The sequence below is a fragment of the Lithobates pipiens genome, unplaced genomic scaffold (genome assembly GCF_037356315.1).
Source record: "Lithobates pipiens isolate NorthernLeopardFrog02 unplaced genomic scaffold, aLitPip1_a1.2 Scaffold_23, whole genome shotgun sequence".
In the NCBI taxonomy this organism is placed as follows: Eukaryota; Metazoa; Chordata; class Amphibia; order Anura; family Ranidae; genus Lithobates; species Lithobates pipiens.
In genome coordinates, this window is record NW_027507785.1 from 286,796,107 (window position 1) to 286,918,002 (window position 121,896).

A 121,896-nucleotide genomic window follows, 5' to 3' on the forward strand; every position below is an offset into this window, starting at 1 on the left:
TATGAGGAAAGATTAGAGGAACTGAATTTATTCTCTCTTGAGAAGAGGAGATTAAGGGGGGATAAGATCAACATATACAAATACATAAGGGATCCATATAGTGAACTTGGTGTTAAATTATTTACTTTAATGTCATCACAGAGGACAAGGGGGCACTCTATATGTCTGGAGGAAAAGAGATTTCATCTCCAATTACAAAAAGGTTTCTTCACAGTTAGAGCTGTGAAAATGTGGTATAGACTCCCTCAAAGGCTTCTGTCCAGCTTAATAGATTTCTGTAAAAAAAAAGGCCTGGATTCTCTCCTATGTACATAATATAACTGGATACTAATATATATATATATATATATATATATATATATATATAGATAAAGTTGATACAGGGAATATCCGATTGCCTCTTGGGGGACTAGGGTGGAATAATTTTTTCCCCTGCTGGAGCAAATTGGATCATGCTTTGCTGGGATTTTTCTCCTTCCTCTGGATCAACTGTGGGTAAAAGATTGTTTATATAGGTGTGTAAAAAATCCCCCCCCCCTCCTTTTAATTGGTTTAACTAGATGGACATTTTTCAACCAGACTATGTTATTTTTTTATTTTTTTTACACGAGTTGTAATTTAAACTCACACTCTAGCTTCATTACAATCTGAATAATTGCCCATAAGCAAGTATGTATATCAGGAAAGTTGTAGAGAATTCAGAAGTCCTTAACTGTATACTTGTTCTAAGTCAGTAAATTAAAGTTTGAAGACCATTAAAGCTGAAGTTTAGGTATGGCTTTTTCTACCGCTGCTACAGTGATCATCACCAGTATCTGAGTCCCATGGCTGCCTTGCTGGTCAGTGAACACAGGAGGCTGCTTGCTTGATATTGGTGCTATTCAAAAAAAATGCCTTGCATTTTTCTAAATGAATGCAAGGTGTTCCCTGGAATGAGGTGGAGATTGTGATGTCACTGCCTTGGCTTTCCTAATAGTCCAGCAATATTTAAGTGTATACATGTATGTATGAATATTTATATATATATATATATATATATATATATATCATATACACACACATACACGTTATTATATGTATATTTTTTTTAGATATTTGGTCCTCTATGTTTGTTCCTCTGTTGTTATTATTAAGTGAAATTATCTATTCTCTTTCCTCCACAGCCTTCCGTACACATGTGATACTTCTGTCCATTTAGACAATGGGGAATTCTGGTGCAATAAAGCTTCTGCCTACAAGGGGAAGAGTCACCGGGTTATCTTTGAAGAGAGTATGGAAAAGATCTACAAGAACATGTACAAGAATGCCTTAAGTCCACATACTTACAGAAAATCACACAATTCCTAGGGTAAAATGGGAACTTTAGTCTTGGAAAAATGCATCTCTTTTGCAATACCGATATAGTATTATTATTATTATGAACCACTAAGCAAGTGTTGATATCTTTAAAATGAACAATAAACTGAGTGGGTATTTAACGTTTGTCTTGTTGACTTCTCTAGGGTATTGTTGGAATATATTGAAATGCTTGTTTATAATATGCAGACAATGTGGTTTATAGATTGTCATAATCTGTTGTTGTAAAGCCTGGACCTGACTTTTAGAGGACATTCATTGGACTATAAATGTACAACACACAGGCCAGTTTAGGCTGTTTATGGTGGGGATACATGTATCAATTTGTAATTGATCTTGGTATGAGTGATCACCAACAATCTGTTAACCAATAATTACATTTTTGAAGTATACAACACACATGGTATTATTCTGCACTTTGTGATAAAAAATACAATCTATCAGTTATTATTCAAAACAATCTGTAAAAACAAATTTTTTGATTGATTTGTTTCACGATCAGTTCTCTGACATGCTTGAAAATCTCTTTAGGTGAGATCCTTTAGCGCTTTCCATATGACTTACCACTTAACTCCTTTATAGCTGCTAATACTAGAACTAAAACCAGTGGCACACTTTTCACTTGTTTTGAATTCTCAGATAAGCACGGCTATTTGTTCAATCAGAAGCTTTCAGAGATGGGAGAAAGCTGGGGTAACCACCATAGTTAAACTATATGAGAATTGCCTTCCTAAAACCTCAATCATTTAAGGACAGAGTACCTCCTAGAGTCAAGGTGGTGCTATCAGTTTCTTCAGTTTTGTCATGCACTACATGCCCAATTTTCCTCGGTTTGAAGTGTCCTTTTCTCCCACCCCTGCTTTGGATAGAATAGTACAAGCGAGGCCAACTAAAGGACTCATTTCTGTAAAATACAGTATACGGTCCTATTAGATATGTTTTTATTGAGGTTTCCTATCTGTTCCAAGGCAGGGTGGGAACTGGATATCGGCCCTATTTCTGAGGAGGTTTGGGAAGAGATCCTCCAGTCCCTCCCTTGCATCTCTCTCCATCACAAAGAATGACCCAGATCTCCACAAGGTATATAGAACCCCCACATTTCTGCATTCTATAGGCCTGAGATCTGACCCAGCCTGTGCCAGATGTGGTAATCTAGGTACTCTTATACATCTTCTGTGGCAGTGCCCCAAACTCCAGAGATATTGGGAGGAGGTGGTTGGCTCACTTAATGTGCTCTTGGATGTAAATATTGATGTTGAAGCACTTACGTGCCTATTGGGCTACCTTGATTCTTTTTATACTCCTCCTATGTTGAATACTATCTTGCATGCTCTTTTTGTGGCCCACAGACAAATTGCCCTTAAGTGGGCCTCTCCATCCCCTCCTACTTTATCTGATTGGATTTTTTACCTCAGTAGGCTTATTTATCTTGAAAAACACATATTTTTTTAAGAAACTCAGTGAGGAATTTTAATGTTATGTGGTCACAATGGATTGAGTCTCTGTTCCTGGTTTTGGAGTAGGCCAATTTGAATTATAAATATTCTTGTCTATATACATTATCTTTTTAGTGTTTGTTTTTGTTTTTTTTCTTTCTTTCTTATTTCTTTTTTCACATTGGATTTGATGGTAATATCTAGTTAATTTTATTTTGTTCTCCGCTAATATGTTTTTTTGTTTGTTTTGTTTTTGTATTTTTGATGTGTTTTGTAGGCTATTTCTGTATTTTTTAAGATTGAAGACTTAATTAAAATTTGATAATAAAAAAAAAAGAAGCTAGCAACTTGGCATATTCTAAATCAATAGCGAGCTCACTAAATTAATTGAATGGAGAGTCTTTGGTTTACAAAATCTGAAGAAAAATCTGGTGCAGCTGTACATGGTAGCCAACCCGCTTCTAAGTTGAGCTTTACCAGGCAACCATTGACAAAAAAATCTGAAAGCTGTTTGGCTTCTATGTAGAGCTGCACCACATTTTGCACTCCCTGGTTCTAGTCAACCCCACTGTAGTCACATTGAATAATCAATTATATGAACATATCAGTACACATGGTCACCATTAGACTTAATTTGGCCAATTTCCCCAGTCTGTCATTACAACCTGACTGTACAATCTCTTTTCAAATTACCTAACCTATGTAATATGATGACCTAACTAAACAATCCAATCAATGTGTATCCAGTCAAGAAGTCCCTTGCCTTACATATTTGCTAGATCTAATGGAAATCGGACAGTCACATTGTAATGTGTGATGAGCTAACTCTTCATATAATGGTTAATACTGCCAAGTCCAAATAATATTATATTAAAAATACAGCTGCCCTTTAAACGCCTCTGCTGTAACGAGTGTTGGATCGCATTTGCCATTAATAGCAGAGAAAATTTTTACTGAACAATATAGAGAGTGTCTATCAGCTGTAATATTGCATGTCAGATATGAGAAGAGATTTTCTACTAAGCGTGAAATCAAAAGTTATAAGATCTGTGATCGGAAGTCATCACAGAAGTTATAAAAGACTGTATTACTTGCCTTTATGGTAAGCCTTGTATTTCTATGCCTTGTTGTAAAGGGTTAGTTGAAAAGGTGAGATAAAATGGGCCATTGAAAGAAGTGGAAGAACAGCATAGTTTTTAAACCCCAGGACTGCTACATCTTCCTTGGCTAGTGAAGCTGTTTGAGCTTATTGAAGTTGGGATTGGGGCGGAGAGGGTTATAGGGTATTCACATCTGAAAGGATGAAAATATGCTTTAAATAAACAAATATCGTATTTATCAGCGTATAACACGCACATGTGTATAACACGCGCCTTCAATTTAAGAAGGGCGTTTCAGGTAAAAAACATTTTTTTTAACCACTTGACCACTGGGCACTTAAACCCTCTTCCTAACCAGACCAATTTTCAGTTGTCTGTGCTCTCACATTTTGAATAATTACTCAGTTATGCAACACTGTACCTATATGAAATGTTTGTCCTTTTTTTCACACAAATAGAGCTTTCTTTTGGTGGTATTTAATCAACGCTGAGTTTTTTATTTTTTGCGCTATAAAAGAAAAAAGCCAGAAAATTCTGTAAAAAAATAAATTTTTCTTTGTTTCTGTTTAAAATTTATACTGCTACATATCTTTGGTAAAAATAAGTACAAATTGGTGTCTATTATCTGATCTTGGAGAACAAGCTATGCTGCCAATATCTGAAAATTGATCAGTCATGCAACACTGTACCCATATGAAATTTTTGTACTTTTTTTTCACACAAATAGAGCTTTCTTTTGATGGTATTTAATCGCCGCTGGTTTTTTTTGCGCTATAAATCAAAAAAGACTGAACATTCGGTAAAAAAAATGCTGTCTGTTAAAATTTATTGCAGAGTATTGGCGAGTATTGGCAGAGTATTGCATAGTATTAGCAGAATGTGGGAACTGAGCAGCACTGTGGGATGGATCTGTAGTGCCCACAGCTCTGCAAACGATCTCTCCCCTCTCCGCTCACACTGTACCGATCTGTACAGAGAGGGGCGGGAGGAACCGCCATCATAACGCCAGTTTGTTTACAGGTGATGCTCCGTCATTTGAGCGATCACATGTTAAATGGCCGCTATCAGCGGGCATTTACTGTGATCCGTGATAGGGGGCCCGACGGTCATGGATGTTCCCGGGTGCTCACCTCAGGGGGCGTGCGGGAGCACAATTCTGTGAGGACGATTTGAGTTTAGAAGGAGCGGTAACAACAAAGTCCTACCTGCGACAGCAAATGTGTAGCGGTCCAAACATGGGACAATAGATGAAAATATACGACCGATCTCGAAAGCACAACTACGCGGACACGCAGTGAGTGGGCAGAGTCAGCCTCTGCAATGCATCTGATATGAATCAGTTTGAAAAATGTCTGAGATGAATCCAATATAAATTAATAGTAAGGAGTATCTGATACAAATTGGTTGTAGAGTGTATGCCATTCCTTATCAAAAAGTAAGGGGTGGTGTTGCGCTCCTTGTACAAGATTATATCAGCTAGTGATTATAGCTAGAGAGCATTCATCAAAAAATAAAGTGCAAATGTGTAGATATCATATACCAAAATAGTATCATAAATAAATACGTTAAAAAGGGACATAGATGTTCATCTTAAAATTCCTAATGTGCAAAATCTTAAAAAATATATAAAATGTATATCCAACATGTGCAAAATTGCATAAAAATATATCAGTGAATAAGTGATATGTGATTTCAAAAATTGTGCAAAATATATAAATAATTCTTACAATAACTTATTTCATCAAAGAGAGATCCGTAAAAAATTAAAAATATATAAACACAGAAAAAAATAGAAAAAATATATATAAATAAATGAATAGAAATCTTAAAGTAAACTGAGTGTATCAAGTCTCTTAGTGCAAATATTGGACGTATGTTTCTTGGTCCAGTGTGCAACAGTAGTGCAGATGTGGAAGTGTTTCACAAGAACACTTTGTGCTGCTATCCTGACATTCAGTGGTACTGTGCCTTTAAGTAATAAGATATGGGTCTTCAGTGTCACTGACACCCGTGGCTAAAATAAATGATTACCTTACTGCTGTAAGGTACACAGCATGTAGTAAGATTTAAAGGAATGGATCCCTTCGGATCGATCTTTTCCTAGGCGTTCCTATGGAGTAAAGCCAGGGGGAGGGGGGGGTCCTTTCCTTGCCTTTCCGCTGGGCGTCAGTAACTTGAATCACTCAGGTAGATACTCAATGTATTAGAGAGAAGATAAAGAGAGGCCTACCATGGTGCAGTATGTTGCAAAAAATATTGGCGTTTATTTAAATCAATAAGAAACTCCCATTTTCTTTATGTAAGCAGTACACTGTAAAAACGAGCGCTGAGCTCGTACCTATGCGTCTGTTCCGGTGTCTCAATTGCCTCTGGTATCCTACGTGTTACGTCACACCACGTGACTTCGACTGGTATGCCATTCCTTACTGTGAAACACCTATCAACCACCCATCCCCCCAAGCTAGTCAAGTGCAGTAAAGGCACCAGGTGGGTTTAATTATACCTCAATCAGCCACAGAAACCCATACAAACAATACATGTTTATCTCAAAAATGGATGAGATGGCAAGCCCATAGACGGTGAATTTTATAACGAGTGAAGCCTATGGCGAGTGATATCAGAGAATGACCGACAGCGGCTCGGAGGCTTGGATCTATGAATGAATCGTATGTTTGGTAGAAGGAACTTACAAATGTACTACTTGTGTGCTGAATGATGTAGAGCGTTAACAAATCAGAGGTAGGTTTTTGCGAAAGGGGTGCAGGATAGTAAGAATAATAAACCGCAAGTCTGCACATGATACGAAAAGGTTTGGATACTACCTGGGACCGTGATTGGGAACCACCGACGAAGAGCACGAACAAAGAAGCCGAAGTGCAGCTGCGATTGAATGCAGGGACTGACGAACACGAGGTGAGCTGGTCGGCCTCCTGACATGCAATACCGCGCACTGGAACCGACACAGACCGTTGTGGGTGGTCTAGTTAAATACCCTCTGGGCTCCTCCCATAATTACAGGCCACCATACTGCCCTTCTTATATATATTGGTTGACAAAACAAATTTAAATAATAATTGTGCTACATAAAAGCTCGAATATCAATTGAAACACCCGCTAAATGGGAGAGTAGTACTTTTGAAAGGAGACAGCAATGAAACTTCCCTGTAGAATCAGTAACCTTGTAAAAATTACAATAGGACAGAACGTCTGTCTTTCACAATTTCAACCATTACTATACTGCAGGTAAGTATGTGGTTAACAATGTGAAATAAAATTAGACGTTTGTTATGTCAATAAAATGGAGATTATGCAAATGAAAAATATTGAAAATTGAATCTTTAGAGAAAAATCTGCAAAGCGGTTACTGATTCGAGAGAATAATTATCAACTGTATAATACTCAATAAATCAATATCTAAGAGAACACAAATTAATATAAGTAGAAATCAAAACGACATAATTACCCTTTCCAAAAATGACTACTAATCTGAATTAGTGGCTACCAGAGTTTTTAGAATGGCTGCCGTGGCTTTCAAGATGGCTACTCTTAAAGAGGAATTATTTCTTGTGACCTCCCAGTTTCAAAGCAAAAGGTGTCCAGGAATCTTCATGAATGTAGAGGTATGAATTGATGAATGAAGTGTGTGGGTGCATGTCTGATTGAGTGGGTGATTTAGTGTCCTTCCACGTCATCTATATGATTCTAAATACCATGTCTAACAATAGGATCATAAAACTTATAATAAGCTCAGCCCAAAAGGTATGGCTTCTTTTCCATTGGTTGGAAACAAAATCGATTGGTTAACTCTTGTGAATTCAGGTAATATCACCTTCAACCACTAGGCATGTCTGGGGGAAGAAAAACGTGTTCTGAACTATCTGTTAAATATGTTCTATTTTCATAATGTGTATCTGTTTGTATATTGGTGCTGATGAATACAGTATATTCTGGTAACTGGTATAATATACAATACACTCAGTATAATTTTGATTAATCAATATCACATAAAATGATTATCTATATGGATAAATGTATAATTCTTGTATATCCATGAATACTTATTTATCTTGGAACAACACATGCTATATGTATATTTTTATACAGATATAGTCAAGATTTATATGTCTTTCATAACAATGATTGGTATCTTAACCACTTCAGCCCCGGAAGGATTTACCCCCTTCCTGGACGTGTGACATTACACCAAAACAAAATGTACGTGCTTTTTCTTTCCACAAATAGAGCTTCCTTTTAGTGGTATTTGATCACCTCTGTGGTTTATATTTTTTTGCGATATAAACAAAAAAAGAGCTCTATTTTTTACTTTTTGCTATAATAAATGTCCCCAAAAAAATGTTTTCCTTAGTTTAGAAGTATTCTTGTACATATTTTTGATAAAAAAAGGCAATAAGCGCGTATTGATTGGTTTGCGCAAATGTTATAGTGTCTACAAAATAAGGGATAAACCTATGGCATTTTTATTTTATAAATTTTATTTTTATTAGTAATGGCACGATTTTTATAGTGACCGCAACATTACGGTGGATACATCGGACACTTTTAACACTATTTTGGGACCATTGTCATTTATACAGCGATGTGTGCTATAAAAATGCACTGATTACTGTGTAAATGACACTGGCAGGGAAGGGGTTAAACACTAAGGTGCGATTGAGGGGTTAAGTGTGTCCTAGGGAGTGATTCTAAATGACAGGGAGCAGTAGATCTCTGTCATGTTGCTAGGCAGAACAGGAAAATGCCTTGTTTATATAGGCATCTCCCTGTTCTGCTGCTCCATGACACTGCGGGTGCGGTCACGTAGTATGCGGCGGGCACTCCCATGCAAATTAAAGGGGACATACAGGTATGCTCATTTTCTCATGCTGCCATTGTGCCAATGTATATCGGCATGCGATGGTTGGCAAGTGGTTAAAACAATTCTTCCAATTTGTTCTACATCAAATATTATATTTTTACCTTATGGACAGAATTATCATTGGGTCAGTAGACACTAAAATCATAATTGTATTTATGACCTGGAATCTAATAGTTGAATGACTTACAATCATATGTATTTTAAAACATCACTGAGTAGACAGAATTTAAATGTCTTCCTAAAGTGTTTGAAATTAACATTGGACAAACTCAATTAATATTTCGATAAGAGTTTAGCTGTATGAACAATTCCTAATGTCTAAACAATGTGTCCCGTTAGATATGGGTGATTTCTCTTTGAGAGTAATCCATTTTAGTATCTGTGTCAACATTAGGCCTTTTGATCTACCCACCAAAGACAGGTAAATATCTTTTGGTTTCTGCTTCACAATTAGTTTGTTTGTATTATTTAGCGTGGGTTATACATTGAAAGTTGGGAAATAAATGAAGTCATGGTGACCTTTATTTCACCTCTGTCTCAAGGTTTAACTGACTTTGCAGCCATACATCCACATCTTAAACTTATGAGATATGGTTATTTCTTCATCATAATTACAACAGGCTCCATCCATTTTCCCATCAACTCTGACCAGCTTCCCTGTCCCTGCTGAATAAAAGCATCTCCACAACATGATGCTACCACCATCATGTTTCACAGTGGGGATAGTGTGTTAAGGGTGTTGTGCAGTGTTAGTTTTCTGCCACACATAGTGTTTTGCTCTTAGGCCAAAAAGTTCAAATTTGGTCTCATCTGACCAGAGCACCTTCTTCCACATGTTTGCTGTGTCCCCCACATTGCTTCTTGCAAACTGCAAAAGGGACTTCTTATGGCTTTCTTTCAACAATGGTTTTCTTCTTGCCAATCTTCCATAAAGGCCAGATTTGTGGAGCGCACGGCTAATAGTTGTCCTGTGGACAGATTCTCCCACCTGAGTTATGGATCTCTGCAGTTTTTCCAGAGTTACCATGGGCCTCCTGGCTGCTTCTCTGATTAATGCTCTCCTTGCCCGGCCTGTCAGTTTAGGTGGTCAGCCATGTGTTGGCAGGTTTGCAGTTGTGCTATCCTCTCTATTTTCAGATGATGGCTTGAACAGTGCTCTAGGAGATGTACAAAGCTTGGTATTTTTTTTTAAACCTAACTTTGCTTTAAACTTCTCCACAACTTTATCCCTGACCAGTTTGGTGTGTTCCCTAGCCTTCATTATGTTGTTCACTAAGGTTCTCTTAACAAACCTCAGCGGGCTTCACAGAACAGCTGTATTTTTACTGTGCTTAAATTACAGACAGGTGGACTCAAATTACTAATTAGGTGACTTCTGAAGCCAATTGGTTACACTAGATTTTAGTTAGGGGGTATTAGAATAAAGGGGGCTGAATACAAACACACGGCAAACTTTTCAGATATTTATTTGTAAAAAAAATTGAAAACCATTTATAACTTTCCTTCCTATTCACAATTATGTGCCACTTTGTGTTGGTCTACCACATAAAATATCAATAAAATACATTTGCGTTTTTGGTTGTAATGTGACGAAATGTGGAAAATTTCAAGGGGTATGAATACTTTTTCAAGGCACTGTATGTTCACTGGCCTGATTGAGTATGCATGTATGTTCTTCCTTTTGTGGGTATTTGACTACTTCTACTATGCCTTGCAGTACTGGCTAGTTTTTATAACATTTCCACCCTCCTTACCTGGCAGATGGTAATAGCTACCTATATCTGTCTATAGTCATATCCCTAAGCTGAGTCTATGAGCTCTGCATGGTTTGGGGGCATAACGATTTTGATATCTTTACTCCTATTTTCTGTCCTAGGGGCTGTTGGCCGCTGCCCCATGGTGGCTCTACCTCGGGCAGTGTCTTGTGTGTGGCCTCTAGCCACCTGTGTGGCTTGCATCGGCAGCTGGGCCGCCTCATGAGGCCAATTGACCGTGTCGGTCGGCTGCGCCGTGATGTCATGTCTCATGCTTGCGGTGGCCGGCGGCCTTGTTGGCGTCTTTTTCAGAGGTGGGAGTATATAGGACGCTAGGCAGTGAGCCTCACACAACACTGTTCTCCTGGGTCACCTCCTGGCTGCATGGATTGGTGAGCACTTACGCTATCACAGGCTCCTTATACTTCTATATGTCTTAACTACTTGGATGTGATATGACTTACTGACATATTCATGCTTTATCCCCCATAGGCCTTGCTGGTCTGGTGGGGCATCTGCACTTCATCCCTCATAATTCAACTTCATACTTAGCAACTTTTGCCATCAACTTCCTAATTGATGTAAAATCACTATAGCCTGCTGATCGCCTTACCTTCTATTGTCATCAATAGGGATGAGCCAAACACCCCCCGGTTCGGTTCGCACCAGAACTTGCGAACGACCCCCGCGTTCGTTACGAACGTTCGAACCCCATTGAAGTCTATGGGACTCGAACGTTCGAAATGGAAAGTGCTAATTTTAACGGCTAATATGCAAGATAGTGTCCTAAAAAGGGTTTGGGGACCTGCCTCAGGGGACATGGGTCACTGCAAAAAAAAGTTTTAAAAACGGCCGTTTTGGCGGGAGCACTGATTTTAATGACGATTAAAGTGAAAAAAAAGTGAAATATTCCTTTAAATATGGTGCCTGGGGGGTGTCTGTAGTATGCCTGTGAAGTGCCACGTGTTTCCCGTGTTTGGAACAGTCCCTGCACAAAATGACATTAAACGGAAATAACACCATTTAAAACTGCTTGCGGTTTTAATGTTATATCTGGTTCCTGCAATATGGTTGAAAATCATTCAGAAAAATGGCATGGGTAGCCCTCCCTGCCCATTACCAGCCTATTTGGGTCTTGTACGCATATTAAGGGGAACCCCGTACCCATATTAAAAAAAGGAAATGCGTGTGGCCCCCAGGCCCTATATACTCAGAACAGCAGTATACAGGCGGTGCAAGCAAGACAGGGACTGTGTAGGTTTGTTGTGTTAAGTTGAATCTGTTTGTAATTTTCAACCGGTACATTTTTAAAGTGTAGCTCCAGTCAAACAAACTATTTTTAAGCTTTTTGGAAAACATAGGGAAGGGTTATCACCCCTGTATAATTTGTTTTGTCGTCCATCTTTTTTCATCTCACTTGCTGCTGTCTCCTTGCGTTTGCAAGTAGGAGATGTTTGTAAGTTGGATGTTTGAAAGTAGGGGCCTGCCCTATATTATAGCGGTATGTACTGGGTACAGAGCACGCAGACAGCATGCACTATCTCCTAACACTACTGACTGCAAGCTCTATTATTAACCACTTGACCACTGGGCACTTAAACACCCTTAATAACCAGACCAATTTTCAGCTTTCGGTGCCCTCACATTTTGAATGACAATTACTCAGTCATGCAACACTGGACCTATAGGAAATGTTTGTCCTTTTTTTCACACAAATAGAGCTTTCTTTTGGTGGTATTTAATCACCTCTCAGTTTTTTATTTTTTGTGCTATAAAAGAAAAAAGACCGAAAATTCTGCGAAAAAATGAATTTTTCTTCGTTTCTGTTATAAAATTTAGCAGATTAGTAATTTTTTCTTCATAAATTTTGGCCAAAATTCATACTACTACATATCTTTGGTAAAAATAAGTACAAATTGGTGGATATTATTTGGTCTTTGTGAAAGTTATAGAGTCCACAAGCTATGGTGCCAATATCTGAAAATTGATCACACCTGAAGTACTGACGGCCTATTTCCCTTTTTTTTTTTTTTTTCCACAAAATTGTCATATTATCAGGTTATTTCACACACACAGCATATGCATACCAAAAGACTCTGGAGAATACAATGGTGGTCGTTGCAAATTTTTATCTCACACGGTATTTGCACAGCAATTTTTCAAACGCGTTTTTTGGGGGGAAAAAACAGTTTTGTGCTTAAAAAACAAACAAAAAAAACAGTAAAGTTAGCCCAATGTTTGCATAAAGTGAAAGATGAAGTTATGCTGAGTAAATAGATATCAAACATGTCACTCTTCAAAATTGCACATGCCCGTGGAATGGTGCCAAACGTCGCTACTTAAAAAATCCCCATAGGCGACGCTTAAATTTTTTTTTACTGGTTACATGTTTTGAGTTGCAGAGGAGGTCTAGGACTAGAATTATTGCTCTCGCTCTAACGTTCTCGGCGATACCTCACATGTGTGGTTTGAACACCGTTTTCATATGTGGGCGGGGCTTACGCATGCGTTCGCTTCTGCATGCGAGCACATGGGGACATGGGTGCTTTAAAAAATATTTTTTTTTATTGTTCATTTTACTTTATTTATTTTAGTTTGACATTTTTTTCCCCAAAAATATATTTTTGATCACTTTTATTCCTATTACAAGGAATGTAAACATCCCTTGTAATAGGAATATGGGGTGACAGGTCCTCTTTACAGTGAAATCTGGGGGTCAATATGACCCCACATCTCACCTCTAGGCTGGGAAGCCTGAAATAAAAAATAAAAAAAAGATTCTGGCTTTGATCGTACTGGCGAGTTGGTAGAAGCACCGGAGGGCGGTGAGGGGTGGGGGGCGTCTATGGCTGGGTATTTCAGGGTATCACCGAGTATGGCTGGGTATCTCCGAGTATGGCTGGGTATGGCAATTTATGGCAGGGTATTGCAGAGTATTGGCGGGGTATTGGCGGGGTACTACAGAGTAATAGCAGGGTACTGCAGAGTATTGGGGGGTACTCCAGAGTAATGGCAGGGTACTGCACTGCAGAGTAATGGCGGGGTACTGCAGAGTAATGGCGGGTACTGCAGAGTATTGGGGGGTACTGCAGAGTATTGGGGGGTACTGCAGAGTAATGGGGGGTACTGCAGAGTAATGGCAGGGTACTGCAGAGTAATGGGGGGTACTGCAGAGTAATGGCAGGGTACTGCACTGCAGAGTAATGGCGGGGTACTGCAGAGTAATGGCGGGGTACTGCAGAGTAATGGCAGGGTACTCCAGAGTATGCACTGGTATTGCAGAGTATTGGCAGGGAATTGAGGGGTTAAATTCGGTGAGCAGCGATGTGGGCACTGCAGATGCAGCCCACATCGCTGCTGACACCGATCTCTTTCCCCTCCGCTGTACCGATCGGTACAGAGAGGGGAGGGAGGAACCGGCGTCATAACATGACGCCGGTTTGTTTACAAGTGATCACTCCGTCAAATTTGACGGAGCGATCCCGTGGTAAACGGCCGCGACGAGCGGCCGTTTACCGTGATCCGTGATGCGCCGGGTCCTGTGGACTCAGCGGTCACGGATGCTCTCGAGTGCGCGCCCCAGGGGGCACGCGAGAGCAGAATTCTGGGAGGCTGTTAATTAACGGCCTCTCAGAGTTAAACAACCGCCCTGAAGCCGTTAATCGGCAATGGGCAGTTGTTAAGTGGTTAAAGCTAGATCACTAGCTATATAGGTGAGGTGAATATAGTGGTGTATACTGCGGTCAGGGCACAGACAACAACCACTACACAGCAGCAAGATAGGAAATCAGCCAAAAACGATCGGTGTGTAACTGTGTTGAAGGTACACAGAACACCCACTGCTTCAGATGCTAACACACTACACGAGGCCGCCTTAAAGGCGGCCTTATATAGTGTGGGGCGTGCACTACACAGCCTGAGCTATGATTGGCCACAGGCAGGATGCCTGTGGCCAATCATGGCTCTCCTCGCTGCTGGCGCTACGATTTGCCAAGCATGCAGGGTCACAGTGCATGCTTGGCCAATCATGAGCCAGCAATGCACTGCGCCACCGCAGTGCATTGTGGTCCGCGCGCGCCACTCGAATTTTGACGCGAACGGCCCAAACGTTCGGAATTCGCCGAACGGCCGAACAGCCAATGTTCGAGTCGAACACGAAGCTCATCCCTAGTCATCAATCATTGGAGTGTAAATGCCATTTTCTGTGCAGCTATGATCCTTTGGTTTTCACTTTAGATGGGAACCTAAACATACTCTTCTCTAATATAAAGTAAGTTTCTTTCCTTCTCTGCTACACATATTTGTTGCTATTGAACAACATATAGCCATATATTATTAAACTATCTACCTGCACATGGATACCTACTATATATATAGATGTTATTTTGACATGGGTCATTTTTACCTATACAGTATATACATCCTTTCATGAATGATAGATATATGTGTTGCATAGAAAAAAAATTTAAACCTATGGCTCTAAATGTTGTCAAAATTTAGTGATTTTTGTAGGTGACTGTTTCTTCTTTTTTTTCTTTTCATTTTATGACTAGTTCATGGCCACCTTCCTTTATTTATTTTTATTTTTTTTCCAATTATAATAGACTACATGGGATGTAGACTGCTTGGCATTTCCTGCTGCTCCGGTGCATGCCCAGGGAGACTTTGTATGCATGTGTATTCATTTACAGGCAAGGTGAATATAAATGTAATTGGTTACATTGCCTATGATCTATTTACAATGAATATTGTTTTTCATATGTAACAACAGATATATTGATGTATTTTTTTTTTCATTTATATAGTAAGGCCTGTTTTCCTGTATTATTCCTCTGTGTGTCCTGAGGAAGCGGATCAGCAAAATGCATTGACGCACATGTGCTCAATTACCCGATATCATGTAACAAATACCTTCAAAGTATCCGGCTGTTGTTGGCCTCATTTTGCACATATGTGAATACATGTCTTCAACTGAATTTCTGTCTTTTGCCCAAGTTAATGTTTTTTTATATTTTTTTAGGTACAAATAAAATAAAGATTTTTGATACAAATGGTGTGGTCCAATCTGTCTTGAAAGTCCAACCTCAATCGATCCTTTTTTTTGTTTTCATGCTTCTGAGATCATTGAGAATTCATTGACCAAGCATTTTTAACCTGCAGTTGACCTGCTTCCGACTTGCATTTTACCTGCTTAAGAGCCCTTTCACACTGGCAGTGCCAGGGCATTGGCAGTAAAGAGCCACTAGTTTTACCTGCACTTTACCGCCATTTTTACAATGCTTTTCAGGCGCTAGCAGGGCGCTTTTAACCCCCGCTAGCGGCTGAATAAAGGGTTAAAAGCACCGCTGCCGAGGAGCTTTGCAGGTGCTTCGGCAGCACTGCCCATTTATTTCAATGGGCAGGGGAGCTTTAGGAGCCATGTATACACACGCCTCAAAGAAGCTGCTTGCAGGACTTTTTTTTAACGTCCTACCAGCGCAGCACCCCAGTGTGAAAGTCCTCAGGCTTTCACACTGGGATTGCAGATGAGGCTTTTTTCAGGTGCTTTATAGGTGCTATTTTTAGCGCTAAAGAGCCTGAAAAATGGCTCCATTGTGAAAGGGGTCTTAAAGTGGAAGTAAACTTCCCTCTAACGTTTGTACCCATAGGCAAGCTTATAATAAGGCTTACCTATAGGCACTGTAAATCTCTCCTAAACTTGCACCGTTTAGGAAATACTGTATACTGCGCCGATGATGTCTTCGGCGCAGGTGCTCTGAAGAAATGGCCGCAATGCATACTAGCACATCATGCCTTTACTTTGCAGGTAAGAAAAAAGGGGGGAAAAAAGGAGAGTTTACTTTCTCTTTAAGTGGTTTTATGCATTCCCGTAGACTTGTATGAGAATACAAAAAAAACACTTGATGCTAATGAACACCACCAGACTTCCCCTTTCTTACTGTCCTAGTGATGGTGGTCATCAAGACAGGAGGTGATGGGAAATCTCTCAGTTTGATGACAACACAAAGGAAACTTTTTTTTAAATGAAAGGAGGAAGGCTTAAGCCCCATACACACTATCAGATTTTCTGCTGATTTTTGTCTTCAGAACCATGTAGTGCAAGGGCCTGCCCGATTGCATACAAATTGAAACTTGTATGCCCTGTACACACGGTCGGACATTCCACCAAAAAAATCCATTGGATTTTCTCGACTGATTTTATGCCAAACGTGTCTTGCATACACACAGTCGGACAAAGTTGTCAGAAAATCTGATCGTTGTTAACTAGATGACGTACGTCTGGACTATAAACGGGCCAGTAGCCAATAGCTGTGGTCTCTTAATTTATTCTGAGCATACGTGGCACTTTTTCAGTCGGAATTGTCTACACACGATCAGAATTTAAACGATCATATTTTGTTGGCGGAAAATTTTAGATCCTGCTCTCAAACTTTGTGTGTCGGGAATTCCGACTGAAAAAGTCCAATGGAGTCCACATACGATCAGATTTTCTGACAACATGATCCGATCGCACATTTTCCGTTGGAAATTCCGACTGTGTGTACAGAGCATAAAGGTTTGACCTCATATTATATGGTTTTGGTAAACCTGAAGGAAAAAATCTGCAGAAAATCTGATAGTGTGTATTGGGCTTTAGAAACTCATTAAAGCTAGTTTACTGGTAACCAGATTGAAGAGTTATGTTAGAAAATAAGATTTTGCAGAAAAAGTAGTAGATGTTTGAAATAGACTTCCAGCAGAGGTATTTGCTTGGGATAAACAGCAGTCTATACTCGGTCAAAAATGCTGAAAATAAATAAATAAAATGGTGGAATTGATGAACAACTTGGCCTCTTTCTGACATCATCACGTCTTCTATGTTTTCATTCTTTTAGTCCATACACTCTTGCGCCTCTTTCACATAGAGCTAGAGATGCGACAAGATGACAAAAGTAGTTTAACGTGGTGATAGTGTTAACGTTCAAGGCATGTGGTACATTAATACATTCTACCAAAAGTGCATGCTGTGAACACTCCAAAATATATGCAAAATATATCAAAAACGCTATAGAAACTTTTTTGGCAGGTTGCAAAAGAGGTAGAAGCTTGCGGCAAAACCTAGAGAACATAACGTCCTAAAGTTCTTGCCACTATGTGAAGTGACTCTTATCTGCTTGTGTTTACTGTCCCCTCCCCCTGCCATTGTTTTATTTACCTAGTGCAGCTCTCCTCAAACTTGTCAACAGAGAGGAACCCTTGAAATAAATTTCTGGTTTCAGGGAACCCTTACTAAAAATTACTATATCTACAACTTATGATATATTATTGTGATGGTCAGTGGGAAGAATGCTTCTTGCCCTTGTGGTTATTGGGAATAATTACCCTCTAAGCCCTTGTACACACGGTCGGAGATTCCATCGGAATGTGTCCTATCGGACCGTTTTGTCGGATATTCCGACTGTGTGTGGTCTGCATCGGACTGTTTCCATCTGAATATCTGACGGACCAACTTTTCCAACTTGCCGGTAAAATTTTCAGACCAAATGCTCCGATCGGACATACTCTGATCATGTGTAGCCTACTCTGACGGACAAAGTAACGAAATAATGTCATCACGTTATGTACAATCGGATTTTCCGACAACTTAGTCCGACCGTGTGTATGTAACATCACTTCCGGACCTCTTCCGGAATTAATCCGTCGGAATTTCTCCGACGGATTTGGTTGTCGGAATCTCCGACCGTGTGTACAAGGGCTTACAGATCACTAAATACATCAATAGTGTCAGCAGGAATTTTTTTTGAGTACTCAAGGAACTCCTAGCAACCTCAGGAGGAACATTAGGGTTCCATGGAACCTTGGTTGAGAAACCCTGACCTTGTGTGTTAGCAGGCAGTACTGAGGAACATGGCTAAAACCCCTTTTCCACCGCATCTGTAGGCCCAGGAAAGAGACTTTGCAGTACCATTCCATGGACTATATGCCACCGCCACTCCATGTACCTGATGCTGCAAATGGTGCGCTACTGACCATCATTGCACTGATAACACCCACCCAAAACCCTTTGTAATGTACACTGGGAAAACCCACATTTGCACGTGTGTGGGGTCCCTCCTGCTTCATATTGCAATGTTAGCAATTGTCCTTTGCTGCTCATGCTGCTCATTCTATAGACTTTCCTTGTTAACAACCATTACTAGATGGGTTGATTTTCTTACACTGAACTAATATCTAGAAGCCAGCAACCATGAGAAAAGCAAATACATAAAATGTATGTCTGGACAATCTTATCTGGATTAATAATTCAAAAGTATCGCTCGCTACCCATACACAAATATTTCCCTTTATAAGTAATTCATCCACCTTCTAACAATTCCTTGCCAGGAGTGGCCGGGTAAAGTTCCGCATTAACTAGTCTAAACAGCCGGTTACCATTCCGCATATGTAGCCAGGTTTAGAGAAATTCTTTCTGCTGGGAGCTGCTGGGATAATTATACTTTCACGAAGAACAAATCAGCACAGTAATAAGCTGTAATTGTTTGTTTCATCTCACTTTCCACCAACAAAACTGAAATTTCTAATGCAAATGTCTGGGTTACTTGGGGATAACACGCATTTTCTTCTCCCTTTGCAAACATCGCTGCTTGTTTTTGTTACCTAAATCATAAAACATATTAGAATTGAATGCTATTATTTTATTTATGTTTATGGTTGTGTTTATTAAAAACAATTTCGGAAGTCACAGTTTCATTAGAGTTCCTAAACGATTTGTAGGGAAACAATGCACACTCTGTAACATGCAGATATAAAAACAAGTGATACATGCAAATGTAAACTATCCCATAAAAAAAAATATTTTTTTGTTTCAAGCTTACCATTTTAAATGTTTGTTCCTATTTCTGCCTTTCCTTTACTTGTTATTGCTTTTAGGGACAGCTCCACTTAGCACTATTTGCATCTAAATTGACTACATAGCATAACACAAAATATTAATGACCTTCCCCGTGTATCTACTAGTCAGGCACATGGGAGAATTTGGGTAATTCATGTCAAAAGGTGAATTTTGGCAGGCAATAGCCACTGCCTCTATGTGATAGAGGTTGACCACCTCTATATAGGGATCATGGGTGCATACTGGATATTTTGACTAGTTTGCTTTTCTTATGATCTTGTATTTTTTTATGACTTGATCAGGCTTGTGACTTTGGATTTTGCATTAATATTTCTACCACTGGCTCTACTTTCTTCCAATAAAAGTCTTTAGGGAACTACAGAGGTGTGATGGTTCCTCATTGTTTGATATTATGTGGGTATGTGGAAGGAGATGAGGACAAATGAAGATACAGTGGTGTGAAAAAGTGTTTGCCCCCTTCCTCATTTCCTGTTCCTTTGCATGTTTGTCACACTTAAGTGTTTCGGAACATCAAACCAATTTAAACAATAGTCAAGGACAACACAAAATGCAATTTGTAAATGAAGGTGTTTATTATTAAAGGTGAAAAAAAATCCAAACCATCATGGCCCTGTGTGAAAAAGTGATTGCCCCCCTTGGTAAAACATACTATAACTGTGGTTGTCCACACCTGAGTTCAATTTCTCTAGCCACACCCAGGCCTGATTATTGCCACACCTGTTCACAATCAAGGCATCACTTAAATAGGAGCTGCTTGACACAGTAAGGTCCACCAGAAGATCCTTAAAAGCTACACATCATGCCGAGACCCAAAGAAATTCAGGAACAATTGAGAAAGAAAGTAATTGAGATCTATCAGTCTGAAAAGGGTTATAAAGCCATTTCCAAAGCTTTGGGAATCCAGCGAACCACAGTGAGAGCCATTATCCACAAATGGCGAAGACATGGAACAGTGGTGAACCTTCCCAGGAGTGGCTGGCCGCCCAAAATTACCCCAAGAGCGCAGCGACGACTCATCCAAGAGGTCACAAAAGACCCCACAACAACGTCCAAGGAACTGCAGGCCTCACTTGCCTCAGTTAAGGTCAGAGTTCATGCCTCCACCATCAGGAAAAGACTGGGCAAAAATGGCCTGCATGGCAGAGTTCCAAGGAGAAAACCACTGCTGAGCAAAAAGAACATCAAAGCTCGTCTCAATTTCTCCACAACACATCTTGATGATCCCCAAGACTTTTGGGACAACATTCTGTGGACCGATGAGACAAAAGTGGAACTCTTTGGAAGGTGTGTGTCCAAGTATATCTGGCGTAGAAGGAACACTGCATTTCATAAAAAGAACATTATACCAACAGTAAAATATGGTGGTGGTAGTGTGATGGTCTGGGGCTGTTTTGCTGCTTCAGGACCTGGAAGACTTGCCGTGATAAAAGGAACTATGAATTCTGCTGTCTACCAAGAGATCCTGAAGGAGAATGTCCGACCATCTGTTCGTGCACTCAAGCTGAAACGAACTTGGGTTCTGCAGCAGGACAATGATCCTAAACACACCAGCAAGTCCACCACCGAATGGCTGAAGAAAAACAAAATGAAGACTTTGGAGTGGCCTAGCCAAAGTCCTGACCTGAATCCTATTGAGATGTTGTGGTATGACCTTAAAAAGGCCGTTCATGCTCGAAAACCCTCTAATGTAACTGAATTAGTACAATTCTGCAAAGATGAGTGGGCCAAAATTCCTCCAGGACGCTGTAAAAGCCTCATTGCACGTTATCGCAAACGCTTGGTTGCAGTTGTTGCTGCTAAGGGTGGCCCAACCAGTTATTAGGTTTAGGGGGCAATCACTTTTTCACACAGGGCCATGATGGTTTGGATTTTTTTTCACCTTTAATAATAAACACCTTCATTTACAAATTGCATTTTGTGTTTACTTGTGTTGTCCTTGACTATTGTTTAAATTGGTTTGATGTTCTGAAACACTTAAGTGTGACAAACATGCAAAGGAACAGGAAATGAGGAAGGGGGCAAACACTTTTTCACACCACTGTAGCTGACTGAACTTCTGTATTGGTTATGGACTACATTGGCTTTGACTGCTTACTGATGGCATTGTTTGCCTGTCAGTGCAGACAAGCACTCACCAAAAATAAAGGGTTTTACAAAGGGGAAGGCCTTAAAGAGACACCTTAGAAGTCCACATCCACCTTTAAAGTGGTAGTAAACTCTGTTTCACCACTTATACCTACAGGTAAGCATATAATAAGGCTTACCTGTAAGTACTGTGAATATCTCCTAAACTTGCACTGTTTAGGAGATATTTAGAGTGCATGCAGTCAGTGACGTCAGCGGTGCATGCACGCTCTGAAGGTGCAGCATACCGTGCAGGACTTTCAGAGCCATGCCGTAAATGGCAGCTACTGCGCGCATGCATGGGAGTGATGTTATTGTGCCCCAACCACTCATGTAGCTGAAGGCCGCGTACCCAGGAAGAAGGCTAGGTGAAGAAGGAAGCCCTCTCAGCAGTGACAGCACACTGCTGGAGGGCTTTGTTTTAAGATAAGTATCTCATAATGTAATGCGATGCATACTAGCACAATATGACATTGTCTTGCAACTGTGGTTTTCTACCGCTTTAGGATGATACATGTTTTACAATTTACTAGAAAACTTAGATCCCATACACATTATTCGATTTTCTGCAGATTTTTGTCTTCAGATTTACCAAAACCATATAATATGAGGTCAAACCCTAAGCCCTTGTACACACGGTCGGACATTCCGACAACCAAATCCGTCGGATCTTGTCCGAAAATGGTGTTGCATACACACGGTCGGACAAAGTTGTTGGAAAATCCGATCGTTCAGAACGTGATGACGTTATTTCGTTACGATGGAACTACGTTCAGGCTAGTAGCCAATAGCTTTGGTCTAGGAATTTGATCTGAGCATGCGTGGCACTTTGTCCGATCGGAATTCTCTACACACAATCAGACAAAGTCCGATCGGATCATGTTGTCGGAAAGTTTAATAGCCCAGCTCTAAAACTTTGTCGGTCGGATATTCCGACGGAAACAGTCCGATGGAGCCCACACACAGTCGGATTATCCGACAAAATGGTCCGGTCGGAATGTCCAACCGTGTGTACAAGGGCTTAGCCAATCGTTTGTAGAGAATTCCGATCGGACAAAGTGCCACGCATGCTCAGATCAAATTCCTAGACCAAAGCTATTGGCTACTAGCCTGAACGTAGTCCCGTCATAGCGAAATAACGTCATCACGACCTGAACGATCGGATTTTCCAACAACTTTGCCTGACCGTGTGTATGCAACACCAGTTTCGGACAAAATCCGTCCGACAAAATCCGACAGATTTGGTTGTCGGAATGTCTGACTGTGTCTACAAGGGCTAAGAGTTTCAGTTTTTATGCACTCAGGCAGGCCTTTGCACTACATGGTTTTGGTAAATCTGAAGACAAAAATCTTGAGAAAATCTAATAGTGTGTATGAGGCCTTCCAAACTGGTTTCTATAGAAAATATAAAAAATTTCAGAAAATTGTGAGAGCCGCTATATCTGACTAAACTTCATAACATAGATGTCCAGTTAGTGAGGGCAGCTTACTTCTGCTAGACTTCTCAACCCAAGGTTGCCAGCCTTTTCCCGGTATGCAAAAATCTACATGCTGAGCATAAAAGTTTAATTATTACGTCTTATAAATTCCAGGCTCCTGCGTCTCCCTTGTAGACGGCATTATATTATCTCACTGCCAACACATATTAATATTTCAGAGATGCTGCATGTATATTCAAAGGGCAGCTGGCCTGTAAAACAGTTTCACGTTTCAGAGAAGCTTTATTTATGGGAAAGAACTGGTCGTCCATATTTCTTCCCGTTCAGCCTGAAAACAGGCTAAAGCCACTTTTTACTGGTGTCAGAGGTGTTCTCCGTTTTAAACTCCATTTTGCCAGGGGAGGTGATTTGTTGTTGAAATATGAAAATAGCCCGTGCTGCTGGTTTAATACAAGTAACCTTTCCAGTTCTGAAAACTTGCCGCCCACGGGGGAGCGCCACAAATTATAACTGTAATCTCACTTAAGGTTAGAAGTCCTGCAAGACGGAGGTTTCGGGTTAATGGAAAAGTGACACAGGCGCCCCGCTGCTGCTTGCAGCATCCTTTTTAAAAAGAAAACTTATACAGGCCTTAAACAGGGAAACATTACATGGATTAGAATTTTGCTTTGCAATCATTTTTGAAAATGTTAGTTACAGTTTTGACTCTACAGCCAAACCTGTTTTGTGATCCGCTTGGCTAAAGTGGGTAGGTTAAGGGAGAATATGTCTTAGGGCTTATTCACACCAGCATATCTAAACCCAAAAAACAAAAAATGTAAGTAATATATTTTAGTGGACCAGACCTGCATTCGTTTTCTTTTTTCCATACTTTTTCCTTTAATTTCACCTACCAGTAACACACTCCAGTCCTAGGGTGACAACGCTCAGTCACTGTATCGTAGCTATGAAAAAGTATTGTCACCCTAGATTGCTCTCCTGATTTGGACTACCAACACATCCCCCTCTCCTCATATCCATCACAAATGTGTGTGTTTACTGTGGCATCACTAGGGTTGGTGTCACCCAGTACGGTAAGATGCTGTCACACCCCCAATCAGGCTCCCTCCATTCTAGCCTGCCACAATGCTCTGCAGGGCAGGCTAGTTTCAGGCCGGCACCGTACAGTCATGGTGCACACCCCAAACTAGCCCCTGTAAATGATGCTGATTCATGTGCTGTCATGGACGGGGGTGAGACCATCGCGGTCTGATATCACTTCCTTCTTGACAGTGTCACCCCCCTAGCGGGTATCACCTGGGTGTGGTCTGCACCCCCCATAGCAACGCCACTGGTAGTTCACAGAAAATAGCTGGTAAGGCTGATAACATTGTTTGAGACTTCAGTTCATTGCACAGCAAGTCACCAGGACGGGCAGGATCAACAGATATTTTTCTGTACTTGCAGAAAATGTACTTAGTCTGAAAAAAGAAGATCAATGCAGTCATCGCATCTGAGAACTGGCATATACTACAGTTGCGCTGTTAGATTTTGATTCAAACATTTGAAAAACTCCAGCATTAAAGTAAATCCAAACCCTTTGAAATGTAATGAGCTAAAGTACTGTTTACATAAAATACTGTATTTTTTCATATTTTTTTTTGTAAAATACTTTTTATTGAGTTTTATAATAAACATTCAACTTCAGCCGCAGGTTGCGTACAACAGCTACCGGTTACAGTAAAATTCCCAGTGCCTAACAATAAAATTATAATAATAATGGGAATAAAAATCAAAATACAAATGTAGCACTGACCCCCAAAGGAGCTGCTGATTTAATTGACCTTATCGTTACCTTCTTGACCTTGTGTACGTCTAATGCCCCGTACACACGAGAGGGATTAAGTCTGACAGACCTCCAAAGGAGTTCCGCCGGAGTTCCGACGGAGTTCTGGCGGACTTTTCGACCGAACGGACTTGACCACACACCATCACACCAAACTCCGACGGAGTCGAACGTGATGACGTACGACTGGATTTGACGTAGGAAGTTCATAGACAGTAGCCAATAGCTGCCCTAGCGTCGGTTTTAGTCCGTCGGAGTAGCACACACACGAGCAAATTTTTCGAAGGGGACCGGGTCCGGCGGAGTTCCGTCGGGAAAATTTGAAGCATGCTTCATTTCTAAAGTCCGTCAGACTTTAGCGAAGCTAAAGTCCGTTGCAGCCCACACACGATCGGATAGTCTGACGGACTCAGTCCGTCGGAGTTTGGATGTCGAAAAGTCCACTCGTGTGTACGGGGCATAAGGGTTTCCCGTGGTAGATGTCCCAAAGAACTGCAGAAACTGACACTGGATCCACTTTTGGGATATTTATTTGACAATAAGTAGACAAAACAGTCTCTCAATGAAAGGTAGAAGGTTAGGTAGGAAGTTCAGGTACTCTTGGAACTGCTTAACCACTTCAGACCGGACCATTTTGCTGGTCAAAGACCAGACCACTTTTTGCGATTCGGCACTGCGTCGCTTTAACTGACAATTGCGCGGTCGTGCAACGTGGCTCCCAAAAAAAATTGGCATCCTTTTTTTCCCACAAATAGAGCTTTCTTTTGGTGGTATTTGATCACCTCTGCGTTTTTTATTTCTTGCGCTATAAACAAAAATTGAGCAAACATTTTGAAAAAAACGCATTATTTTACTTTTTGTTATAATAAATATCCCCCAAAAATATATAAAAAAAACATTTTTTTCCCTCAGTTTAGGCCAATACGTATTTTTCTACATATTTTTGGTAATAAAATCGCAATAAGCGATTATTGATTAGTTTGCGCAAAAGTTATAGCGTTTACAAAATAGGGGATAGTTTTATGGCATTTTTATTAATAATTTTTTTTTTACTAGTAATGGCGGCGATCAGCGATTTTTATTGTGACTGCAACATTATGGCGGACACATCGGACATTTTTGACACATTTTTGGGACCATTGTCATTTATACAGCAATCACTGCTATACAAATGCACTGATTCCTGTGTAAATGACACTGGCAGTGAAGGGGTTAACCAGTGGGTGGCAGTGTAGGGGTTAAGTGTTCCTAGGGGTGTGTTACTAACTGTGGGGGGCTGGGCTTTCATTTATTGAACACTGATCTCTGCTCCAATCACACTAGTTGCTAGGCAGAACGGGGAAATGCTGTTTACAACGGCATTTCTCCGTTCAGCCGCCGCCGTGAGACGATCGCGGGTATGCCCGTAGCAATCGAGTCCGCGGGACCCGCGACCGGACTCACGGGGGTCTCGCCGCCGCCGGCGCGCTCGCGATGGCAGGGCGGTATTAAAGATTGGACGTACCTGTACGCCAATATGCCTTCCCGTGCCATTCTGCCGACGTACATCGGCGTGCGCCGGTCGGGAACCGGTAAAGATAGGAAGTCTCTCACTATAGAAATCCAGAGAATTGCCGATCACAACTGGATCCTCACAGCTATCAGATAGACCTCCTCTCACTAGGCCTAGCAGCCGATAGAGTGTTTAAGTAAAGCAAAGTCTCTGCCACAGACTTGGATGTAACTGAGGGACGTAGACAAATTTAGAGCACCATCATACAGTACCAGAATCTCGCAGCCGGTCCAGCGATACCATATGAGTGTAGATTCACTTAGTGTCTTTCAACTGAGCCTCCAGGCTCCTTCTGAGAAGCCAGCCTTATGCGTGGCCTTCTCACGAAGAGTCCTCCCCTGGGTGCTTCTCCAGTTGCTGGGCCTCTCCACAGATGAGACGGCACCGGACCACCTTTGAATCCTCCTTCCAGTTACTTTGCCTTAGGCTAGCCAGCCCCAAGACTCGGAATTGGATGGATCCGCACCCCAGGCCATGAGGACCATGGGGGCTGGTCAGGAGGACCAGGACCAAGCAGACAGAAAGATCTTCTGGACCGGAACCCCGAAGCACATGATGGTAGTACCTTAACCACTTCCCACCCGGCCAATGCATATATATGGCCGGGTGGGAGCCGTCTACTCCTGATAGGACGTTCAGGAACGTCATTCAGGAGTAGCGGGATCGCGCGCGCGCCCGCGCAGCGGCGCGATCCCGATGTGCTCGTGTCACCCGGACACGGCACATCTCAGATCGGCAGGAGGGCTCTGTGATTGGCCCTCCTGATCACATGACGGCCGTGTCCAATCACGGCCATCATGTGATGTAAACAAACAGCCGGTTGCTAGGCAATCGGCTCTCCTCTCCTCACACGGAAGTCACCGCTGAGGAGAGGAGAGCAGAACGCTGCAGCCGGCTGATGATCAGTGAGTATGGGCTGCTTTTTACAGCTTTTTACTCACTGATCATCAGTGTAGTGTAAACACACAACACACCACACAGTACAAACACAGTCCCCACATATGTCCCCAAAACACACGTCCCCAAAACATACATGTCCCCAAATAATAAAAACACATGTCCCTAATAATAAAAACATGTCCCCCACATATGTCCCACTAAAATCACATGTCCCAATGATTATCTGCACACATATGTACGTGATCACCTGCACACATATGTACATGATCATTTGCGTACATATGTCCGTGATCACACAAACCAAATATTATACACTTAACGGAATTTTTTTTACCAAAAACATGTAGCAGAATACATTTTGGCTTAAATTTATGACAAAATTTGATTTTATTGGATTTCTTTTCAAATAGAAAAAAGAAAATATTGTTTTTTTTCCAAATTTCCGCTATTTTTGCGCTTATATCGCAAAAAAAAAAAAACGGAGTCGTGAATAAATAACACCAAAATAAAGCTCTATTTGTGCGAACAAAATGATAACAATTTCATTTGGGTACAGTGTAGCATGACCGCGCAATTGTCACTGAAAGCGCTAGAGCGCTGAAAGCTGAAAATTGGGCTGGGAAGGAAGGGGGTGAAAGTGCCCTGTATTGTAGTGGTTAAGTACCCTCTCCCAGAATGCACAGCAAGATGACACTCCCACTGGGCTGGTTTCCGAGAGAGAATGGCACTCAATACGCCCAGCCAAACTGCGTTCTCACACTTACCAGTGGTGACAGCGACACCTGTGGCCAAGCAGAACCCAGTGCAATCCAGCTAGACTGGTACTGAAACCATAATTTGGTATAATTAACCCAACTGTGGCTTTAGGAATTATAAATAGAAAAAAAAACATAGCGCGTGCTCTTTAGGAGCCGGCGCTACACAAACAAAACAATACAACACTTGCCCAGATAAATATACACAGTCCGAATCTGCCATCAAAGGAAAGTGCATAGTGATTTAAGTCGCAGAATAATACCTGCATTGAGGCTCCCCAGCTCTCCCATGAGAAATGAAGGTCTAGAAAATTCAAAAGAAATCCTTACTGTCACCTGAATTAAATTGGTAACTGCCCAACCTTCTAGAAATAATCCCCTCCTGCATGTTTCTTTGTTTTTTTGTTTGTTTCTCAGTGTTGCTGATCTCCTCTGGCCTTTTTGGATCACTTCCCATCTACTGCATCATGGCTCTGGACAACGCTGGACCAAGATTTCACTATACTTGTAGTTTACCCTAGGGGTGCTTGTGACAGAGGTGACAATGCAGGAACAAATTGGGAGACAGTCCGGGGACAGATGTGACAGGGTGAGAACACAACAGCAAAATAAGGAGACAGTTGTGGCTCTAAAATGGGAAGTGTCTGAAGAAGGATCTTCATGGCAGAATCACCAGGTATTATTTTAATGAATGTTTGAATCAAACTAAAAACGACTTCTGTAATTTTATTACAATAAAACATATATAGTATGAGATTTTAGTGATTGGGTTTGCTGTACTCTTTAAAACGTATGCTGTGTGATGTGCATTGCCATGCGTATTTGCGTTGCTGTGAGTAGATGGTTCTGATTTTCATGTCCACACATTATGCCTACACTGGTATAAGACATGGTGTGAAGGAGCCCTCCTACCTGGGATGATTACCTGCACAGCTTCCATCTCTGAATGCCAATGGTAGCAATATGTGCCCTTTGCAGTCATTGCAGGTTATGGATGGGTACTCAAAGTGACTGGCAGTTGGAGCTTTCCAAATCCCAATAAATTCAGTAGTAAGTTGTCATCAGTCCTTTCTTTTGATTTTAGTGTTATGTTGTAAAACTCTATTCATTCAAGACCTCATTGAGAGATGCCTGGTGGGTGCCCTTTGCTCTCCTCAGTGCTAAGTATGCTCTGGTAGACTGTTATGCCCCGGTCTATGACCAAGTTAAGAGCTACATCACCAATTTGTAGATCCTGATGTCCCCCTTCCTAGCACACCCTAGGGCGCAAACACTTTACTTCTCCTCATATACATTACTCCATCACCCAACTATACACGTCATATGAACCCCTTTCTTGTGCTTCAGTGGGCCACTCATCTCCAAATGCCACCCCCTAGATATTTTGGATTCCCTCCAACAGAGAGCTACTCATAACTCAAAGCCCTTGTACACACGGTTAGACATTCAGACGGAAAATGTCCGATCGGACTGTGTTGTCGGATAATCCGTCCGCGTGTGGGCTCCATCGGACTGTTTCCGTCGGAATATCCGACCGACAAAGTTTGACAGCTGGACTTTGTCCAATCGTTTGTAGAGAATTCCGATTGGACAAAGTGCCACGCATGCTCAGATCAAATTACAAGACCAAAGCCATTGGCTACTAGCCTGAACGTAGTCCCGTTGTAACGAAATAACGATCGGATATTCCGACAACTTTGTCCGACCGTGTGTATGCAACACCAGTTTCGGACAAAATCCGCGGATTTTGTTGTTGGAATGTCCGACCGTGTGTACAAGGGCGAAGGCCTCCTTTAGCATAATGCTATGAGGTTACTAAAGTTACTGGGGTTGATTTACTAAAGGTAAAGACTGTGCAGTTTGGAAGTGCCGTTGCTCACAAGCTTAGTAAATGAGGGGAAGCTCCACTGACTTCCACCATCCAGTCATGTGAAAGCAAACATTCTGTTTTCTTTATTCCCCTTAAATGTGATTAGATATTATTTGCAAAAGTGAAGCTTCGCCTGTTTTATTTTTATTTTTTTCCAAATGTAGCAAAGTCTTTAACCTCTTTTAGTATAATGAGAACCCCCAAGGCCAAAGATAGTTGACATCCTTCAATATATGGTGGGTTGTGAGGCATAGTGGGTGCAAAGATGGTGAAAGTCATTGGGCGCCAGACACTTCTTGGAGGTAAAACAGGTTTTATTTCTTTTGACAGTCCTTTTTTTATGTTTTGGGGGAAATAGGGTTAGAGCCAGGACACCAGCAAACTCAATTGGCAGACTCAATAGGAGGACAGCCATACAGGGAAAGGCCCCAGCAAGGCGCCACTTCTGCACGTGCAGGATTGCTGTCTCCTATGGTAACAGTCCTTTAACAGTTCTTAACTCAACCCTATCAGTTCTTTCAGTTCCACTACAACTGCTTCTTGTATTTCTTTCAATACTAAGCTCCTGGTCTCTCACTAGACCCTCTGATTCATTAACTCTGAATCCCTTGAGCTCCTCCAAGGTTTGCGGTGGTGTCCATAGCTTGACACTCCAGACACTCCTCATGCGTCAACCCTGCTAACCGGCCTGGTCCCTGGCTTGACATACAAGGTTGCTCTGCAAGCATCTCCTCCACTGGTTGGGTCCCTGACTTAATCTTCGCCTTTCCCGATTCTCCACCATGCCCTTTGGTGCGAATATGGTTCCGATACTTGCTTAAGTTACTCACTGTGGTCCCTGGTAAAGGCGATTGGTCCCTTTGCGGCGACAGCTTCCCTTCTACCTCCCACCCCTGACAGGTTCTCCAGCCGGCAGAACCATCAATTCTGGTTGGACTGCAAACCGCAATGTAATTTTCTGTAAAAATCTGTGGAATATGACAACTTGGGGGGGGGGGGGTGCTCTGTACACATTCGTTATATAGAACACCCCCAGGAAAGTGTAATTGGCTCATTGATTCTCACAGAAGTCTGAACTAAGAAATCAATCAGATTTTAGGCATCTCCTGCAATAGCAATTTCAGTTTTAATGTGATACTCATACACTGTTTATGGGTTAAATAATTCTAAAGGGATGCAGACACTGCAACTGTTCTCATTAGAACACTGAGAGTGCACCGGGTGGTAATAATGAACCAGACCCTCCCATTCAGAATAAGTCTGCAAAGGACACAGCAAAACAAATAGCTATTTCTTCAGATCTACAAAAGGTAGCAATCTGCTATGAAGTACATTATAATTCATCTGAATGTACATTAGTCACCTGATTGAAATATTTTTTTCCCCCAAAAAAATAGGATTGCACTTTAAAGGCCAGTGATAACCTCTAGCATTTCTTTGTAAGTCTCATGTCAATATATTACAAATCATAATAGAAGTACTTTTTTTCAATTGTTCTTCAGCAGCCATGTGAACACTACGCCTCCCATTAATCCCCCCTCCTCTCAATTAGTGGGCATGGACTTTCAAGGAATGATGTTTTGGTAGTGGAGTGTGCATGCCAGATTGTGAGGGTACCAGTCTCTATTACACTGCCTAGCTATGTCATTCTCACATGTTTCAGGCATTAAAGCGGTAGTAAGGTCTTCTTGCTAAAAGCCGAAAATGGGCCATCCTGCAGGTTTAAGTCATATTGTACCAGTATGACCTGCATATTAGTACATTATGACAGACTTGCCTACAAACAGAGCCTTCCAGCACTGCACTTACATGGCTTTCCCTGGAACCTGGTGGCTTCCATCTTCACTTGATCTTCCTTCCAGGTTTTGTATTCTCACCCGCTTGAATGGCTGGGCTGCTGTGATGTCACTTCCACCATGGCATACAGGGTGGGTCATAAATGTGGTCTGAGCTGCGCATGTACAGCTCAGATCATATAACCTGCTGACAGGCAGGGGACATGAAGAAACCTCTTCTGTTATAAAAACTCTACCTGTCAGCGGATTTTGTCAAACTTGACTTTACTACCGCTTTAAAAACTGCTTGCCGGCCGTATACTGTATATATACAGTGGAAAAGTGGCTCCTCTGCACAGGATCACATACGTGATTCTGCACTTTCCCGATGTGATTGGACACAGCGGGAGCCAATCAGCCTGTCCGGGGGACGCGATGTCCAATAGGATCAACCGATCACTCCCGAGAGAAGCAGAACGGTGGTCTGCCTATGTAAACAAGGCAGATCTCCATGCTGTGAGAAGAGAAAGTAGTGACCCTGTCTTTCTGCTAAGCAGGAACACGGATCTCTGCCTTCCCACATTACAAGCACCTCCCCAACAGCTAGTAAGCACTCCCTAGAATCACAATTAACCATTTGATCACCCCTGATGTTAAACCCTTCCCTGACAGTGTCATTAGTACAGTTGACAGTGCATATTTTTAGCACTGATCACTTTATTGGTGTCACTGTCCCCAAAAAGTGTCACTTAGTGTCAGATTTGTCCACCACAGTGTCGCAGTCCTGCTATAAGTTGCTAATTGCCACCATTATCAGTAAAAAATAATAATAATAATTTGTAGACACTACAACTTTTGTGCAAACCTGATTGGCTTATTCAGATTTTTTTTACCAAAAATATGTAGCAGAATACATATTGGCCTAAACTGATAAATAAATTCGATGTTTTTTCCATTATTTTATTGGGTATGTTTTCAAACAGAAAGTAAAAAATATTGTTTTGTTTTAAAAATTGTCAGCATTTTTTGTTTATAGCGCAAAAAATTTTAACCGTAGAGGTGATCAAATATCAAGGAAAGAAAGCTCTATTTGTGGGGAAAAAAAGATGCCGATTTTATTTGTGTACAGTGTCGCATGACCGTGCAATTGTCAAAGTAATGCAGTGCCTAATACACAAAAAATGGCCTGGTCATGAAGGGGGGTAAACCTTCCAGAGGTCAAGTGGTTGAAGGCTCATCTTCTTTCAGCTGGCAGTTTGTAAAAAATTTTGGTGCAACATAAGTACAGTAAAACCTCAGATTGTGAGTAACGTGGTTTACAAGCTTTTTTTTTTTTAAATCATGACTCGAGGAGCAGGATTCAAGCCTCTGGGGTGTGCAGTACTGCAGGTGGCCAGAGGTGCGGGGGCACTGGAGACACTCGGAAATGCTCGGCAACCACTGGAGACACTCAAAGTGTCTCTGAACGTCTCAGAGTGGTCGCCGAGCATTTCCAAATTTCTCCAGCACCCCTCCTACCGCTGGCTACATGCGGTACTGCATACACTAGCAGTGACACTGGAATGAATGATCTGAGTTTCCATTGATTCCAATGGGGAAACTCGCTGTCATATATGAGTGCTTTGGATTACAAGCATTCTTCTGGAACAAATTATGCTTGTAATCCAAGGTATTACTGTATGTGTAATATATAGTAGTGATGATCATCTCCATCTAGTGGCCAACATGCACATTACTTCGTTCAATGTTATCCCATTAGAGTGCACACAAGAGAAACCTCCAGAAACCTGCGAGGGTGGCCCATGGTTTCGACTGCCTAGGAACCTCCACTGCGTTTAATCCAACACTGTATATGTGCCTAGAATTCATCTTTATTTTATGTTTTATATGTCCCCAGCAGCTCATCCCACTGTTATTACCTTTTGTATCACTTGCCCCTCCCTTTTAGATTGTAAGCTTTCATGAGCAAGTCCCATCTAATCCTCTTGTCTTGAATTTTATTGTAACTGTACTGTCTCTCTTTATTTTTGTAAAGTGCTGCACAAACTGTTGGCACTATATAAATCCTGTATAATAATAAATGTGTTTTACCATTTTTATATACGTAAGTCGAATTTTTGTCTTATCAACCAATTCAGGCCAATGCAAGACTCTAAGTAATGCACCACAATTAGGCTTCTGGACAGAGTCATCATCTCCCACCCGTCACAGCTTTATATAAAATATTATTCTGACCCCTCAAATCTGTTTAAATGATATCTATAATGCATTCAAGCTAGCATCTCTAGGCAGCTTATATTTAGGTTTGTTGACACGATATATTATTTTGTTTATGTAGCTGCTGCTCTTTTTACAGCTCAGCAATCTTAAGGTAATTAAACATCCAGGATATCTTTTTCCCCCATACCTAGATCTTGGCTAGTCTACTTTAACATTTATAGAACTTCACATTTCTTATCTTATTGTGCCACCTGGTGGCCATTTTGTATACTGGTAATAAAGACGGATTCCAGGCAGAGATCAAAGACAAATTAATGCAGCTTTATGGTCATTAATAAATCAATAAAGCAATCCTGAATTTAAAATAATAATCAATAAAAAAGATATGTGCGCTACCAAAAAAATAAACTAAAAAAACATAAAATTCAGGAGCTGCAGCATATACTTATAATGTGTTTCCACAATCAAAACAACCAACTACGTACAGATTGTGATGTGCTACTTCCAGATATAAATAATGGATTCCCATATAAGCATATATGACACCATACATAAAATTTTACATAAATTCCCATATAAGCATATATGACACCATACATACCATTTTACATAAATTCCCATATAAGCATATATGACACCATACATAACATTTTACATAAATTCCCATATAAGCATATATGACACCATACATAACATTTTACATAAATTCCCATGTAAGCATATGTGACACCATACATTACATTTTACATATTTAAATTCTCATATAAGCATTTGTGACACCATATATTAAAATTCAACTAAAGTAAATGTGCAATAATCAAAAACACCAGCAAAAAACGAGTGACAGATAAAAGTCCAATTAACACAATTCATCAATAATTATTGTGTTCATTGCATCTGATTCTGTGCTCAAAAAATTGTAGTGCTCCACCACCAGTGGGAATACTCGCTCACCTGATCAGTGGACCTATATAAATATACAGGTCACAATGCACTTTATCCAGTCATCTGTCTCCAGCATCAGTAACTGCATGGATAATGATTAGACAGGTCCCCTTTAAATCATAGGCTCCCTTTTCCTCATCTATATATAGTGCTCAAAGAGGAACGAAGAGGCCCCCTGGTAGTGCAGTAGGTTTTATTAATGTCTCAGCATATAAAACTACAATACAGTTCACTCACATATTACATTTGAGTCACATTCATTACCAGCTTTAACCTGAGGAAGTCATGGGGGTGAGTGACGTAACGTGTAGGGTGTAGAGATACCAATCAGCAAACCCAAGAAATGTTTTATTAAATCTTATGATAGTGTATATTAATCAGCAAAAGCATGAGATAAGTAAATACAATGTACAGAAAATCTCACAAAATCCAGATAAACATATATAGGTCCGCTTTCAATTTATATGCAGCATAGATAACATTATAAAGAGGCAAGACACTCATGCAAGGATCTTCAAATTACGGCCCTCCAGCTTTTGCGGAAGTGCAAGTCCCATGAGGCATTTTAAAACTCTGACATTCACAGACATGACTAGGCATGATGGGAATTGTAGTTCCCGAACAACTGGAGGGCCGTAGTTTGAGAACCCCTGCACTAGGGGGTGTATTTATGAAAATGTACATAGCTATTTGTCCATCAAAACTGTATGTAAATTTGTTCAATACAAAATTGAATGCTCTCAGTCTTTATTCTCTGCGGTTTGAATGTGTGAATGTGGAAAATACCGCATTATGGCCACTAGATGGGGCTCACTATCATACAAAACAGATATGCTCCTCCACTCCATCTAGTGGTCATGATGCAGTATTTTACAAATTCACACATTCAAACTGCAGAGAGCTTAACAACATTAAATCTTTCCCCATTCACATAAAACAAATTTACGTGCAGTTTAAATTTGAACAGCTACCAAAATATTTTATAAATACTCCACCGGGTGGAGGTGGAGGAAAGAGACAAAATGTTGAGGAACTTTCTCAAGTCAAATCTCACCTGTGGGGTTACAATAAGGTTAGGATTTGACTTGTTTCACAAACTTTTGTCCCCTTTTTCCATCTGTCACCTGGTGTCCTGATCTGTATACTCTGTGTGTTAACTCTTTTTGAAACTTTTGTGTACTGGGGCTTCACATTTTCTGCTAACTGTATAACACTACCTACTAGACATGTGCATTAGTTTTCATCCAAATTTCTGGTATTTTCGTTATCATTTTGACAAACGATAACGAAAGCACAGAGTCCAAAAAACGAAAGATCCGACATAGATAAATGCTTTATTTTTGTTTTCGTTTTGACACAGTTCAATACATAGTTACATAGTTACATAGTTACATAGTTAGCCAGGTTGAAAAAAGACACAAGTCCATCCAGTTCAACCTTAAAAACAAATAAATAAAAAAAAAAAAAAAAAATCGTACAATCCAGATACCCAATTTTATGCCCACAATTGATCCAGAGGAAAGCGAAAAAAAAAACCAGCAGAGCATGCTCCAATTTGCTACAGCAGGGGAAAAAAATTCCTTCCTGATCCCCCAAGAGGCGATCGGATTTTCCCTGGATCAACTTTACCTATGTTAGTACCTAGTTATATTATGTACCATCAGGGAGGTATCCAGGCCTTTCTTAAAGCAATCTACTGAACTGGCCAGAACCACCTCTGGCGGGAGTCTATTCCACATTTTCACAGCTCTAACTGTGAAGAAACCTTTCCGTACTTGAAGATGAAATCTCTTTTCCTCTAGACGTAAAGAGTGCCCCCGTGTCCTCTGGGTTGACCGTACAGAGAACAACTCAACACCAAGTTCCCTATATGGACCCCTAATGTATTTGAACATGTTGATCATATCCCCCCTTAATCTCCTCTTCTCAAGAGTGAATACATTTAGTTCCTCTAATCTCTCCTCATAGCTGAGTTCTTCCATGCCTCTTATCAGATAGGATTACAGATAGGAAATTTGACGTGACTCTGACAATAACAATCTGTGTCTATTGAACTTGTATCATAACAGTCCATTCACACAGGGGCAACACGACTTCCAGCATGACTTTGGGAGGTAAGGCAACTTGGACACGACTTGAGTGTGAATCACAGTGCGACTTACAACACTACTTTAATGTAAAAAAAAAAGGGCATGGGTTCCCTTTCAAGAGCATACCAGGCCCTTCAGGTCTGGTATGGATATTAAGGGGAACCCCGCACCAAAAAAAATGGCGTGGGAGTCCCCCTCAAAATCCATACCAGGCCCTTCAGGTCTGGCGTGGATTTTAAGGGGAACCCCACACCAAAAAAGAAAAAAAATGGCGTGGGGGTCCCCCTCAAAATCCATACCAGGCCCTTCAGGTCTGGCATGGATTTTAAGGGGAACCCCATGCTAAAAAAAAATGGCGTGGGGGTCCCCCACAAAATCCATACCAGACCCTTATCCAAGCACGCAACCTGGCAGGAAAAGAGGGGGGACAAGAGAGCACCCCCCTGAACTGTACCAGGCCACATGCCCTCAACATTGGATGGATGCTTTGGGGTCCCCCCCAAAGCACCTTGTCCCCATGTTGATGAGGACAAGGGCCTCATCCCCACAACCCTTTTCCTGGTTAGGCCACACCCCCGTTCCTGCTTTTACTTGTGGAAGGGTCTGTAAGTACATCCTGAGAAGTCTTGCAATAGCTTCCGTTTTTTACCTCCTTCCTGGATAAGCATTCAACATAGAGTAGCTCTCTCTCAACACCCTACAACATCTACAAACTCTCTACTATTATTTTACAAATAAATTAAGAAAGTTAAAGGAATTTAATAGGAAGGCGAATTAAAGGGGTTGTAAAGGTTCATTTTTTATTTTCTAAATAGGTTCCTTTAAGCTAGTGCATTGTTGGTTCACTTACCTTTCCTTCGATTTCCCTTCTAAATGTTTTTTTTTCTTTGTTTTCTTTGTCTGAATTTCTCACTTCCTGTTCCTCCTCAGTAAGCTGTTCAGTAAGCTGTTCTGGCTGACTAAACACCTCTCGGATGATGGTGAGAAGTTTACTGAGGAGAAACAGGAAGTGAGAAATTCAGACAAAGAAAGAAGGGAAATCAAAGGAAAAGGCAAGTGAACCAACAATGCACTAGCCTAAAGGAACCTATTTATAAAATAAAAAACGAAGCTTTACAACCCCTTTAAGCTATCTGGCCTTATTTATATCCTTGCATACAACACTGAGGTTGCAAAATAGTAAAAAAACTAATTGCTGTGCTTTGAAAAACAACACAGAAAGCTCCAGTTTCTCACAGTCCTTATGCTAGGAACAAGCAACAGTGACAGGGCTCTTGGACAAAAGGGACTGCAAGCAACCTTGCAACAATTCTGTCTTTTCTGGGCTCTCACTCTGCATAGCGTTACAGTGAGGAGCAGCCAACTTACCTAGCCCTGGGCACGCCACCCTTCAGCTGCCAGCCAAGGTCAGGCCCCAGGATACCTGTGAGATCAGCTACTTCTATGCTGACTGCTGCTGGACACCGACCGGTAACATCTGAGACTGTCGTCTATCCCTGACTAGGTAACAGAATGCACGCCACACTCGCTGGCTAAAGGCCTACACAAACCGGCAGCATGGCTGAATGCAGACCCTCACTAGAAACCGCACAGGAGAATAATAACTCGGACATTGAGAGCACTACACAACTGCGAGCGGCACAAGAAGGTGCAGTACAAGAAGGCGCAGTGCCTAAACGAACAATCACTCGGACAGAAAAGGCCTGTAAAAATTATGAAGCTAACGTTGACATGCAAAGTTAGAAGGGGCTTGGGAAGACACAATATTTGAAAAATGTATAATGCCACAGGTCTTAGCAGTCAAGAAGGACAGATTATGCAAGCTATAACTCAGATTAAGTTATGTCATGGACGTTACGTAGCGCTGTCACAGATTTACTTCACCTATCTGACTAGAATGAACACAAACGACAGCCTGCAAGAACGTGACCTGCAAAAAGCAATTGATCTGGAGTCAGAAGGCATTGTGGAGATGGCCCTCAGGAAAGCGAAAAAAGAGAGGAAGGAGCTCTACCTGGAGAGGATGTCACTGCGCTCTAACACATCCAGACACTCCTCAAGGTCAGGCAAATCAGTGTAGTCTGATGCATCCAATTGCAAATGCTATCAAGGCACGAGCCACCACAGAGGCTGCATGTGCTAGGGCCAAAGATGGCCAGAAAGAGGCAGCCATAAGAGCTGAGAGAGCGCGCATAGAAGAAGAGGAGCAGACAGCCACCACCAAATCAGCCGCCACCACTGCGTGTAAAAAGGCTGAATTGGATGCAACCTTAGAAGCCCTAAGTAAGGCCGCACTAACACAGAGAGATACAGCTATACACACTGGCCAGCAATCAAACACTTACATCAAAGAGGAGGCGATGATAAGACCCTTCCAGGGAACCATGGCAGAACATGAACAGCACACCAATGTATCATGCCTCATCAACATGGGGAAGCATATGATCCAGCATGACATTGTGCAGTCAGGACTCACACACTTCGACGACTGTCCCAAGAATTACAGGCTATGGAAGTTCAAATTCAAGGAGGCTATTAGGAATCTGGGCTTCTCCGCCAGGGAAGAACTCAGCCTGCTGACCAAATGGCTAAGGAAATTATCCGTGGAACATGTTAAGAGGCTCAGGGCAGCCAATGTGAATTTTCCCAGAATTACTGCCAAAGACTTTACAACGTTACGATAACTCAGGGATTTGTTGCAGTAGCTGGAGTCTGCAAGAACAGATTCATTTCGAACAGGCCTCTAGGTCCTGGACTCCGCTTGCAGAGTCAGACCAATCTTGGAGAATTTACTCTACAACCTTCAAGAATGATGGATTTCTCCAAATACAAAAGGGAGAAGCAGGTCACCTACCTCCCTTCTCTTTCTTCTTGAACTTCATTCACTAAGCAGCCCGCACAAAGAATGATCCCAGCTTCATTGTGAGTGCACAAATCACACTCAGTACAAGTAGCCTGAAGTACGAAAGACCAATGGAAAGACATGGCAGCGCTAGAACATCCCTCTCAGTTTGCAGGACAGACGTATGTGCCGATGGAGTCAAAAAGCAGAGAGACTTAAATAATGTCCCATACATAAAAAAACACATCTGCTTAACAAGTGCATCTGGTTCAGAATTAAATCCATAGAGGAGAGCAAAAACTTACTCTGAGAGTTGGGAGCTTGCTTGAAATGCTGTAATTCTACAGGATTTCTATCCAAGGAATGTAAAGAAGCCATAAAATGCAAAGAGTGTAACAGTGATAGGCATGTGACAGCTCTACACCCAGAGACATTTAAGTCTAAAACAGTCAAGACCCTTAACCCTATAATAAGGCAAGACAGGGAGGAAGAAGAGGATAAGACACCTCCCCCATCGTTAGCATTTAAATGTACTGAGATTTGTGGAGATGGAGGCGAAGGTAGATCTTGTTCGAAGATATGCCTTGTGGTAGTACACCCAGAGGGACAACCGGAAAGAGCTGTAAGAATGTATGCTATCATCAACGATTAGAACAACCGATCATTTGTTAGATCAGAATTCTTTAACCTATTCAACATACAAGATAACAACTCCCCTTACATGCTCCGAATGTGCGCTGGACGAATAGAGACAACAGGGAGGAGAGTAAATGACTGAATCATATGTTCCGTGGATAGGAAGGTGAAGATGCCACTCTCCACACTGTAACCACATGGTGTAGGATAGGAGCAAAATCTCGGCACCAGACATGGCACGCCACCACCCTCATCTCAAGGTGATAGTGGACTGCATCCCATTAGTAGGCGAAAGCACCCAGATCTTGCAGCTACTCGGTAGGGACATCATAAAATCTGCACACTATGGGATGGGGAACATGATGCCCCCTGCGCCCGGAGGCTTGATCTAGGATGGGTGATAGTAGGCGAAGTTGTATTGACAGTGTATAAGCCCTATGTACAAACTTGCTGGAAAATGGCTGTGCATCTATCTTTAAGCCATGTCTGAACCACTTTCATGTTAAAGAGATGCTCGGGATCAAAGGGAGACAAAGGCATGTCATCAGAGCACTACAAGATGTTTCTTGGTTAGAGAAATGCACCAATAACCTAAGGTGCACAGTGTTCCAGGCGACAAGGGAAGATAAAAAACAAGCACCTTCGATAGAAGATAGAGAATTCCTGAGGTTGATAGACAAATCGGTAGTTGGGTGGCCCCATTGCCCTTCTGTTCTGTTCAGAATTTGTCTAAGGTTCCTGTGGTACCCGAACCATGATGTGAATGATGAAGTCATAGAATATAGAATAAAAGTACACATCTTCGTTAACAGCCCATCCCCTGCAGTTGCCGCCTATGGACTCACAAGAACAGCTCAAGAAGGGGAAGAAGAATATGGAGTTTCATCAAAAGAGACTTTTATGTGGATGACAAGTTGAAACTGGTACCCACAGCAGAAGAAGCCATAAACCTATTCAAAGAATGCAAGGGATGCTAGCAACGTCCAATTTAAGGTTGCATAAAATAGCTTCCAATAGTGCCACAGTAATTAAGACATTTCCTGCAAACGATCACGCAAGCGATCTAAAGAATTTGGATATGGGTACTGACACACCTCGTTTACAGCGTAGTCTGAGGTTAAGTTGGAATCTCATAATGGACATATTCTGATAAAAGGAAGGGGAAGGGGGGTAACAAACGGACGGTGTTCAGTACAAAGACAGAATAAAGACGCAATAGCATCGATAAAATGTAAATATTTTATTACAAAGGTAAAAAACATGAGGAAATTAGACCATCCATATCAAGGTTATGAATTATACTAAAAGGCTTCTGAAGAAGCTTCAAAAGCGAAACATGTTGAGTGGTATTGGTTGTACTTATGCCTTTTAGTGGAATTCATAACCTTGATATGGATGGTCTAATTCCCTCATGTTTTTTACCTTTATAATAAAATATTATCATAATTTATTGGGATGTGGTGTTCCTTTCTGATCTGTCTGCCTTAGTTTTCAAAATGGACATATTCACTTTCCAGGGGTGTCGAAGAAAAACCCAACACTCGACAGAGAGTCCTGTCCACAGTAAACTGTTTTTACAACCCACTGGGATTCGTAGCCCTGGTCACAATTCAAGGCAAGTCACTTCTCAGAGAATTGTCCTTCAGAAAACAGGACTGGGACTCCACAGTGCCTCCAGAAAGACATGGAAGGATTCTTTGAAGACCCTTGAACAACTTCAGATCCCATGCCCCTACTCGCTGACATCTCTCACCGCTGTACACAGCAAAGAACTTTGTATATTCTTGGATACCTCAACCAAGCAATAGCAGTGGTGGCCTACTTAAGAACTAAAGATGCAAGTGGTAAACACCATATCAGATTCATCCTAGGCAAAGCTAAGCTGGCACCACAACCCAGCTATACCATACCAAGACTTGAGTTATGTGGCACAGTATTGGCAGTAGAGTTGGCGGAACTTATTGAGAATTAATTAGACTGTAAATTGGATGCTATCAGGTTCTACACAGACAGTAAAGTGGCATTTGTTTGCATATGCAATGCGAAGAGAAGATTCTATGTATATGTGGCAAATCAGGTGGAAAGGTTCAGGAAGTCTACCCAATCAAAACAATGGTACTACGTGCCCACAGACCAGGACACTGCAGATATTGCAACCAGATCAGTGCCTGCAGCAGATCTACAGGATACGTCGTGGCTCACAGGACCAACATTCCTAACACAGGTGACTTTGATTAATGACTTTGATCTGGTATATCCCAAAAGAGACCTTGAAGTAAGGCCCCAAGTGTCTGTCCAGCTCGCCAACGTACGGCCCGGAAATGTATTTGGTTCTCATAATTTTCATCGCTTCTCGAGGTGGACAGCTCTCTTGAGAGCAATAGCACACCTTAGACACATAGCCATCTCCTTCCGTCAAAAGCCTGGTGAGAAAACAACCAGCTGTCACAGTTGGCACATCTGCCGAAAACTACACACTGTCGAGGAATTTAAGAAAGCAAAATAAATTGTCCTCAATCATGTTCAGAGAGAAATGTATGCAGATGAAATCCGTTGCATCCATGAACAGAGAAGCATTTCTAAAAAAAGCCGTCTTGGGAATTAAATCCTATCATCGATGAGAACGGCCTCATGAGAATAGGGGGTCACCTTAAAAAGTCCCATTTATGCAGAGAAGAAATCCTCTTATTGTTCCTGCTCAACATCACATTGCTACTTTATTAGTTCAGCACTATCATGAAGAAGTCATGTATTAGGGACGACACTTTGCTGAAGGAGCCTATTAGAGCAGAGGGAAATAGGGATCATTGGCACCAAAAGGTGTGTAGCCAGAATTCTCCACAAGTGTGTTAGGTGCCACATGTTGAGGTGAAAAGGCGAAGAACAAAGGATGGCGGATTTGCAACCAGACATACTTAGCACAGAACCCCCATTTACTCATACAGGATTTGATGGTTTTGGACCATGGATGATCATCTCACGTAAAACGAGGGGTGGGCAAGCTGGCTGCAAACAATAGGCGGTGCTTTTCACCTGTATGAGTACACAGGCCATACACATTGAGGTCATAGAATCAATGGATACATCCAATTTTATAAAAGTCCTCAGAAGATTCTTTGCAATCAGAGGACCAGTCAAACAAATATGTTCCGACTGTGGAATCAATTTCATTGGAGCATGTAAGGAGTTGAACAGCATCCAAAAGAGTCTGTGTGATCAAAGGTGCGCGTGGATATTCAAATCTCCTCATTTCTCTCCCATGAGTGGAGCATGGGAACAATTAGTCGGAGTAACTCAATGCATTTTAGATTCTATGATGATAACTACTAGTTTAGCTCAACTCACCCATTAAGTGCTAACCACATCCACATGGGCAGCACAGTGGTGTAGTGGTTAGCACTCTCACCTAGCAGTAAGAAGGTCGCTGGTTCAAATCCCAACCACGACACTACCTGCTTGGAGTTTGCATGTTCTCCCTGTGCTTGCGTGGGTTTCCTCTGTGTACTCTGGTTTCCTCCGACAATCCAAAGACATGCAGGTAGGTTAATTGGCTTCTGTCCCTAATTGCCCCTAGTATATGAATGGGGACCTTGGTTTGTGGGCTCCTTGAGGGTAGGGACCAATGTGAGTGTGCAATGTACAGGGATAGGGACAATTGTAGACATTCACTCAGGATGGACTGGTGTCTTTATTCAACCTAACAAACTATGAAACTATCTATAGCTGAAGTGTTAGCCATTGTCAATACAAGGCCTTTGATTCCAGAATCACCAAGAATTCTGACCCCAGCAATGCTCCTTACACAGAAGATAGGAGACATTCGCACTCAAGTTGGGGACTTCAATTAAAAAAACCTATATAAACACCAATGGAGAGAGGTGCAGTGCCTCGTTAGCACCTTTTGGGACCGTTGGAGGTATGAATATCTTCTAACACTTCAGGAATGTCGCAAATGGCAACGTGTTAAACAGAACATTCAAGAGGGAAATGTCATACTGGCAGGAGACAAGCAGTTGCCACGAAACAAGTGGCCTATAGGTCTCATCGTTAAATCCATCCCTACCGCAAATGGGAAGGTCCGTAAGGTCAAAGTAACCTTTACAAAGCCCATTACAGAAACCATCCTTTTAATGGCCAAAGCGGACTATAACAAAGAAAAATACTGAACACCCATTCTGGGAATCTTCAAAGACATTGAGGCACACTCAACCATCCTGAACAGTGCAACCCGCTGGCATCAATTGCTGGAAGGGACTTTGGAGACGGAGGTGCCTACTTGATATGACATTATTATGTGTACATGATGTTATGCACTGTTATTTTGTTTTCACATATGTATCACATAGTTATTAATAGAGGTATCTCAAGATACCAGATGGGGAGTATCATGGAACAAGAGTCTCTAGTTTGTTTGCCCCGCCTCCTTTTTTTGCAGTGTTTACTCTTTGCTCTAGAGCAGTGATGGAGAACCTTGGCCCCCCAGATGTTTTGGAACTACATTTCCCATGATGCAGTGTAGTGGAGCATCATGGGAAATGTAGTTCCAAAACATCTGGGGTGCCAAGATTCGCCATCACTGTACTAGAGTCTGGTTGCTATTGAAACCTTCCAATACTCTTGTAGGGAGAATGGATTAGCCCACTCCCCTGTCTAAACCCATTAGTTCATTTCTCCCTGTTCCTGCTTTTACTTGTGGAAGGTTCTGTAAGTACATCCCGACAAGTTTTGCAATAGCATTCTGTTTTTTACCTCCTTCTTGGATAAGCATTCCACATAGAGAAGCTCTCTCTCAACACCCTACAACATCTACAAGCTCTCCACTGTTATTTTACAAAGAAGGTTAAGAAAGTTAAAGGGCTTTGTTGCGCTTTTGATAGGAAGGTGAGTTAAGATATCTGGCAGTGAAGCAGGGGCGTAACTAGAAATCACAGGGCCCCATAGCAAAATGTTGTATGGGCCCCCCCCCCCCCCATCAAAAAAAAAAAAAATGAACTAATGCCATTGAACAACAGACTACCACACCCATGTGGCACAGTACCCAGGCAACAGCTTATATTAATTTTGAACAACAAAGTATGCAGTATACTCTATGCAGCCCCTGAAGGGAACACATTGCTGACCTCCAGGCCTTCTAACCAATTTCTGTTCTGTTATATAAAATGAAATAGTTCAACTCACCATAATGCAAAATCAGTGGGATCCCTGAGCGTGTCACTTGCCATCATCGCCTGCCACCAGATGCAGATTGTAACTTGTCACAGGTTGCGGAATGTCACCTACCACATGTTGCAGATTGTCCACTTGCCACATCCCAGATTGTCACTTGCCAAGATAGATAAGTCACACATTATGCCACACATTATGGATTGTCACTTGCCACGTCCTGGATTGTCACTTGCCACGTCACTTGCTAAACATTATGGATTGTCACTTGCCACGTCCTGGATTGTCACTTGCCACGTCACTTGCCACACATTATGGATTGTCACTTGCCACGTCCTGGATTGTCACTTGCCACGTCACTTGCCACACATTATGGATTGTCACTTGCCACGTCCTGGATTGTCACTTGCCACATCACTTGCCACACATTATGGATTGTCACTTGCCACGTCCTGGATTGTCACTTGCCACACATTAAGGATTGTCACTTGTCACATCACCTGCTACATGTTGCGGATTGTCCACTTGCCACATCGCCTGCCACCAGATGCAGATTGTCACTTGTCACACGTTGCAGAATGTCACCTGCCACATGTTGTGGATTGTCCACTTGCCACATCCCGGATTGTCACTTGCCACGTTACCTGCCACACATTACGGATTGTCACTTGCCACGTCCTAGATTGTCACTTGCCACGTCCTGGGTTGTCACTTGCCACGTCACCTGCCACACATTACGGATTGTCACTTGCCACATCACCTGCCACACATTACGGAATGTCACTTGCCACGTCACGGATTTTCACTTGCTACGTCCCCTGCCACATGTTACGGATTGTCACTTGCCACATCCAGGTTGTCACTTGCCACGTCACCTGCCACACATTACGGATTGTCACTTGCCACGTCATTACAGATTGTCACTTGCCACATCCTAGATTGTCACTTGCCATACATTATGGATTGTCACTTGCACGTCCCGGGTTGTCACTTGCCACGTCACCTGCCGCACATTACGGATTGACACTTGTCACGTCACGGATTTTCACTTGCCACGTCACCTGCCACATGTTATGGATTGTCACTTGCCACATCCAGGTTGTCACTTGCCATGTCACCTGCCACACGTTATGGATTGTCACTTGCCACGTCCCGGGTTGTCACTTGCCACGTCGCCTGCCACACATTATGGATTGTCATTTGCCACGTCATGGATTTTCACTTGCCACGTCACCTGCCACACGTTACGGATTGTCACTTGCCACGTCGCCTGCCACACATTATGGATTGTCACTTGCTCTGCCACTTTCCTGCTGTGTCACTGAGTCAGGCAGCAGATTATCAGTCAGACAGCAGAGAGATAATGTCAGCTCTCTGCTTCCTGGCTGCCTGCCCAGTGAGGGGGGAACTGCACTGCAGGGATGCAGGGCGGCCAGAGATGATGTCATCTCTATGCTCCCCGCCTGTCAGCTCCCTGATTGGCCAGCCCACTCTCTCACCAGCGAACTGGCCACTCTCATCCGCCTCCCACGGATCCTCTGACCGCCCGCTCTCACTCACTGAGCCGCCTGTGGACCACCCGCGGAGCCGCGGCGCCGCCCGCGGACTACCCGCGGAGCTGCCCGCGGACCACCCGCGGAGCCGCGGACTACCCGCGGAGCCGCCCGCGGACCACCCGCGGAGCCGCGGACTACCCGCGGAGCCGCCCGCGGACCACCCGCGGAGCCGCGGACTACCCGCGGAGCCGCCCGCGGACCACCCGCGGAGCCGCGGACCTCCCGCGGAGCCGCCGGCTATCTCCCGCGGAGCCGTGCCGCCTGTCCTCACCGGGCCCCACTTGACTGCGGGCCCCATAGCGCCCGCATGTGTTGCTATGGCGGTAGTTCCGCCACTGCAGTGAAGGTTGGTGTTTTTTTGTTGGGGGGGTGCTGTCTGACGGTCCTCGGGCACTTACCCCATCGGCGGCAGGGATCAGTGGGCACATCGGGCAGGGGATCAGGCTGTGGTGAACATCTATCAGCCCCTGTGTCCTCTTCTCTTCTATGTTCACTGAGGCTTCCACCTCCTAGGCGTCCAGTAGGATTGCCTGATGTTTCAGCCAATTGGAAATGGGTATCAGATCCGCACTTCCTGATTGGTGAAGAGGCAATTCAGTGTTAGAAAAGGGAATATTAATTTGCTTTTCTAATACACCTAGTTGGTCTCCGAGCTCATTGCTCTGCGCTCTGAGTCCACCCTATTTTGAAGCCTATTAGAGCCTGTGGCTCTAATCAGGTGCTTCAAAATAACACCCCCTCCACTGTAATTCATGCTCCCGGCATCCTGAAAGGAGGTGGATGCATGGATAGGGGATGGCTACGGTGGCCGTGGATAGATTTATGCTATGCATTAACCTATCTATTAACCATAGAGGGGGCTGTGCCCCTGCGCCCTTAATGGATGGGCCGTCCCTGCTATCTGGCCTATGCTCGCATATGACACTTCCAGGAAATATGACACTTCCCAAGAGATACTGGTGCCTTAGGATCTTATAAAGGTTTAGGATTTTATAAGGTCCTAAGGCACCAGTATCTCTTCACGGTGGTAGAGATCAGTGGAGGGGGTGGCAGGAGTGGTAAGCATTCCATATTTCTTTTGCAGGGGCAAGTGAATGAAAGGTTTTATTTTGTCAAAAAAGGTTCATCTCTTTAAACATATATTTCTCAAGGCATGCAGCTCAAGTTCCTGAATTTGTCTAAGTATCGACCCCGTGCAATCCTCTATACAGTAGTGCTCAGAGAGAGAGGGCGAAGTAGCAGAATTAAGCCAATTATGAGCCAATTAACTTGTGGTACTGTGCTAACCAGAAGCATGCTTATAGGAGGAGAGAGCAGACGGACAGAGAGGTGAGCTCATCAGTCTGCTGCTTCTCTATTCACTGTCCAGCCACAGACTGGGGTAGGGACAAAACCTGTGTTATTTAACTGCAACAGAAAAATGGGTCTTTTGCTCAGTTAGACAGGGCTGTGCTGTGTAGCAGAGCTGTGTAAATCTCAGAAATGGATGGAAAGAAATACAAACCCTGTGACAGCTTAATCAGCTCCAGTGTATGTATTTTATCTGTTTGCCTGATGTTCAGCTTTACAGTGCTTGTAAAATTTGCTGGACACATTGCTATCAGTTCACACTTGAACTGCATTTTTATGCTTTTCTTTATGTACTCCTATTAAAGTCTATGGGGCAAAATAAACAGTTTGCTACAGAAAAAAAAAACACATGCATTTTTTCCTGAAATGCACAGAAGAGAAACGCATGGGCGTGAATAGACCACATAGAAAACAATAGTAATTCTCATGTCATGAATTGTCTCTCGATAGCCAATGCACATACAATTGCTCCGGTACGATCTGAAGCCTGTATGTGCTTTTCCTAAACCCGTTGGCTGTCATCCCTCTTATAGTCACAGCAAACACTTTCTTTTTACAACAACAACATTGTAATAATACAAACAATAGTTATTACTGACAATCCAATACAAGCTTACTTGACAAATCTCCTTTTATTTTGTGAGTGTTGCCTATCTACAGGCCGTTTCTTTCCAGAACATTCCTGGCTTTCTTGCATGTTTTGTTGCTTCTCCTCTGCTGTTTACTTTTAATGTCTCAGGACTACATACCCCATAGTACCCTGATGCCTGCAAGCAGTGATTCCTGTATTGACTCCGCCTCCTGAAACTCAACTCCTCCTCTCAGCACCGCTGTATTTAAGAAGGCAGGCTCTGTGAAATGTGTGACACAGCAGTGCCTACCCACAGGGCATAGTGACTACATGTCACAGAATTCAGGGAAGTAAATGTGTGAGGATCTTCACAAAGTATGTTTACAAACTCATTCATATTAATAGGAGTAGGCTAGAAATAATCGAAATAAATGTAGAAATGAATATATGATTTTAAAGCTGAACTCTGGGATATGCAAATATTTTCTGAATACAAGAAGCACTGGGGGTGGGGGGGGGGGGGTCTATGTATAAAACATTCATTGGACAAATGTCAGAAGTTTTTGCAAGCAGAACAAAATCTTCCAGTATTTTCTGTAAAGCCTTGTACGCAGGGTCGGAAATTCCGACAGAAAAGGTCCGATCAGATTATATTGTTGGAAAATCCGATCGTGTGTGGGCTCTATCAGACTTTCTATCGGAGCAGGATCTCAAATTTTCCAACAAAAAAAATCCGATCTGACTTTTTCTGATCATTTGTACAGAATTCTGATTGGACAAAGTGCCACGCATGCGCAGATCAAATTACAAGACCAAAGCTATTGGCTACTAGCCTCAACGTAGTCCCGTCGTAATGAACGAACGTCATCATGTTCCGAACGATCGGATTTTCCATCAGCTTTGTCCGACCGTGTGTATGCAACACCAGTTTAGCACAAAATCTGTCGGAAAAAATCTGATGGATTTTGTTGTCGGAATGTCCGACCGTGTGCACAAGGCATTATAGATGAATTCCTGAATTGTCAGCTCCATCTAGTGGCCAAAATGTGGTATATTGTTTTCTGAATTACCTCAGTGAGAAAGTGCATTTTGGCCACTAGATGGCGGTATGAAAACAACTCTTATTACAAAAAATATGGAGATCGTTTGTCCAGGTTTCATAAATGCTTCTAACATTCAGCCAAACAATGATTTATACATGGACCCCTTAGTGTCCTTTGTGTATTTCTTCCAGTTCTGTGCAGTAATCCAATGTGCAACTTAATGTAGATGTAGAGGCATTTCACCCCCTTCCTGCACAGGCCAAATTTCAGTTTTCAGTGCTGTAACATTTTGAATGACAATTGCGCAGTTGCAACACTGTACCCATATGACATTTTTTTTTCCCCACAAATAGAGCTTTCTTTTGGTGCTATTTGATCACCTCTGTGGTTTTTATTTTTTGCGCTATAAACAAAAGAAGAACAACAAGTTTGAAAAAAAACACAAGATTGTTTACTTTTTGCTATAATAAATATCCCAATTAAAAAAAAAAAACATATTTTTTTCTCAGTTTAGGCCGATATATATTCCTCTACATATTTTTGTTAAAAAAAAAAAATCACAATAAGTGTATATTGATTGGTTTGCACAAAAGTTATAGCTCCTACAAAATAGGGGATAGATTTATGGCATTTTTATTATTTCTTTTTTTTATAGTAATTGCAGCGATCTGCGATTTTTATTGTGATTGTTACATTGCAGCAGACACATCGGACACTTTTGACACTATTTTGGGACCATTCACAGTTACACAGTGATCAATGCTATAAAAATGCACTGATTACATTATAAATGTCACTGTCAGGGAAGGAGTTAACACTAGGGGGCGATCAAGGGGTTAAATGTTTTACCTAGGGAGTGATTATAACTGTGGGGGGGGAGGGGACTGACTAAGGGAGGAGACTGATCAATGTTCATACTTAGTATGAACACATGATCTAGCTCCTCTACCCGGACAGGACATGGATCTGTGTGTTTACACACAGAGATCCAGGGTCCTGCTTTGTAACGAGCGACCGCGAGTGCTCAGCGGACATTGCAGCCACCGGGCATGCACTTCAGCTCCTTGGTGATGCTGTGACGCTCCCCCAATACCGCCGGGAAGCCAAGGACGTCATATGACGCCTGCCCAGGATGGGAGATCCCATCTGTGGAAGTCATATGTATATGGGCGGGTAGCGAAGTGGTTAAAGACCGGTCACTTCTGCTCTCTCTCCTTCAGGGTGACTTGTCTTGTCTCCACTCCCTGTAGTTTTGTACAGGTAGCCTGTAGTGGATCGAGCCTACTGGGTCCCTCCTACACCCATGTTCTCTGCAAAGGCTATGTACATCAAAGGCCAGTGGCTGCCTGTTCATCTACATGTGGGGCGCCGGACGCATGGATTCCAATGGTTTTTTTTTAAGCAAGTGATTAGAGCCAGAAGCTCTAAAAAGGGTGGGCTGAAGACGTGCCCTAGCCAACCCAGTTGTGTGACAATAGTGTAGCGGCCGTAACCCTCGATAGGGCGGCCTTGACTTTTGGGCTTACTGGTTACCTCCGCTTGGCTTGTTCTTCCACGTCTAGGGGTTCCCGGGGTTAGTACCCAACAACTTTGGATGCTGACACCATAAAAGTCCTTTAGAAAGGTTTTTATTTGCAGGGGTAACATCCAACAAACACAGTCTCGTATGGGAATAGAGGGCAAGGGTGAAGAAACTCAGGCACCTTGAACTGCTAATCACCAGAAAGTCTCTAATGCCACCCAGAGAGTAGCCACTCGCAGCTGGGTACTTCAAGGCTGAACAAATCTCTAGCCAGAGATTATGGCAGTCAACACTTTGATCCAGAATTTACAAAGTCTTTGACCTTGAATAAAGCTTTCAACCGAAAATGAACAGGAACCCTTTCCTCAGTACCTGGAACTTTCTCTGTCTCCTTGGCAGTACTGGAAAAGCCTGAATTCGTTAGTGTCCTTGACAACCCAGCAACCAGGCACTTCTTGGGATGCCAGCTTGTTGGCCCTCCTCAGAAGAATCCTCCCCGATCACTTACACGAGCTGCGGTGCCCCTCCAAGTTGAGAGCACACCCGGACACCTTGAATCCTCCTTCAGTTCCTGCGCCTCAGACCAGCCAGTTCTGAGACTCAGGAACAGATGGATCCTTACCCCAGACCATGCAGGTCTAATGGGGCTAGTCAAACTGACCATATTGCGGGGTGGCACACGATCCCATGACCGGGACCCCTCGCGGGGCTACCCCGGTCCAGCTCCAGGAACAGGCAGCTATGGCCTCACAAACCAAAAAAACCCTCAACACGTGACTTCAACACCTTAAGTACCCTTCCCCAGACTCCTCAGCAGGGCCAGACGCACCCAGTGATTGGCTCCGAGGAACGCCGATACCGAAAGCGTCCAACCAGGCCTGGTTCTGAGCCTGTCGTGCACCTAACTGTACACATGACCAGGCAGAACTCTAACACAGCCCAGCCAAAATGATGCCAAAGTTAAACCTACATAATCAGCCCTCAGAACCCCTTTACTGTTCTGAGGAAAAAACTAAATTTGTACATAGCGGACACCTTGGCCAAAGTGTTGCCACTACAATAGCAAATTAGAATTTGCTATTGTCACACCGATTCGCCTCCTGGGTAATCAGAAAGCAGGTCGTGAGACCCGTTTCCCGATTGACCGAAAGGAGAAGTGATCTGATTGGCCTAGGGAGGAGGAGTGAGGAGACGCATGGCCGCCATGATGCCAAAGATCGATTGACCCACCAGCCATCAAGTCCAATCCCCCGCCCCTCCATGCTGAGTGCTGTCAGCTTCTCCATGGATCACCCCTGTGTCAGCGCACACCTCTCTTCAACATCAATCCTCCCCTGCTCCCGACCTCATGATGCTGGCATCCCTGGGCAGCACATGGTAAGAGAGGCGGCGATGAGGCCGGGGGGGTTGTTGGCATGGTGGCGGGATGGAGCGAAGGGGATCCGTAGTCAGATCCATCTGCCCCCCTCCCCCCCAACCGACCGATGGAGCAGCAGCTGCCACTGTCATAAGCTATCTACAAGGTAATATCCGGGTTTAAAAAGTCATTTTTGCACCTGGAGTTCAGCTTTAAAGTGTTTGTTATCCCAACATTTCATACTCCTGATATGTGCCTGCTGTACCATATACTTATATGAGAAAGTATCCTGTTCTCTTTATATTGCTTCCTTTAAGTGAGATTCCTGATGTTCCTGCCAATACCTCTGCTTTCCTATTAAAAGCTGACCACACTAAGCAGGAGAGCACACTGTGGCCAGTTCCATAGGTATGTTGGGAATAGTGTGCTCTCCTCCAATGATCACATTGGTCCTGACACCCCCCCGCACAGCCATCCACTAGGAATGAAAAGGCTGCTTCTCCTCCCCCAGCTCTCATGCAGCTGAGAACAGAGGGAAGGGATAAAATTGTATATTTTTTATATCTATACAAAAATGTTTTGCCTTTTTTTTTCTATTTCAAACTGAATGGGTTGTTTTACAAGGTGATTGTTTGCAATCACTTTAAATTTTGCCCATAGATATGCTTTAAATGTCCTAGATTTACGTTGTATATTAGAAGTTGTACACAGACTTCCATCTGTTAGTCTCTTGACAAGCTTCTTTATCTTTTTCAATTTTCATGCAAAATATTTTTAGGAAACGACATCTCAGTGTCATGGCGGGCAGTCACAATGATGAATTGAGCCGTTCACAGGGGAGAACATTGCTTTGCAGAGCAAGTTTTCCAGACTGGACATAATGTTCAGGAACAGTGACAGGGCCAGTAATTAATGACATCATCAAACGTTTCCTCCAAACTTCCCGCAGCCTGTTGTATGCCTGCAGAGTAATTTTTTATTTTGTTAATAGCGGATTGTGAAAGTGGAACAGGGGTTGAAGGCATAAAAAAGACAGGGAAAAGAAAACAACAACATATGCATTCCCAGTCCCCTCTGTCCATCACAGTTTGCTTCTCCCTGGTCCAAGAAAGAGGATTAGGTTTGTTGATGCAAGGGGCAGGGTTACCATAAAAGTTTTGGGCCTGATGTGTGTACAACAGCGATGGACTAATAGGAGGTTCTGATGGACATACACTATAATGTAAAAAGTTTAAAAAAATGCTTGCTCTTAAGCCCCATACACACTATCAGATTGTCTGCTGATTTTTTCCATCAGATTTACCAAAACCATATAATATGAGGTCAAACCTTAGGGGTTTCAATGTGTATGCAATCAGGCAGGCCCTTCTACTACATGGTTTTGGTAAACCTGAAGGAAAAAATCAGCAGACAATCTGATAGTGTGTATGGGGCTTTACACGAACAACTTTAATGGCATCCCAGTCTTAGTCCGTAGGGTTCAATATTGAGTTGGCTCATCCTTTACAGCTATAGCAGCTTCAACCCTTCTGTGAAGGCTGTCTACAAGGTTTAGGAGTGTGTCTATGGGAATGTTTGAACATTCTTCCAGAAGCGCATTTGTGAGGTCAGGCGCTGATGTTGGATGAGAAGGCCTGGCTTGCAGTCTCAACTCTAATTCATCCCAAAGGTGCTCTTTCGGGTTGAGGTCAGGACAACTTTTCTTTGTGCACTAGTCCAAATCATTTGGTGGAGGGGCGATTATGGTGTTGTTTTCCAGGGGTTGGGCTTGGCTCCTTAGTTCCAGTGAAGGGAAGGTGTCAGCATACCAAGACATTTTGGACAATTTCATGCTCCCAACTTTGTGGGAACAGTCTGGGGATGGCCCCTTCCTGTTCCAACATGACTGCACACCAGTGCAGTCAAAAAGCCAATAATCGGCATTTGTTTATATGGGATAAGCTGGGATTGGACACAGCTGATCACATGGTAAAGGGCCACTGTGATCGGCCCTTTAACTCGATCTGTGATCAGCTGTGTCGGAAGGGGGGCTGGGTTCTGGAAAGACATAAATAGACCCCAACTCAGAAATGGACAAGAGCGCAGTAGCTGTCTTTCAGCTTTGGCGCAGTTGGCCAGTGGTTAAAAAAATAATACATTTAGGGGTACATTTACACCAGATGCAATGGTACGGCATTAGGCAGCTGTTCCTGCATAGTCCCACCATATGCAAAATGCCTCATCTCTGGCATGCCCAGTTCATTCCACTGTATTGCGGTGGTGTGTGGGCAGTGTGCACTGAAAGAAAAGTACTACATTGCCTCGCACAGCACGGCTGATAATAGAACATGATGGAATGTCTGTGACATTTCAATAAAGTTCATTAAAAATAAAAAAGGTGTCCAAGATTGGCGCATCAGCACTGGGGTGATCCAGCTACATTGCAATGCAGCAGCTGGTGTGAACTAGCCCTAAAGATGTAATAATGACTATAGGGCTGCAATAATGTGTGAGGTTTATATATGCCTGGGGTTCAGCCTCAAGGGGTAAGTTCACCTTTTCTCAAAGAAACGAAAAAGTGAACCCACTCCAAAATTTCCTGGCCTCCCCTCCGGACCCCGCTGCAAATAAAGGTTGTTATGCCCTGTGTTGCCAGTGTAGCGGTTCATACAATGTATGCCACAATACACAGCCCCGGAGTGTATGAGAAGTGCATTCTTCTTCTGGGTCACCCTACCGGAAGAAGTGTTTTCAGATGCAGATGTGGTCAGGTGGCTGTGCTAACTAATGAATGCTTGTCATTGTTGTTAGTTCACATTTTCATTCTTTGTGAAAAAGTGAACTTACCCTTTAAAACGGTGTTCAGCCGATTTTTTTAATTTTATTTTTTTAAAGTCAGAAGCTGCAAACACTGTAGCTGCTGACTTTTAATAAGGACACTTACCTGTCCAGGGAGCCCGCGATGTCAGCCCCCCAGGCCGATATGTCCATCGGATCGGGTGCAGGTGCCACCATTCCAACTAAGGGAAACCGGCAGTGAAACCTTGCGACTTCACTGCCGGTTTCCGACTGCGCAAGTCCCGCGGCACTTTGTGAATGGCCAGCTTGTCTCCTGGGACACACACATGTTCCAGAAGACAACAGGGGGGCTCCCTGCAGAAAAGGATGCGACTTCCTCGGCTGCTGAGCTTTTCATCGGAAAATGCGACCGTGTGTATGCTCCATCAGAATTTAGCTGGCTAGCAAAAATTTGAGAGCATGTTCTCAATTTTTCAGATGGAACAACTTTCTATCAGAAATTCAGATCGTGTGTATGCAATTCCGATGCGCAAAAATTCAGATTCAACTACGAGATGGAAGCTATTGGCTACTGGATATTGAACTTCCTTTTTCTAGTCCTGTCGCGCGTGTTGTACGTCACCGCGTTCTTGACGGTCGGAATTTGGTGTGACCATGTGTAGGCAAGACAGCTTAAACAGAACTCCGTCGGGAAAACCATCAGACCTTTTTCCGACCATAATTCCGATCGTGTGTACACGGCACTAGTACTTCCAAAAAAGGTAAATTAGAAAGTAAAAAAAACGAGGGGTGGAGAGGTGGTCTTTCGTTTAAGACCACCTCTCAAAATTGGGTGGAACTCCGCTTTAAGTTTTAATTCTTAGTAGTCCACGGCAAACAGATTTCACAAAGTCCCGAGATTGCTGGAACTTCTTCCTAAATCTGTGAATGGACTGGTGCAATGCAGCAACACCTAGATAAAAAAATGGAGGCACTGAGGTTGTAGGATGAGCTCCCTGTATGCAATTTATTGCTTCGTTTTCAATGCTACGCTCTGAATTGCAGTATAGCTTTAATTCAACTTTAGCGAAAACCTGTTATACAAAAAAAATAAAAATGGACAGATAGAAAAATGCATTAAAAAGATTCTTCTTAACGTCATGAATAGGATTTATTCTCCAATTTTAAGTTTAATGGTCCCTTATTTCTAAAGTCTCTTTTGTGAGATTGTTCTATTCTAGGAACTCCAGTATGTAACATCTTAAATGTACCTGGTGTTTGAAGGTCGCATAAAATGTATGTAGATTGTGCTGAAGCTCGGAGACTGGAAGGAAAATGTAGAAGTTCTTCTACTGCCGCAGGGGTCACCAATGCAATCAGCCTTGAGCCCCAGAACACCTACTAACACAATCATATACTATATGCAATTACCTGTGCATACCCACAATGCCTTGCCGATTACCACTAGAGATATGTTGTGTATGCCATTACCTGTCAGTTGTTGTCACCTCTTCCAAGGTTATCTTAACTTCTCTTAGCTGAATCCTATAAAATGTAAAATGGGTGTTTGATCTTAAAGGAGAACGCTACCCAAAAACTGTTTGTTTTTTTCACTCTCTCCACTGAGTAGTAAGTGGTAGGGACCAGTGTGTTTACAACTCTCAAATGCTTTGGTAGCTGGATGTACCCTTCTTCTCTATGGAAGAGCCCTGGGGACATCATAAAAAATAAATAAATACAGAATTATGATTTACAATTTTTTTTTTTTTTACAAAATTCTGAGTTTAAAAGTCAGAATTCTGAGATTGAAAGTTTTTTTAAAAATAAAATAAAAAATTCTACAGAATTCTGAGTTTATAAATATAGACGTCTCTATTAGGAAGATTTTAGGACCAATGAGCAATAATGTAATAACACCCACAGACCATCATTCTGCAGACATACATGTTTTCTGCTCTCTATATGGATATGTAAATCTATCTTTGTTACAGCACGCAGTATAGAGAAGCAGGCAGTGCTGGGTTCTCTGGTTCCTTTACTGTATTAATAGTTCTTTGGTTTGCTGTCTTATCCTTCTCTGTCATCTGCTCCAACATAAAGAGCCATGCTGAAAACGTGTGTATTGTGTGTGAGTGGGGGGGGCACAGCTTCCATAGATAACAGAACACAATGGCCAGCACAGCACAGCACAGCTCTGCACCCACATTTTTTTATCATGCCAATCAGTCTGTCACACGGGGTGCACCACCTAGCCTCTGCTGTTGTAGAATGATATTCTGCCTCCATTGAAAATAAACACCCCTCTGCAATGTGTGCATGTGCTGCTTCCAGATCCCCCTGCAGCTTGTAGTAGTCTTTTGGGATCTGTGGTGGGATGGGGGCATTTTTACCCAGTGAGAGTCCGGGGAACTATAGAGGTCACACTAATCACCCTAATATATACACGGATTTGTAAAAAAAAAAAATCATACCCTCTAATTAATATTAGTCAGCATATAAAACAGTTTTGTGTGCTCAATATATCAGTGCGTCTTTGTTAATATACCTTGAAACCAATTTGGATATATTGATAAAATACAAATTTAAGCTCTATCTCACATTTTAAAATAAAACTATTATATATATGTAGCGCCAACCCCATTTGGATGGGTGCTTAATAAGGTTCTTCGTAAATAGCAATAGGTAAATTTGGCCAGGGTCTTGCACTTTGTAGGCCTGGTTGTTTATTTGGGAGAGGGGAATGCTAGAATAGGGGGGTGTGGCCACCTACACTCTGGCTCAAGGAAGTCCCCTCAGCCTTTCAGTAGAAATGTTTCGAAAAGGGAGGCAGGGTTTGGGACTGGAGTGGCAGGCAGCTTATGTGGAGAGCTCTAGACCAATCATTAAACTGTATTGGCAGGGACAGGACTTGCATATAAGCTGGGGGTCACATGCTTCTGGGGGAGAGAGAGAACTCAAGATGTAGAGAGTGCAGCAGGAGCAGGCTTAAAGGCCTGGGGTTTCAGAGACCCCAGTGCTGGATAGCAGGAGTGGGTTTGAAGGCCTGGGGGCTCAGAGACCCCAGTGCTGGATAACCCGAACAGACGTTGCTATGTAGTCCGGAAGAGCAAGTTGGTGTCCCAGCCAGGGATGCGCCGGATCATGCGGAGGTAGGAGTAGTTGTAAAGCGGATGGAGGAAACTGGGTTTGCCCTTCTGTGGGAAACATGGACTGTCGATGGGAGTGAGCACAGGGAGTGCAACCCAGTGGTGCTTATCCGTAAACTTGCTATGTGTCCAAGGACCTAGTGAGAGACACTGGATAACTTTAGGCCCAACACTATTTGACAGAGCCAGTGGCATGACACCAATGTTTTTTTTTAGCTCTCTAATGCCACGTACACACGACAGGACTTAAGTCTTAAGACTTTCGACGGAGTTCTGACAGAGTTCTGACAGAGTTCTGACGGACTTTCCGAATGAACGGACTTGGCCACACACAATCACACCAAAGTCTGACGGATTCAAACGTGATGGCGTATGACTGGACTAGAATAAGGAAGTTCATAGCCAGTAGCCAATAGCTGCACTAGCGTCGGTTTTAGTCCGTCAGACTAGCACACACACGAGCGGATTTCTGGGTCCGGCAGAGTTCTGGCGGAAAAATTTGAAGCATGTTCCATTTCTAAAGTCTGTCAGACTTTTGTGAATCAAAAGTCCGTTGCAGCCCACACACGATCGAATAGTCTGCCGGAATCATTCCGTCAGACTTTGGATGTTCAAAAGTCCGGTCGTGTGTACGGGGGTTAAGGGTGGCATTTTCCCCACTACTGTAAAGGTTGCTTTCTTACTGACCACTAATGTAAGGGGCATTTTTACCTTTGACCCCATCTATTGATTTTAGTAAGGGTTCCCTGAAATCTGAAACCTTTTGGGGTTCTTATGGGGTAAAAATTTAAAGAAAAAAAAGGCAGTTCTAGATAACACACCTTAGAAATTAATGAACAATGTGCAGAAAAGTTCACCACGTCACCTATTGCGCAAAAGCTACAACCATCATTTCATGCACGTGGCCAGTTCAGTTTATCCCTTACACAGTCTGCCATGGTTGATGGAGCCTGAAGCATGCATTAAATAATGCCATTTATTCTTCATTTTTATGCAAAATATCCCCAAAGAAAAACATTTATTGCAAGCACTATGACAGCATTTATATTGCACACATCCCTCCAGAAAGGTTCTTCTTCAATGCTAGTCAATTTCTTCTGCAATTTTTGCTCTTCCTCTTTGGTCAGTTGGATCTTAGGCTGCATCGAGGTACCACAGACCCAATAATAGAGCTTCTTCCACCAGGGGTATGAAGGGGCTGTAATGATAAAAAGAGGTATAATATTCAAGGCTTGTACAGAGCAACAAAGGATTCAATTAGTGGTGCAACAAAATGAAAATTTCAGTGGCAAAACCGAAAATTCAGGATGCACTTGGCTGAAACCAAAATGTATGTTTTTTGGCTTTTTTTAAATAATACAATACCCTGTTTCCCCCGAAAATAAGACCTAGCTTGATTGTCGGTGATGGCTGCAATATAAGCCATACCCCCCAAATAAGCCCTAGTTAAAGTCCTTGTAGGTCTTATTTTCGGGGGCACAGGGTAGGGCTTATTTGGGGGGGTAGGGCTTATATTGCAGCCATCTCCGACAATCACGCTAGGTCTTATTTTAGGGGAAACAGGAGATTATATATATATATATATATATATATATATATATATATATATATATTTTTTTTTTTTTTCCTATAAAAAAATTGTATTAAATTTGACTTTTTAATTATCATGAATATGAGTTTGTCTGCTATTATGAATATGAATATATATCTGCATATTTGGCCAGTTAAAAGCAACTGCACCTAAAATCCACCACCCTATTGGAATGCATTGAAAATACACCTATGTTGCATTTTTGAGTCACATGACCTAAGAAAAACATATTATAAGCAAAGTAAAATTGTGGTGTTTTTGGCAGCCATTATCAGCATTTTTGTTTCTTTTGGCTTTGTTTGTTTTGGATTTTTCCCTGAAAACCCTATATTCAGACTATATTTTGGCGGCCGAATTTTCAGTGCATTACTAGATTCAAGGGTTGTGTTTTTCACAAATTATGCATTAGAAGTGGCCGAGGCTGAAGATAAGGAATAACCACTAAACTATAATTGCACCAGTGGTGTTCTCTAAAAGGAACCTTTATTTTCTGCCTGCTACTGACCAAGATCTTCACAAAGGGAACACTACAGCATATGCCCGCATTTAACCACACAAGGGTGCACCATTGTTTCATGCCTCTCCATGCAGGCAGTCCCATTGCTGTCATTTGGGACACTACTGTAGATCTCAATTTTACTTCCTTACGGGTCGGTGCAAGGCCCTGAATGCATTTGCATCTGTTTGCACGGACAGCTGTGCATGCCCATGCAAAAGGAAACAGAAACACACGCTACAGTACGCCCCCTGTGAAGGGGGTCTTAATGATCATATGTTGATATTGGTGGCATTGCAGGGACCACAACACACACTTTCTGCTTTGGCGAGCTGCTGTTGCATTGTGTGTTAGGCTAAGGCAGCCCATTCCTTTTGAATAGGTTGACCAATGCACCACATTGGACAAAACATCATGCATAGAGAATTTTTGGCAGTGCAATGCATGTGTGCTGGAAAGTCGCACTGGGTGCTAAAATGCACCAGCGCAGCATTGCTAAAAATATTGCCTACGCATTTTTTAATACAGTTAGGAGCCTTAAGCAGCCCATTTAAATAAACCTTTGAATGAAAGCAACTCACATTAATGTGCAACATTATACGTGCCAGTGCTGCTGCTCTTACCCACTGACAGCTGCATTGAAGCCCTGTTCTTATCTTTCCTTCTCTAAAATATGCCCTTATCCATACTACAGCATCTGAAGCTTAACCCAAAAATTATTCAAAGTTTATCAAAAAAATTGGCCAGGAACTAAAACTGGAGGGGAGACGAAGGATCACTGATCATTGCCAAAACGATTGTCAATATACTTCAACGGAGAAGCTGCAGAAAAGCATGTAATGAGTTTTTTAATCTGCCCAACAACAAACTGGCCAAAAAAAAAAAGCAAAAACTCAAATTGCCACAAAATCACGTGCGCAAAAATCAAAACACACACCAAAAAGCACTGCAGAAACAGGTCAAAAGCAAACTGCATAGGTGTGTACCGAGCCTTATGCTGGCCACATAGATCATTTTTCAGACGAGAATATTCAGATGAAAAATCTTTGTACAAAAGCTGAATGAAAGAATGTTTGAAATTTTCACTTGTTTTAACATTCTGTTTTTAAAATGAATGTAACAAAAAGCACATATACTGTCTGAAAATTCCTTCGACCAGTAGTTTTCTATTATTTCCAAATTTTCCCGTCACTGTGGTTGAAAATGAACATCGATTTGACCCCACTAATGCCCTGTACACATGATGGAAAAGGTCCGATCGGATTATGTTGTCGGAAAATCCGATCATGTGTGGGCTCTATCTGACTTTTTCTGTCAGAAATCCCGATGGAAAAAGTTTAAGAGCTGGATCTAAAATTTTCCGACAACAAAATCCGATCGGACATTTTCCGATCGTTTTTAGAGCATTCCGACAGACAAAGTGCCACTCACACTCAGATTAAATTACGAGACCAAAGCTATTGGCTACTAGCCTCTACATAGTCCCGTCGTATGCAACAAATGTCACCTCGTTCCGAACGATCGGATTTTCCAACAACTTTGTCCGACCGTGTGTATGCAACACAAGTTTCGGCCAAAATCCATCGGATTTTGTGGTTGGAATGTCCAACCGTGTGTACAGGGCATAACAATTGGAAAATTGTTCTTAAAATTAAATTTTTTTTGAAGGAAGACGTTTTTTAAATAAAAAAATTTGATCGGAGTCTAATGATATTTACCAGATTCAGCCTTTAATAGTATATATCCTCTAATAGTATATACACATTATATCTCTCCTCTAATAGTATAAACAGCATCTCTCTCCTCTAATAGTATATACAGTATCTCTCTCCTCTAATAGTATATACAGTATATCTCTTCTGTCTGTTATTCTCAGAGTGGATTAGATATTTTGCTCCCTAACCATATAGTTGGTTATTTATATTTACCACTGCATATAGACATATTTAAGAATAAATTGCCTTTTTTTTTTTAAACTTTACTTATTAACTAAATTATACGCCACACTTTTATTTAAGGTTATTAACTGATTAATCGAAACAATAAAAATCGGCCAACTAATCGATTATGAAAATGATCGTTAGTTGCAGCCCTAATTTATTGAAAGGAGACATGCTGCTACTTGATTTTTCTGTGCTTTCATCTGCAATACTTCAAATTGGCAAAAGGGTCTCTGGAAGAGGAATTTGAGACATTAACAAGCCTCCTGGACTATTAAAGGATGGTGAGATAATTCAGGCAATCTTATTAAACCCTTATCACTCGCTTTGTATGCATCATAAATAAGGTTTCCATCAGACCATAGAGAACTTTGCCTGTGTTCCCCATAGATCTGTAAATATGTCCCAATATAGGAGAAACAAATGGCTGCATCTTAGTTTAAGCACTCACCTACATGACCTCCATTCTGTTCCTGAGTAGAGGAGACAGCATCTTCTGTCTGTGGTATATCATCAGCTGTGTAGCACAAACAGTCACAATTCTTATACAATAATATGGATACATAAAAGACAATTCATACTTATCCCTGATGGCAACACGGCCAACGGTGCCCTTGGTGCACTATTCCTTCCAATGATACCAAAGACAGAGAATTATTCCTCCTGCTGACACCAAATACAGAGCACTATTCCTCCCGCTGACACAAAAGATAGGGAACTAATTCTCCCACTGACACCAATGATGAGGCGCTTTTCCACCTACTGACATCACTGATGGGGCGCTATTCCTCCTACAAACATCAATGATGGGGCATTACTCCTACTGACACCAATGATGTAATTTTTTATTTTTTTACTCCCACTGAACACCAAGCCTATGGCATTGTTTACTTCCATGATGCCAGGACATTTTCTAATTCCACTGACCACAGTCTGACCCCCCAAATGTTAGAAGACACTTGCTCTAGCGCACTGCTGTGCATTGTGGTGCACTGCATCACAAAAAATGGTGCAGGTCCTTTTTTGGTATTGGCAACTCATTCAAATAAACACATTAATGAACTGCACTTATGCAGCATGTTAATGTGCATTACCATGTGCTAATTTTTGCGCTACAACAGTTTGAATGGTTACTAAAAGAAAAACATGTATCCTGCACAGAGCCCTAATCTCAACACTTCTGAACAACTTTTTGATAAATTGGAATTCTATAGTGAGCCAGGTCATCTCATCTAACATCAGAACCCAACTTTGCATGTTGAGGAAAGCCTTACCGAAAGGGTGGAGGCTGTTCTAACCACTAGGACCGCAGATCCATAGGAATGCTTATGGTTTTGGAATGGTATGTCCAAGAAGCTCATGTGTGATAGTCAGGTGGCCAAAAAAATTTGAACAAAGAGTATATATTGTTTTGATAAAGTTACCTAGCATCTGCTCCACCTGGGGGTTGTTGATGGTGAGCTCACAAGCATCTTGGGATGAAGACATCTGACTAATAACATTCTGATTTGGGTCTTCTCTTGTCCACCAAGTTAAACGAGCAAGCTGAACAAAATATAAAACAGAGCACATTAATGACCAACTCTTCAATTCACAGATATAAGAATTAGAGTGAAAAACTCCAGAAGGGTGCAGAGATGAATGTTTAGGATCTCTCTTATTAGAGCCACCACAAAGAATGATGTGCTGTACTAGTTTTTTCATTCACAAACATATCAGACATTAGTTATGAGGAAAGATTATGAGCACTGAATTTATTCTTTCTGGAGAAGAGACACTTGATATGATTTAAATTTACAAATACCATACAGGTGACCCCACAATAGGGATAAAACTTTTTAGCATAAGGGAGTTTAACAAGACACATGGCCATTCATTAAGGTGGGCTTGTCTTTTTTCAACGTAACCTACTATGTACCTATGTAATGTAGCATAGGGGAGCTGTAATTGCGGATCTCTTTCTGATAAACACTAGTTTCCTGGCTGTCAATGCAGCCAATGGAAGTAAAAGAAAGTCAGACATATGCTTACAAGTTCAAGACTGAGCTTGAGGTTCAGTACATCAGTCAGCAACTACCATTTTGTGAAGGATAAATTAGCAATGGCAGCCTCCACATTTCTCCCATGCCAGTTTTCCTTTAAAGCAGAACTGTGAACTTCCCTTTCCTGACCTGCCGGGCTGCATGCTCAGATAAGGGTCTGGAATGGATTGAGGGGGGACCCCACAGATTTTTTTTTTTCAATTTTGACACGGGGGTCCCCTCCGAATCCATACTAGACCCCAAGGGCCTGGTATGGACCTGGGGGGAACCCTTCAGCCTTTTTTTTTCTGAATTTTTTATGTCGGCAATTCATTTATTCATTTTACATTCAGCTTTCAGCGGGGAAGAAGAGTAGAAACTGGATTGGCTGCCCACTGGACATACAGAGCAGGCTGCATAGTGCAGAGAGACAGAGAGATGCAGGAGTGTGTGCAGTACAGAAGAGAGGGCCCCAAGGTTAGCTGTGCTGTGCAGGGAAGGTAGAATCCAGGAGTGGCAACAGAACTTCAGGGTGTTAAAAGGTTGGTCTGTATATGACATACTTCTGACCACTGAACTTTTTATAGTCATGAACTATGTTAAAGACTATGTTATTCTATGTCTAGGTCTTCTTCAAGGTAGGCTGTGTGCAGAAAAGCATAAGCAATTGAAGAGTTTTAATCTTACAAATGATTGTGCCAAGGTTTTTACATGTTTATTAGACTCTACCTTTAGCATAGTACAATGGAACGTTGGATTACGAGCATAATCCATTTTAGGAGAATGCTTGTAATCCAAAGCACTCACATAACAAAGCGAGTTTCCCCACAGAAGTCAATGGAAACAAAGATAATTTGTTCTGCATTGATGTCTATTGCATGCAATACCGCATGTGGCCAGAGGTGGGGGGGGCGCCGGAGAGCCTCAGAAATACTCAGGGACAGTTCGGCTGATCCCGGAAGGCTCTGAGTATTTCCGAACCGTTCTGAGTGTCACTGGCGCCTCCGCACCTCTGGCCAAATGCGGTACTGCATACCCCATTGGCTTGAATCCTGCTCGTTTTGCGAGACACTCGCAAACCGAGTCAGGATTAAAAAAAAAAAAAAAAAGTTGCTCTCCTTTCAAGACGCTCCATAACCGCTTTACTTGTAAACCAAGGTTCCACTGTAATTAAAAGCATAGTTTGTGGGTACAAGCAGGGTCGTACCTACAGGGGTCACAATTGCGACCCGGCCCCCACTCCAGGGGGCCCGCTGTGACCCCGCCCATACAACTAGTTAGGAGGAGCAGTGGGGTGGCTGCATACAGAGGAACTGACCTCTCCACTTTCCGCTGAATGCCTGCTGGAGAGGAGGAGAAGCGGGGATTCAGTGAAAAACACTGACCTGCTCTTCTGGAATGGCCGGGGTGCACAAACTAATCACAATGCAGATAATGGTTGTCAATCCAAATAGAAGCATTGTAAAGTACAAGTAATGCACATCCTTGATGATCGACGGTCGACTGTCCAGCTGTCCACACTTTGGTGCACCATACACAAAATCCATGACCATCCGGATGAATCCAATTAACATCCCAATTAACAGGGCCCAGAACGCACCCTTTGAACATGAAAAGGAAAGGATTTTAACTTGTAAGCATGCAGTTCAAAGAGGAACAACATTTAATTAAAGAAGGCACATAGAAACAACAATGTAGGCCAGTTACAGATGAAAATCCAAGTATATGTAAAAAAAAAAAAAGCAAAAATAAATACTGCATATAAATTACACACACCTATACTAAGGCTTAAATCCTGTCAGTTCTTTTTTTTCAAATGTTATATCCCAATTGGTGGTATTTTCCTTTCACTTCCTATCCAACCTGAAATACCGTTGGACGCAAAATGTGGCAAAAGGTTGTGTTTGACCTGCTTTGCCTGTGATGAGCGCACATCTCAGTAGGACTTCAGTAAAGCACAGCCTCAGAATGCTCATCCCCAAATGGGCTTGTGTTTAATGTGTATTTCAGTTGGGGGAAAACACCAGAAACTTCAATAAGATATGGCGGCAGGGGCGGACTGACCATTAGGGCACTCGGGCACTGCCCGAGGGCTCGGGGCCAGCAGGGGGCCCCATGAGAGGCTCCTGGTAGTCTGTGTTGATCATGGAGCCCAGTGCTGTAACAAGTTCCAGCACTGAGCTCCGGTATCTGTTCCGACAGGGGCACGCTAGCGTGAGCACTGAGAGTCAGGACACCTCCCCCACATGTGTTTCAGGGTGCCCGGGTTCCCCACACAGCGATCATTCCTCTCCAGCACTAACAGCCGACACTGGCATCTCTCCCCACTGAGCCTGCACACATCACACAGAGAGCTCACAGAGGATCCTCCTCCTTGGCTCCGGTGTACACAGACAGGAGGTGGGAGGAGCCGGGGAGGAAAGACATCCACTGCAAGAGCTGTGCTGGTCATCTGCGGTGGGTATATAGTTTGATAGGGGAGGGGGACACACTGTGACCGTCCCAGTAACCAAGAAGGGGGGGGGTCAGGATGCATACACTGAGAAGGGATGGTGGGGGTTGCTTTTGGAGAGCAACAAACTTGTGCTGCAAGGTGGGGTGGGGTGGTGTGGGGAGATTACAAATCCGATCCCCCTATTAGGACAAGTCCTTTACCCAATCCCAATCCAAAAGTATCCCGCAGCACATATCCTGTTACACTCCCCAAAACCAAAGAGATGCTGCTTGCCTCTTGTCCCAGGACCCCCCTCTCTGCTGTCATCTTTCTGTTCTCATCCCAGGACCCCTCTCTGCTCTCGTCCCAGGACCCCTCTCTGCTCTCGTCCCAGGACCCCTCTCTGCTCTCGTCCCAGGACCCCTCCCTCTCTGCTGTCATCCCAGGACCCCTCTCTCTCTGCTCTCATCCCAGGATCCCAGGACCCCCTCTCATCCCAGGACCCCCTCTCTGCTCTCATCCCAGGACCCCCTCTCTGCTGTCATCCCAGGACCCCCTCTCTGCTCTCGTCCCAGGACCCCCTCTCTGCTCTCGTCCCAGGACCCCCTCTCTGCTCTCGTCCCAGGACCCCCTCTCTGCTCTCGTCCCAGGACCCCCTCTCTGCTCTCGTCCCAGGACCCCCTCTCTGCTCTCGTCCCTGGGCCCCCTCTCTGCTCTCGTCCCTGGGCCCCCTCTCTGCTCTCGTCCCTGGGCCCCCTCTCTGCTCTCGTCCCTGGGCCCCCTCTCTGCTGTCATCCCTGGGCCCCCTCTCTGCTGTCATCCCTGGGCCCCCTCTCTGCTGTCATCCCTGGGCCCCCTTTCTTCTCTCATCTCAGGACCCCCTCTCTGTTCTCGTCCCAGGACTCCTCTCTGCTCTCGTCCCAGAACCCTCCCTCTCTGCTCTCATCCCAGGACCCTCTCTCTGCTCCCATCCCAGGATCCCAGGACCCCCTCTCATCCCAGGACCCCCTCTCTGCTCTCATCCCAGGACCCCCTCTCTGCTCTCGTCCCAGGACCCCCTCTCTGCTCTCGTCCCAGGACCCCCTCTCTGCTCTCGTCCCAGGACCCCCTCTCTGCTCTCGTCCCAGGACCCCCTCTCTGCTCTCGTCCCAGGACCCCCTCTCTGCTCTCGTCCCAGGACCCCCTCTCTGCTCTCGTCCCAGGACCCCCTCTCTGCTCTCGTCCCAGGACCCCCTCTCTGCTCTCGTCCCAGGACCCCCTCTCTGCTCTCGTCCCTGGGCCCCCTCTCTGCTGTCATCCCTGGGCCCCCTCTCTGCTGTCATCCCTGGGCCCCCTCTCTGCTGTCATCCCTGGGCCCCCTTTCTTCTCTCATCTCAGGACCCCTCTCTGTTCTCATCCCAGGACTCCTCTCTGCTCTCGTCCCAGAACCCTCCCTCTCTGCTCTCATCCCAGGACCCTCTCTCTGCTCCCATCCCAGGACCCTCTCTCTGCTCCCATCCCAGGACCCTCTCTCTGCTCCCATCCCAGGACCCTCTCTCTGCTCCCATCCCAGGACCCTCTCTCTGCTCCCATCCCAGGACCCTCTCTCTGCTCCCATCCCAGGACCCTCTCTCTGCTCCCATCCCAGGACCCTCTCTCTGCTCCCATCCCAGTACCCTCTCCCTGCTGTCATCCCAGGACCCTCTCTCTGCTGTCATCCCAGGACCCCCTCTCTGCTGTCATCCCTGGGCCCCCTTTCTTTCTCATCTCAGGACCCCCTCTTTGCTCTCTTCTCAAGACCCCCTCTCTGCTGTCATCCCTGGGCCCCCTTTCTGCTCTCGTCTCAGGACCCCCTCTCTGCTCTCGTCTCAGGACCCCCTCTCTGCTCTCGTCTCAGGACCCCCTCTCTGCTCTCGTCTCAGGACCCCCTCTCTGCTCTCGTCTCAGGACCCCCTCTCTGCTCTCGTCTCAGCACCCCCTCTCTGCTCTCGTCTCAGGACCCCCTCTCTGCTCTCGTCTCAGGACCCCCTCTCTGCTCTCGTCTCAGGACCCCCTCTCTGCTCTCGTCTCAGGACCCCCTCTCTGCTCTCGTCCCAGGACCCCCTCTCTGCTCTCGTCCCAGGACCCCCTCTCTGCTCTCGTCCCAGGACCCCCTCTCTGCTCTCGTCCCAGGACCCCCTCTCTGCTCTCGTCCCAGGACCCCCTCTCTGCTCTCGTCCCAGGACCCCCTCTCTGCTCTCGTCCCAGGACCCCCTCTCTGCTCTCATCCCAGGACCCCCTCTCTGCTCTCATCTCAGGACCCCCTCTCTGCTCTCATCTCAGGACCCCCTCTCTGCTCTCATCCCAGGGCCCCCTCTCTGCTCTCATCCCAGGGCCCCCTCTCTGCTCTCATCCCAGGGCCCCCTCTCTGCTCTCATCCCAGGGCCCCCTCTCTGCTCTCATCCCAGGGCCCCCTCTCTGCTCTCATCCCAGGGCCCCCTCTCTGCTCTCATCCCAGGGCCCCCTCTCTGCTCTCATCCCAGGGCCCCCTCTCTGCTCTCATCCCAGGGCCCCCTCTCTGCTCTCATCCCAGGGCCCCCTCTCTGCTCTCATCCCAGGGCCCCCTCTCTGCTCTCATCCCAGGGCCCCCTCTCTGCTCTCATCCCAGGGCCCCCTCTCTGCTCTCATCTCAGGACCCCCCTCTCTGCTCTCATCTCAGGAGCCCCTCTCTGCTCTCATCCCTGGGCCTCCTTTCTGCTCTCATCTCAGGACCCCCTCTCTGCTCTCATCTCCGGACCCCCTCTCTGCTCTCATCTCCGGACCCCCTCTCTGCTCTCATCTCAGGACCCCCTCTCTGCTCTCATCCCTGGGCCCCCTCTCTGCTCTCATCCCAGGACCCCTCTCTGCTCTTATCCCAGGACCCCCTCTCTGCTCTTATCCCAGGACCCCCTCTCTGCTCTCATCCCAGGACCCCCTCTCTGCTCTCATCCCAGGACCCCCTCTCTGCTCTCATCCCAGGACCCCCTCTCTGTCCTTATCTCAGGAGTCCCTCTCTGTCCTCATACCAGGTGTCCCCTAAACATCAACTCTGATAGGGGGCGCAGGACAGTTAGGGATTGTCTACATTCACAGTTTGGGGGTGGTAAAACCTCATAGTTGAGCCCTGTTTTTTTTCTCACCCCCAACCACACTCCCTTTAACTGTAGTGGCCAGGGGTTTACACATGTTGCATTTCCAGCAGGAATTATACACCCTGTCACATTTAACCAGTGTAGTGCCTGCCAAACGTAACTCATTCAAGTGAATGGGGCTGCTTTGCAAAAGGCCGTGCAACCTTGTGCAGTACAGCGAAAAAAAGGGTTAAGATTTGTATTGCCTCTTCATCACCTGCTTTAACCACTTGGATCCCACACTAGCATGCTGCAACTTCGTGCATTGCACAAAGTTGCAAGGTGTTTGCAGAGTGGTCCTATTTACTTGAATGGGTCAAAATCACCCACCAAAAGCAACAGGAGGTATAATTCCTGCTGCAGCATGTGTACATCCTTAGCTGCAGCCACTATAGCTAAAGGGGGAAGGGACTAATGTATGTAATGTGGGCGCTGTGCAATAAGTTGGTGTTTTGTGTGGTTTGCGTATGGACAGGGACACAGGGGGCCCCATGATCTCCTATTGCCCGGGGGCCCCATAAGTTGTCAGTCCGCCCCTGTATGCCGGTGTTCTGGAGAAATATAATTCTAGGCCAAATTTAAAAATCACCTGCTCATTGACCCTCTTGAAGAAGATAGCAAGAATAAATATGGCAGTCAGTGGTGGGGTCAAGTAGCTGTTGATAGATTGCACATAGTCAACTATTCCACTGCTCACGTGTTGAATGACAGGGATCCACATGATGCTGATAACCACAAGGAGTGCGGTACAAACTCTGAAAGAAAATTAATGATTTAGATCAGATGCCTTTTAGGTTTTGAAAGGCCCTGGACCAGGCTGTACTACTGAAAGCTAAACTTTTACCTATGCGAGGGAAAAAAATAAATAAACCTGACCCCATCAGGAAGATGTCCACTTAATTTCCTGTCCCTGCAACACCCCTGTACAATTATTGGGACAGTAATAAAAACACAGTCATAGATTTAAACCCGTTCTTACTTTTTTTGTTCTCATTGTCAGTGTTTCCAAACTCTTCCTGCCCTGACTTGAAGTGAAGGGAAATGTCCCCAGTCGTATAGGTCATCAGCCCAACTTGCAGAAAATACACATTTATTACAATATGAAAAAGAACCACATCAAGGTATGTGTGACCTCCTTTGAAACATTGTACTATGCTGTCATTTTACTTATTTATAGGAAGATTAAGAGAATTGGACTTTTTTGCAAGAATTAAAGGCCAAGTTTGGACAAAGAACATTCCTTTCATTCTTCCCCCTACCATCTAGCTCAGTGGTGTCCAAACTGAAGCATTTTGATTCCCCTATTATTCCCACTGATATTAACAATGGGACACAATTCCTCCAAAACACACCAATGATGGGACACTATTCCTCTCACTGGTGCCAATGGGGCACTATTCCTCTCATGGACACCAATCATGGGGCATTGTTACAGACACCAGAACGTTTTCTGCTTCCACTGGCCGCAGTAGGGCCCCTCCAAAGTCTGAGGGATAGTAAAACTGGTCCTTTGTTTAGAAAGTTTGGAGACCCCTGCTCTAGCTGATTGCTAGAAAAAAAAATCTAAAATACCCATTTTACTTCCCTAAACTCTTAGGGTCCTGGATCATTAAATTTTTTTTTTTATAGTAAGGTCTTTCTTCGGGTGTCCATATTACCTGCACAATATGGCAATGTGAACACTACCTACTTGGCTGTCCACTCAGAAACCAGGAGAGGTGTGATGTCATTGCAAGGAGAAGGTAGAAGACCTGGATGGCATAGAATAACAAGCCTATCTGGATCAGCAGTCCTCACACCTGGAAACTGCACGGGCAGGGGACCTGGATGGTGGATTTAGGCAAGTGTCCTTTACCAGGTAAGAAAAAAAGAAATCCCTTTACATGATGGGTTAGAGAGGGGTGCAAGGAAAGGATGGGATCCAACATTCTATGGATGTATTAAACATCGACAATCATTGGTCATTAAAGAACCCATACCAAGGCTCTGGTATGGCAGGCAATGGGAAAATGTTTATCAATCTGCTCAATAGGAACACAGATGTAGTAAAATAGAAATAAATAAAAAATAAAATTATACAGGCTCCAACCAAAAAAAGATTTTGGTTGGATTTATCCTTTAGCTGCCCATGAAATCTATGGTGTTACAGAGTTGTCTGGTGGGGTTGTGTGTAACAGAAAAAGTGTTTGAACTGAATTACAAATATTTTTGGAGGTACAATTCACAAGAAGTATGCATCGACTATGTATATTCTTGTCCATCATTTTTCTTTAATCATCAAAAACGTTGTACTGCACTAAACATTAAATTTGACTTCTAGATTACTGCATTATTTATATTTGTGTCTTTGACGTTCTGGGTTCAAAAAAGCATCCTGAATGGTGCGGGCTGTCATTCATCCTGGAGGGGCCAACATTGGTAAAGGGTTTTTTCTTATGTGTTCCAGGCATCGCTTTAACCAATAAAGGAACCATACTTACCTACCCACAATTACAAGCTCCCGATCCTTTGCCTTCTTGCGGAAATATAACCAGATGTCCAGAGTGAAAATGGTGCTTGCGCTATTAAAGATGGATGTGAGTGAGCTCATCAGGGCAGCCATGATTACCGCTATCATTAACCCCTTCAGTCCTAAATACAGAAGAGAACGAAATCAGAAAGGCAGCTAGAAAATAATATGTTGCCTCTTCACTGCCCGTTTTAACCCGGAAAAGGCTGGACCACTGCACTGCAACTGCATCGGATGTCCTTTTTAGTCACTAATTTATTTGATAAATATTCCCCACTGGTGTATGTAAATCATGCACATAACTGCTGTGATTGTAAATTTTTCACAATTTTAAATCAACATCACAGTACGAATCCAGACTGAAAGGAAAAAAAAACACAGCATTGTACAGATCTATACAACTCCATATATATATAAATATACAAACATACACAGTATCTCACAATAGTGAGTGCATCCCTCACATTTTTGGAAATATATTTTCATGTGACAACACTGAAGAAATGACACTTTGCTACAACGTAAAGTAGTGAGTGTACAGCTTGTATAACAGTGTAAATTTTCTGTCACCTCAAAATAACTCAACACACAGCCATTAATGTCTAAACTGATAGCAACAAAAGTGAGTACACCCCTAAGTGAAAATGTCCAAATTGGGCCCAATTAGCCACCCCCCCGGTGTCATGTGACTCATTAGTGTTACAAGGTCTCAGGTGTGAATGGGCAGAAGGTGTGTTAAATTTGGTGTTATCACTCTCACTCTCTCATACTGGTCACTGGAAGTTCAACATGACACCTCATGGCAAAGAACTCTGAGGATCTGAAAAAAAGAATTGTTGCTCTACATAGAGATGGCCTAGGCTATAAGAAGATTGGCAAGACCCTGAAACTGAGCTGCAGCACAGTGGCCAAGACCATACAGTGGTTTAAGGAGGACATGATCCACTCAGAACAGGCCTCGCCATGGTCAACCAAAAAAGTTGAGTGCACATGCACAGCGTCCAGGGCCGTCTTTAGCGCAGGGCAAACGGGGCACCTGCCCTGGGCCCAGAGTTTGTAGGGGGGCCCGCGCTGCTACCCGCGAATTGGGGCCCCAATGAAGGTTTTGCAGAGTGCGCAGAGGACACGGGACGGGAGGCTGTATTCCCCAGCCAGTATAGAGGGGGCGGGGCCGGAAGCGCCACTGACGCTCCCACTCCGATCACTGGCTCTCACTACAGCCGCTCTGTTCCGAGCATACAGGCTGCACGGGGGCGGGGTCAGAACGTCAGTGGAGCTCCCGGCCCGCCCCCTCTCAGCTGGCTAGCACGGGAATACAGCCTCCCGTGTCCTCTGTGCACTCTGCAAAACTTTCATTGGGGCCCCAATTCACGGGTAACAGGGCCCCCCTACAAAGCATCAGTGTAGCTCCCGGCTGTTGTAGTGAGATCAGAGAATGGAAGCCCCGCCCACATACCTCTAAATGTATGTAGTGTGTTTGGCTGCTCAGGTATGTCCTTGCACCCATAAAATGCCTGACTGCTTAAACCCTGAGCTGTGTTATTCAACTGTCAAGCTGTGCGTTGCTAAAAGTTCTCTGACCATCACCTGTAGCATGTACGCAGTCTCTTATTGTCTCCTGCAGTATGTTCGCAGTCTCTGATTGTCTCCTGCAGTATATCCGCAGTCTCTGATTGTCTCCTGCAGTATATCCACAGTCTCTGATTGTCTCCTGCAGTATATCCGCAGTCTCTGATTGTCTCCTGCAGTATGTTCGCAGTCTCTGATTGTCTCCTGCAGTATATCCGCAGTCTCTGATTGTCTCCTGCAGTATGTTCGCAGTCTCTGATTGTCTCCTGCAGTATATCTGCAGTCTCCGATTGTCTCCTGCAGTATATCCGCAGTCTCCGATTGTCTCCTGCAGTATATCCGCAGTCTCCGATTGTCTCCTGCAGTATGTCTGCAGTCTCTGATTGTCTCCTGCAGTATGTCTGCAGTCTCTGATTGTCTCCTGCAGTATGTCTGCAGTCTCTGATTGTCTCCTGCAGTATGTTCGCAGTCTCTGATTGTCTCCTGTAGTATGTCCCCAGTCTCTGTCTCCTGTAGTATGTCCCCAGTCTCTGTCTCCTGTAGTATGTCCCCAGTCTCTGTCTCCTGCAGTATGTCGCCAGTCTCCGATTGTCTCCTGCCGTATGTCCGCAGTCTCTGATTGTCTCCTGTAGTATGTCTGCAGTCTCTGATTGGCTCCTGCAGTATGTCCGCAGTCTCTGATTGTCTCCTGTAGTATGTCTGCCGTCTCTGAACCTCTCCTGTAGTATGTCTACACTCTCTGACACTCTCCTGTAGTATGTGTATTAATGTGCCCCTTTACTTGCTCAATTATTTAGCAACCAATCAGCGAACAGTAGTGATCTGCTTTAATCTCTAGCAGCCAATCAGTAAGTGGTAATGATGTGCATTAACCTTTAGCAACCAATCGGCAAGCAGAAATTATGTGTTGTAACCTCTAGCAACCAGCCAGCGAGCAGTAAGGATAGGCTGTAACCTCTGGCAAACAATTGCAATCAATTCCAATTGCGCACCTTCACTCAAGGACTGGTTTTTCAGACTTAATAAAGTGGCTGAAATGGAAAGACTCATCCACGTTGCACGGGATACCCCCACAAAATACAGCACTAAATGGGCCTGCTGGTCTCATTTTCAGTCGACACCAGAATATAGGGATATAATGGCTTCACCCTCGCAGAAGAGGAATGAACAAGAGCCCACTATTAGGCATTCCAGTCGGAACTCCACTATAACCTCCCTCTCTGCCCTCCCCCCTTACCACTTGTAAGACCTGCCATACAGAAGATCATCCCTACCCCTGGCACTCCGGTCTCCTATTGGACCTTAGAGGATTAGGGGAAGCCAGAGACGCCCCCCCTCCCCAACATCCTCCCTTGACCCTGTCTTCTTCCCTTTATCCCCCCCCCACCCATTTAGTACCTGGTCCCCAATACACTCCCCTGTCATCCCTATCTAGGCACTTTCCCTAATCGGCACCCTTCATATGCCGGACACATATCTAGTTCAACTCTTCCTATTTACAAGGCCCAAGAATGAGGAGCAAATATCCATTACATGATTGGAAAAACACCAGACTTCCCTCCCACTCGTGGGGTCCAATATAGTCAAAATTCTTTTAAGCCCCCTGGATTAAGCCCCCTAGACCCAGCCACAGCACACCTTCCTATAATTATGCCCCTCCCACTCTAATGTTTTATACCCCCTTCACACTCTCTGCCTATCCACCAGGCATCCTACTCTGAACAGCAGGGAAGGTCACGACTCCTGTCTCCCATTCTCATTTGTTACTGTATGTCTTGGTACCATAAGTCTTGTAATAAGATGAAAGTTTTGGGCTTTGTATCCCCTTTTTGTGTGTTCGTCCCTACTATTCAAGACTTCTGTAAGTTCTTTTTTCATTTTTCTCAATAAAGAAAAATTTCTGGAAAAAAAAAAAAACAATTGCAATCACTGCGTGATCTGCTGCAGTAAACTGATTTTGAGTCTACCTGCTATTTTTTGTATGTCTCAGAATGGAGGGGGGACCCCAAGAAAATGTTTGCCCAGGGCCCAATCAAAATTAAAGACAGCCCTGACAGCGTCATATCCATTGAGCAAATGAAAGTAAGGAAGCTGCTCATTTCTATACTTGTTCCAGGTCAAGCATCAGAGTGGAAGCCAGGGAACTAGCATGGGAAGTAGAAGGAAAGGTCAGCAATACCTCCCTGTCAGGGTAGCAAATAAGGTACATACATTGTGCATGTTTCTCTGGTATAGCCCCCTAGACTTAACAAAGATCCTTAAAGCCTTACTATACAAGTGGGTGGCTACTAGAGCTGCACGATTGTCAAGAACCGTTATCGCGATTTTTTTCCCTGTTGCGAGCTTAACAAAAGTGTTTCACAATTCTTTCTATGCCTCAAATGCATGCAAAGAATTCTCTGTGCTCTTCTGAAGCCACAGCTGTCAAAAGAAAGGAAGAAAAAAAGCGGGGAGTCTGCCAAGAATCACAACATTCTATAGCAGTAGAACAAAGTATAAACACTAACAATTTGTCAAAGGAATAGACCTTATGTGTAAATGAGGAAAGGTTAACCACTTAAACACTAAACCTTTTTCTGACATTTGTTGGTTTCAAGATAAAATCATTATTTTTGCTAGAAAATTACTTAGAACCCCCAAACATATAGTGTATATTATCTCTCTCTCTCTGTGTATATATATATATATATATATATATTTAATTTATTTTAGTAGAGAATAAAATGGTGGTTGTTGCAATATTTTATGTCACACTGTATTTGCGCAGTGGTCTTTCAAATGCAATTTTTTTGGAATAAATTACTTTAATGAATTTAAAGTGGTTGTAAACACTTAAGCCGCGTACACACGGGCGGACTGTCTGTCCAACTTAGTCCGCCGAAACACATTTCAGCGGACAGTCCGCTCGTGTGTGGGCTTCAGCGGACTTTTTCAGCGTGCGGTCTGGCGGACTAAGTATTTCGGAATTTCGGTAATATTGTCCGTCCAACTTTGGTTTCAGCGGACAGTCCGCTTGTAAGTAGGCTAGTTGGACGGACTAAGTATGGCGCATGCTCAGAAAGGATTTACACGGCGGAAGGTTGCATTGCTGTGTATTGGACGTCCTATTTCTAGTCCCGTCGTACGTGCTGTACACGTCATCGCGCAAGCTTTCCACGGACTGTTTGTTCATCGTGTGTGGTCAAGTCCGTTCATTCGAAAGTAGGACGGACTGTCCATCGGATTGTCTGACGGACTTAGTTGGCCAGACAGTCCGCCCGTGTGTACGCGGCTTTACAGACCACTTTGACCTACAGGTAAGCCTAGATTAAGGCTTACCTGTAGGTCCAAGAAATATCTCCTAAACCTACACGGCTTAGGAGATATTTGCAAAAAGACAGGCACTGTCTACGGTGTTTGCACCATAGACAGTGGGGTGCAGGCGCACTGAGCATGCCGCTGCTAACAGCGATATGCTGTTAGTGGTGGCTCCCGTATGCATGTGCGGGAGTGACCTCAATACAGCTCTGACCAATCACAGCGCCAGAGCCACGATACCCGGAAAGAAGATGGACACTCTGTGGAAGAGGGAACAGCGGTGACATCGCTGGTTCCTGTGTCAGGTAAGTGACATATAATGGGCTACTATGCAATGCATAGTAGCCCATTATGCTTTACCTTTGCAGGGAAACAAAGAGGAAGTAAACCCATCAGGGTTTACTTCCTCTTTAAAAACTAACCAGTAAAGTTAGCCCAATTTTTTCGTATAATGTGAAAGATTTTAAATCGCGAGGATCGTGATCTTTTTATTCTAAGCAAAAAAATTGTGATTCTCATTTTGGCCAGAATCGTGCAGCTCTAGTAGCTACCAAAGGGGCAATTATACTAGCTAACCAGAGGTCTGTTTTAAAGTGGATGTATACCCCAAAAATGTATTTTTTTTTTTACACCTGTAAGGCAAAAGGCATAATGAGCTATTACGAAATACTCACCTTAGAATGAGGCGTCGGTAACTCACCTGGTCCACGCCGAGGGAGCTGACATGTTGCCTCGGCGTGTCTTCCGGGTATTGCGGCTCCAGCGCTATGAGTGGCTGGAGCCGCGATGTCGTGACTTTCCGGCAAAATCCAGAGTCTGCCGGGCTTTCAGCCAAGAATCCCCTGTGCGCATGCGCCGCTGAAGTCTGCGGCTCATTGCAAGGGCAATATCTCCTAAACGGTACTGGTTTAGGAGTTATTATTTTTACCTACAGGTAAGCCTTATTATAGGCTTACCTGTAGGTAAAAGTAATAAAATTGACTATACAACCGCTTTAAGTTGTGGCGAATGATTAATTCCAAAACAGGCAACATGAGAATTCCGCAACCAACAACAACCTAGCTATTTATCTAGCTTCAGATAGCTTTGCTATTTTGAGCCCTTGACCTCAAAAGATAAAATGAGTGAAAGATTAAACAGTAATGCAATGGAGTTTGATTGACTTTTACAATGATTAATCAAAGTTTAATTTTATTTACCAATCATAAAAACATGAGTAATATGAAATGACACATTTTGTACTTTTTACAGTGATCTGCCTGCAAGCATGTGCTTCCAAAGAGTTAAAAGTTTTCCTTCTGCTGTGTGCATGCCCTGGGGTTATGTGTGCAGGCTAAATGTTACAATGTATCTTGTTGCCACTATTGCCCTTGGTTGACTTGCTGAGTTGGTGGATCTGAGCAGAAGGGTTCATTTTCTTTTCCGTTTCATTTGTTTTTAGTTTTTTATGGAAATTCTAAAATTCTGAATTTGGAAATTCAAAAATTCGGAATTCGAAAAAAAGAAACAACAAAGATTTGAAATAATAATAGCTAACAATAACCATTATACATATTGGAAATTCCTTTCAAATTTGGCTGTTAGTGAACGTAACAAATACGAATTTATCTCAAGTTACGAATTATCTGAAATAAAGAATGCCACGTCTAAACAAATGGGACGGAACAAAAGAAATAATAATATGTTTTCATTATTATTATTATTGGTATTTATTATTAATTCGTTACTTTCCAGTCACTTAGATATCGCATTCGTTATTACAGATAATTCGTAACTTTGGATAAATTCGTATTTGTTACATTCACAGCCAAATTTGAAAGGAAATTCCAATACCTAGTCATTTAATAGTTAGTAATAGTTACGTTATTATTAGTTAGTTATTTCCGATTTTCTAAAATTTTTGTGTTTTTGAATTTTTGGATTTTCGAATTTCCGAATATTATGAAAAATTTGGAAATTTGGATATTTCTGAATTAACAAATTTGTCTAAATTTGTTAAAAACAACTAATTTGGAACTAAACGAATTGCACATGTCTAGTTACTGCTGCTGGACAGGTTTTCTCACTCTTTTAAAAAAAAGGTTACCCCGCCCCTGCCAGTTATACCATATAAATAGTGACTCATTAGCCCCAAATAGGGTCATTGGTTGGGGAAAAAGTGCCAAGATGTAGCAGTTATGCTCTCGATCAGAGCACTCCTTTGGGGGAGCCCAGTCCAGGTTCCCAGTGGGGTCTGAAGACTAATGCTGAACTCCGCTTGCCTTCCCTGGACTGTCATAGAACCGTGCTACCTGTCTGCTAATCGCAAGTACCCGTTTGCTTTGCTTAGTTCGCTCCTGCCCTGGTGTGGTGGCCAGGCACTATAGCATTGTGTATACAGTGGTGTGAAAAAGTGTTTGCCCCCTTCCTCATTTCCTGTTCCTTTGCATGTTTGTCACACTTAAGTGTTTCGGAACATCAAACCAATTTAAACAATAGTCAAGGACAACACAAGTAAACACAAAATGCAATTTGTAAATGAAGGTGTTTATTATTAAAGGTGAATCAAAAATCAAAACCAAACCATCATGGCCCTGTGTGAAAAAGTGATTGCCCCCTAAACCTAATAACTGGTTGGGCCACCCTTAGCAGCAACAACTGCAACCAAGCGTTTTCGATAACGTGCAATGAGGTTTTTACAGCGTCCTGGAGGAATTTTGGCCCACTCATCTTTGCAGAATTGTCCTAATTCAGTTACATTAGAGGGTTTTCGAGCATGAACGGCCTTTTTAAGGTCATACCACAACATCTCAATAGGATTCAGGTCAGGACTTTGGCTAGGCCACTCCAAAGTCTTCATTTTGTTTTTCTTCAGCCATTCGGTGGTGGACTTGCTGGTGTGTTTAGGATCATTGTCCTGCTGCAGAACCCAAGTTTGTTTCAGCTTGAGTACACGAACAGATGGTCGGACATTCTCCTTCAGGATCTCTTGGTAGACAGCAGAATTCATAGTTCCTTTTATCACGGCAAGTCTTCCAGGTCCTGAAGCAGCAAAACAGCCCCAGACCATCACACTACCACCACCATATTTTACTGTTGGTATAATGTTCTTTTTATGAAATGCAGTGTTCCTTCTACGCCAGATATACTTGGACACACACCTTCCAAAGAGTTCCACTTTTGTCTCATCGGTCCACAGAATGTTGTCCCAAAAGTCTTGGGGATCATAAAGATGTGTTGTGGAGAAATTGAGACGAGCTTTGATGTTCTTTTTGCTCAGCAGTGGTTTTCTCCTTGGAACTCTGCCATGCAGGCCATTTTTGCCCAGTCTTTTCCTGATGGTGGAGGCATGAACGCTGACCTTAACTGAGGCAAGTGAGGCCTGCAGTTCCTTGGACGTTGTTGTGGGGTCTTTTGTGACCTCTTGGATGAGTAGTCGCTGCGCTCTTGGGGTAATTTTGGGCGGCCGGCCACTCCTGGGAAGGTTCACCACTGTTCCATGTCTTCGCCATTTGTGGATAATGGCTCTCACTGTGGTTCGCTGGATTCCCAAAGCTTTGGAAATGGCTTTATAACGCTTTCCAGACTGATAGATCTCAATTACTTTCTTTCTCAATTGTTCCTGAATTTCTTTGGGTCTCGGCATGATGTGTAGCTTTTAAGGATCTTCTGGTGGACCTTACTGTGTCAAGCAGCTCCTATTTAAGTGATGCCTTGATTGTGAACAGGTGTGGCAATAATCAGGCCTGGGTGTGGCTAGAGAAATTGAACTCAGGTGTGGACAACCACAGTTATAGTATGTTTTAACAAGGGGGCAATCACTTTTTCACACAGGGCCATGATGGTTTGGATTTTTTTTCACCTTTAATAATAAACACCTTCATTTACAAATTGCATTTTGTGTTTACTTGTGTTGTCCTTGACTATTGTTTAAATTGGTTTGATGTTCCGAAACACTTAAGTGTGACAAACATGCAAAGGAACAGGAAATGAGGAAGGGGGCAAACACTTTTTCACACCACTGTAAGACCTGGGGGCAACCGAGTACTCAGAACAAGTCAGCAACAACATTGCCTATATCCTGACAACTTCCTTGATGGTTTTATGTTTTACTAAATTGCAGTGACTTCTGACTCCAGGCAACATCTACTGCACTCCTGCCCCCTACAATTTTCTTGTGAATTTAAGACACAAAATGTCCAGAGGAAGGTAGATAATGGAAACAAAATTAGTTGAAAACGATTGCACTTTGTAAATGTTAAAGAGGAAGTAAACCCTGATGGGGTTACTTCCTCTTTCATTCCCTGCAAAGGCAAAGCATAATGGACTACTATGCATCGCATAGTAGCCCATTATGTGTCACTTACCTGACACAGGAGCCAGCAAAGTCGCCGCTGTCCCCTGTAGTCCGGCACATCCATCTTCTCGGTGGGGTCTCGCAGCTCTGCCGCTGTCATTCGGCGAAGCCGCGATGACGTCACTCCCGCGCATGCGCACGGGAGCCAACACACGCGCCATCTTCGTCATTGACGATACCGCGCTCAGTGCGCCTGTATAGGTTTAGGAGATATTTCTTGGACCTACAGGTAAGCCTTAATCTAGGCTTACCTGTAGGTCAAAGTGGTTTGTAAGGGTTTACAACCACTTTAAAGTGTTACTAAACCCACAACAGTAAAATCAGTCTGTATATGCAGTAAAGCATGCTTGATATACTCACTGTGGAATCTAAGGGGGTTAATCCTTCGCATTGTGTAAAAAGGCCGTTTGATCCTGTCTTCTCAGATTCTTTCCTTCTTTCACTGCCCCCAATCCATCTCCTGATAAGACAGAGCTTTTGGAGTCACTCTGCACATGCTCAGTTTGGTGTGTCTGTATTGCTATAGAGTTTGCATGTGCATGTGATAGATACAGGGCCAATCAGCACTGTCCAGACAGAGGGTCAGGAGTAATGCTGCCTCAGGGTCCTGGGTTTAGTAGCACTTTAAGACTTGGTGCCCCCCCATAACCTTCTGCATTAAGCCCTGGCCCATAAGTGCCATTAAAATACAGTCCTTTCAAGAAATTACTTATAGAACACCTGACTCTTCTCCAAGTGGAGCCATCTTACCTACAGGCAGGAGAGTAATCACCAGCTTGGGATAGGCAATGTTTGCACAGCCTGTTTCTGAGCCGCAGTACTTCATACATTCTGAGGGGTCCACACAACCAATTTCATCTGGGAAAAAAGATTCATCATTTTAAGAGCTTTCTAGTTCCTCTGTAGGTTTATCCAGGCAATTGACAATGAAAAGACCAACATTTTCACAATAATGGGTAGGAAAGGTTTAATACAGACATGTTGGCAGAGCCTGAGCTTTTAGTCTTGTTATATTAAGCTATATTACAGGTGATCTCTATTTAAACAGCTATATTCTCAAACAAAATACCCATATGGGAGCTATTTTGTAGTATTTTTGTCCACCCAGTCCTGAGATTTACAAATCCTCCAAATAATTTTTTTTTTTAAACACTTTGCTCTAATCATATACACATACCGGAAATTTTAGATAATGTCAAATATTTGTTCCTTTTAGTTTAGATTTAAATAGTTGGAAATTGATCATACTGTGGACATCTGAAGCCCTCTTCTCTTAATTTCTGGGGTTCGGTGCAGCTGGCTACCTAGCATGCTTCCTCCCGATCTCGTGCCTGCACAGCAATGCCACTTCCTGACAGGTTGCTATAGCAATCAGGACATCCTGGTCATACCCGTTCGCATGGCACAAGAAATGGCACAAGATTTCAGGTTTTACGCGATTCCCATGGACTCCTGGGGTAGATGACGCCGATATCCCAGGAGTCATCGCTTAGGCGGCTGGAGGCAGATGTGCTCCAAACTACATATAAAAAAAAGGGATTAATAAAAGAACTAATTTGCTGACGTGGAGGGAGATCCCCAGCTAATGCCAGAGGTATAGCGGGAGGGACAGACCCTGGAGTCCCCCCCCCACCCTATGCCAGGAGACAGAAGTAAAGAGCCCCGACTATCCAACCGGAAAAGGAAACCACCAAAAGACCTGCATGGGGACACACAGAAAAAAAAAATTAATATTTTTTTTTTTACACATATACATTATATATATATATATATATATATATATATATATATATATATATATATATATATATATATATGTGTGTGTGTGTGTGTGTATATGTATGTGTTCGTGTGTGTATATGTCTTGTTCAATGCAGCATGTGGGTGTTTTAACAGTGAGGAACTGATGATACCCCTAATCTTGTGATGAACATACAACTAGCCACCTGCTCTGACATACTGGACAAATCAACATATTATACACTGGTTTGATTGATAGTTAAACAAGGTAATTATATCTATTGAATGTAGCTTTACCTCTATAGAGATAGGTTATAAATTTCTATACGTATGTATACACCTGTTGGAAATTTTATATCCCCCAGGTGACGCACTGAATCTGGGAAATACATTTCTTCAGCACAAAGCATAGAATTTGTATCAGTGCAAAGGATAGCCTTAAAAAAATAATAAAGTCGAAGCCAATTCATCCCTAGATATTATATATACCATATGCACATCTGTGTCTCCTCCTATCCTTGCACGTCTAATTGAGTATGACCTCTTGTAGACAGAACTGGACTCCCTGCCCACTTTCTGGATGGTGAACCACCGTGAGCATATCCTGATGTGTTGTGACGTTTTGTCTTTCTGCTGTGGCTGTTCAAATATTTCTTGTATCAAAAGTAGGACTCTTTATTAATTTTGTATTCCTGCATATACAGGCTCTTTATTCTCAATGATTATGTTATTGATGTCAATATTGCTAATATTTTGTATTCATATGTTATAGACGTCTGCATCTCCCTGAAGAAGATTACATACAAAATTATGATTGAAACGCATCAGGGTTATTTTAAACAGTAATATCCACAGATATACCATTTGTGGATCTTTTTGTTAAATGTTACATAGACATCTCATATGTTTGTTTTGTGTATACCAGAGCTCTTTGGCGTTCCTCCTTTTCCATATGTTCCCCTTCCCATCCCCTTTTCTTTTTGTTATTGCTGCAATTTTACCCATTGAAAATAAAAATAATATTTTTATAAAATATTTCTCATTACTTGTAAGCTGTGTGTAAGCCATTGTGAGTATCTTGCTTTTTGTTACCCTCCTACCTTCTGCCCACTATTTTCTAGAATGTTCGCCAACATTCTGGAAACAGAAGGAGGCACCAGAGATGCCAGGATGAGTCATGCAAGTAAATAAGTAAGGTTCATAAAAGAATGTAATGCTAGAGATAGTACAAGATCTTTACGGAAAATGTTATAGTTAAATTTTACAGCGGGAAGAGAAAAATGAGGAGTATCTACAAAACCTGCTTATTTTGGGGCATTGATAAGCGTTTTCCTTGGCAATGCTACTGCTAGAAATGATAAAATGTCCCTTTTATAGAAGACATTTAATCTGGTTAAGACTTGTAGTGGCTTTAGTGGGAACAAGTGTGGTTTGACAAGTCAGAGTGGGGCTTAAAACATTTGGTCCACGCATATATGTCCATTAAACATGTACCTGGATATAGAGCTCTGCTAATCATGCCTGGCATTAGAACAAAGAACATAGGCAACAGCTTCAAGTACCCGGCAAGAATGGACCCTCCTTTGGCATGCGACAGATTCTTAGCTGACAGAGATCTCTGCACCATAATCTAAGAGAAAAATATGAAAATGCTGAACTCAAGGGTCTAAAACAGGATTACTTAACCATTTCAATACCAGACACTTTCGCCCCTTCCTGCCAACTACATTTTTATAATTTTCTTCCCACGAATAAAGCTTTCTTTTGGTGGTAGTTGATCACTTCTATGGTTTTTATTTTTTGCTAAACAAACTAAAAAAGACCAACATTTTTGAAAACAAAAAAAGTTTTTCTTTGTTTCTGTTATAAAATGTAGTTTTCTCCCTTACGGACGGGCACTGATGAGGTGGCACCAATGGGCACTGATGAGTTGGCATGGATAAGGTGGCACTGATGGGGAAGCACTGATATGTAGAATTGATGGGCACCAATAGTCGGCACTGATATGCAGCACTGATGGGCTCTGACAGGAGGCACTGACAGGTGGCATTAAACACTAATAGACAGCACTGATAGGCACCACTGATTGGGCAGGTACTGACAAGTGTTAATGCTGGGCACTGATTGGCACTGTGATGGACACTGATTGGCACTATGGTGCGCACCAATTGGCACTTTATTGGGCACTGGCAGGGTGTTATGATGGGGCACTTACTGGGTACCGATTGGCAGCTTACGGGTAAATCTGATGGGGGCTGTGCTGATAATCAATGCAAAGATCAGCTGTGATTGGTCACAGCTGATCACGTGGTAAGAAGTCAGAGGCTTCTTATCACGATCGAAGATGCGGCGTGTCAGACTGACATGCCCATACTCGCAATCACAGGGCTGTGTGCCCCTGCGGGCGCGCGCCAATGTGTTATCCAGCTGGATGTCATACGACGCCCGATCAGGATAACAGAACAATTTCCCGGCCGTCATTCTGTTATAGGCTGGGTAGGAAGTGGTTAACCAGGGTTCCATTGAATCCTAAGGTTTCTCCAAAGGTTTCTAGTGGTTCTCTGAGCAAGTTCAACCTCTCAGATAAGTTCCCACTGACATCATTGATCTTTTTAGCTATCTGTAAGAGGGCAATTTTTCCCAATGACTACAAATGTAAGGACCATTCTTCCCACAGACCATCACACGAATGTATCATGAGTTACAGATATAGTATATTATAGAGAGGTTCCCTGAGGCCCTGAAAGTTATCTCAGGGGTTCCTCTGTGTAGCGGTAGGTTGAGAAAGGCTGATCTAAAGCATCATTCCATCAAAAATACAAATCCAAAAGAGACACCTTCATGTCGATCATTGCAGATAGGAGTCACTGGGTGCTCTCTTTCTAAAAATGTAAAATATTATTTTTGGAAAGAATGTTTTAGCTGAACAAATATCTCATTGTCAGGGCTTGGCTCAGCCCTTTCTTCTCAAAGCTGGCTGCTCGGCTGTCTATTTGCCAGCTCCTCTCTCTCCACAGTGACTCACCTGCTAATATCCTGCTCGTCAGTCCTGCGTACTTAAGCCATCCAGCCCAGATGATCCCCGCCTTCACCTTGGTCACATCTCTAAAGATGCTGTCCTGTGTTCCTTTTAAAGACTTGCTTGGCTGACATTCCTTCTGGCTCTAGATCCTGCTTGCTGTTCTACTACGTCGTTCTCTGGCTCCCTGTTGTTTTGACTTGTCTGACTATCCGTTCCGGTTTCTGAACTCTGGCTATGTTTTGACTAAGTTTAATAATAATAAAAAAGTAAACAAGTGTGATTAAGGGCCGGTTCACACTGCGGGCGATGCGAGGCGACACGACTCGCCTCGCCGCTATCTTACAAGTCGCCCCCGTTCTGTACAATGAAACCGTTCTGAGAGGAGCGACTCGAGTCGCTCCGACTCAGAAAAAGGTTCCTGTACTACTTTCGGGCGACCTCGGGGCGACTTGCATTGACTTCTATACAGAAGTCATCTGCAAGTTGCCGCTGAGGTCGCGGCAGGTCGCGGCGAGGCAAGTCGGTGTCGCCTCGCATCGCCTGCAGTGTGAACCGGCCCTTAAAGCGGAGGTCCACCCTAAAATGGACCTCCGCTCATCGGAATCCCCCCCCCCTCCGGCGCCACAATCGGCACCTTTCAGGGGGGAGGGGGGTGCAGTTACCTGGATAATCCAGGTAACTGCACCCACTTCCGGGCTAGCTCTCTGCGGAACGGGGCGTACGTTCCGCAAGCGCCCGCCCCCTTCAGCAAGTGCCCCGCTGCCTGCTGGGAAACACACAGCTCCCAGAGGCAGCGGGGACCGTCCGGATTGCGCCGCGCGGCTCGCGCATGCGCAGTAGGGAACCGGGAAATGAAGCCGAAAGGCTCCATTTCCTGATTCCCATACCCAAGATGGCGGCGGGACCCGGCAGCCGAGCGAGCGATCGGCTTCGGGTGCCGACATCGCGGGCGCGCTGGACAGGTAAGTGTCACTATTTAAAAGTCAGCAGCTGCAGTATTTGTAGCTGCTGGCTTTTAAAAAAAAAAAAAACGCGGAGTCCCGGTGGACTCCCGCTTTAACTGTACTTCTGTCTCAGTCTGATTCATGGTTTCTGACACTTATGTATTCACACTGTAAAGTATCTGTGTATTGTAGCAGTGGATTACATTTATTTCCCTGGTTTCAAACACGTAGTTTTTTTTCTTACCCCTCCCATTTTTCTGAATTTACTAGTGGACAGTACACAAAAGAACCACTTAACCTGCAGCCACCATACATGTACTTAACCTGACTGCATTTATGTTCACAGTGAAGGTCACAAAGGTCACAAAAGCTTAAGATTATAAGCAGCTTTCATCAGGGAAAAAAAGCTTTTTCAACATATATCCCACCAAATCCCCAAATTCCTGAAAGATTCTGACAATTTGGCAGCTGTGTATTTCCCATTGTGCCACCCTCCAAAGGTTTATTGGATTCAAATGGGGTTACTGGCCTCCATCCGTGTGCCTCAGCAGACTTTGATTTTCATCCAGGCTAGTCTTCAATTGATCAGGTGATCCAGACCCCACTGCAGCCTCAGCATCTGGTGGTCTTCTACTATTGAATCCCATCCATCTCAAGTATTGATACATTGCGTCTTCTGAGATGATTTGCTGCTTGCCACAGTTGTAATTTACCATAGCCTTTCTTTTTAGCTCCAGCCAGTCTGGCCACTTTCCTACAACCACTCTTGTTAACAAGGTGTTTTTCTCTACAAAACTGGTGTTTGATGAATGTTTGTTTTTTGCACCACTCTGAGTAAACTCTAGGGCAACCTCAGGCAAACTTTTTAACATGGGGCAACCCTTATGCCACGTACACACGACCGTTTTTTCCATCAGAATAAACTGACCATCTTTCCGACAGAGTTCTGCTGAAACGTTTAGAAAGCGAAGGTGTACAACGGGACTAGAAAAAAGAAGTTTAATAGCCAATAACCAATAGCTGCCCTTGCGTAGTTTTTGGTCCGTCAGAATAGCATACAGACGAACAGTTTTCCCTATAGGAATTGATTGTGTTGGAAATACTTAAAACATGTTCTATTTCTAGGTCCGTCAGAATTTTCGAAAGAAAAAGTAGGATGAAGTCCACACATGATCGGAATATCCAATGGAATGATTCTGCCTGACCTTTTCTGAAGAAAAGTCCGACCGTGTTTACACAGCATTAGATTACCTACCTTTCTGGTCTGATGGAACCCCCGCTAATGATTACTAGATCTACAGTGCACAGTATAGTAGTGAGATGGCTAATGGGAAGAACACTCCTGTATTTGTATTATCTAAGAGGTGGAATTGTTTGGTGCGCAAGGAATCTCCATCAACCTCTCTGGAGGAACACTAGGGTTTCAGGGAACCCTGGTTGAGAAAGGCTGCACTGGAGATTCTTGTGCATGAAAATCGCCCAAATTTAGCATTTACAGAAATACCCAATACAGCCTATCCAAAACCAGCAATGACATTGGTCAATTTTCAAGATCACATTTATCACATTTTGTCCCCATTCTGGTATTTTATATGAACATTAACTAAAACTCCTTCCCTGTATCTGTAAGATTTTATCACTGCGCTGCTGCCACGTGGTTGTCCTATTAGATAAATGTGCAGCTGTATGGGTGTTCCTAATAAATTGCCCGATCAAGGTATTTGACACTGAATCCTACTCACAGGGACTAAGTGGTTAGCATTTCCGCCTGGCAGCACTGGGGTCATTGGTTTGAATCCCAGCCACAGCACTACCTCCCTAAAGTTTGCATGTTCTCCCTGTGCCTGTCTGGGTTTCTTTTGGTACTCCGGTTTCCTCCCACACTCCAAAGACATGCTGGTAGGTTAACTGGCCCTAATATTTATATGTATCAATGTGAGTTAGGGACCTTAGATTGTAAACTCCTCAAAGGCAGGGACTGACATGAATGTAAAATATATATGTAAAGCGCTGCGTAAATTGTTGGCCCTCTATACATACCTACAGTATATAAAAAAATATATATTTTTGCCAGATGGCGATTTTACATTCCGAGACTATGCCAAAACAGCAAGCCAAGTGTTTTGGCTTGTCATTGCAGTGTGACCCCATTGATCTCAATGGGCGAGTTTGACAGGTGGAGCCACCTGTCAAACTATGCAGCTTGAGTTAAAATTTCCAAGCTGCAATGTTAGAATTTTGGTGGCTGGCATTAAAGAGCCCTTCGGGAGAGTCTTAACAGCTTTTGTTTTGTATACATTGATAGGCTGCTGTACCAACCTCTAGAGATAGCCATACGTTTTTCGTTTTCTCTTGTGCAGCCCCCGGGGAGCTGTACTGGTGCCTACAAATGTAACCTCAAACACTTTTAAAATAATTCAGCTAATCACAAGCAAGAATTTAAGTTTTTGGGGATATTCTATAAACATTTTTGGCAGTTTTATGAACAGCTTATGCCGCGTACACACGATCAAACAAGCGGGTGGAAAAGTCCGGCAAACTCAAGTCCGCCGGACAATCCCCTCGTGTGTAGCCTCCGGCATACTTTTTTGACCCGAAAGTATGGCGGACTTAGAATGCCGTGTTACACTCCAATCTTCCCGGCGGACTCGCCTTTCGGCGGACAATCCGGCCGTGTGTGTGCCAGTCCGCCGTACTTTTGAAATGAACGGACTTTTCCCGCCCGGAGAAAAGTCCCCTCATTTCGAGCGGGTCTCCAGGTAGGCGGGGCCCGCGAAGGAAATGCCGCCGGCCCCGCCACCTGGTATGGACTTAAAGGGGAACCCCAACGCCGAAAAAAACCGGCGTGGGGTCCCCCCAAAGTCCACAACAGACCCTTGTCTGAGCACGCTACCCGGCCGGCCAGGAAAGGAGGGGAGAGCGAGCGCCCCCCCCCCCCCGAGCCTTACCAGGCCACGTGCCCTCAACATGGTGGGTGCCTTGGGGAAGGGGGGGCTGCGCGGCCCCCCCACCCCAAAGCACCTTGTCCCCATGTTGATGAGGACAAGGGCCTCTTCCCGACAACCCTGGCCGTTGGTTTCGGGGTCTGCGGGCGGGGGGCTTATCGGAATCCGGGAGCCCCCTTTAATAAGGGGGTCCCCGGATACCGGCCCCCCACCCTATGGGTACAATGTACCCCTACCCATTCACCTGTAAAATAAAAGTACAAAAAAAACACAACACACGAGATAAAATAGTTTATTGCACAGCTCCGGGGGTCTTCCGTCTTCGGGGGTCTTCTTGCCGGACTCCTCCGCTATCTTCTTGTAGCTATTTTGCTAGCGGAGGAGCCCGGCATTCTTCCTCGCCGCCTTCGGGGGTCTTGTCCCCCTCTTCGGTTCTTCTGCCGGGCCACCGCGCCTTTTTCTAGCTCTTTTACAGGCGGTGGCCCGGTCTTCTGTCGCCACCGCCGCCTTCCGTTCTTCTGTTCTTCTCTTCTTCTTCAGATGTTGCCTCGCCGAGTCCTCCGCTCACAATGACAGGGACCGGGCACGCGGCGACTTATATAGGGACAAGGGGCGGGGTCTTCGGTGGATGTCACATGGGTTCATGTCACATGGGTTGATGTCACATGGCGACAGTCCCAGCATCCTCCGGGACTGTGACATCGTAAGGGGGCGGGGTCACCATGTGACATGAACCCATGTGAGTGGAGGACTCGGCGAGGCAACATCTGAAGAAGAAGAGAAGAACAGAAGAACGGAAGGCGGCGGCGACGGCGACAGAAGACCGGGCCACCGCCTGTAAAAGAGCTAGTAGAAGGCGCGGTGGCCCGGCAGAAGAACCGAAGAGGGGGACAAGACCCCCGAAGTCGGAAGAAGAGGCCGGCGGCGAGGAAGAATGCCGGGCTCCTCCGCTAGCAAAAGAGCTACAAGAAGATAGCGGAGGAGTCCTACGAGAAGACCCCTGAAGACGGAAGACCCCCGGAGCTGTGCAATAAACTATTTTATCTCGTGTGTTGCGTTTTTTTTGTACTTTTATTTTACAGGTGAATGGGTAGGGGTACATTGTACCCCATACTCATTCACATAGGGTGGGGGGCCGGTATCCGGGGGCCCCCTTATTAAAGGGGGCTCCCGGATTCCGATAAGCCCCCCGCCCGCAGACCCCGACAACCAACGGCCAGGGTTGTCGGGAAGAGGCCCTTGTCCTCATCAACATGGGGACAAGGTGCTTTGGGGTGGGGGGGCCGCGCGGCCCCCCCTTCCCCAAGGCACCCCCCATGTTGAGGGCACGGGGCCTGGTACGGCTCAGGGGGGGGGCGCTCGCTCGCCCCTCCTTTCCTGGCCGGCCGGGTAGCGTGCTCGGACAAGGGTCTGTTGTGGACTTTGGGGGGACCCCCACGCCGATTTTTTTTGGCGTTGGGGTTCCCCTTTAAGTCCATACCAGGCGGCGGGGCCAGTGACGTCTCCTTCGCGGGCCCCGCCTACCTGGAGACGCGCTCGAAATTTTCGCAGAGTTTCCTCCGCGTGTGTGGGCGAGTCCGTTCATTTCAAAAGTAGGGCGGATAGTACGGCGGACTTAGTACGCCGTATTAGTCCGCTGAAAAAGTGCCGTGTGTGGGCAAGTAGCCCGTTCGGAAAGTCCGACGGACAGTCTGGCGGAAAGTCCACCAGACTAAGTACGTCGGACAGACAGCTACGTGTGTACGTGGCTTTAGATAGCTGAAGACTGAAGTAAAAAAGCAATTTAGAAAATGCAATTTAATTACATATTTTTTTTTACTAAAGGTTTTCTTTAAGAATTCTAATTACAGAACAATATTGGTGGAGTCAGAAGGATAGTTTACCTGATCATTACACCAAGCAAATAAGGACAATATGGTCACACCAAATATAAGGCCAGGCCAGGGCAGGTCCCCTGTGATCGGGTCACGTAATATGTGGAAGGCATCATTGCGGGGTAAATGACACGTTGTGTTTGGGACAATCACTTGAGGTATGGCTTCCATATACTTTTCCTCCAGGCCTGGGTACCAGCCAACCTTGTGAAAAGCTAAAAAAAATAAATAAAAAAAAATAAGGGGTATGGTTACAAGGAATAGGGATCAGAGTAAAATTATTTACTATTATAAAAGCACGGGTAACGTAAAGTGATACTAAAGTCTTTTTTTTTAATAATTATTATTATTTAAAACAAATGTTATACTTGCCTTCTCTCTGCAGTGGTTTTGCACAGAGTAGCCCAGATCCTCCTCTTCCCGGGTTCCTCGCCGGCGCTCCTGGCCCCTCCCTCCTGCTGCTAAGGGCCTCCACAGCAAGCAGCTTGCTATGGGGGCACCCGAGCCGAGCCGCTACTCTGTGTGACCATTCAGACATCGAGCTGCAGCTCGGCCCCACCCTCTCTCTCCTCTGATTCGCTCACTGACTTTGACAGCAGCGAAAGCCAATGGCCCCCACTGTGTGTTTCATCCAATCAGGAGGAAGAGTCCAGGGCAGCCCAGTCTCTCATGCAACATTGCTAGATCGAGATGGGGCTCATGTAAGTATTAGGGGGGCTGCTGCACATGATGCATTCTATACATTAAGATAAAAAAAACCTAAGATGAAAAAAATAACTTTCTGCCTTTAGAACCACTTAAATTGCCAATATCAATGGACAAAGTGCAGGTTTGTTTTAAAGTGATACTAAACGCACACTGTTTAATTTACAGTATCCCTTCTATTTCTGTATATGGATGATGGCACTGTAATTATTTTAATAAAGAAAAAAAATCGGCTGCCACATGACCCAGCTATTTTCCGGCCTATCTGTATGGAAACAGTGGCAGGAGCAGCTCTGCTGCTGGCCACATGTTAAAAAAAAAAAAAAAGGAGGCTTTGGAATACAGAGGATAAAAAAATAATTTCAATAAACGTTTTTAAATCATCATACAAATATGATTTTTTGCCAATCATAGGCCGTGACACGCCCCTCCAGCCTGTGTCTTAGAATAAGAGGGAGGTAATGCCTCCATCAATTAACATGTAATATCCCACCCCCCATTGTGTTTAGCTGTTTATTGGGCATAGAGGAGGGAAGGAGTGGTCTGTCATTTACCACTGTGTATATGCCTACATGTGTGACTTTATAGTCATAGGGGCTATTCAGATGTGATAGGGAGGAATGCTACTAAAAACTGAGCATGTGCATGAGCTGCCAACACTGCTCAGACAAAACTGTGGTGGAAAAATTAACAGAAGGGGGAGACAGAACAGCAGGATCAACCAGTTTTTTGCAGAATACAAATCTGGTATGCATTGGGGAGGACTCCACGCTGTTTTTTTTAATTTAGCATTTCCGGCTTCTTTTTTTTTTTTTTTTTTTTTTTTTTTTTACATTCAGCTGTCAGTGGGGAAACCCGCTGACAGCTGATGAGTCATCCTTTGGTAAGAACGTGGTGGCTGGCACAGAATTTGAATCTGTCGATCAATTTTGTACCGATTTGAAAAATTTGGAATTTGTTTGAAAATAAAGAAACCAAAAGGAAACTAAACAAATGTATCCATTCTGCACATGTCTAGCGACTTGGTGGAGTACAAACATATTGATCACATTGGTCAAAGCCAAAGTCGTAACAAAGTCGCACCTAAATCACAAGTTGCAGGCTAATGTTGCAATGAAAAATTGCACAATTTTTTTTTAGTCATGCAAATGTGAATGGACTCTAAAGCAAAAAAAAAACAAAACACACGCACACAGCTAGATGGCACGGGGCTTCCAAGGGTCCATTTCTGCCCCATGTATGGGTTGTATAGGCGAAAAACAATCTAACTGGCGTGTAGACATACTTACATATGAAGGTGAGTGTAAGGGCACCTATCACAATGATGACGGCTTGCAAAGTGTCTGTGTAGATTACAGCGGTCAGCCCTCCTGTATGAGGACAGGAAAAAATTGCAAAATCAAAAAATATAAAACAAACAAAAATAAATAACTCCAAATATTACAGGGAATGCGTGGTTTAAGTCCCTGATGATCATGAGCATAACTGTTGGAAATATTGGCACTGTTGTTTTTTAGGTTCGATTATTTTACATGACTAGGACAGTTCATAATAGTTAGGAACAGACTGACAAGAGGAACTATAGGGCAACGGGCACCTGCCCTGACTAAATAAGGCTGGATTCACACCTATGCATTTTTAGTGCTTTTTGCATTTTGCAGATTTGCACTACAGAATGTGTTCCACAGAAAACCATGTTAAATGGACTGTAGTACAAATCTGCAAAAAGCACTAAAACTGCATAGGTGTGAATCCAGCCTAATGGTGACAGTGCAGTGAAAGAGGATGGGGGCAGATGTCATATGGAGGGGTAAACATCTCTGTTTTTATGTGAGATAATCATAACCAGTACTTTGTATTAACCTGCGATGGTGAAAATTGCTGTAACAACCAGTAGAATCGTAGACAAGTAAATGTCCCAGCCTAGAGCGACCTGAATGAAGAGCGCTCCTGCGTAGATGTCCGTCTGAAACACAAGCACTACGTGAGACAAAAATCCTTTTTTTTTGGAGCATTTAAAGCCGTCCCAGACATGTCTGTGCCATTGGTTACACTCACCGATATTTTAGTAAGTATATAGAGAAGGAGGGAAAGCACCGACATATACATTTGGATGCGGCGACCACCAAAACGTTTTTTCAAATACTCCGGCATGGTGATCACACCAGAAGCGATGTAGACAGGCATAAATATCCAGCCAAGGGCGATCAACACCCAGGTAGCCTAGTGGAAAAGCACAAGGATGGTTGTAGAATAAAAGGACATCCTGTATAGTGTAACAAACTGCCACAACTGGGACACATACAATCCTTGAAAAAGTATTCAAACCCCTTAAAAATGTTCCACATTTTGTCATGTTACAACCAAAAACGTAAATGTATTTTATTGGGATTTTATGTGATAAACCAACACAAAGTGGCACATAATTGTGAAGTGGAAGGAAAATCATAAATGGTTTTCACATTTTTTTTTACTCTGCTACCCCTAACTAAAATCTAGTGGAACCAATTGCAAATTTAATCTCAGTATAAACACCAAAAAGTCGTGCAGCTGTAATTGCAGCAAAAGGCGGTTCTACAAAGTATTGACTTAGGGGCTGAATACAAATGCATGCCACACTTTTTGCATATTTGTAAAAAATGTAGCAACTGGTGGCACGGCACTTACCCGATCTAGGTGGTGGTGTCCTCCAGCATGGTCTTCTCGCCGTGTGTGTGGGCAGCGGCTCTGGTGTCTGCTCCTCCAGCAGCTTCCTCAGTCGTGTGTCTCCTCTCTCTTCTGCCTAAGCGCTAGGCATCCAATAGGATCTCCTGACGCATTGGCCAATCAGGGAACAGGTCTCACGGACCGCCTCCTGATTGGCGGGGAGGAACTTTAGTGGTTTTCAATTTTTTTTATGATTACATATCTGAAAAGTGTGGTGTGCATTTGTAATAAGCCCCCTTTACTCTGCTACCCCTAACTAAAATCTAGTGGAAATGCAAATTTAATCTCAGTATAAACACTAGACATATGCATTCGTTTTCGTCCGAATGCATTTTCCTCTGAATTTCGGGTATTTTCGTTATTGTTTTAACAAATGATATCGAACGTGCAGAATCCAAAAACTGAAAGATCCAACATAAACAAATGCTTTATTTTCATTTTCATTGTGACAGGAGTTCGATATAGATAGGAGATTCGACATGTTGCTGACAATAGCAATCTGTGTCCATCGAACCTGTGGTCGAATGGGCCTAACCTAACTCTATTAGTCCAATATTATTCGACATAGAGAGAAAAGATTCAACAGGAAGATTCGACGAAGCAGTTGCCGCGAGTGGACATTTATGGTCAAATGCTCTGCCCATAGGCTATAGAAGAATTCTAATGTTGGTTGACTCGTAATAATAATTAATAAATATAATAATTACTAGTGTCATACAACATTAGAATTCTACTATAGCTTACAGGCAGAACATTCGACCGGAAATGTACGATTGCGGCGTTGTACAATTTAGCTGCTCCGTCAAATCTTCTTAGAACATTCGACAGACACCATCAGCCTTCAATGACAGATTCGACCTTAATTATTTTGGATTTTCGGACGAATGCATTTTTTAACAAAACAAAATAAATAAAAACTAATTTTGGGAGTAACTAAATAAATTTGTTTTTCAGATGAAAACGAAATTCCGAAACAAAATATTTCAGTGTGCACATGTCTAATAACCCCAGCTGCTCTGTGAAGCCCTCAGGTTTGTTAGAGAACCTTAGTAAACAAACAGCATCATGAAGGTCAAGGAACACACCAGACAGGTCAGGGATAAAGTTGTGGAGATGTTTAAAGCAGGGCTAGGTTATGAAAAAAATAAAATAAAAAATATGACGAGTTTTGAACATCTCATGGAGCACTGTTCAATCCATCATCCGAAAATGGAAAGGATATGGGGCACAACTGCAGCAGGGACAGGGAAGCTGGTGAGAGTTAATGGGAAGATGGATGGAGCCAAATACAGGGCAATCTTGGAAGAAAAACGGTAAGAGTCTGCAAAAGACCTGAGACTGGGGCGGTGGTTCACCTTCCAGCAGGAGAAGGACCCTAAACATACAGCCAGAGCTACAATGGAATGGTTTAGATCAAATTATATTCCCCTGTTGGAATGGCCCAGTCAAAGTCCAGACCTAAATCCAATTGAGAATCTGTGACAAGGCTTGAAAACTGCTGTTCACAGACGCTCTCCATCCAATCTGACAGAGCTTGAACTATTTTGCAAAGAAGAATGGGCAAAAATTTCATTCTGGATGTGCAAAGCTGGTAGAGACATACCCAAAAAGTCGTGCAGCTGTAATTGCAGCAAAAGGTGGTTCTACACAGTATTGACTTGGGGGGTAAATACAAATGCACACCACAAGTTTTGCATATTTTTAAAAAATTTACAAAACATTTTTGTAAAAAATGTAGAAACTGGTGCACTTATCCGATCTAGGTGGCGGGCTGTGGTGTCCTCCAGCATGGTCCTCCCACCGTGCATGCAGGCAGCGGCTCTGGTGTCTGCTCCTCCATCAGCTTCCTCAGCCATGTGTCTCCTCTCTCGTCCGCCTAAGCGTTAGGCATCCAATAGGATTGCCTGACGCATTTGCCAATCAGGAAACAGGTCTCACGAGCCACCTCCTGATTGGCAGGGAAGAACTTTAGTATGAAAATAGCAAAAATGAATTAGCTATTGTCACACAACTGGTTGGGCGCCCCAAGCCCACCCTTTTTGAAGCCTATTAGAGCCTCTGGCTTTAATCACATGCTTAAATAAATAAAACCCACCCCACATTGGAATCCATAGTCCGGCAGCCTGATATGTAGATCAGGAGGCCGGATGCATGGAAAGGGGTGGCGGCGCTCATGCACCATCTATAGATGCGCTGCCACTGATCATTTTACTTCCACTTCACAATTATGTGCCACTTTGTGTTGGTCTATCATAAAATTCCAATAAAATACATTTACATGACAAAATGTGTAAAATTTCAAGAGGTATGAATACTTTAAGGCAGTGTAGTTGCTTTTCCCCTATGTTTCTGTTATCGTGCATCATTAGATTTATGTCTATATCAAAGTATATTTTAATTTATTGATTTAAAGTGGAACCTGTAGCCACCTATAAAATGCCACAGGGCAATGCTGCCCATGGGTGGACAGTGGTTGATAGACTAATATGATTGCTGTAAGATCTAGTCTTCAAAACTAAGCATGTTGGGCTGTTAAAAGTGTTTTTCTTTGGTAATAAAGGTTACAGTTATTTTCCAGGATCTATTTTTTTTTTCCTTACTTTTTATTTTATTTTTTATTTAGGTACACATTTGGGATATATGGATCTTGAAGCGGCATTAAACCCAAAAACAAATACCGTATATACTCGAGTATAAGCCGAGATTTTCAGCCTCTTTTTTGAGGCTGAAAGTGCCCCCTCGGCTTATACTCGAGTCACCGCTGTCTGACTGCTCGATCAGCGTATCGAGCAGACAGACGGCGGACATTAAAATTCAAAAGCCGCGCCTCCTTCTCCGCCTCCGCCTGTGATAGGCGGAACACTGAATTTCCCAGCAGTCAGTGTTCCGCCTATCACGGACATCCGTTCATTCTCATACTACGGACGAGTATGAGAGGATGTCCGTGATAGGCGGAACACAGGCTGCTGGGAAATTGAGTGTTCCGCCTATCACAGGCGGAGGACGGAGGCGCAGCTTTTGAATCGTAGAATGGCCGCCGAGAAGAGCGGCGATCCATCGGCACGACACGGGACGGAGGAGGCACGGGACGGAGGAGGCACGGGACAGAGGAGGCACGGGACAGAGGAGGCACGGGACAGAGGAGGCACGGGACAGAGGAGGCACGGGACAGAGGAGGCTCGGGACGACGGCGGCTCGGGACGGAGGCTTGGGACACAGGTAGGCTGGACACACACACAAGGCTGCACGGACACACACACACACACACACACACACACACACACACACACACAGGGATGGATGGATGGATGGATGGATACACACACACACACACACAGGGATGGATGGATGGATGAATACACACACACACACACACACACACACACACACAGGGATGGATGGATACACACACAGGGATGGATGGACGGACACACAGGGATGGATGGATGGATGGATGGATGGACACACACACAGGGATGGATGGACGGACACACACACAGGGATGGACGGACACACAGGGATGGACAGCCATGTCTCACCCTCGGCTTATACACGAGTCAATAAGTTTTCCAGTTTTTTGGGGGTAAATTGGGGGCCTCGGCTTATATTCGGGTCGGCCTATACTCGAGTATATACGGTATATATTTTTTTAAACTTACCAATCCTTAGATTCAGCGGCTGACTTTGTTTTCTTCTTTAAGCTCCCCACTTTATTTTATCCAGTGATCCAGCCAATAACACACTTCCTGTCTTAGCCCTTGTACACACGGTCAGAGATTCCGACAACCAAATCCGTCGGAGTAATTCCGACGGATTAATACCGGAAGAGGTCCAGAAGTGATGTTGCATACACGAGGTCGGACTAAGTTGTCGGAAAATCCAATTGTACTTAACGTGATGACGTTATTGCCTTACAACGGGACTACATTCAGGCTAGTAGCCAATAGCTTTGGTCTAGAAATTTGATCTGAGCATGCGTGGCACTTTGTCCTTCGGAGTAGGCTACACATGATCGGAGTATGTCCGATAGGAGCATTTTGTCGGAAAATTTTACCGGCAAGTTGGAAAAGTTGGTCCGTCGGATATTCCGACGAAAACAGTCTGATGCAGACCACACAAAGTCGGAATATCTGACAAAACGGTCCGATAGGACACATTCTGTCGGAATCTCCGACCGTGTGTACAAGGGCTTAGGGTATCTGCATTCTGGATGAAGTAGTCAAGCAGACACCTTTGGACAGCAGCATTGTCAGTCTGGGGGGGGGGGGGGGGGGGGGGGGGGGGCTAGTGTTCGACTTTCAGATCTAGATGGGTTTGGGCTTGACTAACAAACTGAAACTGAACTCCAGCTAACACTGTATGCAGTTACAGCAACAGTTTTCTCTTTTTTGGATAAAGGTTTTACATAAATTATTACACAGGATTTATATAGCGCCAACAGCACTTTACAATATAAAGGAGGACAGTACAATTGCAATACCGTTCAATACAAAAGGAATAGGAGGGCCCTGTTCATGGAGCTTACAATCTAAAAGGTAGGGGAAGGTGGTACAAAAGGTAATAGCTGCAGGGGTGATCTGATGGAGGTGACTTGGTACAGTTCTTAGGGGAGGTGGGGTAGGTTTCCCTGAATAAGTGAGTTTTCAGGGATCGCCTAAAGGTGGACAGGGTAGCAGCTGACCAGACATACTGGAGCAAGGAGTTCCAGAGGATGGGAGAGGCTCTGAAAAAGTCCTGGAGGTGAGCATGAGAGAAGATAACAAGGGAGCTACAGAGCAGGAGGTCTTGAGAGGAGTGGAGAGGACGGTTTGGGCGATATCAGCAGATGAGATTGGTGATGTAGCTGGGGGCGATGTTGTGGATGGCCTTGTATGTTGTAGTTCACATTCTAAATTTTATATGATGGAGTAGGGAAAGCCAGAGAAGAGATTGGCAGAAAGGAGCAGCAGTCACGGATCGTTTAGTAAGGTGTGTTAGTCTAGCAGCATCATTCATAATACACTGAAGGGGGGGTTAGCCTGTGTAACAGTAGGCCAGTGAGGAGGGAGCTGCAGTTGTCAAGACAGGAAATAACCAAGGAGTGAATAAGTTGTAATGTGGTTTCATTAGTCAAGAAGGTGCAAATTCTGGAAATGTTGCAGAACTTAAGGCAGCAAGATGTAGCCAGCGATTGAATGTGGGGGCTGAAGGACAGGTCAGAATCTAGGATTACACCCAGCTCCCTGGTATGTGTGAAAGGATTGATGGTTGTGCCATTGAACTCAATGGTAAAGTCGGTCACCGAGAGGAGAGGAGAGGAGGAAATATTACAAGCAAAAATACAGGAAAAGGGGAAATGGGAAAGCAAGTTAACCACTAGTGAACGATCATATATAATGACTAAAAATAGATCATTCACCCCTTAGGGCATTGTTGCCGTAACCTATAGGCATATGGAGAAAAAAAGAGGAAGGGGATAGCCCGATAGAACTGGGCTACTAAGGGGGTTACCTATTAGCAACAATAGATAGATCAAATTGATTAATATAATTATTTTAACCAATCATTTTAATTAGATTCAAAATTAATATTATTTACAAAAAGTGCAATTCAGAAAAACGAGCCTACATGATCAGACATTGCTTAAATTGCTACAGACAAGTTGAACACACAGGGCATACATAAAACAAAGACACAAATATTACAAGCTCAGTTTTAGAAAGAGTGAGTTTGAGGAAGTGGTATGACATCCATACTGATATGTCACTCATATAAGAATTTTTTATATTGAGAAGATTGAGGGGATGTGTTAAGGAGTTGAGAGATTGGTCTGGATGTTAGCATAGAGGTGGCATTGGAAGCCTTGTGAGGTTATCAACTGGTATAGAGAGAATAGGAGGGGCCCAAGGATGGAGCCTTGGGGTACCCCAACAGAAGAAGGAGGAAGAGGAGAGGAGAGGATATGTTTGTGTTGTATGTGATGCTGAAAAGGCACTGAGATAGGTAGAAGGAGAACCAGGAAAGAGCAGAGTCACAATGGAGTGGAGTTTATCAAGGAACAGTGGGTTGTCAACTGTGTCAAAAGTAGCAGAAAGGTCCAAGAATATGAGTTTGGAGTACTGGCCATTTGTTTTAGCAGTTAGTAGGTCTTTGGTGAGTTTTAATAGGGTAGTTTCAGTGGAATGTTGTGGGCGGAAGCTTGACTGTAGGGGATCAAGAAGGTTGTTGTGAGGCAGCAACTCTTATGGCTGTGAACAAGGGGTTCAATAAGATTGGAGACAAATGGAAGCAGGGAGATGGGTCTTAAAGTATTCAAACAGGTGGGGTCCAGTGAGGGTTTTTTGTTTTGTTTTTAAGTATGGGGGTAACCAGTGCATATTTGAACGGGGAGGGAAAGGTGCCAGAAGAGAGGGCATAGGTGAAGATGTGGGTTAGAGAGTTTAGGATTGAGCAGGAAAGTGGTTGCAATAATTGTGCGGGGACAGGGTCCAAGGACGGGTGGTGAGGTGCACTATGGAAAGGAGTTTGGCAATTTCCTTGGTGGTAACAAGGCTAAAAAGGAGGAAAGTATTGAGTGTGGTGTGGGCATCTCATTGCAAATGCTGTTAATTTTATTTTTTAAATGATTGGCAATTCCCTGGGCAGTAACCAAGTTGGTGAGTGGAGGCAGTAGGGGGGTGAAGTAAGGAATTAAAGGTAGAAAACAGTTGATGAGGTTTGAAGAGGATTTTGATGAGAGCTGTGTAGTAGGTTTGTTTAGCAGTGTTGAGGCAGGAGTTGCATTTGAGAAGGGCAAATTTGTAGAGGGTGAAGTCTTGCAGACTTCTGGTGTCGTCTGTTTACCAGGGTTGTAGAAGGTGAGGCTTAGCCCTGCATGTAGAGAGAAGAGCGAGTGTGTCCAGGGAGGATGACAGTATGTTGTTGTAGACAGAAGTGGCCAGGTCTGGGCAGGATAGGGGTGCAATTTTATCATAAATAAATACAAGTAGCCATTGTAAATGCCCTGTCAGTGTAAAATGATTTGTCTGGACAGCTTGGTCTGTAAAGAAAATCGAACAATAAAACAACCTTTTGGTTTCATCATGTGAAAATAAAGGGAAAGAAGCATATACCACATCTTAGCCCCTGTATACATGGTCGGAGATTTCCACAACCAAATCCGTCGGATTTTCCCCTTCGGATTTTGTCTGTCGGATCTTGTCCGAAACTGTTGCATATACACGGTCGGACAAAGTTGGTGAAAAATCCGATCTTTCAGAACGTGATGACGTAATTTCGTTACAATGGGACTACATTCAGGCTAGTAGCCAATAGCTTTGATGTAGGAATTTGATCTGAGCATGCGCGGCACTTGGTCCTATCAAAATTCTCTACAAATGATCGGAGTATGTCCGATTGGCCCAGTTGGTCTGGAAATATTTCCAACATGTTGGAAAATTGGGTCCGACGCATATTCCGACAAAATCAGTCCGATGCATACCACACACAGTCGGATTATCCGACGACACGGTCCGATAGGACACATTCCGACGGATTCTCAGACCGTGTGTACAAGGGCTAAAAGTTGGTAAGCTGCAATTAATAGTTTTTTTGGGGTTTATACCACTTTATCGGGTGTAAAATCCCATGTCTGTGGGAAAATGAGAGGTTGTCAATGGCTGCACTGGTCTAAGCCACAGCAGATTATGAACACAGTGGGCTGCCCTCTGTGGCTTCAAATTGAAAAGCAAAAAGCTTCAGGATCCATAGGTAACAAGTCAATTTTCACAGCTAGCATTATAAATATACTTTAGATAGAGCTTTACTGGGGGAACATTACAGATCAGTATTAAAAACAGAACACAATACCCTTTCTTACATTCCATTCAAAGCCTCCAACCGCCAAGCCTCCTGATGCTCCAGAGCTTGCCATTCCAACAAACAAAGTGCTGCCGACATTGCTGGACATGAGTGAGGCTCCAATCTGCAAAAGAGATGAATATCAGGCCTGAAAATCCATACCAAGACAACGAGCAAAATCAGCCAGGGTATAGCTAATATTTTTTTTAAACACTGCATCTGTGCCAAATATCACTAATTTTACCCTATTCAGCAAGCGTTTCCCAGGGTGATTTAGTATCATTGCATGATTCTGTACAACACCATGCTGTTTTTCTTAAAACTACAGTACTGATCAGATGCTTGAGACCTGCCAAATCAGATTGGGGGCTACTGAAGGATTTAGCTTGAGAGCTGTAAAAGATGAACGCCAGGCTGAAAATTTAGTGGGATTCATTTCAAAAACATTTTAAGTAATAGTAATATTTTGACTGGATGGACATGATTAGGCGAGTCTGCACAAAACTAAACCTCTCCTCTACAAGAAAAAAAAAAAAAAAAAAAAAAGGCTTCAAACAGTATAATGTATTAGACCATAGCACCAACTTCCGTCAAAATAAGCAGTGTGGGGTTATCAAGGACTAAACACCATGCCCAGTCTTGTTCTATGTAACCCCAGCATCTGTGCTTTTATAGTCAATTATGTATAAAACTTCAAAACATTTTTAATCGGGCTTCAGTTTGTAGGCAGGAGGTAGCACCCTTTTAGAAAGTCCACTCTCCTAAAGATGTTAGTTGGTGGAGTATTGTGCTGTTATATTCTGGTGTGGGTGGGGCCTTGTTCAGAAGGTAGATTTGGAGCTGGGAAGAGTGGTAGGCCTGCTGGGCCTAGGGTCAGGGAACAGATTCCATTTGTGGACCCACTGCTGGGGACTCCTAAAGAACATTTGGGAAGATAGCTGGACTTTCGACGTTCAGGTTGGTGGCACTGAAGTTTTCAGCAGTGTAGTTGGAGTTGAGAAGTTGATGTGCCAAACTTGTGATATTGCCTTTAGTGTTCTACAGTAAATCCTTAAAACATCATTCTGTTTGAAAATAAGCTTCCTGATGATGCATATTATGTGCGAAATGCATTGAGGCTAGTTGTGACCCCCACTAAAATCGAGGCTTGCACCACACGCCGTCTTCTTGGTGCGGAACAGTGAACAGAAGCTGTTTGTTGGAACGCTGGATAGACTTTGTGTCTGTCTAATGTCACAATCAAATGTGAGTGAACAAACTTGATATTTTAAGATTAATAATATGTGGAATGTTGCGCGATGATGGCCATTTATTTTACATGAGTATCTAAGAGTGGTCTCTGGTGGAGGTACATGAAGGAACATCTCTGTATCTGCTGGACAAATTTCTGATCTACCTGTATAGAGGATCAACAGAATCAGGCATTAACCATGCTTTTTAATCACTGCTTTCTGGTGAGTGTAAACTTTGGAAGGTGGTGGTGAATCAAGAGTGTTTTGGACCGTTAACACTACTAAAACCTAGATCTGGCACTTGGGATCAATTTATAAAGGACTATCACTGGGACTTTTTGCATTTAAAATCACTTTGTACACACATGTAATTGGTGTTGGAGATTGAGTATAAATGATTGTATTGGAGCAGGCTGATGTGAGCACCACATTTGTTGTATTGAGGTTGAAGTAGCTATCTATAAGCACATATTGATTATTGATGGACATATTGGTTATTTATTAAGCACATTTATGTGAGCACTGTTTTTGTATTAGGACACTTTCACACTGGGCCGGGTGGTGTCAGCGGTAAAGCGATGCTATTTTTAGCATCGTTTCAGCAGAGCTTTTGGGTCACTAGTGGGGTGCTTTAAAGGGTTAAAAGCACCACTATCAAAGCACTTACTATATGTTCTACACCATGTCAATGACAACAGTGCAGCTGGTACTGGATGCTCTGGGTTCCTCTGCTCACCCCTCCACTCAGCTGAGTAGGAAGGGGAGGTGGAAGGCCATTAACCCTGCAGACTCATGCAGTGTAACAGTTCTCATCCTTTACACCAAGTCCAATCTGGTGAGGGTATATATAGACATGCGCGATTCGTTGCTAAATTAAATTCAGACACAATTTTGGTTATTCGGATGTATTAGATTTCAACTAATCAAAAATTAATTAAGTAATGAATCATCCAAATTCAAAAATGAATTAGAAAATAAGATTTTAATTTGAAATGAAAGCATTGCAATAAATACAGCAAGGTATACAAGTGAAATAAGATGATTCCTACTTAGTCTGCTTTATAGAAAATAGAATAAAATAAAAAGAATAGAATGGAACATAACAGAACTGAAAATAAAGGAATAGAATAGAATAGAAAAATAAAAGAATAGAATATTTTCTATACTATTAAGCAGCCCAAGTAGGAATCAACACCTTATTTAATTTGTATACCTTACTGTATTTATTGAAGTAGGTTTTCTTTTTCAAATTCATTTTTGAATGCATTTGTTTTCAAATTCAAATGAAAAAACATGGATTACATCCCAAACATGGGATGGATTAGAACTGGTTTCCGAGATCCCATTTCCTGTCCTGGTAATCGCCGTCTCTAAACAGAAAATCTGAAAAAGCCTTCCCAACTGGTGGGACACAAAAAAAACACACACACATGTGATGCACATTTAGTATAAAAGAATGTATTTCAGCTTTATATTATATAGTAATAATAAATAGGTCCAGACTTTTTACCACCCTAGTCACTCCCACCCAACCTTTTTTATTCTTCTGATGAATCTACCTTCAGCTATGTCTACACAGATACTACGGCTACTCAGCTTGTTGGTCATCATAGATATTTTGTCAAGATGTATTTTTTTACTTCTATACATATCTTTCTGTACATAGTTTAGAATTAAAATACACACTAGAAACATTGAAAAGGAAAAAAAAAGATTTTTAGAAACATCAATATGCTCCATGAGTGCAGATTCACATAGTCTTATTATTCAGATAAGTCTTTGGGTCAGGCCGCAAAGGGCAATAAATAATAGTAACAAAAGTTTGTTGTATGTGTCCTAAAGATTATAAAGTTCATCCCCCATATACTGTATCTGCTATAGATTAAAAGTTAAATTTAATAAACCATTAAAACAAAGTCCAAGTACATAACAAGCATGTATGTAACCTGCCAGTGAGGTACAACACCAAGTCCAAAGGTGTAAGGACTTGCACATGTAATCATCTCCCAGAGCCTGCCAATGCAGTGTTTTAAACTGTTACTTATTGTACAATAATGCAAGCTGTAAAACAGGAAAGTGTATTGTTCATGCTGAAAACAACTTCCGAATTAATATACAGACAGAAACCGATAATCTTTCTATAGGTCACCAAACATGTTCCCTGAGCACTGCTGTTGATTCCAAGACCGCTGTGCTTGGTGTTGAGCAGAGGTTAGCTGGAGGCTAGCACTGCGTATTTTAACTCTTGTTGCAGTGAATAGTAGTGTTAAAAAAAATATTAAATTTAGCAGTTATGCTGCCCAATTTACAGTAATGATTTTTCAAGTCATTCACGCACGTAACAATTCTGTTCTTTACTGTTATTAGTGGCCAGCCATTTTAGAATGTGGTGGGTCTTACTTCTTACCTCAAGACAAGATATGTGACTCCCACTGTGTCAGAAATAGCAGTGTGGTTGTCCCATCCCTAAATATAGACCAAGAAAAACCCCGTGTGGGACTTTAGCAGACCACCGCCACATGCAATGAAGCTGTTAAAATATAGTGTTTATTGATGCAAAAAAGTAAAAACAGATGACTAGCACAATATGTAATACAATACAAGAAAAAAAATCATTGGAACATCACAACAAGACTTGTGTTCTCATGAGGGTAGGACACCCCAAAACCCAACGCATTTCAAGTTTTGCTTGAAAACTTTCACCAGGGGTAGAGAGTAAGATGAGATTCAGTGTAATTAAAGCTTGTGATAGAGCCAATCCAGGATGTGAATGTGTAAAATGCAGCTGCAGCTGGGCCCCAGAGATATGGTCCCTAGTAAGTCACTCCCAGGAAATTGGTGCGCCCCTCCATAAAGTATACACATGGATGTGAATTCTGAATTAAGAATCCACCACCTCCCAGTGATTTGTAGGGGGTAAAGTAAAACTCCCACCAACGTGGATCCGAAGTCCCCTGTTTGTTAGTATCCCTAGTTGAAATGGGCTGCATTTGATCAAGACGTCACGCTCTACAGGACCTCTTTTCTGGTATTTTCAGGTGCCTTTGCCATTCAATTCACAGATGGGTTTTTGACCTCCTCTCTCAGCCTACCAGTACAATACCTACCTAAAAACCCATAAAGGGATCAAGGATTGAAATGTCATCAAGGGTGACCAATCTCACCCCAAATGAAGATGAGGCCCTTTTCTCCAACTGTATTTATGGAAGGTTGTGTTTTTCTACCCGTCTCGCAACCTCACCAGTTTTTTTTTTTTCTCTAATCATAAAATTATTTAATGCAACAACTTTACTTTAGATACATACTAAATACAAACTACACTTGGACACAGAAACTGAAGGGAATTTTCTTCCTTTCCCTCAGACATTTATAATTGGAACAGAAGCCCCCTATTGAAGATTGTCACCAGAACAGGAAATAAGTAACAATCGTAACATTTTGGATTTCCCCATCAATCTGACCAAGTGACAATGGTCTCCAGAATATTTAGAGAGGGTGAATCTCCTCAGTTGGCAGCCAGACAGCAATAAAACTTGATAGGGGTTTAACCATTTTCTACTCAAACTAAAAGCAAAACACACACACACACAATATATCATCCTTAATATAACTAGGCCAATAATCCTTATATCTTTACACTTTTTCTGCCAAGCCTATGATGCTGATGGTTCAAGTGTTACCTCAATATCCTTCACAAAACACTTGTGTTGGGCTGTTTGGTTCTTTTTAGTGGTAAAATAAGGAGATATTTTAGCTTGCTTAACCAAGAAACAAAAACAGTTAACATTAAAGCCCACAGTGAAAAGGGAACAGAATACAGATGGATAGACATACCACAAATACTTACGGGCCACCATGTCATAGTCTTTCCAGCAAGGAAATATCCTCCTACAGTTCCACGACTGGCCCGCAGTGATGACTGGAAAAAACAGATTCATTGAAAGCAAAGATTGTATTGAGGAAAACTCCTCTGTATTATTATTGGTACTAATAGCCTGATAATGTGTGACCATAACATGTTATTAAAGCCCAACTTAAGTGACAGAAATAGTTATGCAGTCAGATAGTAAAACTAAAATGGAGATACAAATACAATGTCTAACATGTGGGACTTCAGGACTATAAAGTTATAAAAAGAAGCAGGACTTCAATTTGGCATTCAACTTCAACATTACTACCACGATGTATGGCACAACCTTGTCGAAGTCTTGCTCTTTGTTAATGTCCCACACCCCTGCATGCGATAATTTGTAACTGGCTTTCACTTGAAAATACAAAAAATTACCCTTTTTTTCCCCCTCCTCTATGAAAAGAAGCTTCCAGCCCTCAGTCTGCAATGTCTTGTACTGGCATAGCTAAGGAACAACCACACCCCTCAGAACAAGCTTCTCTCACAGAAATGTAGGGGCTTGTCTGACTGTTAACCAATTTAAGACCAGGTCTTTTCTGACACTTTTTGTTTACAAGTAAAAATCTGTATTTTTCACTAGAATATTACTTAGAACCCCCAAACATTACACTTTTTTATTTTAGCAGAAACCCTAGAGACTAAAATGGCAGTTTACAATTTTTTATGTATTTGCACAACATTTTTTTGAGGGAAAAAAAGAAACTTTAATAAACTGTAATGCAAAAAAACTATTTATAACCAAATTGTTTTGGTAAATTATAAAAGATGTTACGCCGAGTAAAAACATACCAAACCAGGCATAAAAATCGGCAATAGATCCCACACCATAAGCCTCTTTGCCAATGACATAATTTTGATGCTCTACAAGCCAGGTGTATCCCTTCCGTGTGTACATGAAACACTGCTACTCTTTAGCAATGTATCATACTACAAGGTTAACGAAACAAAATCTTAATACATACTGAACTTAGGAACACCGGAAAGGGGAATGCCAGAAACTAAAACAAAAATTCCCATACACCTGGAAAACAGAGGGCATCAAATACTTGGGCATAAGCCTTACCCCTAGAACAGAAGACCTGCTAGCTGCAAACTAAACACCCTGTCTGAACTCTATGGAGAACAAATTATCTAGTATTGCCCACAATGAGTTGTCGTGGCTTGGGAGATTAGCGGCCGATACAAATTCTCCCACAGCTGCTATATCTGTTTAGGACTATGCCGATTCCACTTCCCAACTCATACTTTCGCTCCATGCAATCTATTATTAACAAATTCTTGTGGAAAGGTAAAAGAGCGAGGTGTGCCTTCAGCAGATTGATCAAGCATAAGAAAGCGGGGGGAGTGGTCATGTCCAAATACAGGATTACCATTTTGCAGCTATCCTGGCTCAGCTCCAACATTGGCTGAGAGAGGACTCTAACACCCTATGGAAGGACATTGAAAGTACACAAATTCCAGAAGGGAATCTTAGATACTTCATACAAACCGTTCAACATAACCAATCACTCCACAAGACATTGTTACCCCCAATACTTGCATCAGTCAGAGCATGGACACACATGTGCAGAGGTCGGGAGTGGAGTGGCACGAAAACACAGCTGAAATTCCCAATATCTGCACTAACACATAATACCTGACCTTAACCTATCCAAATGGAGTGATAGAGGAATAAATTGGTTAAGTGACATAATAGATGGACAACAAGTTAAACAATTTGCCAACCTGCAGCACGAGTACCAGCTACTGAATACAGAGATCTATAAACACTTACAAATAGTACACTTGGTAAAAAAGTCACCCTCATCTCACCATAGAGCTACCAACAAAACGGACACAATTCTATCAAGTAAATTCAGATAAGAGCAAAGCACATCACGTATCTACTCAATTCTTCAAGAAAAAAAAAACACATGTCCACATCTATGTTGGCATGGGAGCAAGATATAGGGATAGAATATACACCATCACATTGGGAGCAATCACTAAGACTACTGCACTCCTCCACCAAAAGCACCAATTTAGGGGAAATGCAGCAAAAGATTTTACTTAGATGGTACCTAAACCCCCATCGCATTGCAAAAATATTCCCAGGTACCTCCTCGAATTGCTGCAGAGACTGTGGACAGACGGGAACACCAATCCACATACTATGGCCATGCCCTAATCTAAGATCACTATGGTACTGGGTAGAAGGGTTAATGACAGAAATTATAGGTACTCCTTGGAAGCTCTCTCCAGGGATGGCACTCCTATCCTTGGAATTATATTCTATACCAGCACCCTACAGGGTTGTGGTGTCCCATATTTTACTTGCCACCAGACTGACTATACTGAGACACTGGAGGGAAGCGACCACTCCGACACTCACAGAAGTGATACAACTCATACACACCAATGGCTCATTTGAGGTACTACATGCATCGGCAGCAGGGAATTATAGCAGAGTTAAAAAAACTCTGGGATCCTTGGAATGATTGGTATAGGAATAGAGCCCCACAGAAATAGAAATAGAAGTATTGAGAATGAGTAATCTTGTATCACAAGGGACTAAATGTGAAAAACCTTCACTGTTTTTATTTTTTATTTTTTTTTCTGTTATTCTCTGTTAGTTTATTTTCATTTTGTTTCAGTTATAAAGTTACATGCCGTTGCACAATGCAACACCATCTGTGCACATGTAGTTTTGTGCCATAGTGCACAGAAGGGCATTACGGTGAGACTAATCAAGCTACTGGTTGAATTCCCATGGTGGCAATTGAGAAGATCACTGGAGGGGATTTATTTGAGCCTTGTGCCGTTGTCATTGGGCAAATGTGCCGCCTCTCACCAAATAATTATAATTATAATTTGGACACTGGAGGCAGGCACAAAATAGAAAGTGTTTACAACAAATCAAGGAACAAATAAATATAAAGACTTAAGATGAGGATATTGTTATATTCTACTGTATGAATTGTATATGTTTAATTGTTTACTAAAATCAATAAAAAACTATTGTTGAAAAAAAAAAAAAACATACCAAACATGTCACGCTTTAAAATTGCACACACTCGTGGAATGGCGCCAAAATTTGATACTTAAAAATCTGCATAGGCAATACCTACTTTTTTTTTTTTTTTTTTTTACAGGTTACCAGTTTAGCATTACAAAAGGGGTCTAGAGCCATAATTATTGCTCTCGCTATAATATTCATGGCAATACCTTGCATGTGTGGTATGAACACCATTTACTTATGCATGTGCAAACTACATATGCGTTTGCCTTTGAGCGTGAGCACAGGAGAAAAACGCGCTGTACTTTTAAAAAAAATATATTTTTATACTGTCCCTTTAATTTTTTATAATTTTATATATTTTTAATGCTATCACAAGAAATGTAAACATCCCTTGTGATGATAAAGCAGTATAGGTCCTCTTTATGGAAACATCTGTGGTCTACAAGACCCCGGATCTCTTCTCTACCTTTGAAAGCATCAGATAAAAAAAAAAAAAACACACCACACACAACATTGATTTGATGCTGATGCCGAGATTGGTTCTCAGACACCAAAAGGGCCCATTGGAGCCTGCTGAGGAAACACACCGTTGGGAATTTGTTGGCATTGGGAGCTTCTTGCCTGGAGATGGAGTTTGTACTATTTTTATTTCTGTAATTTGGGATCAATTCCTTTGGGTAAACCCCCCCCCCCCCCCCCCCACCTCCTTTTTCTTTTTTTCCTTTCAATGGGGGAATGTTTGAGTACTAAAGCATTTTTAAAAACTGAATTTTTGCAGCACTGAGCCCTTTCACCATCAATTGTACAAGGACTTTGTATTATATCAAGAGAATTTTGTTTTACACTTTATACCATTAAGAACAATTGTATTTTATTAAATGTGCATATGTTTACGATTTTATTTATTTGCATTTTTTTTTTGTGTAATTTGCACTTATTTGTGATTTCCCATTTTCTTTATTGCACTTATTCACTAATGTATACATTTAAAGGGACAGCGCACCTTTTTACATTTAGATTAGTTATTGTCTTAGCCTTTGTACACACGGTCGGATATTCCGACAACAAAATCCGTCGGATTTTGTCCGACGGATTTTGTCTGAAACTTGTGTTGCATACACACGGTCGGACAATTTGTCGGAAAATTCGATCGTTCAGAACCTGGTGACGTTATTTCGTTATGACGGGACTACGTTCAGGCTAGTAGCCAATAGCTTTGGTCTAGTAATTTGATCTGAGCATGCGTGCCACTTTGTCCGATCGGAATTCTCTACAAATGATAGGACAAAGTCCCATTGGACCATGTTGTCGGAAAGTTTTATAGCCCAGCTCTAAAACTTTGTCTGTCGGATATGCCGACGCAAACAGTCCAATGGAGCCCACATACGGTCGGATTATCCGATAGCACGGTCCAATCGGACATTTTCAAGGGCTTAGTGTATGGGTGGCATGAGCTGCAGCATTCCATTATATCATCTGGTTTAAGACCCCTTTCACACTGGGGCGCATTGCAGGCGCTACAGCACTAAAAATAGCGCATGCAAAGCGTCCTGAAACAGCCGCTGCTGTGTCTCCAGTGTGAAAGCCCCGAGGACTTTCACACTGGAGCGGTGCGTTGGCAGGATGGTAAAAAAAGTCCTGCTAGCAGCATCTTTGGAGCGGTGTATACACCACTCCTACAATGCTCCTGCCCATTGAAATCAATGGGGCAGCACGGCTATACCGCTGGCAAAGCGCTACTGTAGCAGCGCTTTGCAGTGGTTTTAACCCTCTCGGCCCTGGTAGCAGCCAAATACGCCCCGCTAAAATGGTGGTTAAGCGGAGCTAAAAATAGCGCCGCTACCGCCCCAGTGTGAAGGGGCCTAAAGCTGAGCGCAAGATTTTTTTCCTAGTATTAGTATTGTTAACATTGCAGTTAATGCTTATAAAAAAAAAATACATACATTTAATTACTAATGGTGTGCTGTTCCTTTAAATTTGTGAACTGTAGTGCCCCGTACACACGAAAGTGTTGGCTGTGAGCCTGTTGGCTGAAAGTATGCTCCATCGAACATTTGTTGGTGGATTTTCTGCCAACAAATGTTGGCTAGCAGGTTCTCAAATTTTCCGCCAACAAAACGTTGTCGGAATTTCTGATCGTGTGTACACAAGTCCGACGCACAAAAGCTCACGCATGCTCGGAATCAAGCAGAAGGAGCCGCGCTGGCTATTAAACTTCCTTTTTCTCAGCTCGTCGTACATATTGTACGTTACTATGTTCCCAGGTTCGTAATTGTTGGCCAACATCTGTGTGACCATGTGTATGCAAGACAAGTTTGAGCCAACAACCTTCAAACAAAAATACACGGTTTTGTTGGTGGAAAGTCCGATCGTGTGTACGAGGCATTATTTTAGTTTATCTTATCCCTTCCAAGATTTGGGTTGCAGTATACTACAGTATAAATAATAATTAGCACAAGGATTGTGCACGTGCGGTGGAGGTATAGATGTTATACTTCCCATATATGGGGATTTGTTTCACCATCACAGAATAGTTTGAATATTATTTTGGTCTTTTTGATTTTTTTGTGTTTTGGTTATGGTTTTTGTGTTTAGCTCTTTATTGAAATAAGTGATGAACCCAGTGAATTTATCTATGGTAATTAACATAAGTAGTGTATAGTCACATTTGGTTGGATCAAGGATATAAGGAAAAAAAAAAACCTTTTTTGGTTTAATCACAATAATAGGGATATAATATTAAACACGGGTGCAATATATATATATATATATATATATATATATATATATATATAGCCCTTAGGGATAATAAATGGTTAAGGCAGGTTCGGATTTAATACCAGTCTGAGGTAGCGCCAGCAGCCCACAACAATCATTATTTTAGCTTATCTTATCCCTTCCAAGATTTGGGTTGCAGCAGTTCTATACCAGACCAGCGCAAAGATATATTTATAGTTTATAATAATTAATGCTTTTATGCACAGTTTATTGCTGACCAATTTATGTGTTGACCCCAGTCTAGTTGTACAGAATGCAGTTCTAATTTACCTTGGCATAGTGATTATACGGTCTAGCAGACTGTGTCTCAACCTACATTCTGCCTGTTCATTTATGCTCAAACCACCATTCATTCTAACCTGTACCAATACATTGAGTTAATTTACCATTAAACGGTTTTGTGGGATTCACCCGGGCAGTCCGGGTTTTAAATCATGTGCCCAAAACCACTTTAAAACAGTGCTGATCGACCAGCAAAATTCTAGCACATACTTCCCAACTTTCTGAAACAATGAGGAGCACCTTTTGGCACACAGCGTGTAGACAAAGGACGTGTCCCCGTCACGGCCTCACTTACACAGACAATAAAGACCTAATATGCAGAAAATTGAATAAACCATACAAGTGTTTTTTTTTTACCTTTATATCGGCTTTTCAAAATACTAAATTTAGTAATATAGGAGGTTGGATAAAAGGTTTAGTGCAACATAACACTTTTGCTAGTCAACTAGTACATTATACATAAAGATGTAAACAATAGTCCAAAAAGAGGGACAGCTGAGGCTGCATGAGAAACAGAGAGACTTGTTCTCAAATGAGGGACAATTGGGAGCTAGGTCTACACTTACGGGATAAACGATGACTTACCCATATTCCAACCAACAGGACAAAAACAAAGTAGACAACAAGCACCACAATGTCTGCTGTCCCAAACGTCGGGTTCCGGGGCCCCAGCGATGGAGTCTCTGTACTGTTGTCCATCTGCTCAGAGAAGTGGCTATGGAACAGTGAAGAAGAAGAATCAATTAAACTTTTCTTTTCCAATACAGTGTTAATGACTAACAAGGTTTATCAATGTACAAATGGGCAGATTTCATAAGATTATCATGTGTGCCGGCTGGCATCTACAGACTAGGACTACAGAGTTCTGGAACGGTCACTTAAAGTGGTTGTAAACCCATGGGGGGGGGGGGGGGGAGTAACCTGCAAGGCAAAGGCATAATGAGCTAGTGTGCATAGCATACTAGCTCACTATGTATAACTTACCTGAGAACGAAGCCCCTGAAGCGGTCCTCCATCTTCATGTCTGCCGCTGCCATGGATCCTGGAGTAACTTCCAGGTCTCGTTGCTCCAGTACTGTGATTCGCCAGAGCAGCGATGACATCACTCCCGCGGAAGCACACGGGAGTCGGCACAGGCGGCATATCACCGCGATCTGCGGCCTGCCCAGTGCACCTGCGCGCCCCTGTCTACGGGTAAATACCTCCTAAACTGTATAGGTTTAGGAGATATTTCTTGGACCTGCAGGTAAGCTTTAATCTAGGCTTACCTGTAGGTCAAAGTGGTTTGTAAGGGTTTACAACCACTTTAAGGCTTTGCTAGTCCTTCTTACCACTGCTCTGAAAAGCACTCGGTTTCCCAGGTGGCGTCTGGGAGACGCCACGTTTCTCAGTAAGACCCATTTCACACCCGAGGCGCTTTTCAGATGTTTTAGCGCTAAAAATAACGCCTGTAAAGCATCTCTCATGCCTCCCCAGTGTGAGAGCCCGAGTGCTTTCACACTGGAGCGGTGCGCTTGCGGGACAGGAAAACAAAGTCCTGCAAAGTCCTGCAAGCCGCATCTTTGGGAGCGGTGTATACACTGCACGCAAAACACCCTGCCCATTGAAATGAATGAGCAGTGATGCCAAAGCTCCTGGAAAGGACTTCGGCAGTGCCACAACACGGGCACTTTTAACCCTTTCTTTGGCTGCTAGTGAGATGCTTTTAACCCCTGCTAGTGCCAAAAAACGCAGCTGAAACTACGGTAAAGCGCCACAAAAACTAGTGGTGCTTTACTGCTGATGGACCCCCTCCCCAGTTTGAAAGTAGCCTAAGTGCCTGTATTAACCCTTAACCACTTCACCTCCGAAAGATTTAACCCCTCTCCCCCCCCTTCCTGACCAGACAATTTTTTGCGATACGGCACTACGTTAGTTTAACTGACAATTGGATGGTCGTGCAACACTGTACCAAAATAAATTTGATGTCCTTTTTTTCCCCCACACAAATAGAGCTTTGGAATTTGTAATTATTTTCTTTTTTTACTAGTAATGGCAGCAATCAGCACTTTTAGCGGGGCTACAATATTGCAATGGACACTGGCACATTTTGGGATCGGTGACACCAATATAATGATCAGTGCTAAAAATATGCACTGTCTCTGTACTGACACTAGCTTAGGGTTGCCACCTGTCCAGGATTCACCTGAACAGTCCGGGTTTTGAATCATGCGTCCGGGTTTCAGTCTGTCTGAAACCCGGACACATTATTCAGAATGGGCTGTGGCTCCCCAAGTAACTGAGATATTTACACAAAACTTTGTTCCCACCTGGGAGCTGCAGGTCGCTGTCTGGGGGCAGGAGGGGGGCGGTGGTGATGTCAGCAAGAGTAGTTTGGTTACACCCACTGTTCCCGGTATCCCAGGTCTTTTATAATTCTATAGTGTATACTACGGGGGGGGGGGGGGTAGTGTTTGGGTTTGGCTTGAAGAAAATGTGGCAACCCTACACTGGCAGGGAAGGGGTTAACATCGGGAGTGATCAGAGGGTTAACTGTGAGCATAGCTGGAGTTTTCTTACTGTGGGGGAGGTGCTTTTACTAAAGGAAGGCATGTATCTGTGTTAGAGGATCCACGGGATCAATGCCTTCCTTACTGACAGAGCAGCAATCTGCCTTGTTTACATAGGTAGATCGTCATTCTGCCAGTGTACTGAACGACCAGCAGGTGCCGGAGGACATCAGGTCTGTGGGACCCGTTGATCAGCTCCCGTTGTGTAGAATCACAGTGGGAGTGAGCCCCCTGGTGGCGGGCACTTACGCCCTATACCCAGAAGTGCAGGACTACTTATTTATATGTGATACTGCTCAGCGTGGACGCCCTATAGCAGAAAAATTGCTATAGGGCAGTCGGCAAGTGGTTAAAGTAGAACTAAAGACTAACCTTTTTTTTTTACTTTTTATTGTGTAAGGAAAGGTTATAACCCTTGTCAGACTCTCTTCTGCTTTGTGTGTCCCAATCGGGGTGTATTCCCTTCACTTCCTCTCCCATAGCCAAAACAGGAAGTGAGAAAAAATCCAAATCCCTCCAAAGTGAGGGAATCCCTGGTTGTCACCAGAACTAGTGTCTCTATTGAAAAATTTCCCCTCCATTCCTGTTTTTGTGACAACCCAAAATTTGGGATTTTTTCCATTCTCAGTGATAATGGCAAAAAAGGAGAAATAGAGAGGGTGAATCTCCCAACCAGGGGCACAGACAGCAATAAAAACCTGACAGGGGCTCTAATCCTTCTCCACTCTGTCCAAATCTTAGAAAATGCGGTCTTTAGTTATGCCTATCGCACATGGGAGTACAAAATGCCACTTTTTTTACCGATTTGAACACAGGTGCACCTATGGAACAATGGGCACAGCTATGTAATGATCAGTAATAGAACGATGAGTACAGAGCCATAAAACTAAAATAGAATATTGCACTTGTAGCACCCTGGGGTTTAGTCAGGGAGCTCCTCACCAACGTCCTTGTCAGGAGTAGCTACTGTAGGTAGTTACTAGGGACCCATTGACTTCTCCCTAAGTTTGGCCTGGTTGTACTTTCCTCTTCTACCACAAGGTGGCAGGGCACTTGGAGGCATTAGATTGAGAAGGACAAGGTCAGGTTATGGTTTTATGGGGTATCTCAGCCAATGGGCAGGGGTTTTGTTGGATCCCTTGGCCTTCTGGGAGAGCCTATATATATATATTCAGGTGATCCAGGTTTTTTTTGTGTGCCACCCAGACCGCAACGATGGAGCATACAAACGTTTGGATTTTACGCCAACAACCTGGCATCACACAATTCCAGTTGGAAAATCCGAATGTGTGTAGGCTTTTTCAGTCACTTTCTTTGTCACATTACTGTAATATTTTCCCTTCATTTTGGGATCACTTTATATGTATTTTGAGATATAGTAATATGCATGATTACTAAAGACACACTAGTTGAGCGCTTACACTTTACCTTCGACATATTTAAGCCTCATACACACGGTATGATTGTTTGACAACCTTTTGTCAAAAGGGTGTGTGCCAGGATCTTGTCTTGCATACTAATGTTACACAGATTGTCGTGCCACAAACACGAACATAGTGACGTACTACGAGGAATTTCAGCTCTTGAGCGCCATCCTTTGGACCCCTTCTGCTAATTTAGTGTTTGGTGAGCATTGATTCTGAGCATGCGTGTTTGTACTTTCCACTTTTGTGTGACGGATTAGTGTACTGACCATCCAAAAATCTGACTTGGAGCTGTCATTTGACAAAAATGTACTAGCCTGTCATCCAACATTTGTTGGCCGAAAATTGGAAAACAATTGTTGAAAGGAGCGTACTAACTTCGTACAGCAGCCTGTCAAATGACAATCCCCGTACCGTGTGTACGAGGCTTAAGACTAGGGTGCCAATAAAGTTCATGTAAAGGCAGGTGTCCCAATACTTTTGGTAATATAGTGTAGATCTGGCTGTCTTTGCCAGCATGGGAGGCACAGGCTTTCCAGGCATCTATGTACAGGCATTCCCATTTATGTCTAATAGGAGGCAGCGGTTGCATGAATACAACCGCTGAGGGTGCATGTCCCTGAACACAGACATTGTGCGATTAAGCACCCACACCGGTAAGATTGGGAGCCATGTAGCCCCAGCTTTCTAATAGACATGAATGGGACTGCCTGCACAGGAATATACACATAACACCTGTGCATCCCATGCAGATGTTCCGTCAGATTAGGTGACCCATCAGAATTGGTAAGAAGTGACGTTCTGTCACCGCCATCTTGCTACACCCTGCACTCCCCCACAGTAAGGCTACACCAATAACGGGGCAAACTGACATCTTGTGACACCCTACGGAGTTTGCATTTTTGCACAGTTATTTTTAACAGTAAACTGAGCTCATAAGGTGAAATACAGGATTTAGAAATCCGAAGGACTGTTTAGATGTTGAATTTTAAAAGCAGCAGCAAACCTGACGATCTGACAGGTTTGCTAAACTCACAGAACGCCTCTGCTTTTATAATTCAACATGTAAACAGTCCGATGGATTTCCAAATACTGTATTTCACCTTATATACTGTTGAAAATAACTGAAATGAAAAACTCCGGGAGGGTGTAACAAGATGTCTGCTTCCGTTACCATTTCTGACGGGTCACCATATCTGCTAGAACACCGGCAAACATGGCCCTTCCCATAGATTTACATGCAAGTCTGCCCTTGTGAACGAGGTCTAATTGGCAGCTCCATTTAAATTGGCCTGTCTGCATATAGAGGAGAGCAGCAGCTGCATACACTCCCGGGGTTCGATTACTAAAGGTCAATAGCCTGTGGCTTGTGCAACGTGCAGTTGATCCAGAGCTTAGTAAATGAGTTAAAGCTTCACTTTGTATAAGTACCCAATCACATTCAAGCAAAATAAAAATAACCTGCTTTTTTTTTTTCTCGCTTGCACGTGATCGCAAGCGAACAGAGCTTCTGCTCATTTACTAAGCTCTGGAGCAGGTGCACTTAGCAAAGTGCCCAATGTATTCACACCTCCCAACATTTTGACATGGGAACAAGGAACACCTACTAGCAAATGTATGTAGGTATAGGATACGCCCCCTGCCACACCCCCTTAAGGCTGGGTTCACACTGCTGCGGGGGGAGATCCGGATGTGATTCGCACCGCAAATCACATCCGATCTCCGTAGCGATGCGAGTTCAGCCATACAGAGAGTATGGCTGAATTCGCAGCGCTCCCGCAGCAAACTCGCACGGGACCCTTTTTTTGGTCCGCAACAGAATCGGATCGCATGGTGGTTCACACCATGCGATCCGATTCCTGTGCGAGTCGGCAGATCGCACTGCGATATGCGGACGGATCTGGGGGTGTCATTAACATAACATTGACACTCCCAGCCATCCGCATAGGGCAGTGTGAACTGCCGGCGGGAGGTGTGCGATGCGGGAAAACGCCGCGGATTTGCGGCGTTCCCGCATCGCAGCGGTGTGAACCCGGCCTAAAGGAGAATTAACCCCAAAAAAGATTTAATCCACAAGTGCTTTTTTTTTACCACTACTATTCCCCTTTTATATTGCCTTTTCAAATGTACAATGCAGAAATTTAGAATTTGGATGAAAGGTTTAGCACTGGGAAACACTTTTTTGAAAGATAAAAGTGCATTTTATATACATCTATATGGATCAGACCAAAATGAGCGACAAATGGGGGACAGAGGGACATTGCTCCAAATCAGGAACAGTCCCTCAAAATCAGGGACAGTTAGGAGGTATGTGTATTTGCCTTTCCTGAATCATCCCCTATATGCCCAACCTAAGGCAGGCCATACACTGAGCAAATTTCTTTCCTGCAATCACAGACCGTGTTGATGGGGGAATCCCTCCCGCCAAGCCATTGTATTCTCCTAGCAGGGAGGCAGAGAGAGTCCTACCCACCGGGAGAAGACAGTGATGTTTGCCAACGTCTATATCAGCTGCTAGCAATAATCCTATGTAAAATATAGTGGTCATAGTGATCACATTTGTATCAGAGCTGCAGAAGCAGTTTTATGCCTCATGCACATGGGTGGGTTTGCTCATGCAGCGCAAATGCGCTGATTGCGCTGGAGCTACATACAGCCCCCCCATAGACATGAATGGGTAAACACAGCTGTGTATCCCTATTATTATATAGACATAATACCTCGAACAGGCCCTACCTACTTTTATGCTGTGCGGGAAAATTGTCCCCTTGTGCACATAGCCATATCCTAACATT

At 43.2% G+C, this 121,896-nt stretch overlaps 2 protein-coding genes across 4 annotated transcripts in view; one reads left to right on the forward strand and one right to left on the reverse strand.

Annotated features, from left to right (window-relative positions):
• Positions 1 to 1,478, forward strand: part of SPATA6 (spermatogenesis associated 6) — a 156,517-nt gene extending 155,039 nt beyond the window's left edge. For all 3 annotated transcript variants that reach the window (XM_077450280.1, XM_077450282.1, XM_077450281.1), the window contains one exon: positions 1,164 to 1,478. In XM_077450280.1, the coding sequence (XP_077306406.1) occupies positions 1,164 to 1,347 (184 nt within the window). In that variant the 3' untranslated portion in view covers positions 1,348 to 1,478. The remainder of the gene's footprint in view (positions 1 to 1,163) is intronic.
• Positions 1,479 to 59,815: 58,337 nt separating this feature from the next.
• LOC143926494 (sodium/glucose cotransporter 4-like) lies at positions 59,816 to 115,837 on the reverse strand. Its single transcript, XM_077450283.1, has 15 exons — positions 115,714 to 115,837; positions 109,008 to 109,079; positions 103,948 to 104,052; positions 95,463 to 95,627; positions 95,268 to 95,370; positions 94,694 to 94,774; positions 92,709 to 92,914; positions 85,409 to 85,544; positions 82,925 to 83,032; positions 72,944 to 73,094; positions 71,053 to 71,218; positions 66,287 to 66,502; positions 64,305 to 64,425; positions 63,332 to 63,397; positions 59,816 to 60,051 (listed from the first exon to the last, which is right to left on the reverse strand). Exons 1-15 carry the CDS (start codon positions 115,825 to 115,827, stop codon positions 59,843 to 59,845), a joined length of 2,019 nt encoding a protein of 672 aa, XP_077306409.1. The 5' UTR covers positions 115,828 to 115,837; the 3' UTR covers positions 59,816 to 59,842.
• Between the last annotated feature and the right edge of the window lie 6,059 nt (positions 115,838 to 121,896).

Coding starts and splice junctions, on each gene's coding strand:
- LOC143926494 (XM_077450283.1), bottom strand. CDS start 115,827: ATGGACAACAGTACAGAGACTCCATCGCTGGGGCCCCGGAACCCGACG. Junction 83,033..85,408: donor TAGCAGAGCTCTATATCCAG/GTACATGTTTAA, acceptor CTTTTTTCCCAG/ATGAAATTGGTTGTGTGGAC. Junction 73,095..82,924: donor GATTACTCTCCTGCCTGTAG/GTAAGATGGCTC, acceptor TTCTGTATTTAG/GACTGAAGGGGTTAATGATA.